The 144179-nt window shown below is 40.4% G+C and overlaps 1 protein-coding gene across 5 annotated transcripts; it reads right to left on the minus strand.

The window, feature by feature from the left end:
* Positions 1 to 39962: 39962 nt before the first annotated feature.
* Positions 39963 to 101788, minus strand: ctif (CBP80/20-dependent translation initiation factor). Of its 5 annotated transcripts, XM_078271845.1 has the most exons (16): positions 101612 to 101788; positions 87511 to 87751; positions 87178 to 87249; positions 85077 to 85199; positions 84173 to 84243; positions 81158 to 81262; positions 80916 to 80994; positions 65910 to 65986; positions 63761 to 63802; positions 61406 to 61486; positions 55782 to 56194; positions 55591 to 55685; positions 54051 to 54350; positions 50306 to 50461; positions 43404 to 43457; positions 39963 to 42800 (listed from the first exon to the last, which is right to left on the minus strand). In XM_078271845.1, the coding sequence occupies exons 2-16, from the start codon at positions 87691 to 87693 to the stop codon at positions 42579 to 42581; spliced, it is 2073 nt and encodes a 690-aa protein (XP_078127971.1). In that variant the 5' UTR covers positions 87694 to 87751; positions 101612 to 101788; the 3' UTR covers positions 39963 to 42578. The 5 variants fall into 5 exon arrangements, with proteins under 5 accessions (XP_078127971.1, XP_078127967.1, XP_078127968.1 ...); XM_078271841.1 differs by having other exon boundaries at positions 55591 to 56194; positions 101612 to 101787; XM_078271842.1 differs by lacking the exon at positions 63761 to 63802 and having other exon boundaries at positions 55591 to 56194; positions 101612 to 101786.
* Between the last annotated feature and the right edge of the window lie 42391 nt (positions 101789 to 144179).

Below are 144179 nucleotides of genomic sequence, written 5' to 3' on the forward strand. Positions count from 1 at the left end.
AGAGATCCAATTTTCCTGGGGACTGATTTCAACGTTGCGCCCATCTCAGAGGTGCCCTGGACGTAAGAGCGGAAGCTTGCCTGAACGGTGATGTGTGTGTCAATGTGTAGATGTTTGTAAGTGAGAGTGTGTTCCATGTAGGTTGTATATAGGGGGAAAGTAAATCTCACTGCAACCCTAAAACGTGAGGGAAAGGAGGCTCAATGCATCAAGGCCATGTGTTTGAGTCGGTGTGTGCATGTGTGTGTTTTACTGTGTGAACTGTACAAAGAGTAGTGGCCTTGTTACCACTATAAGACTCTCCAACTGGCACGGAGGTGAATTAAAAACAGAAGACTTGTAGCTGTTGCACCTTTTATTTAAGCCAGCTCCTCGCACAGACACTAAATGACTGCGCTTAGCTGAGTCTCTAGCTGGTTTAGCTTTTAAACTGCTTGTGTGTTGATCTGTTTATTAATGGGCAAACAGGGCCAGAATTTCCTTTTTGTTCATCTGGGTCTTGTATTGCCTCCTGTCCTACCAGCTGAGCCACACACAAATCCCCCACCATTTACTGTGGCATGCTGAACTCTTACTGAACCAGTGTACTGTTAGTGGAGCTGAAAAGCACATCCAGTTCACAACATTGATTTCACTCACCCAGTCAATTAGCCGGCCAGTCAGTCATCCAGCCCACCATTCCAGTCATCCAGGCAGCTGGTCTGCCTTTTTGGGAACATTTCAGATGGGTGTTTGGGTGTGAGTGAGCATTAAGGGATGAGATTTGAAGAAGATTACCGAGGACCAGAAAGCTGCCTTGGGGCTTCATGTGCTTTTCAACAGAACTGCTGCTGTCCCTGCTGCATTAGTGTTGGAAATATATGGTCTCTCTCTCTCTCTCTCTCTCTCTCTCTCTCTCTCTCTCTCTCTCTCTCTTTTGCTGTGGTTCAGACATTGAAAAACACGACTGCAAGGGCTTGCAATGATATCTAGGTCTTCCCTTCCCTTATCTTTGATGATATTTAACCATGGGGCAGTGGTGCCCTAAAGGTTAGAGACCGGGAGGTCGTCGGTTCAGTCCCCCAGACTTACAGGTTAGAATCTGGGTGGGGAAAGTGAAAGAACAGCGCTTGTCCCTCCCTCATTACCACCACTGAGGTGCCCTTGAGCAAGGCCCTTAACCCCAACGGCTCCAGTGGAGTTGCTCAGTGGCCAGCACATCAGACTGTGGTTGTACTGGGCAGCTTCCAGGTATGAATGTGTAACTGTGTGAATGTGATCAGGGTGTTCCTGCAAAAGAGAGGCTTCCTCTCAGTGAACCTTTCCTAAATAAAGGTAAAAAACATTTGTGGTTTGTGTGGCAGTGACAACATCACATCTGCACCTTTCTTTGCTTTGCCTGTGCTTATCTCTTATAAGAGGACTCTCTCTGTGCTCTGCATTCAACTCTGGGGAAGTAGCTGGGTATTGCTGGCCCAGAACAGGACATCTGGCCTAATTATTCATGCTGCTAATACCCTCATCTGGCCAGGGAGAGTACAGAAGATTACAGTGGCAAAATGATGTGCCTTGGGGGAGAGGTTGAGTCTGGGGTGACGAGTGTGCTGCAGTTCAAAGGCCTCTGTTTCTTGTCTCTGGCTTATGTTGTGGTGTGAGTTAATAAAGGTGTGGCATTATTAAGCATGTCTTTACTGGCTCTGTTATTGTAATCATAGGTTTGTGTATATTGGTGTATGTGTCCATGATGGAAATGGAGCACTAGCATAGTCTGCTCTTTTGTTTTTTTTGGGATGTTGATTTGGGCTTCCAATGTTGACAAGTACTCATGGTGGCAAAATAGAATCAAAATATCTGGGAAAACTTGTCACGTTAGCCATCTGGCCCGCAACTTGACTGTTTTGGTTCACTCTCACAGCTCTAATATACCCTTTTTCACCCAAATTAGTGTGTATATGCAGGTTTTTTTTAAAGTCGATAGACTCCTTTCCCATTGCCAGTAGATGAGTATGCCTGTCTGTTGTTCTTTTTCTGGTATGTCATGTCAATCGTCACAACGAGCCAGAAAACAGGTGTCAACTTTTCCTGCTACAGCTTTCCAATACAATGCGCAAAACTTCAAACTCTGCTGTACATTTAGTTGATATCTTCGCTACTAAACTTCTCTGCTGAGACCATGGATTTATTATAAGAAGGCTGACTGATCGCTCTGCATTCACCGTCACTTTCTCGCTCACTCCACCACATACTCCCCAGACACTGCACACACACACACACACACACACACACACACACACACACACACACACACACAAACACACTGGCTTGGCTATTCTCCAAAAGACATGCTACTCTTACAACATAGGGTTAGTAAACAGTAGAAAGCAGCCAGTGAAAGTGTTGTGGTGGTTACCTCTTATTTATATCTATTACTTATTCAGTCTTACTTATCAAACTTGATGCAGACTAATTTCAAGTTAGAGCACTGCTTGGGCGGAGACGGACAGACTTTGTGGTTGAGATGACCGATGACCGTTTTAGGTAAAATAGCTCTAAAAACATTACATGCTCAGCACCAAAAGGCAGACAACGATTAGTGACTAGATGGTGAACAGAGATATTTTCCTCATCAGTTGGTAGAGACCAAAAACTGCAATAAAAGAGAGTGATCATTGGACTCACATTCACCAGGTGGCCTGAAACATGATAATGTTGCTCCATAACTGCTAGTAAATAAGCAACTGTTGGTGAATAAGTTCTTAAAAATTGATATGTCAATGTCAACATAGCCCAGAAACATCCATTATTGCAGGTTTAAAGGAACACGCTGACTTACTGGGACGTTGTCTTATCCACCATAACCCCCAGAGTTAGCTAAGTCCATACATACCCTTCTCATCTCCGTGCGTGTTGTAACTCTTTCCGACGGCTCCACCGGTAGCTTAGCCTAGCAAGGATCCTGAAGGTAACCGGTTCCAACTAGCCTACTGCTCCGAATAAGTGACAAAATAATGCCAACATGTTCCTATTTACATGTTGTGATTTGTATAGTCACAGCGTGTACAAATAACAAGGTCACATGAGACACAGCCATCTTCTAACCGTATATAAACTTGGAACTAGGCTAGTTGGAACCGATTACCTTCAGGATCCGTGCTAGGCTAAGCTACCGGTGGAGCCGTCGGAAAGAGTTACAACACGCACAGAGATGAGAAGAGTATGTATGGACTTATCTAATGGCGTTTTTCCATTACATGGTACCTGCTCGACTCGCCTCGACTCTACTCGTCTTGACTCGACTCGACACACTGTGCGTCTGTTTTCCATTGCAGATTTTAGTACCGCCTCAGCGTGGCTGGTCGTTATATGCCGGCTCAACGCAAACACCAGCGCACAAGTATAAACATCAGGCCACTTGAGCTTGTTTTACAGTTCTGTGGAGGCTCCACGCAGAGCTTTCGCCGTATACTATGTAAGTGGCCTGATGTTTATACTTGTGCCATGTGTGTGTGTACTTAGGCTATGGCGAAAGCTCTGCCTGGAGCCTCCGCAGAACTGTAAAACAAGCGGCGCCGCAGGAAACTGCCGTGACCTAACGCGACACACAGAACGTGGAAGGTGTGTTGTTGTTGCTACAGCCAGAAGACACATTTAGTTTCAAATGAAGCTGGAGGCAGCAAAAAAAAAAAACAGCTGGCTAAACTATTTAAAAATAGCGGGTTTGATCAGGACACCCCCGTCTGTCGCTTTCACGTCACATTTTCGGCTCGCCTCAGCTCGCTTGGAACCTCGACTGAGGTGGTACTAAAAAAAGTACCTGTTAACAGGTACCAGGTACTTTTTTTCGTAATGGAAAACCAAAAAAGGCGAGTAGAGGCGAGTCGAGCACGTACCATGTAATGGAAAAGCAACTTAACTCTGGGGGTTATGGTGAATAAGCTAAAGTCCCAATAAGTTGGCGTGTTCCTTTAAGTGCTCATGATCGGTATAGGGTCACAGCCATACTACATTTGGCTTCCATGTGAATTTGTGTCCCCCTAGAACATCATATTTTGAGCTCTTGTACTCCTTATAATTTATAAGCTGTGCAGACCTAAGCCAACCAATTTAGTGTAGAAGTTGAATCTGGTTCTGATTGTGCAAGACTTAACCAAGGCACCCACATAGGAAGTGGTGAGTTTAATTGGGACGGCTCTTTGAAACTGTGCAGGATATCCCTCAAATAAAGGGTTGCCAGTGGAGTGCACTTACCTGTCCTGCTGCTTTCAGATAAGATGACTCTGGGGATTTAATCACCTGAAAGTGATGAGTCTCACATAGCATACAGACAGCTGTGGATGACAGATACCCCTCTACCATAGAACAGACTCAGGCTCACTGGCATTATGGCCTTAATTGCCTATTGATGTATATGTAGTCGTGTCTAGTGATTGAAGAATTTCTATCAAAACGGACAAAGGGAACCATTAATGTGAAATTGGAGAGCTGTACGTGGGAGCGTCTTTGCTAAGTAAAGCTGTTTTCACAGCTTTCGTTAGCATGTCTTACTGTCTGTGCTGAGACTTGGTTTTAAATAGTTGGAGAAGCAATGGCAGTGTTTGTGCCAAAATGACACTGATTGGTACCTTCACTCGTTTCTTGTGTCCTCTCTGCTCATTTTGGCACAAAAGATCTCGAGGAGCCATTCAATTACCAGAAAGGTGCAGATAGGGAATCATTACCACTTCATTGATGCAAGGTCTTTTCCCTCAATCTGTTTTTGTTTGTGAAAGAAACAAGAATTGGCAGTTATTACAGTCTAAGAGTATTGAAAAACGAAATGGTGTTTGCCTCTTACATCATGTAAAACCCTAACAAAATATGCCAGCACTGATGAAAACAAACGTAGAAATCAGACGAATAGTCAACATTAAACCCAATATGTGACGACTATGCCAGCTAACCCACAACTGAACCCTAAGTGTGACTGAGAATGTGAGAGACAAGAGAGGAGGAGGTGGTGCTGTGGGAGCGACAGAAAAAGCCTGGTGAGAAATGAAGTGGTGAGTGTGTGTGCGAGTGTGTCCATGGCACCTCCTCCTCTCTGCACCACAACTTGTGAGGGTAACAGACTGTGAGAGAACAGGAAGCAGAGGAGACTGTGGAGGTGTGAGTGTGCATGTGTGTGAGTGTGTGTTTGAAGGGTAAGAGGAGTGGGCAGGCTAGCAGCTAGCTGAGCAGACTACCACTATTCTATTATAAATATTTTTTTTATCTCCAGAAGTCACCTTTTGGGGAAATAAAAACTACAATAATGGATTTTAATGACAAATAAACTGTAATTATGTAGTAAAAGTATAATTTTAAGAGTATATTGTTTACATAAAGATGCCCTATCTATTTTCTCTTAAACGTACAATTTGTAATTTTCTGTTGCTAGGAGTCTCTCAATCGAAACTATAGATGTAAACAGACTTTCAATGACATCGTGAAGTTTCGTGGGATCATGGAAGATGTTGTCTTCATTGTTAACCACTATTGCCGATTTAAATGTATTTGTTTACAGAGGAGATAAAAGTTAGTTTTATTCACGTTACTTTTAGTAACGTTTATGTCATTCTAATGAAATAGTCGCAGTTTTTCCTACATAATTACTTGATTTGTGGTGGTAGCTGACCAGTTAGCGAGCAAGCAAGCTAACATTAGCCAGCAGCTAAAACCACAATATCACAATATATTCCACATGTCCACGTCCCCTCTCAGATGTTTTTCAGCACCAGGGGGAAAGGGGTTTGTTGTAACTTTACTTCCCGCCACTAAAAGACTTACTTCGCCGGTGGTGGGCGGCATCTCCAGGGCAAAATGGTCTGTTCCCCGACAGATCATTATACTTTCTGTTATTGCCGTTAGCATCGTTAGCACCCGGCTCTGGAATTTGTGCTGGCCGGGGTCGGGTTGCTGTAGTGGCTGGCTAACTTAGTATTATATTAGTCGACTACCCATACAGCTAACATTGTATGGTGAATTTATTGGTGGGTTAGCCCAGCGCTGGTAACTATGGTCAAAACAATCATACTAAAAATAACTTTATGAGCGTGTTGAACATTGCAACCTTATGAAGTTACAGTATGATTTAGCCACCAAGCATTAGCATGAGCCACTTGTCAATGTAGCACATTGTTGTAAGCTGAATCGGAATATCATGTCGATAAATTAGGTCTCTACTGTATTACTGTGTTGCAATTAATGAAAGAATGATGCAGAAAAAAGTGTTACTGAGTATAATTCTTTGAGATTGTATGATTTACAATTAGGCTACTTTCTAACGTATCATCTGGTGTTTCCCGTGTTTTGGCGTAAGTTACAGTAAATAGAGGGGGTCAAAGGTTATATGACACCATTGACAGGTGACCAAACATGTCCCATGTCATTGATTAAAATTACAGATTTTTTTTGGGTTTGAACATTGTTGGAAACATTTCGGATAATGTAAGGTACACAACTGAAAATATAGATAACACAGGCATAGTCATTTTTAGACAATTTAATGCAGAAATTTTACATATTGTATCTTTAAGAAAGACGTTTTTCTGACCGTCTTGACATAAGTGACTGACCAGATCGATTGTTGGGTGACAGGTACATGCTATATTTGAAAATCCAATAGTAATTCCCTGAAGCACCTGGTTGTTCCCTATGGGACCAAATTGCTTTTCACTGAGGGGCCTAACTAACCCTCCCTGTTAAATATTAAAACCAAACGTGCTTTTGAAGAAAATGAGCCCCTTAACCATTGTTGAGTCGCCGCACTATTGTGTCTACAGATTAAACAATCTGTATTTTTTTTAAGTAGTCCTGGAGATAATGTTGAATTAATTTAGCCTTAAAGGTTGTTTACAGCACTAAGAATGTTACTGCAAATTTTTTGTAAAAAAGGCAAAAAAAACATGAAACTTCCATTAAAAAAGCATACTTAATCAAAAAGAAATCCTTATTAAAAGGAAACTTCAATATTTGATACCTTTATCCTATAGCATACGCTCGCTATACGCAGCATATGTGAACAGCATATGTAAACACATCACAGGTTCAAGTGAAGTTTTTAGGTTTGGATTTTAAGTAAGGTAGCATGATTACAGTATTAATGCCGGGACATTAACTGAAGCTGTGAATCCTATAATTGGACTTCCTCTAGCCAGCTGGTTCCTTGTGCAATAAAGATGAATTGCAGCAATCAGGTCTAGGTTTAGCTGAACCTTTTAAGCCATGACTACCATGCACCACAGAAGGTGTCTTCTGTGTCTCTCAGGCCTCCCTCCCCAGTGAATCCTGTTCACATATCACAATGCCCCGATTGTTGAATATAACATAATGCTGATGTCTGCTGCTAAAATGTCTATGCTGGTGATACAGTGATGGGGGACTAAAAGAGCAGTGAACTGCCAGAAGAGAAAAGCAGTATAGCCCAAACCATACTTGTTTTTTCAGATTTCTGTTTACAACAACTGCATGCTGGTGGTTGCCATGACAACATGGCTGTAGAGCTGTGTTGGAATGGACGCGAATATTGTGTAAAAACACATTAATATATTTTCCTTATGTCCTCTCTGCACCTTATTTATTATGCAGTTCCACAGTAGTTGTGTTTGTATCCCTCCTTTTTAAGTGCATTTGTATTGTATCGTGACTGTACTGTATTGTATTTTAATGTATTGTACTGTATTAATAATAGTGTTTTATGTTGTAACTGTATTTAATTAAGTACCTGGCTGCGAAATAAATAAAGTTATCTATCTATCTATCTATCTATCTATCTATAAACACATAACATATGCCAGGGTTTCTTCAGAGTTCAATAAGTTAAATATAAGACTTTTTAAAACTTTTTTAATCTTACATAGAATGCAATTGATTACCTCTTTCACAATCATACCATCCAAAGTATGAAATAATGATGGAAAACAACAATATTTGTATTATAGTATTTAATATATTTCAATACATAACAATAATTCCACATGGTATAATTAATTAGATTAATGCAACCTGGAAATGGATAAGCGGCATACAATTGATGGATTAACCAGTTAAAAATGATTAATTATTTTAAGATCATTAAGGTTTATACTAAAATATAAACTTTCCCATTTTTTAGACAATGTAGCTTCCTGTAGTGACAGTGTTTGCTATAGGTGTGATGGTGCTGATCGAAACAAAAGGAAAAAACAATCCACTGTGATCACACTTTTAGTTAATAGTTGTGTAACATTGGTTTGAAATCAAAAACATTATATAACTAATATTACTGCCTAAGGCAGGCAAGAGAAAAAGACTTGTAAATTAAAGACTTTTTAATACCTTCTATGGGATTGTTTTTGAGGGAACTGAATGCAATGCTTTTAATGACTTAAAGACCCTGATAAACAAAATAATTAGCTAAATGTGTTTATCTAAAGATATCCACATTAACTCAATATTTTCTAATATATGTGTGGTTGATTTCAGCATAGCTCTAATAATCAGCACCAAATTGGCTTGATTTAGATTTTATTTTTTCATCTTTTGCTGGCATGCCTCACAATGACACAAATATTAGGGCTGTGCAATTAATCGGAATTTTAATCACAATTACGATTTGGCTCCTAATGATCACAAAAACAGAATAATTGAGAGAAATTATTCTTTTGCACATTACGTTTTGCAAGTAAACTCTTATTTTGTCTTGTGTTCTGAATAAAAAAAAAAAAAGGTTCAAATAGGAAAAGTATTAAGGGAAATTTCACAGTTCAAGGTGGTTCAACTGTTTTTTTAAGTTCATTACTTGCAAAATCTTTTCAAAAGTCAATTAGTAATCGTGTTAAATATCAATATTGACCAAAATAATCGTGGTTATGATGATCAAGCAGCCATAACAAATATTGGTAAAATATACGTGAATTTTTATACTTTTTTTTTTTTTTTTTTTTTTTTTTTCATAATGTAGTGGTTAAATATCAGTGGAGAGGGGAAGGTAAAATCCACCATAAAACAATGTGTGGTGCACAGAGAACTGCGATTCTGTATTCATGACCTGCCCCAACCAGCAGACAGGATACCGAGCGCAGCTGGCAGCCAAGTGTTGGGGTGTGTGTGTGTGTGTGTGTGTGTGTGTGTGTGTGTGTGTGTGTGTGTGTGTGTACATGGTGGCTGCATCTAAAGTAGCCCCTGTTGTACACTCATGGCACCATGATTCAATTATATAGAGCCAGTGCTTTGCCTGAATATTAATCTGGAGGCCCAAACTTAATTTGTCTGGCGATGGGGGACACAAGCCCATCTGTGTGTGTGTGTGTGTGTGTGTGTGTGTGTGTGTGTGTGTGGGGTCTGTGTTGTCTATTGTGAGACACAGAGGGACCTGTCACACTGCTCTGAGGAAGACAGATCAGTTTGTATGAGAGACAATCAATGGACACACACACACGTACACCCCAGAGACACGAGGAAAGAAAAAAGAATGAGAATAATTCATAAAATTAAGTTAAGATGATTTTTCTATCTCTCTACTTTTTCTATGTGAAATACAGTCATGACAAGCTGTATTATAATATGTAGATATAGTAGGAAATGTCCACTCCCTGTGGGCAGAAAAGACTGCTATTTATATTTGGATATAGATGCTGTGAATCACAATAAACACTGAACACATCCGCTACAAATGTGAATCTGACTCTTTATTTTCTGCCATTCATGCCTTTAAACTGACCCAAAAAAATAAAATGTTTTCCAAATATATGAATTATTTTGTTATGGTAGATCCATATTTAGCACGATATAGAACTCTTGGAAGCATACAGCTGTAGATGTGTTTTATAAGCTGAACATCCAAAACCCCCACAGTCCTTTGGGAAAGAAGCAGCGCCCCAGGGCACGAACGCAACCTCTCCTTGACCTCCCTGCGTGCAAGTGACCTTCCACTGACGTATAAGGTTAGCTTTTATACTGGTGCCGAGGTCAAAGGCACTGAGAGGAAAGAGGCTGAATAGAAGGGAGTCAGAGAGGTGGGGGGAGGAGTAGAGAAAAAGATAGGAGAGAGCGTGGACAAAGAGCAGAATGCAGTGACTGTGGGTGAGACGAATGGGGGTGGGTTAAGGAAGTTAAGTTCATCCAACGTGTCTCTCACATTCTGCCTCGCAGGTTTTTCATTTTGCTTTTCTTGCTTTGCTCGTCAACAGGAAGCCGCAGGTCAGAATAGGGGTGAAGGAGACACGCACACACACACACACACACAGACACACACACACACACACACACACACACACACACACACACACACACACATGCTTGAAAGCTCATATTGCAAGGAAGTCCATGACTTTATGCAAATGTAGTTAGTGTTTTGGTTTTGTCGGTCTGTGTGTTTTTGTGAGGGTGATAGACTGAAGAAAAGGAGTGAAGAAGGTTGTGTATACCAACTTGACTGACTGAGGATATTTATGGTTGTCTCCTTTTTCTCCATGTCTGTCTCTGTCATTAAGGGAAATAGTTCTCCCTCATCTCAATCTAACGTTGCACACTTCACTTCTTTTAAATTCAATCTTCTGTCCTCTCACCACACTTCTGCCTCACCTGTTCTCCTCATAACATCATAACTACGTGAAACCTAACCTCCAAAAGGCAGCATCTCCTAAGCTCATCACCAACGTCGTAAACAGATCCCCTATTAGTCTTCCAAATTCTCACCTTAAGGGTGAGGCTTGGGCTCCATCTCTGCTCTCGATGATTACATTTGGGTGTATTTGATAAGCTCCTACCAAAAGTTTAAAAGTCTAATACATCTAAAAGGAAAGTTGATGCTTGGCAAAAAACTTTAAAATCTTTGATTATATGCATCATGTTGAAGAATTCCATTTGAAGAAACTTGTGTGTCAGATTAAAAATCTAAAACTCAATTTTCAGTTGAAATTCATATTGATTTTTTTTAATGGACCAGACCTGTGGTATTGCAAGTTTTAGCCTGTTAACTACAAGTCAAGCATGAGTTGCATTTTTGCCTTTTTACAAAGCATGCTATAGGTTTTCTGCTTTTCAGACAGCCACTGGTTTCTATTGTGCTCAATACACATTGAAGATCCATCACTCTATTAGCAAGGGCTGTCACTAGTGACTATTTTCAGTATCAATTAATTTGCATATTATTTTCTCAATTCATCAATTATTTGGTTCATAAAACATTTCTCATGTTTAGAGAAATGACCATTTTATAAACACAAGGACTGTGTTTTTAAAATGGTAAGTAAAAAATTCGAGAGATGCTTTTCGAAAATGTTCGGCAGCAATTTAAAGTAAACACATTTATAGTTAATGGCCAAAAACATCAGTATGGTCCTATTTACAAAGAGAGAAAAAATAGTGGCACTTGATTTCCCTGCTTCTGCATCTGGCATATGAGTGTATGTCTTTTGATTTAAGGTCACCTCTCAGTCAGCTTACTTTCAAAGGTTTCTAATGCACACTCAAATACACCTCGGCCTCTGTTAGGAAGCCTGCAGTTATATGTGTGTTGACATGGATATATCAGCCAAGCCTGTGGCTGAAAGGGCAGAACAGGTTTTTACACCTGTATGTTAATTCTGACACTTTGGTGTTTCCCTTGGCTCTGAGGTGAGTGTTAAGACAAACTAGAGTGTAATTACTGACCAGGCAGTCACTCCCCATGCACGTGAGACCAATGTAAATACACACAGAAGCAAAAGGTGGATTAAAGTACCACATTCATGAAAGTAAGTAGTCCTTATCGCTCTTTCTCTGACTTATGGAGATCACGAGTGAACCTGTCTGTCTGCTATTCTTTTTTTTTTTTTCACCCTCCATTCATCAACATCCCCTCATTCCTTGTCTTTCAACCTCCTTTACCATCCCCCCTCTCACCACATGCCTAGACCTTGTTGTTAAAATGCACATGTAAGTGTGTGTGCGCGTTTTATTTATAATTCAGATCAATAGCATCGACCATTATAAGAAAACAAAACACAGGCCAGAGGAGATGTTATAGAACAATGGTTGTGTTCTTATAGTGACCAATCAATAACTTAATCAATCCATCTGGGGAGGTACAATGATAATGAGCATTCAAGTCCAATAATGTCTCACCTTAACTAGCGCAGCACAACGTATCAATAATAAACAAATCAGTTTAAAGAATCCATCAAGTCTATCTGATTGTCTAAAGGGTTTGTCAATATATGAGATAGTCCTCATATGAGGTTTTACAGTTCAAATTGATCGATAAAAGGGCAAGTCATTGACAATTTTCCAAATCAATTACAAACCAATTAGTTTGTGCTGTCACTTGGTGCATTGGTTGTCTTATGTTTGGATGTACAGCTCGTCAGCAAACCACCAACATGTTTTTTTTTTTTTTTTCCCCTTGTAATCCTTTCTCATTAGCTGTCTGGTATTTTGTGCACCTTATTGTAAAGCGTTACCTTTTCTACAACAGCTATTTCAAAATCATGGCTTAATTTTGTGACAGATAACAAATGTGAGAGTTGCAGAGTTTTGTAAGCATGTTGACATCGGAAACACACGGAGGCTGTGAATGGCTGAGCAGTCATAGCATGCTCTTCACCGGCGCACTGTAAAAATAATAATGAGTGTTTGTGAGAATGTGCGAAGAGGTGAGAACCGAGCTGATCACCTTAAGTGAGATGGGAAATATGCCGTTGCCAAGACAACATGCCTCTAAACACCTACTGCTCCTGGGAAGAGAAACACGCATCACCATCACGACTGTACACACTTTCCGAATGGCAATTTTTTACTTTGTTTTAACGAGTTTGTACCATACACACACATACTACTGATTCACAAACACAGCCACACCACCTATTCACAAACGCATCCTACACTCATGCACGTCGGTTTGTGTGTGTGTTTTCAGCATTCAGAGCTGGGGGCCTTGAGTCATTCTTCCAAGAAGCGTGGTGTATAGCTGTGCTGACGCCAAATAATGTCACTATTGTAGCACTCGGTGCCACCAATCTCGGCGTCAGCCCCAGTGTCTCCAGAGATGCCTCGCGATCAGCTGAAAGGGTTGATGAATGGTCCTTTGTCTGCGGGCCTCGTGTCTGAAGTACAGCCATGGAGGCTCTTACACACACACACACAAACACACAGACACACACACTATTGTAACACCCACTCATCTACTGGATACTTTTGGTAGGGTAGAGGCCAGACTGAAATATTATGTCTGTGTTTCGTACAGATTACATTAAGTGAAGCATTTACCAGCATACACACATCTCCTCATACACACATGCATACTGTAGATGCAGAGATAGGAGACCTAGGGAGATGGATAATGAATTACTTTAAAGAGGTGAGACATGCTCCAGCCCATAAATATAATTATCATATATATTGTATTGGCATTTCACTCACGGCTCAATGTCAAAAAGGTACGTATTTAATGATAAGTGTGGCTCTAGGAAGAGGAGTACCAGGCCATATAGAGTGTGTATCATATCTGATCTCATTAGGCATGTTATTATTGTCATAAAGGAGCAGTAATATACATCGTTACCTCTGGGACTCATAAAGATGCTGTAATGGAAATTCACTGCTTCACTACAAATCTCATTTTTAACATTGGTTTAGTGGAGGGGATTGTTGCTTGTTGAAAATGTGCTGTTATTTTCTTCAGCTCAACACCATGAAAATGAAATCAGAAAAGTAAAAGATAAAAGTTTCTTCACCATTGTGTGAAGTGCCCTTGTGCTGAAAACGTGATATAAAGAGAGACACATTACGATGAACCTTTGTACGGGGAGAGACAGAGAAAAAGCTACGTTTTGTTTCTCTCAGAGACAGAGAAAGAAAGGAATTCCTAAACAGAGATACAGAGAAAAAGGGAGAAAAGAAATTGTGTGTGTTGTGGATCTCGGCTCTGTAGGAGCACTTTTTTTTAATCGACACAATGGAGCATTCACTGCCAGGAAGCAACATAGCCAAATAGCTGTCACCAAGCCTGCTACCCCCCTGGACTGGCTACGGTTTGGGCACCACATGACTGACAGGGTGACCCACTGACCACCCACTGACATCAGCCAAAGACAGTCGAGATGTGTGTTTGAGTGGCTGTCGTGACCCTTCGCTGTAGAGAGTGTGTTACAGGTGAGCTTCAGTTGCCGGGCTCCAGGGACAGTGTGTAGTGTTTGTGTGGGAGGATATGAGACATAGTCAGTCAGATGAAGTCAGATTTTGGACAGCCAGAGTTGTCTGGGTTTCCCAAAAGGCATCAGGGCGGTTTTTGTCATGTGAGCTTAGAGTGGGATACAGGGAAAGGATCAAAATGTCAGCAGGAAGCCTCTGGATAACAGACGTTTGGTTTGGTGGAATGGTGTTATGTTCATATTGATAGATCTTTTATAGTTTATAGTTTTCTGTCCACACTGTCAAAACAATTATGTATCACAGTTTACATTAACAGACCGCTGGGTTACTGTTGTCAAACAAACTGTATCAGGGCAAAAAATGTGATATGATCGGCATTGTAACTTGGTTTCTTTCGATATCCATGATGTCCACCGACAATCTCATCTCTAAGATCTGCACACTGTACTGATATCTTCCAACAAATTTAATTTAACAGAGCAACGTTTCAATCCAGCTAGTCTTGCTTTGCCAGACCCTCCTCCAAAGCACGCTGAAGGAGGGTCTGGCTACTCCACATAGCATTCGGGGATGGGAGGAAACGTGCTCTGGTTTAATGGCAGAATCAGAATCGCCATGGGTGGTGCTAAACTCCGCACAGAGCCGCTGCAAAATAGTCGTGCGAGAGAAAACTCCGATTGGACAGATAGTCTAGCTAGCTGTCTCAATTTACCATGCAGAGATCTGAGGAGCAGTCAACAATAGTCCTCATAAATCCATCGAATTTAAAATTCCAACACAAAGAAAGTGGAAGGAAATGGAAAATACATGCATCCGGTGGAATTTCCTGCAGCACCGGAGCAATCCCGGAAGTGGAATGTGAAGGATATAGACTACAATCCAGCAATGGTCTTCATCAGGCATTGTCAATAATAGTATCACAATAAAAGACGCCCTGTGTTTCGGCAGTTTAACGCTTTTGTGTAAAGCAATTTTTATTAACCTAATAGAGGTCTGCTACAGTGTGAATAGAGCAAATGGTAAACAGTGAGGCTGTTATCAATGAGATAAAATTGCGCAGTTTTTCTGTGAATCCAGGCAATCTGATTCCAGCCGGGGAATGGCAGACTCCACCACTACAAACAGAAACTACTATATCTCCTGAATAAACATTGAATGTATTGAGTATTTTGATGATGGTGTTCCAGAGCGCTGTCATGTCATCCAAAATTTCCCGTAGGCAATAACTTTTGATTCACGTCTTTTTTATACTCATCAAACCATTCTGTGACCCTTTTGCACATGGAAGCATCAGCCTTGAGTGTCTAGCTGCAGACCTCCACTGTGGAGTCTATTCCGGTGCAGGCTCCACTGTCAGGATGGGAAATGCACGCAGAAAATATGAAACAAAATCGTGCGAACTCTTCCGGCAAAAGTAGTTAGGTCATTAATTTATATTTAAATAGCCTAACTATCACTCCCTCCGGGAAATAAACGACACCATGGTTCTGGTTACTGATGGATTTATTGCACTTGTCATCCTTTTTTCCGCCATCACATCCACCGTCACTGGCAATTCACCGTCAATGAAATCCACTGTCAAACTACAGTTTGACAATACAATGACAATATAAAAGATAAACACGTTCACATACACTATAAAGAGGTAAATACAAATACACTTGGGAAATACAAACGATACACATACCTCGCTGGATGCATATAACCAAGAGGGAATGAGTTCACTTGCAAATACCCGGTTCAAAAAACAAAAATGAAAAACATCTTTACTTCTCTGCTCAAAACATGAGTAACTCTTGTCATCACACATAACTTCTCACTCCATGTGTGTTTCTCGTATTGCACCTTAAAAAGTGTCCGTGTGCAACGCAAAATGTACTTTAGTTCCCAATTAACATCGACACTCAGTATTCATGAATGATTAAATAAATTTAACAAAAAACATGTTACATAATAACAGAAATAATATGTATGGCAGTTATACTCCCACCAAATGACTATTTTGTCATTGTACTTCACAATTTAAACCTTTTCACACCTTAATTTCAACCATACAGTATGCCTTAAGCCTTACATTAACACAAATTACTGTATTCATGAAATGACAACCATAACCTTTATTCTGCTTCAAGCAGTAAAACTGTCTTTTGTACAGGCCTATCAAGGTAAACTGACTTGGAAATGCGTCTTCCCTGGCTGTCTAAGGTCGAGTCACTAATTAACAGTTTCACCTTTCGAACCTTTCCATCAGTGCTCGGATACACCTCTGTCACCCTTGCCAATCTCCATTGGTTACATGGAGAACTGTCCTCCTGCAGGATGACAATGTCGTTAACCTTCGTATTTCTCTTCTCTTTCTGCCATATTTGTCTTTGCTGAAGATTAAGGAGATACTCCTTCTTCCACCTTGTCCAAAATTCGTTTGCCAAAAACTGCACCTGGCGCCATCTCTTGCGCAAGTATAGATCCTGACTCTCAAACTCACCTGGAGGTGGACTTCATCATAAGAATGTGATTGGGCGTGAGAGGTTCAAGGCTTGTTGGGTCATTTAAATGCTCTGTTGTCAGAGGTCTGCTATCTATAATAGCCATCACTTCATACAGAGAGGTTCTGAGTGAGGCACTCTCGAGTCGTTTAGCAGACTGGTCAAGGATTGCGGTTAAAACACTTCTGATCGTCCTTATTTGTCTCTCCCATACGCCTCCCATGTGGCTCGATGATGGGAAGTTCATTATGAACTCACATCCATGTTCCTTTAACTGTTCATGATCCAAGTCCATTGCATTCATAAACTCTCCTCTTGTACCTACGAAGTTAGTGCCTTGATCACATCTGAACTGTCTTACATGTCTGCATATTGCGATGAATGCACGCAAGGCGTTGATAAAGGCATCTATAGTGAGGTCATCAAGCATTTCAATATGTATGGCTCTAGAGCACATACAGGTGAAAAGAAGACCATATTTCTTCAGTTCCTTTCTTGCTTCCTTCACATAGAACGGTTCAAAGCAATCTATGCCACAATATGTGAAAGGAGGTGTCATTTCTATTCTTTCTTCTGGCAAATCTGCCATTTTTGGATCTTGTGAGTTCCGTCTGTACTTTCTGCATGTTGTGCACTTGTAAATATGTGAAGCAACTGCACTGCTGCATCCTATGACCCATACTCCATTGGATCGCAATTCATTGGCAGTTATTCCTCTTCCTTGATGATGCACCTTTTCATGGTAGTGCTTAATAAGCAACAATGATACATGACTCTTATTTGGCACAATGGCAGGATGCTTGACATGCGGATGAAGAACAGATCCTGTCAAACGTCCTCCAACTCTAAGCACACCATGCTCATCTACAAACGGACTTAGTTTGTGTAGTTTGTTTACTTTGTCTTTGGGTTTTACTTCCTTGCCTTGCTTTATACCTCTGATTTCATTGCTGAATGCTTCCCTCTGAACCAACTTGATTATAAACAGCTCTGCTTCCTGTCTTTCCTCCATACTTGTAGCTCCACTTACTTTATCTTTGATGCCCTTGATCTGCTTAGCATGGCGCTTTAGAAGAGCAATAGCCTTGACAGCTCTTTTCCAGTCAGAGAACTTTGTTAGGCGGTCTAACAATGACCTCTCCTTCCTCACTTTGGTGTTGAGCACCAGGGCCTTTCGAAGTTCCGGATCATCATCATAGACTTCTCCCACCATAACATCTCCTCTGGGTAGCTCTTTCCCATAAAAAATCTGGGCCAGTGAACCAATTTGAAGCAACAAGCTGATCTGCGGAGAGACCTCTCGACGCACGATCCGCAGGATTATCTTCAGACTTTACAAAGTGCCAATGTTTGAGATCTGTAGTGGACTTGATTCTTTGGACTCTGTTCGCTAAAAAAACATGAAACCACCTGGCATCATTGTTTATATAGCCAAGGACAACCTTTGAGTCAGTCCAAAAATGTTCTTGAAGACCCACTATTTCAAGCTAATTTCTGAGCATAACACTTGTTCTTGCTGCTACAACTGCAGCCGACAACTCAAGCCGTGGCACTGTGGTTATCTTGGTAGGAGCAACCCGTGCTTTTCCCATAACTTATGTGCAGTTAACATCTCTCTTGATGTTGACTGCTCTGAGGTAAGTACATTCCCCATAACCGATGACACTTGATCTGAGAAGTGGTGAAGTTTGTCCTGCTTGACATCCTTGAAGTTATCTGGGATATAGCACCTTCTGATCCTTAGATAAGTTTCGAAGATCTTGTAGCCAGGATTCCCACTGTGCTCTTACCTCTTGTGGGAGTGGCCAAGTTACCTTGTCTCGACACAGTTGTTGTAGGATCTGCTTTCCACGGAGAATAAAAGGCGCTACGAACCCCAATGGATCGTAGATGGAAGCTACTGTAGAAAGTACTCCTCTTCTGGTATTTGGGTGTTCCTTTGCGGTCACTCTGAACTGGAAGTCATCAGAGGATACACACCATTGAACGCCAAAAGCTCTTTCCATGAGTGGCTCTCCCAAAGCCATATCCATGTCTTTGACACTTTCAGCACACTCATCCTTCAATATTGATTTCAATACCTCCTTGCTGTTGGAGATAAATTTGTGTAGTCTGAGCTTGCCTGTGCTGCAAAGGTCTCTCGCTTCCTTAATCAGTTGGATTGCTTCAGCGTCAGACGTTGCGCACACCAGTCCATTGTCAACATAAAAATTCCTTTGGATGAACTTAACAGTGCTTGGATTAAATGTATCCTGACCTTGAGCGGCTAGATGCTTAAGTCCAAAATTGGCACATCCAGGTGAGGAGGCTGCCCCAAATAGGTGGACCTTCATCCAAAAAACTGAGGGCGGAGACTCTAGATCACCGTTCTCCCACCATAAGAACCTGAGGTAGTCTTGGTGCTCAGGCCTTACATGGAACTGGTGGAAAAATTTTTCCACTTCACACATGATGGCAATCGGACCTTTAGTTCCTAATTAACATCGACACTCAGTATTCATGAATGATTAAATACATTTAACAAAAAACATGTTACATAATAACAGAAATAATATGTATGGCAGTTATACTAACTAATCAACTGTTATGTGGGCGGCTGTTCTCTCCCCATTCTGTGTCCCTTTCCTCCCTTGTTTTGTCCCCACTTTGTCGGTGGTGTCTGTATGTGTGTGTGTGTGTGTCCACTGTGTTTGTGGTGTCTGCCGGTGTATGGCAGACTCGCCTGAAAGTAGGTCAAGGGGCGTGGCTGGAAGATCTACCTCTCCGTACAGCTGTGGGCGCTTCCACTGATTCTTACCTGCGCAGCTGCATCTAATTCCACTATCAACCTGGCAGTATTTATTCCTGGGCATGGCTCTCCATCGGCGCACCTACCAGTGCGGTAACTAGGCTCCCAAGTTGCAGTTAGCTAACGCGTTTGTTTTGTCTCCTTGTTATTATCTCTTGCTCCTGCTAACGTGCTTTATTTTTGCTCCGCTCAGACCCACACCACTCAACCTGCTGCCGTGGCGTTCCGTGTCGCCAGCTCTTTCACTTCCAGTTTTCCACCACCTCGTTTGGATTCCTGCAAAAGAAACGTCTGGATATTCCACTGCCTGCCCGCCTCAGTCCCTCTCCAGTCCGGAGCCGACCTACTTAGTATTTTCATTTTTTTGTTACTTGATGAACTTAACTTTCATTAAAATCACTTTTGTTTATCTACACTCTGAGTCCGTGGTTGTTTTCTCTGTGTGCTGGGTTTAAACCATAGCCTAACATCAACATTGTAAAATGCAAAGACTTATTCGTTAATGCATTTATTTTGCCGATCCTGTCCACGCAACATGCATTCTATTAACAGATGTCTTATTCAGATGCAATATATTTCCGTCAAAATGAGTGCTGTCAGTTAAACGCGTTATTAACGGCGTTAACGCAAACCCATTTTAACTGCGTCAATTTTTTTATCGCGAGATTAATGTTCTTTTTGGCCTGGCAAACTTTGTAGTTTTTTTTTTTTTTTTTAACAACTAGTAACGTTAGAACACCACACCGGATCTAGCTAGACCGGAAACAAAACAGGCATGCCGCACACCATGCGCACACACCAAAAAGTAGTAAGCTAACATTATGTTTTGAGTGGATGGCGAGCGCGAGACGCCGAAATGGATGCCAATAAGATTCTGAATAGAAAGTTTACTTTTAAAAAGTTGTCGAGGGGGACAGTAGTTTCACGCATACACAGCCTGTATGACACGGGGAAAGCAGCCCAACTGGAACTGCTGCAAAGTGCAAACGCTGTCTCATTAACCGCTGATCACTGGACGTCAGTGAGTAATCAAAATTATTTAGAAGTTACTGCACACTATATTGACTATGTATATCAGCATACGGTTTTAGGACTGTGTTTGTATCATTTTTTTGACTGTTTTTGTCATTTGGGACATTGTCCACCCCCTTTTCTGTCCAGGAGAATTGTTACATTCGTTATTAGAAAAACGTAAAGGTTACAAATGTCCTGCTGTGGCATCTGTTTTTTGGACCATTTTGTTTGTACTGTATAAGCAAAGAGTTAGTTTTACATCTCAGTTAGGTTAGGTACTTGGAGGAATTGTGCAATAATGACAGATTCACACATTTTTCTTTTGTTTACAGTAAATAAATAATAAACAATTACAAATCTTAAAGTCAAGTTCATAAAGTAATTTCTTTTGCATTCATTTGATTCCCAATTAAGATACACTGGTAAGAGTGGCTTTCCATTGTTAAAGGTCCAATATGTAATACTGACAGCTAGTGTTTCAAATAGTTACTACATTACAAATTCAAAATACTGGAGAGAGTCGTCTCCCCCGCCCCCTCCTGCCCAGACTCGAAGTTCACGTTGGTTGCCAGGCTGAAACCACAGCATCCAACAATGTTAGACAGCGGAGTAGCTAATGTTAGATGCTGGCTATATTGACAGTCATAAAAGCCCATGCTCACGCGGAGTTCTATACCCAACTGACAGGCACACTTTTTCGGCTTAGAATTACAGTAGGAACTGCTAAAAACCCGACAACCTCGTCGTCCTCTCCACACGCCAGGATAGGAACTACTAGAAATAAAACCTTGCTGTCCTATTTCACCCGACTGAACACACTTCATTGGCTTAGAATTGCGGCAACAATTGCTAAAAACACTGCAAACTCACGGTCCTCTCTTTCCGATTCACAGCCTCCCTATTTTGGCTTAAAATAACTCGCATTGTACACGTTGTAAACAGCTGTGGATTGCTTGCGTGGTAACATTAGCAGTTAACAGGGTTAGCATAGCGTCGTTAGCCAGGATCAGTCGGGATCACTTTACTGGCTGTGTCTCAATTGTTTTTGCGATTAACCAACTCGGAAACTCTAGCTATATAATTCAATGTGAGTACACAAATGTTTAAATTACATAAAATGCCCGTCCCTTGTAGCTGTGATAAATTAGCCCGAAGCTAATGCTTACCTGTTCAGGAGTAAATTAGCTAACTCAGCGTCCTTAAGCTGTCTCCATCTTTCAAATACATCTCCAATATTTACCCGGGGTTTGTTACGTCTCTGCTCACGCAACTGTTAGAAACATGCAGTTTTTTTTTAGGTCGTGTAGAATCTATCTCCGTTGATCCCGTTCGTTTGTGTGCTGCTTCCATGGCTGTACTACAGCTGTAGTGTGCTGGGTTGACGTTTCTACAGGTATATCTGGCAACCCGGCCTGGCTGTCAAACTTGGCAGTTTATAACAACACACAGGCCAAAACATAAACATAAATTCCGTCACGGAACGTAAATTTCAAAAATAAAAAATACTGACATTAGCATTGTTGCCAAAAAAGATAGTATTTCAGCTTAACATGTTTCCTTAATATCTGATGAGGCATTGGTGTTATTTTGGGAGTTATTACAGTACATATATTACATATTGGACCTTTAATATGTACTTAAAAACAGTTCTGAAATGCAAAATAGAATTTTATTCATGTGATAAAACATGCGATTAATCGTGATTAACTATAGAAATTTGGTGATTAATCGCGATTAAAAAAATTAATCGCTTGACAGCCCTAATATATACACACACACACACACGTGTATATATATGTATGTGTATATATATATATATATATATATACAGAAGTCTGTATGTCATCCATGTTTGTTAAAGGTTTGTCTCATGACAGTCTGCTTTATTGTGAAAGAGATGCATTTCCAAATTTATTCACACTAATGTGGACATGGTCTCAGTCAGACAGACGACGGCTAATAAAACAACAGACAGCTGCTCTACTGCTGCACCAATTTTGGTTACTAGGAGACCAGAAGACTAAACGTGTAGAGACGCCTACTGTGCCTAATGTCTGTGTGTGCCTTTTGTGTTTGTATGTGTGTGTGTGTGTGTGTGTGTGTGTGTGTGTGCTTGTAGGCGCCAAGTAGGCATGCCGTTATGTACAAGTAAAGAGAAAGTGGAAGAGAAAGAGGGGGTGAGGACAAGAAGAAAACAACTCTTTTAGTTTTGTATCTACTGTAAGATGAAGGTAAAGATGAAGGGGTAAAAACAGGAAATAAACAACTCTTTCAGTGTTGGATCTACTGTAAGATAAAAGGCTTCAGAGCAGTTAACCCGCTGTTGTGGAAACAGACAAAAATAATGAAGACATTCTGAATAATTCACACACTGGTAAATTATTTTGTGTTCATTAATCCACTTTTTACTGTTCTTTAGTTAGCAGACTTCAAAACTCAGCTAGTAAAATACTGTAAACCCAGCATGTTTTTGTGAACTAATAGACTTGTAACAATACTCTTAATTAGATGAATTAACTGAGCTCTCAGCTCAGTGTAATAATGCTACCTACACTATTTTCTAATGGCCTTCAGCCACACAACGACCCACAGTCTCTACGTTGTTGGATATTACTTTCATGTTTTACAAAGACTCAGGCTGATGGTATAAATCAATCGAATCTTCTTCCCACAGAGACCCAAATCAAGTAGATTGGGGACTCTGGATTACTGATAGAGGTAGCAGTGGCAGCCAGTGGTTTTATGTTTATCTGTATTAACCCTGTGATGGACCGGCTACCTATCCAGGTTGTTGCCTTGAGATGTTGCTGTGATAATCTACCACCTCCTGCAAGCTGGAACTGGAGCAGGCAGATAAATGAGTTCAACACATTTTCCACCAAATTTTATGGCTAGTCGGTGCTGCAGTACTCCAGTTCTACTCGAGACGTTTTTTATTGTCTCGGAGTTATACTCGTTGGTATTTGCAATCGGACTTGTGTCAGACTTTGCCATTGGACTCGCCGAATATTCTAGTTGGTCTCGACTGAGTCCAGCTCTAAATGCTTTTTTTTCTAAAGTGACTTCCTCCCTCAAAACAAAACCATTGATGAAGCGAGCTTGATCAGAAAACAGGTATTGGTTTAATTCTAAATCGAACTAACGGCCACTGGCATTGGTCGCCTGGTATATGCCTGGCTGGCTGCGTCATATTGACCCTTTGCATGTGACGTCACGCTCCACTCGCGCGAATTATGAACGCCATGACGGACGGCGGAAGAGCTATGCTGTAGATGGACGGCAAGCTAAACTCGTACGTTTTCGTTCGTGTTTGTGTTCTCACATTCACAATCTGCAGAGTAATCCTCACCAACACAAGCATGTGTATGTATTGCCTTTCTGTTTTAAATGAGTGATAAATAAAAGTATCCTCAACCAGCTAGCTGCCGTGCTAACCAGCTGTCCTGCTAACAGGTCCAACCCGATGATGACCCACATAACTAGCTAACATCGGTTATTCACTGACCTAGCTACATATCCTAAAAAAGAAAGCCGTTCCCTTGATCATTTAACTTAACACACATACAAAAAATATTGGTTAAATTAAAGATGACATGGCACGGAAACTAGCTTAAAAAACGAGTTAAATGCGGGTCTGCGGAGCTCCTACCCCGGCTAGCTGACGAGCTAGCTGCAGCTAGCTTTGGACTGCTCGCTAGCTGCTGCCCATCGCGTCGTAATATCCACCGGTCAAATCTGAACATAGGCTACACAGCGAATATAATCACAAATAAGAAGATGGCTAGATGTTACAATTATGTGTGGTTACTACTGATCATAAACACTCCGTGATTTACTGCATGGATTAACCTGTGACAGATAATTAATGACTGCACTTCCCAGAGTTGTGATGTGTTCAGGCATCCATTAGCTATGAAGTTGCACTGGCACACCCAGTGAACAAACCCCGTTTACCACACAGTGGTACAGATCGTGTGGACTGAAGTCGGACTGAAGTCGGGCAGAATGAGGGTGAATACCTCAATCATCAGGTATCAATCATTTTCATTTAGGCCACAGACACAATGTCAGCGACCACTTTGTACTATGGATTCTTCAAGACAAGTAAAAAGTCCAAGAATAGGAACATATCACTTTTTAGTGACACCTGTGTTGCTTATTTGTTACATTTTCCATTGGCAGTCCAATGTGACTGTCTCTCATTTGGACTCGGTCTTGACTTGGACTCAAACCTCTTTGGACTCAGTCTTGACTTGGAGTTGAACCTATTTGGACTCGGTCTTAACTCGACAAAGGTGGACTTGACTACAGCCCTGTGGCTAGAGCTTAATATTTATTTATTTGTATGCAGTACAGTAAGAAAAATGTAATCTTCACATCTCTCGTTGCAATGTAAAGAAAGCCTATGTGAAGTTTTAATGAAGAAATGGCGTATTCTTTCTTAAGGTTGAATCAAAGCAGCATTTAAAACCCCTTTTTTACTTCCACTTTTAGTTAACCTCATTTGTTGGGACTGTAAACAGCTTCACAAAAGAAACGTGGTTTATAGACAGTTATGAGATAGGAGTTGATTTTGCAGATACATCTTTTGAACAAACTGTAAATGTATTGTCCTGTTTTCCACCAAGCTAGCTAGCCTGCTAAATGACGCAAGTTTGGAGAATTATTGTGACTAGCAATAGCATGTTTCATGCTGGCTAGAATGTTAGTGGTTAGCTCACCAGCTACAGTAGTTCACCAAGTAGCCCATGGGTATTCATGAGTCAGCAAGCTTTTAGTACCACTTATTTTTTTTAAAGGATGCGTGGATAAAGTTCACTGTGCTACATTCTGATGTTACCAGGCTTTTTATACAACTAAATGAATTCATAGGCAATAAAATATGCCCTTCAGTTCAATACACAAATAAGGATTTGCCGCTAAAGCTGTCGATATTGCTTTATTACTGTAATGTCTTTGCTAGGCTACATTTTAGCCTGTCACCAATAAATATTTCAAATATATTGTAACAAGGGTAAAATAAGTACACCTCACTAGAATTTGCTTCCTGCGTTTGGTCCAAGCAAAGGTTGGCAGACTCACTGCAACCCTTTTTTTAGAATTGATCATATAAGATTACATACGATGACAAATACACAAATTCAAATAATTACATCCTTACTTTTAGTGGATTGTGTAGTACAACACCCTGTAATGCAACATCAGTTAGACAGAGAAACTGCAGTGATGCCTGAAACTTGTGGGCGTATGACACTCACCAGTCAAAACCACTCTGACTCACACATCACAAGTATTCACACAATGCCAATACTAAGAGTTTGAACACTAACATGTTATAATATATATTAATAAAATATATTAGGGCTGTCAAAATAACGCGTTCATTTCGATTAATTAATCTGAGAAAAAATAACGCGTTAAAAAAAATTAACGCAGATTAATCCATTCCATATTGACGTTTGCATACAGACGAACATCTGGTGCCACTGATATGTCTGCGCTTCTCTCTGATGCTCTGAAACAGACGTTACAGGAAACACAAACCCCGCTGCATGTGACGCTAGTTAACACAATACTCAACAGCAACTAACGTTAGCCTACCGCTAGCTAGTTAACACTATACTCAACAGCAGCTAACGTTAGCCTACCGCTAGCTAGTAGCTGGATTAAACACGGTTAAAATGCTGACAGCTAACGCTAAACGGTGTAAAGTTTGACTGTGTTTTACTGTAGAGGATGTATGTAGTATGTAACAATCTGCAGCTGCTGTCAGAGAAACAACACAGACGGTGCGTTCACTTAAACTGGTAAACTACAGCCTCGTGGTGCATTTGAAGTTATTGTAAATGTCCTTTTCCTATCTGGTTGTTGTTTTTGTCGTTCAACAGCAATTTACTAGTGAAATAAGTTATTGTTATACATTATTATTAAATCATTTAATTTTGACCATATGGCCTTAGCAATAAACAAGCCGTTCTTTAATGTCACCAACTGTTGTTTAGTACCCTTTTTTTCTTTTCTTTTTTTACTTTCTTAAAAAGTATCGGTTCAGGCACCGTTAATTATGTATGCGATTAATTTCGATTAATTAATCACAGAGTATGTAATTAATTAGATTACATTTTTTAATCGATTGACAGCCCTAAAATATATATAATAATATTTTGTATATATTTACATATATTTACATATGTAAATATTTACATATATTTACATATTTACATACATACATTTAATTATGTATGCGATTAATTTCGATTAATTAATCACAGAGTATGTAATTAATTAGATTACATTTTTTAATCGATTGACAGCCCTAAAATATATATATAATAATATTTCGTGGTGGCAGCACTGCCACTGCCTAACCCTCTGAATCATCCTTGGCCATTACTAGTCACGTCAGCTTATACTGACTTATTTTTACACCTTGTTGTAGCTCCTGAAATGTCAGTGACTTCACACTTGATCTTGATCTTCACACTTGGCACTATAAACATGGCTCTGCCTTTGTCAATTGATATGTCTTAATGCAGCTTCAGGCCTACAGGGTGGCTATGGCTCAGGAGGTAGAGCTGGTCGTCCTTTAATCACTCACAAGGTTGGCAGTTTGATTCCTCCTGTCTTGAGCAAGACAGTGAACCCGAAGTTGCTCCTCATGTGTAGGCCAGCGACTTGCATAGCAGCTCTACCACCATCGGTGTATGAATGTGTATCTGTTTGTAAGTTGCTTTGTCCGGTACGGTAGAAAGGTGCTAGATAAATCAAGTCCATTTCCAAACTCTGGACTTCATTATCAACATTGTTTATTCTATAAAATATGAATGATATTATAATACAGTTCTGCTGAAATTATTAGTTAATAAATTGATCAGTAAAACCCAGATTTTGTTATTAAGACTTGTTTATGTACATGTACATGGAGGGGGTTGTGAGAAGCAGGTTGTGCAGATGAGGTGTATTCAGTTAAAGTGTTTGTTTGTTTGTTGCGAATGTGTTTAGTGTATGTATGGAGAGTCTGCATGGACACAGACAAAGCAGTACCTTGTACAGTTCATGTGATCCACTGGCTGTGCGCTGAGCTCTTTTATGTTTGTATACACCCAGTACACTGGGAATATGCCTTGCACAGCATGCCACCTCACAAATCAAAGGACTGCTGGCACGCAGGTTAGTGGGTCTGTAAAAGCAGGAGAGGGAAGACAGATGCAGTAGTTTTGGTGAAGACACACTTAAATTCTTGCTGTTTTTGTGCTTTACTGCTTTATTTGATAAGCTGTCCAAAGACCTTAAAATACCTCTAAGTGTTTTTATTCCTTTTTTTAAGTTCTCTGTACTTCACTCCTTTTCTGTCTTTGTTTCTCTCTCACCACAGAACTTTCCGACTATTTGTCACAGAAGTTCAGGTTGCCTAGCAACAGGGTCGTGCATGTCGCAGCGGGTTGCCACAATGACAGTCACTAGGCGGGATCCTGGCAACAAAGACGTCAGGTGTTACTTCCCATTGCTTGTCTGCGGACACTTCCATCAACCTCCAACGGCTGCCCTGTGTGTGCTACTCAAGTCTTTTTCTCTTCTCTAATTATGGGGAGCACACACACACTTTATATTATGTAATATATAAAGTATATTTATATATATAATATATTTCCTTCATTTGTCAAGTACATTTATACATACGTACGAAGAATGTATCTTCTGTAACCCATCCTAACTAATTAGGAGCTGTTGGCAGCCATAGTCCGGGGACCAACTCCAGTTGTAATGCCAGTGCCTACGTCAAGGGCAACGGCCGGCAACGGCAACGGCCGGAGTTACCTAGCATGCATGTCTTTATGCAATATTAATTTCTGCATGAGTAATCAGCCACTGAGTGCAGCTCACAACGGAAGCTTTGCTCACGCTGGCTTGTCAGCCACAAAGGGACACACTTCTGGGTGGCTGGTCAGGTTTGAAAATGACACACACACACACACACACACACAAGTTTATTTTATCTGTACATAAACTACTTATGTCCCCTCTTATCTCAAGTTTCTTAACTTTCTTCTTTGACTGACACACACACACACACACACACACACACACACACACACACACACACACACACACACACACACACACACACACACCTTGGTTCTCCTCTCCCTGTATGAATATCCGTCTGTTGAAGTTGGCAGCGTGTGTGTGTTGCTGCTGGCAGCAACAAAGTGAGAAAAGCCTACTGCAGCACACTTCTCAGCCAGGCCACTGCAGTGGGGCACACATGCTCCTGAACAACAAAGACGTCATGTGTCCACACCTAAAAGCAAGCTGTTTTAAGACCTGTCACTGGCATACATGAAAGTGTGCAATTCACATTTCTGCAGAAAGAAAAAGAAAATGTTTTGTGTTATGCATACATTTGGATGAAACGGCTGGTGCATTACTCAGATACACTATTGTTGATAAAATGTATGTATATTATATTGCAGAATTTTTAATTAGAACATATCCCTGAGTCACTTGGTTCCTGTTTGTATTTTAGTACACTAATAAATGGCCATTTTTCTCTCTGTCCATACTGTATAAATACACATTTTTATGACATACTATACTATGACTTTTTTATGACATACTATACTATGACTTTTTATGACATTTTTTATGACATACTATATTGTGACTTTTTAATTGAAGTTTAATGACATACTATAGGCTATTCATTTTGAATGACTTTTTTTTTACATTATTTATGACATACTATACTCTGACATTTTTATGACATACTATACTATGACTTTTTCTGATATACCTATTGCTTTTTTATGACTTTTTCTGACATACTATATATACTTTTTTTTATTAAACATACTATATTGACCTTTTTTCGACATACTGTGCTATACTTTGGCTTTTTTATGACTTTTTATGACATTTTTCATCATACTATACTTTCACTTTTTTGGACATACTTAGGGTTGGGTATCGGTTGGGTTTTATCCGATACCGGTGCCTACTCGGTATTTTTTAAACGGTTCCGGTGCTTAAACGGTTCTCGAACCAGTACTTTAAAAAAACGAAATGAATGGCAATGGTGTTTGCTAGCCTACTTGATATGCAAGATTTGCGGTTAGCATTAAATTACTAGACTTACCCGAAGAGGAACGGCTGCTGTCATCATCATCATCATTATCATCATCATCATCATCATCATTATCATCATCATCATCTGTGATGTCCACCACACTGGCAGGGCTGGGACTCTCTTCAATTTGTCCGGCGAGGCCGACGCTGGCTGCTGCTGTTGAAATGCTTGGCCTTGCATAACGTAGGTTATCAAACACGGTGCATTGTTCAGCTTTTAAATAAACTCCATGTGTCCCCAGATGTTTCATCAAATTCAACGTGTTACCTCCCTTGTATGACATTGGTTTAAGGCATCTGTTGCATGTCGCAGAGTCTGCATCCTTAGACGTGAAATGCAGCCAAACCTTGGAGCGTTTTGCCTTCGGCATCTTCATTGATCCTCTCACTATCAGTTCTGATCAACAAGTGTGCTGAGTAGCGGCATTGACATCATGCAAGTTGAAGCCGGAACACCAGGGGGCGGTAAAAAAAAGTCAGGCACCGAAATGAGGCACAGAAATTTTCATTCTTATTTTGTCTCGTTACTACCGTTTACGTCGGAACAGGTGCCCTATTGGCACCGCGTTTCGGTACCCAACCCTAGACATACTATACTGTGACTTTTTTTTCAACATACTATACTATGACCTTTTTATGACATACTTTACTATGACTTTTTATGACTTATTTTGACTTAGGGCGTTTTCACACATACCTCATTTGGTCTGGACTTTTGGACTTTTCAGTTTGATCCGATCCAAAATTACAGGTGTGAAACCTTCCCTGGACCATGGTCCGGATCAAAAGACCAAATTTTGGTCCGATAAAAAGAGGTGGTCTCGGTATACTGGTATACAGATATAATGAATTTTTGACATACTATACTATGACCTTTTTATGACTTTTTTTTGACGTTTTTCGACATACTATACTATGACTTTTTAATGAATTTTTGACATACTGTACTATGACCTTTTTCTGACTTTTTTACGACATATTATACCTTTTCTTTTTAATGAATTCATGACATGCTATACTATGACCTTTTTATTACTTTTTTAAACATACTATACTATGACTTTTTTTTCAATATAACCATTTTGACTTTTTTCGACATACTATACTATGACCTTTTAATGAATTCGTGACATGCTATACTATCACTTTTTTATTACTTTTTTTAAACATACTATACTATGACTTTTTTTCGACATACTATGCTATGACTTTTTAATGAATTTTTGACATACTATAATATGACCTTTTTATGACTTTTTGTCGACATGACCATTTTATGACTTTTTTCGACGTGCTATACTATGACTTTTTTTTTTATAAATTTGTGACATACTATACTATGACCTTTTTATGACTTTTTTTGACATGACCATTTTATGACTTTTTTTTCAATATACTCTACTATGACATTTTAATGAATTTTTGACATACTATACTATGACCTTTTTATTAAATTTTTTTGACATACTGTACTGTGACTGTTTTCGACATACTATACTATGATTTTTTAATGAATTTTTGACATACTATACTATGACTTTTTTGGACATACTATACTATGACTTTTTAATGAATTTTTGACATACTATGACTTTTTTATGATGTTTTTCGACATACTATACTATGACTTTTTAATGAATTTTTGACATACTGTACTATGACCTTTTTATTACTTTTTTCGACATACTATACCTTTTTTTTTAATGAATTCGTGACATGCTATACTATGACCTTTTTATTACTTTTTTAAACATACTATACTATTACTTTTTTTTCAATATACTTTACTGTGACATTTTAATGACCTTTTTATGACTTTTGTTTTCGGCATGACCATTTTATGATTTTTTTTCAACGTACTATACTATGACTTTTTTTCGACATACTATGTTATGAGAAGGACTTTCGGTCGGCACCAAGGTGCTTCTGGAAAACCGTTCGCCACCTCAGGAGGGGGAAGCGGGGAACCATCCAAGCTGTGTACAGTAAGGATGGGACGCTGTTGACCTCAACTGAGGAGGTAATAGGGCGGTGGAAGGAGCACTTTGAGGAACTCCTAAATCCGACTAATATGCCCTCTATGGTAGAGGCAGAGCTGGAGGATGAGGGGGGATTGGCATCAATTTCCCTGGTGGAGGTTGCTGAGGTAGTTAAACAACTCCACAGTGGCAAAGCCCCAGGAATTGATGAGATCCGTCCAGAAATGCTTAAAGCTCTGGGTGTGGAGGGGTTGTCTTGGTTGACACGCCTCTTCAACATTGCGTGGAAGTCTGGGACGGTGCCTAAAGAGTGGCAGACCGGGGTGGTGGTTCCCCTTTTTAAAAAGGGGGACCAGAGGGTGTGTGCCAATTACAGGGTATCACACTTCTCAGCCTCCCCGGTAAAGTCTACTCCAAGGTGCTGGAAAGGAGGGTTCGGTCGATAGTCGAATCTCAGGTTGAAGAGGAACAATGCGGATTCCGTCCTGGTCGTGGAACAACAGACCAGATCTTTACTCTCGCAAGGATCCTGGAGGGAGCCTGGGAGTATGCCCAACCAGTCTACATGTGTTTTGTGGATCTGGAGAAGGCGTATGACCGGGTGCCCCGGGAGATACTGTGGGAGGTGCTGCGGGAGTACGGGGTGAGGGTCCCTTCTCAGGGCCATCCAATCTCTGTATGACCAAAGCGAGAGCTGTGTCTGGGTTCTCGGCAGTAAGTCGGACTCGTTTCAGGTGAGAGTTGGCCTCCGCCAGGGCTGCGCTTTGTCACCAATCCTGTTTGTTGTATTTATGGACAGGATATCGAAGCGTAGTCGGGGTGGAGAGGGGTTGCAGTTCGGTGGGCTGGGGATCTCATCGCTGCTTTTTGCAGATGATGTGGTCCTGATGGCATCATCGGCCTGTGACCTTCAGCACTCACTGGATCGGTTCGCAGCCGAGTGTGAAGCGGCTGGGATGAGGATCAGCACCTCTAAATCGGAGGCCATGGTTCTCAGCAGGAAACCGATGGAGTGCCTTCTCCAGGTAGGGAATGAGTCCTTACCCCAAGTGAAGGAGTTCAAGTACCTTGGGGTCTTGTTCGCGAGTGAGGGACAATGGAGCGGGAGATTGGTCGGAGAATCGGCACAGCAGGTGCGGTATTACATTCAATTTATCGCACCGTTGTGACTGAAAAAGAGAGCTGAGCCAGAAGGCAAAGCTCTCAATCTACCGGTCAGTTTTTGTTCCTACCCTCACCTATGGTCATGAAGGCTGGGTCATGACCGAAAGAACAAGATCCAGGGTACAAGCGGCCGAAATGGGTTTCCTCAGGAGGGTAGCTGGCGTCTCCCTTAGAGATAGGGTGAGAAGCTCAGTTATCCGTGAGGAGCTCGGAGTAGAGCCGCTGCTCCTTTGCGTCGAAAGGAGCCAGTTGAGGTGGTTCGGGCATCTGGTAAGGATGCCCCCTGGGCGCCTCCCTAGGGAGGTGTTCCAGGCACGTCCAGCTGGGAGGAGGCCTCGGGGGAGACCCAGGACTAGGTGGAGGGATTATATCTCTAACCTGGCCTGGGAACGCCTCGGGATCCTCCAGTCGGAGCTGGTTAATGTGGCCCGGGAAAGGGAAGTTTGGGGTCCCCTGCTGGAGCTGCTACCCCCGTGACCCGACCCCGGATAAGCGGATGAAGATGGATGGATGGATGGATATACCTTTTCTTTTTAATGAAGTTGTGACATGCTATACTATGACCTTTTTATTACTTTTTTAAACATACTATACTATTACTTTTTTTTCAATATACTTTACTTTGACATTTTAATGACCTTTTTATGACTTTATTTTCGACATGACCTTTTTATGACTTTTTTTCGACATACTATACTATGACCTTTTTTTTCAATATACTCTACTATGACATTTTAATGAATTTTTGACATACTATGACCTTTATGACATTTCTTTTACATACTGTACTATGACTTTTTTTCGACATGCTATACTATACTATGACTTTTTAATACATTTTTGACATACTATACTATGACTTTTTTTTCGACATACTATGCTATGACTTTTTTTTTGACATACTATGCTATGACTTTTTAATGTTTTTTGACATACTATACTATGACTTTTTAATAAATTTGTGACATACTATACTATTACCTTTTTATTACTTTTTTTCGACATGACCATTTTATGACTTTTTTTCTACATACTATACTTTGACTTTTTCATAAATTTGTGACATACTATACTATAACCTTTTTATTACTTTTTTGACATACTATACTATGACTTTTTAATGAATTTTTTACATACTGTACTATGACCTTTTTCTGACATTTTCGACATATTATACCTTTTCTTTTTAATGAATTCGTGACATGCTATACTATGACCTTTTTATTACTTTTTTAAACATACTATACTATTACTTTTTTTTCAATATACTTTACTGTGACATTTTAATGACCATTTTATGACTTTTTTTCGACATACTATACTATGACCTTTTTATGACTTTTTTTTTTCGACATGACCATTTTATGACTTTTTTTCGACATACTATACTATGACCTTTTTTCGACATACTATACTATGACCTTTTTTCAATATACTCTACTATGACATTTTAATGAATTTTTGACTATGACCTTTATGACATTTCTTTTACATACTGTACTATGACTTTTTTTCGACATACTATACTATGGCCTTTTTATGACTTTTAATTTTATACTATACTATGAGTTCTTTTAATGACATTTTAATGAATTTTTGACATACTATACTATGACTTTTTTTCGACATACTATACTATGACCTTTTTATGACTTTTTTTCGACATGACCATTTTATGACTTTTTTTCGACATACTATGCTATGACTTTTTTTTGACATACTATACTATGACTTTTTAATATTTTTTTGACATACTATACTATGACCTTTTTATGACTTTTTTTTCGACATACTATGCTATGACTTTTTAATGATTTTTTGACATACTATACTATGACCTTTTTATGACTTTTAATTTCATACATACTATGAGTTCTTTTCGACATACTATACTATGACTTTTTAATGATTTTTTAAAAATACTTTACTATGACCTTTTTTGACTTTTTATTTCATACTGTACTATGACCTTTTTATGACTTTTTTTCAACATTCTATACTATGACCTTTTTTCTACATACTATACTTTGACTTTTTAATACATTTTTGACATACTATACTATGACCTTTTTATGACTTTTTTTGACATACTATACTATGACCTTTTTATGACTTTTTTTCAACATACTATACCTTTTATTTTTAATGAATTCGTGACATGCTATATTATGACCTTTTTATTACTTTTTTAAACATACTATATTATGACTTTTTTTCGACATCCTATACTATGACTTTTTAATGAATTTATTACATACTATGACATTTTTTTGACATACTCTACTGTCTTTATTACTTTTTTATTCATACTATACTATGATTTTTTGTTATTTTTTTCAGCATACTATATTATGACTTTTTTTCGATATACTATACTATGACTTTTTAATGAATTTTCAACATACTATTGAAGTACTTTTTTGACATACTCTACTATGACTTTTTTTTAACATACTATATTATGAGTTTTTATGACATACCATACTAAGACTTTTTTTCGACATATACTATGACTTTTTTGTCGACAGACTATACTATGACTTTGTAATGAATTTTTTACACACTATGCTATGACCTTTTTTCGACATATTATGACTTTTTTCGACACACTATACTATGACTTTTTAGGATTTTTATCGACATACTATACTATGAGTTTTTTCATTACTTATTTCGTCTTACTATACTATAACTTTTTATGACTTTTTTCAACATACTATACTATGACTTCTTTATGACATTTTGATAGATTTGCCATATCAAGCAATCGGTGAATAGTTGGTCTTGATGTTGGTTATATTTTGGTTATATTGTTGGATGAGGTGTAGAATGATGGGAGTCTGAATTTGCTCATGGAAGTTTTCCAAGTTAAATAGATCTTCCCAGTATGTGATCGTGCAAGTGAATTAATGATGATGTGATCTGTTCACAGCACCAGAAACTAATAATTTGGTTGATTTACTGACTCAGCAGGTGCTCCACCAAAAGGGGCACTGAAACAGTTCATTCAGGAAGTCAGCAGGTCATGACATAATTTCCTCCACTGCCAGTCCAGGAAGCAGAAATTCAGCTTTCCAGTTTCCGATCTGGTTGAGATCACGTTTTACTTTTCATTGAAAAAACTCAATTTTGAAAGAGTGTGCGTTTGTGTTTATGTTCGTTTGTGCTGGTCATTAACTTACCTGTAACCTGTACCATTTCTTTATATTCTGATGTTTTATTGGGCAACATCAATATCTACGTTATGTTACATCCTGCTTCCTGTCAGTCTCTAATTTGGAGAAAAGTAGCTCTTTTTTTTTACTTTTCACTTCATGTCCGAGGTTGGGGGCAATAAACAACACATAAAGTTAGCAACACCAACAACACTACTGCATAGACACAACCTACAGAGAAGCCAAATACAAAAAACATTCTGAAAGATAATAAATCCTTGAAACATTGTGGCCATTTAGCCAGGACAACAGATAATGTCAGGCTCAGTTTGACACTAAATATATTTTATTAACAATGAAAACAATGAAACGTGGTATTCCATACAGAGTACATGGCAACATGTGAAGGTATATAAGTGGAAATGACACACAGATTTATAAGTGGAAATGACACACAGTTTTAATTTAGAAGCATCCATAAAGAAATTGTGCTTAATACATCTAAAATGTCTGAATCCAAATATAGTTGTGATAGATTCAGTTTTTTGGGCAGTAGAATAAACTATCGCGCAGTAGCTGCTGCTGAGATGGAAAGGTCAAGAGAGTGAGCTAAAACCACTTCGTAGCCCACAGTTATTGATTTCTCCCACAGCAAACGTACTGTACAAAAACATCTGGGGATGCTTCTGTGTGTTTTAACTTCACTTTGTTTTACACAATATCTGGTCTCTGTAACCCTCGGACCAAACAGAATAGATTCTGCAGTACTCTCTTCTAGTTTGTTTGTGTGCTAATCAAACACAGAGAGACTCACACTGTGCAGACGGGAGGGCAAAAACAAAAAAATAAAGGTCTAAAAAACAATGTGTGAGCCATCGGACAAATGAAGATATGAGACACATCCACAAGGAGATACTTCAACACAGGCTCTGCTGGCACTTGTGTTGTTCAAGCTTGTGGTAGAGTGTGTGGTGAGTGTATAAGCAATTATCTTATTGCGAACGTCCTCTCTCCTCGTCTTTAGTTCGTCATGAAGACCAGCTGAGATGCAGCCTGCTTTTGTCTGGCTCAAACAATGGATGGTAGTGGTGTGACTCACCCTGCACACACATATGCACACAAATCCATTCATCCATCCATGACAACAGAGAAAGAAGGCCAACCTCCTGTCATGATACGGCACCATGAGCCACACATGATCAAATTGACCCCCTGTATTCTGTATTATTACGAACAATTGTTCAATTAATCCTGCTTATAATTTTCTCGATGAAGCGATTCATTGTTTAGTCTATGAAATGTCAAAATAATATTAAAACATCAATGATGAACAACTGTGTTATATAATATCTGATTCTTTGATAAAAAGTTGAAGGTTCAAGCCTGAATTCTTAAGAAATCAGTTTAGAAGTTAACGACTCCCAAGATTCATTTTGGCAAGAAGTATCCAATCACAGAATGTAAAATACTGTTATGTGCCCCGCTAATGTCAAGCTGAAGCTAAAGATCAAAGTGTTGGGAAAACACAGAATTCAATCTTCAGCTTTATATCAATTCCCTTTTTGGATTTTGGATAATTTTGGACTGAGTTTTATTCACAAATTCAAGGGTGAAATGCTTTGATTCACGCCTCTGATTGGCGTCTTCTCCATAGCAACAGCAGCCAAGACTCATGGGTATTGTAGTATTTAGACCAGTTACTGTCATATGTAACAAAGACGAGCAAAAATTCTTACATTTGAGATGCTGAAACCAGTAAATATTGATCATTTTATCATTGTTCCATTTTATTAGAAATGATTGATTGTCCATATAGTTAATTTTCTTTTGATTTGATGAATTATTTCAGTCCACCCTAAATCCGAAACTTAGTTTTTTCCAACTGCTTACACACGTTTTCAAAACTATGTCTCCTTTTTTCAAAACTCTACACACAATTCCCAAAACTGCACACACAAAATGCCTCACATCTCCTTCAAAATGAAACACTGCATTCAAAATACCATAAACACATCTCAAAATGAAGCATTTGCATCAAATGGCAAACACTTTTTTCATAATAGGACATTTTTGGATATACCATGTACACACTGTTGTTCTAAATCTAAAGCTATTTTGTCTTTCATAGGCTTATAGCTACATTTACAATCTTCTAGAGTGAAAGTAATCTGCTGAGAGGGGTTGAAAAGTGTAAACAATGTAATGTTACAGTAAAACAGAAAATATTGATTGGACAAAACATCACGTTTGTAAGAGTAGCACAGTGTTGTATACAGTAGCATGAAACAAGAAAACAAAAGTACAAACATATATGTAAACCAAAGGTATCATTTTTAGAATAAAGAATATGTGTGTGTGTGTGTGTGTGTGTGTGTGTTGTCTGTGTTTGTGCGTGCTTGTGTGTCGTGGCAGGGGGGGGATTGTATGCACAAAGTCTGATTGATTTGTAATGCTGAAATATACATTAGATAGTTGATTGCAGTATGGACGCCATTGTAAAGCTAGTCAAGATGGGCTTCTCTCATTGGTCAATCTGTGGATGATCACATGATGAATAAGTGTGGCCCTGATCTCATCAGAGATGGCTATCCTTTCCCTTCTTCCCTCCTCCTCCTCCTCTTGCTCTCTGTCTATTGTTGGCATCCATTGTTCCATTGCACAGGTAATCTGACCTTTGAACTCTGTATAGGCCTATACTAAAGCAGTGATTGGTTAGTGTTCAGTTATGACATAATGTGCCTGCACATGTGAGGAGTGTGTGTGTGCCCTGGTAAATAAGTGTAGCATTTTGATTGGTTGTGTTTAGAAAAGGAACGCAAGTCACTTCCTGTTTTGTGTCTTAGGTAGAGAATTGTGTGTAATGTTTTGAAAAAAGTGTTTTATGCGATTGAAAACTGAGTGAAAGGCTGAGAAATAGCTTATGGTTTTGGAGATTTGCTGTGTAGTTTTGCACTTTGAGTGAGAGGTTCAAAAACGGTGTGGCATGAAAAGATTTTGTGTGTAAGCAGTTGAAAAAACCTAATAATTAACAGCCCACATATAGCCTCAATTTTTTTTCACTCATTGTGTCACTTTGCTCACAGACAAATAACACCATCTTGATGTAAGGTGATCTGATTCTAAATTGGAGACACAGCTACTGTATCTTACCAGTTTAGTCTCCAGCACCACAGCCAGCCAGCAAAACAGTATCCCTCAGGGCTAGCATGCCTGTTCAACTGTTTTAACTGCACAGCGCCAAATTAACCGTGATGCTAATTGTCAGCCAGTCTTTCTTCCACTATTTGCATGTATTCCTCAATAGGCTCCCCCATACTGTCCCAAGATCAATTTCTATATATATCTATACGTTTTTTTTCCTCACTTCATCTCCTCCTACATTTATTTCACTTCGTCTGTCACCATTTCTTCCCACTTACTAATTTTCTCCTATTCTTCCACTACAGCAGCTAAAGCTTTCTTTTTTCTTTACGCTGCTTTTGCTGAATGAGTTGGTCTATTACTGTAGTGGTCTATCTTCCCTATTGTCCCAGTTTGTATTGTGTTTAAAAGACGGTTACTCCTGTTGTTTGTTTGTGAAACAAAACCATCGTCATAAATCCATCTCTGTCAAGGACAAAACGGAGAATAAGAAAACAAAGCTTCTCATGGTGTTGATGGCAAATTTAAAGTGTGCATGGGATTATGTTGAGTGATGTGGACGAGTGCTGAAGGACGTCCTATAGGTTCTAGAGACAGGGCCCTCAGTGGGGAGGAAACCTTGCCCCGAGAGCTCCCGTTGGGACGCCCAGAGTCGGGGAGCCCCAGGCAAGTGTCAGGGCTAACCAAATGCAAATCACTGGCCAAGGACGTGCTGCAACACACACAGTTGTTACAATTCTGAAGTGTGGTCTCTTTAATGTGTGACCATGTAAAGGCGAAGACATGTAAATGAGGAGTTCCAGTTTGCGCGTGTATGAATTGTTAGTATATAATGACCTACTGTGGTGCAAAGATTAGTTACGCAGTCTCTCTGGTAATGGCAGAGGAAACAGTGTGTGCACCATTGTTTCCTTTGTAATGTCTGATTATCTTCATGGTACCACACTGACTTTGATGTGAAGTGAGCAGACATAAAAACACACCAGTTTGTTCCATCACATCATTTTTTCCATGTTAGTTTATTTTTCAGTTGCTTAGAAAAACAAAACAAACAAGAGCTCACAAGATGATCCACTATTGCCACATCTACAGCTTGTCTGTTTTGCTGACCAGAGCCTTGTTTGTCAATATTCATGAGAATATGCAAATTAATGGGGTGTCTCATTCAATTGTCGAGTGAATCATGTGACCTGAGCAGAGGGGTCTAAGGGCACGCAAGGTGGGGAAGCCCCCACCTACCCCCATCTGCTGTGAGAGCGAGTCGCTCTTTGCATAATGGAAACGCACCGATGGGTATTTTTCTTTTCATTAACTAAAACATGGTAACACTACACTTACACAGCAAGCTAAGTATCACAAATGTTTCAGATGTCTTGAAAACCCACCAGATGGGAAAGTATATATAAATGAGCTTAATATAATTTAAACAGGAACCTAGAAACAAAATTGCAACAAAAGAGAGAAAAAACAATAAAACATCACTTCTTAAGCAGACACACACTTAATAGACGATTAGGCTGCACCTCCAAAAACATTTGTGAGCTTTAAATCACCCTTCTCCTCTAACTAATCTTCTGGATGTGTGTTTCTACCACACAGGGTTTTTAATTCTTGATGCAAGACAGAGAAAATAATATAAAAAAACAAAACTGCCCACAGAGATTCAATGGGAAACTCAGTATGTGTATGCATATGCATATGTGCATGTATTTTTGTGTGTGACTACTCCCAAACAAAGAGCTACTTCCTGATAGCAATGCATGGGAAGGCCAAACTCTAGCCACACAACCACAGTCTTTCTGTGTGTAACATCTCTGTTGCACGATCAACCTATATTCCAATGATTTTAAATACTTGTAAATATATTGTATGCAGATTATATATATAGAGCCCATTTACAAATGGTACATGATTGGCTTGGTACGTCAAAATCATAGTACACACGTTAGCTGGAATAAGGGTCACATGAAGCTAATGAGGTCATACAATATGATTTCTTCTTTTCGTCATTGTCCTCTTCAAATACACAGGTTATATTAAACACTTGCAAAATGTCCACTGCAAAGTTAGGCTTGAGTAGGAGAAATCTTTAAGAAGCATTTCACTTCTGTTTCTCTGTGTGCCATGCTCTTTTTTTTGTTATCACATCACTATTTTCCTCTTCAAATGGGTTTTTTCTCCAGCAACAGAATGATGTGAATAAGTCCAACTGTTTAGTCCTCAGCATGCCCTCTGCTGCCACAGGCCCTGAAGGCCTCGAAACAAGAGAGCTCTTATAAAGATGGATAAATGACAAGGCCACTAGTCCATTAAAACGTCCTAAAATCCCTTACTATGCTCAACCATTTGTCTCACTACTGAGATTTTTAATATTAATCCACAAGCACTGATTCAAATTCAAACGTTTGCTTTTTTTGAATTTTAAAGCAAAACAGTGCAAAACAAATCAAACCTGTGCAATAAGGCCTACCACTAATACCTCATACATACATTTTATCATAAAAACAAGACTTCAAAATGAACCAACAATAAAAACACTAAATGATTAAAAAAATAATATAATAACATATCAAAGATGACAAAGCATGTACATGCACGGCTTAACAGAGGAGAAGAGACCTTCCCCTGTAGGACAAAAACAAAAGAATTATCAGACAGCAGTGTTTGTTTTAATGCTTTTCTAATGCTCCAACCCCCCTAACTGCAATATTCCTACTGCTTCTAATGATGACAGCGGCCCGAGCTCAGGGAGCAGGGAGCTAGGGTGCCAGAGGGGTGTGTCGTCTCATATGGGCTCAAGCAGCCATCTGCCACCCTACTCTAGCCATCCTGATCCTTATCATCAGCCCAGTCTGGCCCAGCAGGCCCGCTGTCTCATCCCCACAAAAAGGCTTCCAGCTGGGGGGTGTGGAGTGGGGGAGACAAAGGCGAGGAGGAGCCATGGGAGCTGGGGAGCGAGGCCCTTTGACCTGGTCCCTGGCCCGACGGGGCAGACGGCCCAGACAGACAGCACCGTGTCTACTCCCTGCCTCCTCCTCTCTCTTTTATCAGCCACACAGACCCCAGGGGCTGACTGAGAGACCGAGGAGGGGGTGGAGAAAGAGACAGAGTAGGGGAGGGTGGTGGGCAAATGAACACAATGAAGAGACTGACATGGACTAACCTGACCTCCCCCTCCCTCTTCCATTCATCTTTGGGTACAGATCTCTCTATTCCCTACGGGCGGGCTGCTCCTCTCCCCTGTGTGACCCCTCTCTCGTCTGTTCCCTCCTTTATCGCTCAGCAGCCACAGCCTGATGAGCTCCTGGACTCTGTGTAGCCGAGCACGCCTCTACTGGCCATACATACGTTGCGGTTTTCTCAAATGTCTGTCAAATCTGCTTATTATTGTTTGAACGCCATATGTAGTGTTGCCTTGATGGCTCAGGGCTATCGGTTTGGTGGGTGGTTGTGGTAGAAATTAGCAAATTGCACAATTAAGTTCAATATCCACGTCAAGCATGTATTTATTTAGATTAGCGAGTGAGGTTATTAAATTCCTGTGTTTTGGTAAAATTACCACTTTCCTCGGGGCGTCAGGGGGGCTTGTCTCCTTTCCTCATGAGGGAGCTGGCCCCTAGGCATTGGTGGTGAGCTTCTGGATGGTACGGTTGTAGTATTGGGTGGTGAGGGCCTCCAAGGGGCTCCAGCGGTGTGCATGCAGCTCGATGACCTCCATGAGGAGAGAGCGGGTCAGCTGAGATTCGACCGGACTAAGCATCTTGTCCCTGACGGCTGCTAGAAGCTCTGTCATCATCTCTGGGAGCTGCTCCTCCAGGAGACGCCCCATGCTCTGCAACTGATAAGAGGGAGGAAGTGAGGAGGCAGGAGGTCAGAGAAGGTGTGTGTGTGTCCCTGCAAGACACACCATCTGGCACCTTGTTACTGTGGATACAGTCAGACAGCAGTGTGCGTGCGTGCGTGTGCGTGTGTGTGTGTGCGAGAGAGAGTAAGCGAGAGAGAGTAAGCGAGCCTGCTGGCAAAGTAATCAAGGCTGCAAAGGATGCGTTTGTGAGCATGGAACTGTTTGCCAAACAGAGATCACCTGTCTTTGCTCTCTGTTGTTCTGCTCTTCTACAAAGACCCAAATCTGATTAAATCCATAGTTCTACCTAAATTCACGTGCACTACTTTATTATTCATAACCCTGAGGAGACTGTCATAGAATATCAAAGATACGTGTTTGAGATTGTACATACTTGAGACTGTACTGTGCATTCAAATAAAACATGGGCTTTATGGGCTTCAATAGGTGTTGTTGTTAGAATTTGTTTCTGACATACATTTGTTCAGATGTTCTACTGCATGTAATTTTGTTGCCTGGCTTTAAAATTTCAAATCAGCCTTTTGCTTCAAACAGAGGCAAGTATTAACTGTGTGTGAGTGCGTGGGAGTACCATACCTCCATGGAACAGCAAAGGACTGCATCTTCCTTAACATCTGTGGACTCCAAGAGCTAAAAGGCACAAGAACAGACACTATGTGAATATACTGGGACACTGCAAAGCGAAGAGCTGCACAAAAAAGTGAGTGAGCAAACCCTTACAAGGCCTGGCAGCGATATAAATATATGTATTTGGATGTAGACCACATGGGGAGATTAAGCAAATGCAAGTGTTTGTGTGTGTTAATCAGTTCACAAGAGAAGGAAAAAAGAACTAATCCAGAGTGTAAATATTTTCTACATTAACATTTTAAATCTTGGAAGACAACACACCAGGCTTTCATCCTGGCAAGCTAGCTAACCATCAGACATCAAGGCTGGCTTTGTGCACACTGTATGTGGCCAAAAACAAATCTTATAGCTGGTAAACATGCTAGCTGGCTTTCCACCCCCGGCCCCATGCACAGATGGGCATATAACTGGCGTTTTCAAACAATGCAGAGAGCAATGGCGACAGAGGAAGGTCTAACGACAGTGAGCCTCACATACTAGACTGTGAAGATCTAGTGTCAGATTACAGCAGAAAGGAATTTGGTGGATTTTTTTTTTTTCTTTTTTTTTTTTATACTTCTCTCACAAGTCTTTTTCCAAAGTGCTACTTTGATTAACCTGAAGGAGGGAAAGGAAGTAGGGCTGAAACGATTCCTCGAATAACTAATAATTCGATTACAAAAAAATCCTCGAAGCAAAATTCTTTGCCTCGAAGCTTCGTTAAATCAATGTAATTAAGGTTGTACGGCTCACTGTGTTTCCGCACGGAGGATAATTACTAGCGCACACAACAGGTTGACGCTTCTGTTGACACAAGACCGTTTATGTACTGTCTATGCACGAGACTGACGGCCCAGATTACAAATGAACGAAGACGAAAATAGGGTAAGAGAAGAGACAGGCGAGAGAAAACGACAGAAAGTTTGGGATAATTTTAAGCTGCAAACAGGCTACTACATCATCTTTGTAGAAAACATCCAGTCTACTCATCCATTCCACGGAGCGAACCCGACACAAGGTAGCTAACGGTAACTACCGTCTGCTGCTCTCGTCCACCGCGCTGTTTTACACAACTAGCCTACAGCATGCTACTCTGCAAATAGCGATGTTTTACCAACAAGCTAAAACGAAAGCTGTCGGTTTGTAGTCTAACTGTTTATTAGTTTGCTACTAACCTTTGGAAACTTAGCTGCTGCCGGAGACAAACCGGCTCCTCCCCCCAGCATGGCCACTTAATATGCACGTGAATGACGTCAACATGCCGGTGATGTCTGCATTCTTTATTCTTTCTCCTCACTCAGTATTAAGGCCGTTTCACATTGTACGCGGCATGCGCTGCGCTCGCCGCTAGGTTGTCCTATTCACAACTATATTTGTTGTGCTTGCCGCCGGGCTCAGCGCAAATTTACGTCATACATGCGCCAATATTTGAATGCACGTCACGACTGCGTCCGGTGTTTACATCAGACGTGCAGTACATGCGACATTTTGGATACACAGTAGTGATTTGGTGGAGACGACGTTTCTGTCTTTGAAACAAAAGAAAGCCTCGGCACTTGCCCTGGTTGTGAGGAGAAGACGGAGGAAGGCAGCAGGAAGAAGGGTGTGGGTGCACGAGACCCTCAGGTCCAGAGAGCAGTTGGGGGAATTCCGGCTGGTGAAGGAGCTCCGCATTCACTGTGACCGGTTCCAGGGGTATTTTCGGCTCAACAGGGAGCAATTTGACAGTCTGCTGACGAGAGTCGGGCCTACGATTTCCCTGATGCGAACAACATTCCGAAAGCCCATTTCTACAACGGAGCGTCTGGCTATTTGTCTCTCCCTGACGTGTGGCTCCAGAAAAGACAGTATGGAAAAGTACTTCCAAGTACTGTTTTGGTCTGCCCCTGCACCACTTTTGTCTCCTCTCCTTTATGTACCTGTCCCTTAGGTTCTTCCACCTTTTCTTACACTCCTCCTCTAAATAGATGAAGACGTGTAGATTATTTTCATTTCTAAATAAAATGTTGCATTTCAACACTATGTGTCATTGCATGTTTATATACTTAAGTAAGAGGTCTGCAGTCATTGCAGTTGGGTATAATAAAGCTAAGATATGAGCCTACATTCATACATGCATCATTCATTCTCTGGAAAACACTTTATTTAATGCATATATGCAATTAATTCCTCCAAAACCTTTACATCATATAAATATACAAATACAATATTATTATTGTGTAATAACAACTGAGTGTAAATTGTAATTTCCCCATTGGGGATCAATAAAGAGTATAAATTATTTTTTTTAATAAAAAATACAAATATCCTACAAATACCTGTATGGAGCTGTATAATCAACTTGGTATTTGGTTTTCGCAGCTCACAACAGTAGGCTACAGTTCTTCTCAGTTACTTTGGCGCATTTCTCAGATCAGAGATGACAATAATGTGTAACTTTGTCACATAGGGAATAGTGCTCCCTTTCATGTGCATTGCTCATTAGACCATTCATTCAGCTTTCATTAGACCACTTCCAGAGTGAACTGTTAAATATGGACAACATCACAAAGCAGTTTCACTATCTTTGTATAAACAATGGCGTAAGGACTTGTCAGTTTGATTCATAAATACTTGCTTTGGACACATTCATTGGTACTTGCTTTGGACACAAACAAAAGATTTCCAGCAAGATACACGATTTTTCAGGTCAGTCACTATGCGGTGCAGTTTACACCAATTGTAAGAAATGCACTCACTGTTGTGAAAATGCAATTATGATTTGACAAATGCACCAAAGTAACTGAGAAAAAAATGTAACATAGGATTGTATTTCAGTGGAGGCATATATGTTGATTTCACATAGCTAAAACAAACCTGAATTATTTAAATTAAGAGGCTACAATAATCTGCACAGCTGGCATGCCTATTATGGTGAAATATGCTTCCACAGCATAGTTTTGCGTCCGAGGTCTCTGTACGACCTCAAACTTGTGTCGTAGTCTATACAGCTCTGGGAGATCGCTGACGGCCAAAATCAACCTCTCGTCCATGTTCCGTTTGTGGATCCACGTGTATTCTGTGTTTTTGTTGTTGTTTTTTTTCCAGACATGTGAATGCACGTCACAGCGCACCGCGGCCGCTCTTGCGCGTGCCGCGGTCAAAGTTGAACCATGTTGAACTTTGACTGCGGCACGCGCAAGAGTGGCCAGCCGCAAAATGGCGCTTGCGCTGCGCTTTGCTCAGCGGCAGACCAGTTCTTGCGCGCGCAAGCCATTGACAATAATGGGTTACATAGCGCAGCGCTGCCGTTTGCGCGTACAATGTGAATGGCCCTTTAGCCTTCTTAAAATGTGTCCCCCAGAACAGTGTAGTTGAATAGCCCTGCTTTAAGCTTTGTACAGTCACATTTACCCTCTGGTTAGTGAACAGCTCTTTTGCATATCCAGTGCAAAGAGCCAGAGGCAAGAAGGGGAAGGGTGTGAAAAATATTAACATTTGGGCCACCAAAAATGTACTTGGAATTTGGCAATAAAAAATGTTGCTTTTTCAAAAAAAAAAACAACCCATATTTCCTTTTTTTTAGTACACAGCAATAATAAATATTTACTATTGCTGTTTACTAAGTATTTCTTACTAAGTATTTCTTATCCAATTAATCGATGGAATAATCAGTAGAATACTCGATTACTAAAATAATCGATAGCTGCAGCCCTAAAAGGAAGTAACAGGGAAGAAGGGGCGAGAGTGTTTTTGCTGGAGTGATGTCTAATTAAACTTTGGGAGTGTAGACCTGCTGCACAATGAGCAAAATAAAACCTGCAGGGTACAAGCACACAGTTATGAAAAAAATAAGTGAGATCATGGAGGGAAGGATCACCTCCATCTGATGCTGCGATCCACACTCAATGCGAGCTGGCCTGTTATTTCCACGCCGTAAGCTTAATGGTATTCCACCTATCATTCAGGCCCAGCAGTTGCGCAGACGTCAGCTCCTCAGTATGCTTAGACGGGTGTGGTGACAGTGTGGCTGTTTGATGTGAGAACTAAAGTCTCGTCGTTCCCAGAGTAGGAGAGCTATGTGACAAGCAGGATTAGCTCATAATGAGTTCTCTGGGGAGGGCAGGGTGAAGTTTTTGCTCAATACGTTTAAAATGGTCTGATCTATACTCATTTATAATCAGCTCTCCTATACACTGCGATAGCTTTCTTTTCCCTGTCTGTCCTTTGTCACTCTTACACCATAACATACATTAAATCGCTTCATATTACCAGAACTGCTTACTACTTAACACACACACAAAGTCTCTCTGCTGAAGCTGAAAACAGCCAGATCTCTGGTTAGTTACTTCATCAAGAAACAAAGCTCTCTGCACAGGGAAACCTTGGGATTCTGTGTGATTTCCATTTACAGTATACACATTCAAAAGACATTTGATCAGGAATATAAAAAGCAAGAAAAACTAGGACAGCTGTAATCGTCTTGTAGCACTGAATGGAAGAAATGCATTCAACATGACAACTCCTTGAATGACTCAGTGAAGTCTATTCTGACGAGGCTTCATCTGTCCGTCAATTTGACTTCATTACTCAAACGCATGTATATTTGTATATTTTGAAACCTGTCATCATACTGCTGGCTAAAAAAAAAAGTAAACGATGTATGAGTGCTGAGAGAAGAACATGTTTCATCTGGGTACTAATGACACGCAGAGTGCTCACTTTTTTTTTTTTTTTTATAACTACTTCAACTTTAACTGGGTTTCCAATAGTTGCATAGCAACAGCAGGTCTAGCGTCAGGAACAGAACTTCCCTTAGTTACATAACATAACATTACCCTATTTCTGTACTTTACTAACTGCTTAACAAAAAGGCCTACAAACAAAACAAAAAGTAAAATATAAAACACAATTGCTTGATGCTAACAAATATTCAAGTTTTTTTTTAATGAATGTACATGATCACTGTACTAATATATTGTAATTTCTGAGTTGATTGTCTAAGGTTAAGAGGGCCCATGCTGACTTTCAAAGGATACCAAGGCACAATATAAATAGCTCCTGAGGTCACCACCAGACATAGTGTATGTGCATGGCTTCTGCAGTGTACAATTGCAAACCAATACCCTGTTGAAGGCATCTGTGGGCCACATGCAGGTCTTGGCTTCAGTAAAAGATGGTTTTATATGTTAATGTGAGTGCCCTGCTACCTGCCTTCTGATTTTCCATGACTGTTTGGCTGTGCAGGACTGATCCTCCTTAATAAAAAAAAGTTTGATAGTTGTCTTTTGTTAAGTGAGCATGGTAAATTATTAAATTATCATTTATTTTAAGGTGTGCTCCAGTGCACACATAGTCAAGGCTTATCTAACTTAGTGTATCTATGTGGATTGTGGCATTTAAAACAACACTATTGGCTTGTGAGTCATGAATGGATGAGATCACCGCTCACTGACTTGCTCTGTCTATATGTACAGCTGTCATGTATACTCAAACACACTTCCTAACACACCTCAGTTGTTACCTAATCCTGTTCTGCAGGCTACAACTACAGAAGACAGCCGCTGCAAAATGCACTGCCACACAAACGTGCAGGCCCATATACTTTCTTATGCAAACATACAGGCGAGCGCACATTATGGCACAAGGCTTGCAGCTGGAATCGACAACTACATGTTACGACTGGGTAGACAAAACAGCAGATGGATAGAAACCAGAAACAATGGCTCTTGGAAATGGAGATACAAGTATCGCACGCACACACAAACACGTATACAAGTATTACACAAACACACAATTATACAAGTATTTTGACATTGTTCAGGTGTGTTATGATCTCAAGCACCATCAGGCTAAATGTGACACTGCTGATGCTGGAATATGGAGATGTGTTACACACCCTCGGTCACGTTGCGGAGCCCTCTTAACAAGCTGAGATAATGCCCTGGGCATAACTCAGAAAGGGTGTGGATGGCATTAATTGTGTGTTAATTGTTGTGTTTGTGTGCGAGACTTGTGTTGAGTGCCAGAGCGGCAGAGGTGTGGACGTGGGCGGTGAAACTACCCGACACGTGCATCAAACCTGCCATTATTACCGCCTTCTTCTTTACCTCTCAAACTATTCATTTAAACTGTTTTTCACTCCCAGATTCTGTCATCTCTCCTCTCCTTTCTCTTCTACCATCAGTAAACTGCAGTAACTGTCAACCTGACCACAGTCTCCTCCGCTTCCTCTCACCTCTTCTCTCTTTCTCGCTTCCACCCTGACTCGCTTCCCCTTTCAATATTCCATCTGTCGTTAACCACTTCTGTATCGCGGCGAGTCGGCTGTGGCTACCCTATATGGTTTCCATAGTGACCAAGGGAGTGTGTGTGTAAGAGAGCATGACCAGCTGATGAGAAATGAACCTTGGGTCACGCATTTTCCTGGAACTGAGGGGGTCCTGACTGTTTACACCACTAACCAAACCCTGCTGTGGTGTTTGGAGTCTAGACTAGGTCTGGCCAAAAACAGGAAACTTGGTGCACGTATCAATCTGAATGGACAAGATGTACAGACGCAGCTGGATGCTTCCCGTTAACTGGAACACGTGGATAGGGCTGATCAATTGGCAGTTTTGCATTGCTAGATCTATCCCGCTGCAAAATGGTCTGGCTACACCACCTACTTATTCTGGGATAGGGGGAAAAAATGCTCTGGCTTGTTTGTGTTTCTTTAAACCAATCACAACCGTTCTGGATGGCACTAAGCCCAGATAGCGGAGACAGCAAGAGGAGAGGAACATCCAGCGCGTCAGGCTTTATCCCAGCAGTTTACATTGTTGAGCCAGACTAATCAATTGGTAACTGACATACTTATTGATAAAGAAGCTGTAGATCTGGATACAGACCTCTCGTAGGCAGGTGTAGATTGGACACACCAGCACCCTGAATGGCTCCGCGGAGCTGCTCCTCATGGTGCCAAACACCTCACACAAGAAGGTGATGAAACCTAACCACCTCTCCACATCAGACTGCTGGAGCTCCTCTCGACAGGCAAAGTCCCTCTGTGGGGAGGTGAAGATAGGGAAGAAAAACAAATACAGATGTATATTAAGTTTCGAAAATACACTGAAACACGCTATCCAGCTTTTGTAAATGTGTAATACAAGTTCTAAGTAGGCAGTAGGTAGGTAGATAGTTAAGTGTTTCATAAATTCATCAGCAGTGGTGGTAATCACCATCAACATCTTTGCGATCTCCCAGATGGGAGTTTTTGTAGGTGGCACAAGTATTAACCTCGCAGCTTAAAGTACTTAAAGCCAAAAAGCAGTTGAAAAATTTTATTTTAGAATTTCTTTTATCTGCCAGAAGTAGAGGAGAATATGTTAATTTGGTTTAAAAGTGAAGGGTAGTGAACTGTGTCAGTGCTGTAAAAGTGTTGGGGTTAATATGGCTTAATGCGTAATGCGCACTTGTGAAGATGTTATACAGCAGGTTAAACTGAAACTTTATTAAGAGCAACTCACTCTGCTTTTCCAGAGTGTACTGCCTGTTACTGAAGTGCACTAGAAACATGAGCGGCTTAAAGTATATTCTCACCGACTCGTACAACTGCACTGAAGGCCTGCTTGTACACAGACATACACAGAATACGCAGCCTTGAATGGATCCAAAAAATAAAAAACTCACTCACACAGTCAAACACACCACACACAAACTCAAAAACAACTACACAAACCTCTCATACACCTCCAAGTACTTTGCCACTGTATTTGACACTCACAAACAAGCCAGCAAAATGGCAGGATAGACACATTACAAAGCAGACAGAAACAGATGACTGAAGCGTTAGCAACAGAAGCTTATTTAAGAAGAGGATGGTGCCAACAACATTAGCTAGTTAAACAAAAGGCCACATGCTCCTCTCAGCTGTAAATAGGTAGAATCTTTCATAAGTAACAGTCTGACTACGTTTAATGAAAGCAACAACAGACCCTGATGCCTCTCTACACAAAGCGGTTACAGACTAATTGCCCCCATATTGAGATCCAGGGGTCTGGAAGCAACATCATTAATGACGACCTTCATAAGCCCACTTGTGACATTTAAAATGTTTTAAAGCAAAAAGCCAAAATGTCAAAGACGAGGAGGGGGTCCATGCAGGCTGGGAAGTGGGAATTAAAGTGAGAAATAAAAGAGGAGCAGGTGACCACACAGCTGTGAAAAAGGGGGGAATTAATAAAAAAGGGAGTAAAAGGATTAAGGTGGGATTCTTACTGCTGGGTCAGCGATACCAAATCCCAACATCTAAAGAAAGAGGTGTTTTAAGGGAAAAACACAAAAACAGAGAAAAAAAAAAAAAAGTGTAGGAGTGCAGTCGAAAAGAGCTTCTGCAGGAGAAGGAAACAGGAGTAGGAGTGAAGGGAAGGGAAAAAAGGCAGCAGGTGGGCTAACATTTAGACAGTGAATCTCTTTTGAAGACTGCATGTATGTCTCGTTTGCCTTCTAGACTGCCGCTCTGGCGAGGTTTGTCTGACTCAGGATGGAGGAAGGGGTGAAAGGGAGGAGCATGGTTAGAAAGAGAGAGAGGGGAAGTGTGCAGGGAGAAGTAGCGAGGCACTGGCCCGTGTCGTTCTGGGTGAGGGGAGGTGATAAGACGGGGTAGCAATGTAATAGAGAGCTCATGAGAGACGAGGAGGGGAAGAGAGGCTGAGAGCATGTTTTCATCATGGGTGCAAGACTGGAACTGTGCAGTTAGTGAAGGGATGGAGGGTGAAGGAGGGGACAGGCCTCTCTCCCCTGGGTGTTTAGATTAGCTACTTTGCCCACTGACATTTACAACATCACACACACAGTTGGTTTCCACCTGAAAGGGCTTCCTCATAAAACTAAGGGTGAATGAAGCTAATTAAATTACAAGGAGGATTTTGTTAAAACATACAGTATAAAAAATTACTGGTTTGCCAAAATAACATCTACTCTATTAGCAAGCGCTGGTAGCTTAGAAGAATCTTTAAAAGGGCAATTTGAGATCTTGTTTACAGTAACACATACATACAAACAGAGAAAAGCAGCAAATCCTCAAGAAGCTGGAACAAGAGCATGTTTAATCTTTTTGCTTGATAAAAGACTTAAACGATTCAATATCAAAACTGAATACTTTTCTGTTGATCAACTTTGCATTTCAGAACTTAATGTGACTTTATTGTAAATCAACTGTTTCAGACTGGCATTAGTCCCTTGGAAGATCCCACATCAAGCTGTAATGGAGCTATGAAATCCAAATTTATTTATTTATTTATTAAAAATGAAGTTAACATGATCCACTGAGATTCATAACAGTGGTGCTGCACAGATGGGAGTAGAGACAGTCATATAACAGTGTTCAAACCATAGTGTAGCTGCGCTGTCAGCTCATTAACAAGATAACAGCTTAGAGATAGGTAGCCAGTCTCCTACAGCAACAAAGCAGTGGTGGAAAAACTTAAGTCCTTTGCTTTAGTATAAGTCATGGGTCTCAAACACGCAGCCCGTGGGCCAAATTAGGCCCGCGGGATGATATTTTGTGGCCCCCCTACTTGACATCAAAGTTTAGTTTCAGTGCAGCCCGCGCGTTGTTCTGAAACGCACCTTTTTGCTGAGTCGTTGCGTGTGCCGCGCTTCCACGCTTTTATTTTTTTTATCACTTACGGGCTACCATAGCTAGTCTCGTGACAGCTTCCTGCGGCATTTGTTGTCAAGCTAGCCAACCGTGAAGTACCTGGGGAAGTATCAACGTTAGTCACTTGGTTGAAACGTGTTCCGGAGTGACGGAAAATATATGCCATGACCCAGTTCCAGTCATGTCTCTCTCAAAACGTGCCGTGAAGAGAGAGGTTGGCGACGAGCACAGGCAATTTCAGTGAAAGTGGGAGACGGAATATTTTTTCTATCGAGCACAGGGGCACCCCTACATGTCTCATATGCACAGAGAAAGTTGCGGTGTACAAGGAATATAACATCAGACGTCATTACTCAACTAGACATGCTGAGGAGTATACAAAATACCAGGGAGATGAGAGAAAGAACCGGGTCGCCAATCTTAAAAAACGTCTATTGAGGCAACAAGATTTATTTAAGAAAGCAAACAAAGAATACTTTTGTTGAATACAGCCTGACCCACACTCTACCTCAAGCAGCCCCCAGGTAAATTGAGTTTGAGACCCCTGGTATAAGTAGAAAGGTAGGATTTATTGAAGGCCTGCATTATTAGACTGCATTAGTTTTATACCTAGGTGTACTTTATTTAAATGGAAAATTAGTGTATTTTGGGCATTTTTGTGCCACAATTCGTTGGTACTTATTGGCCCACAAATCCCATGCTACTTTGATAAACTAATATTGTCCGGGCTCTAATATTTATCCTACAGCTTTATCTTTTGTCAAACTGTATCTTTGTGAGAGGTAACTATATTAGTTCAGCACCTACAGTCAAGAAATCCATCAATTAAAATCAACTAATTGGGAAGTTAGGGGTGTTCATTTAAAAAAGCAAGGCAGGTCCGTGTTTGTTATACTGAAGTCTGAGTTATGTCAGTAGTGGGAAAAGAATACTGGAGAGAAAAGCTTAAAGCAGCACCTGCAACTAACCGAATCCCTTTCCAGTGCTCTCACCTGCAACATGTTGAGGAGCAGCGATCTGAACTTGGTCCCCTCAACCATGAACAGCGCCATCTTGTCGCAGAGCTTGGCGGCCGTGGCGGCGAAGCTCCGGTCCGACACGGCCTTGAAGTAGATGGTGCTGACCACCTGAGCCAGGGTTTCCTCGGACCGCGCCGAGCACTGCGCCTCCTCCATGAAGGAGGCCAGCCGCTGCTCCACACCGCTGCTGTTGCTCCTCATGCTGTTGAGAAGGTCCACCAGCCGATCCATGCTCTGTGATCCGGAGCCTGCCGCCTCCACACGTGCCTCTTCCTGAGGTGGGAGATGGAAAAAGAACATGAGTGGTGGGTGACGATATTCAATTTCAACATACTGTAGGTTTGACTACAACATAGGAGGTTTTTCAGTGATTGTACAAGTTAAAAAAGCATGAGTATAGACAGTAACATTAATTGAACTGTCAACGTTTAGGTCGGTTTGGTCAAGTTTGCATTTGTGCTACTATCCTTTAGAGTAGCAGAAGAGAGGGGGTGGGGATCTTAACCATTTATCCAAAACCTTTATCTATTTATTCAGTTACTTTTAGCTTACTATTTCAATCATTGCTTTTAATTAATTAATTCATTCATTAATTAATCTTTTTGCTTCTACCTCCACTTCTCTGCTAAAATGTGTTCTGGTGTTATAGCTGACTCCACTATATGCAGATATCTTTCAAAATAAAAATCATAATTTCTGTTTTTTTTTTTCTTCAAATGAATTGAGTACCCCTGGTTCACTGTACTAATGTATTGTCAATGACAAACAGCACATAACATTATCAACATGAGTTCCCAAACCCAATAGATGGTTTATGATGTGTTATATGCTAGGTCTATTTTGGTTTAGTGATCTGTATGAATATTACCATGTTACTAAGAAAGCACGTCATATAACATATTGACCAAATTTACATGAACTCGGGTTAAATATATCTGGAAAGTTATGTGCCAACGGTAAACTATGAAAAAAAAAATTGATGCAAAATAGTAAGTTGCAAAATAAATATATTATTTGCTGGAGTTCAGTACACCCTAATCAAGCAAAAGCTGGCTTCAAGACTGGATTTATTGATTCACTGACGTCGCCGTTTATTAATTCCTGCCTTGCTGCTGGGGAGTCCCGTGCTGTCAAATCAAACCACCACTGGTGGTAATGAGTTAGAGGAGGAAGCTGAGAGCAGCAGCTGACTCGCCAGTTTAGTTCACACAGTGGAAAACATCAAAAAACGGTTACGTTAATGCCACTTTAGTTTCTTTACCTGCTTAGTGAGAACATGTTCTCCCCTCCCTGCCAGTCTGAATGTGTCAATCCGAATGCTTAATAACTAAGTAGGCGAATGACTAAAGCAAGGCAGTGTAAGAAAAGTGTCTATATATTAACGACAGTGCATGTGTGCGCGTGAACATAATGAAAGTAATTATACGACTAAATGGTAGCGTGTGTGTACACATAAACATTAGTCCTGATTGCCTTAATACTGATGGACAGGCACTAAGCAGCTTTTCGGTACCTTGTCCTTTAGTCTCCTCCTCAGCCTCTCCTTTGACGACTGCAGCAAGCTGATTTTGGGCTGCTCCGACTGGCCCTCGCTTGCCTTTCCACTTCCTGGTGGGTGGGGAGATTCCTTTTTAACTGTCAGATGTGGGAAAGCATTTGTATTGGGTGTTGACTCAGGTCTGGGTGATTCATTGGGACTCTTACTGTTGCAGTCTTGAGGTGGTCTGATCTGCTCATCACCCGGTTTTACATTCTCAGTCTCTTTGTCTTTGGTTGTTCTTGGGGGAACTCTATCACCTGCAGCGTTTGTCTGTCCATGCCCCGGACCTTTCTGATTGTGGTGCCAACGCCGGTTCTGGCTGTATCCGTGGTGCGGGGGTCCTCCTTGGCGCTGCCCATGTCCTCCTTGATACTGGCGAGGTGGCCGACCAGCACTACTGTTTCTGTTATCTCCCAGTTCTGTTAAATTCTGCTGCTGTTGGTTTGGAGACAGTTGTTGCGTTTGATCCCTCTGGTGCTGTGGTGACTGTTGTTGTATCAACTGAGGTTGGTTCTTCCCTCCTCCGCCTCCTCCTCCTCCTCCTCCTCCTCCTCCTCCCTCAGGCCGCTGCGGTCTCCTGGAATGAAAGCAGGTTCCAGTTAGCTTCATTGTGATGTAGCAGCAGCTGGCTTGTACCTGAAACTGCTCTGCTACACTCCGACCACCCCTCCGTTTCACACTGGAACCGCGGTCTACGCCTCCTCCCTGCCCCTCTGTCCCCCCTTAAAACTTGTCGTTAGTTTTGTGAAAAGGTTCCATTTTCTGTTTTATCTTCTACTTCTATCTTCAACTCCTTATCTAGTCACAGTGACTAACCAGTGCTCTTCTATAAGTACCATGACAATTCACAACCAGACACAAACCGTGACCTGTTATCTACTGATACGATCTTTAAAGAACAGAAAATGCAAAAGCCCAATGACTGCTTACATGTGGATGCACAGTATGTCTGTTTTCCTGTCCTGCATAGCTCTGTCCTTTTGCTGTACTGGCTCTGGGCTGACAAGTCACTGACATATGGTCCAGGGGATTAGTCACCCTGGCATCGTGGAGGAAACCTATTATCTGCCTCAGCCTGTGAACCAGCACAAACTCAACCAGCACACCTTTGCTCAGATACACTCAACTCTATAAGTGCTTTTTACACTGTGAAATTGTGCAGGCAGATGAAGGGAATTTGCATCTTTTGGCCATAAGAATGTATATAATTAACAGGTTGTCAATCAAGGTTAATGAAACAATCAATTTTATGTTAAGACACTCAAACAGTCAAAAGATGAAAGGTAAGTGACTGAAAGACCGGGTTAGCCAAACTTGTCTGTCAATGAGCCTGTTTCAGGAGTTTTATTCACTTCATTTTACGACCTAGAGACAGCAGATGGAATGTAGTAGTTGCCAAAATCTCATAGAAAGCATATCCTGTCTTTGCTTGACTTAATGTTTTTTATTTGTTTTTTTGAAACAGGACATTAGTGAATGTGTACATAAACACACACAAACCAGCCACAACTACAGTCTAAAAGCATAGCCTTAAGCAGTGATATCATATTAGATTGGCATATGGCATTAAAAATGATTTGAGTGTCTACATACACAATGCCTTTGAGTCCTGAAAAATAAAAAAATTGTTCTGCTTTCATATGGACTCAGTGACAAGGTCACTGGTAAGTTTAAACAAATGCACAAGAGTTCCTTGCAGTCAAGCTTTTCTCCTTCTTGACATACTAGGGACAAGGTTTCTTTAATAAAGCGAGAGTACAAAAAAGGTACACAAAGCAAAGATCTGTGCCATCCACCAGGCTGTCTAAGCCGTGTGGAGGCTGGTTTGAAGAGCAAAGAAAGGCAACATTATTAAACATACTAGTTCATCAATGCCAATACTGCAATGTGGGTTTTCATCAATTCTCAGAAAAAGCCTTTCCTCCCACTTTTCAAATTCAGCAAACTTTCAATAGCTTGATTTTTAGACCAAAACATGGGAAATGAATCAACAGCCCAGACATTTTTGAGACTGCATTACAAAAACACATTATTCTACTATTCTACCTTGTAAAGAAAGAACTGTGTTTACTATCACACTTAATAGTTAAACCTCCTTTGTAAAAATGTTCTTTCCACCCCAAATAAATTAATGTAACAACAACCTTGGGAATTTTCTTTGAGCTTAAAAGATTCCTATGTGCAAGTCAAACAAATTTTAGCAGAAAGACTACAGTACTGATACATGGCAGAGATAATGGATTTTATTGTGCCCGCAAAATTTAAGTGAACCGACCTTTGCAGAAAATGAAAGGATTTTTAAAAAGTGGTAGAAAATGGACTCTGCTCAAACATTTCAGTCGTTGAGGCCTGATCAACAATAATGGAATCCGCAACCACTTCTTAATAATAGAATTAAATAAGTATTAGTAATAATTTTTTAAAGCAAAACGATTGATAGTTTCAGGCTCTCAAATGTGACAATTTGCAGCTTTACTTATAATAATATAATACATTTAATCTCTTTGGGGTTTGGACTGTTGGTCTGACAAAACAGGATATTTGATGATCAAGTCAATTTGGACTCTAAGAATTTGGGCATTTTTGAAAATAATTGGCAGCTCAATCGATAATGAAAATAATTGTGAAATCCTACATGTTTCTTTGATATCGTTGTGAAAAAAGGTTAACTAATCCTAGCAACCGCTACTGCAGCTTCTGTGTCAACTAAAAATGATGGTTTGATGGGTTAAGGGTTTTGGACTGTTGGCTCGGCTGTGCAAAATAATATATTTAAGAAAATGATGAATCGACTGAGAAAAGAATCAGAAGATAGTAAGTTGGTTAGTTGAAGCCCTGGTTCTTTTTTCTTTAAATTGTCATCTGTCTGTATATATGAATGTGTGTGCGCGCTGGTAGAAGCACAGAGAAAGTAAATGTTTCCAAGGGTATTTATAGTCTTTTTTTGTGTGTGGTTCATTTGGTCTATGTCTCGCCTGGCCCCTCTGCTCCACTCTCTCAGGGAGTTGAGAGACAGTTCATCTTCTGACTCTCCTCTACCCAACAGCCTGCCTCCAAATCTATGCAAATATCCTCAGCGCCTTTCTTAGTCGCATGTTCATCAGCCCAACACAAAAACTGAGCTCTTCTACAGCACACAATGATCAGGGAACACCCTCTTGTCAGGCACGCACATCAGCATCCTCGTCTGTATTTTTCTTTTCTACAGAAAACTTTTCAATTTCTACAAAGCTGCTTATTAAGGTTTTCATTTTTTAAATAACACTCTACCTAATCATAAACTAAAGTATAATAGTTTAACATTGACTGACAGAAATCGTGAGATCTCATTTAATGACTGCAGAGGGTGAGATTTTATAATCTTTTGCAAAGCCGTAGACTTCTCAAGAGACATGAGTCTCTCTCTAACACACACATTCACTCATCTGACGATCAATTTGATCATTACGCTAGCTGTTAGTTTAGGCACAGCTCTAATAAGCCCTTCTCCTGATCTACTGGTGATGCGGAGAGGTGAAAGTGAGACAGTAATAAAATGTTAATCATTTTTAATGTCTCTGAGCTCTGCAGCAGCTTGAGTGTTGGAACGGCCATCCAGGGAGATGTTTGCATTAATGATAAATGATGGGGCCACTGATGAAATTTCATCTCGCAATTTCTTGTTACTTAGAAACATGTCTTCTCTGGCCCAATCAATCATCTAATCAAATGAGAAAGTACTTTTTTTTTTGGGTTGAGGTGATGAGTCTGTCACATTATGGTATTAATCAGATTTAAATTAGTGGTTGAGGTTGCCTGGCTGGGTCCCCATTTTGAAATCCCTCTATTTTTATCCTATCTTCTCAGCTATTCAAATACAGAGGCTTGCAAAAGTATTCATACCCCTTGAACTTTTCCACATTTTTTCACGTTACAACCACAAATGTAAATGTATTTTATTGGGATTTGATGTGATAAATCAGCATGAAGCGGCGCACAATTGTGAAGTGGAAGGAAAATTATAACATGGTTTTCAATTATTTTTTTTTACAAAAAGTGTGCCGTGCAAAAGTATTCAGCCCTCTTTACTGTGATAGCCCTAAATAAAATCCAGTGCAACCAATTGCCTTCAGAAGTCACCTAATTAGTAAATAGAGTCCACCTGTGTGTAATCTAATCTCAGTATAAATACAGCTGTTCTGTGAAGGACTCAGAGGTTTGTTAGAGTGAACATTAGTGAACAACCAGCATCATGAAGCCCAAGGAACATACCAGACAGGTCAGGGATAAAGTTGTGTAGAAGTTTAAAGCAGGGTTAGGTTATTAAAAAAAAAAGCACTGTTCAATCCATCATTCGAAAATGGAAAGAGTATGGCACAACTCAAAAAAACATGGCCGTCCACCTAAACTGACAGGTGCATTTGAGCATTGATCAGAGAAGCAGCCAAGAGGCCCATGGTAACTCTGGAGGAGCTGCAGAGATCCAGAGCTCAGGTGGGAGAATCTGTCCACAGGACAACTATTAGTTGTGCACTCCACAAATTGGGCCTTTATGGAAGGGTGGCAAGAAGAAAGGCATTGTTAAAACAAAGCCATAAGAAGTCTCCTTATGAAGTGGCGTATGTATGACACGCCAATTTGTATGCCATTTTTGGCGTGTTATCAAGACGCATACTTGCTTTTTAGCGTGTTTATTACCTTGCGCGTGAATTTACGCTGTAGCGAGTAGTATGAAAGGGCGAAGATCCGCGTAGGGAGGTTGGTCGGGGTGAAGGATGGGTAAAACACAGGACTTTCACCCAGGAGACTGTGGATTGTGTACCGCGTGTCACGTTTCCTAAACTCAACCGTCGCTTTCTTCTTTTACTAAACCCAACCCCGTTCTTCTTTTCCTAAACCCAACTTGTCCGCTGTATCCGGCGCTCAAAATGCCTACAGATAACACGCCACTTGGCTTTAGAAAGTGGCGTGTATGTTTATGCGATAACACGCCCAGTGGCGTGTATGTTTACGTCCACTGTATACAGCGTAGACATACACGCGGATAGGTCAAAATGCGTACAGATAACACGCCACTTGGCTTAAGAAAGGGGGTGTGTATGTTTACACAAAGTCATGATGTCATGTTGGGAGGAAGGTGCCCTGGTCAGATGAGACGAAGTTTTTGGCCTAAATGCAAAACGCTATGTGTGGCAGAAAACTAACACTGCACATCACTCTGAACACGCCATCCCACCGTGAAACATGGTGGTGGCAGCATCATGCTGTGGGGATGCTTGTCTTCAGCTGGGACAGGGAAGCTGGTCAGAGTTGATGGGAAGATGGATGGAGCCAAATTTGAAAACCATGTATCATTTTCCTTCCACTTCACAATTATACGCCACTTTGTGTTGGTCTATCACATAACATCCCAATAAAATACATTTACGTTTGTGGTTGTAACGTGACAAAATGTGGAAAAGTTCAAGGGGTATGAATACTTTTGCAAGCCTCTGTATTTAATGAAAGAAAAGCACCTTATACTTCTCTCATCCATTATCAGCTGCCTCTTGAATATTTGTTTTACGTACCTGCCCAGGGACTATGGGAGGAAAATAGCACTTTGCTACAATGTGGTGCAATGCATCTCTCCTTGTTCTTATACAAGGTTAATGTTTAATTGTGCATTGTCCCCGTTTAAATAAAATTCCATTACAAATTACATTACCTTTGGATGCTGAGGCTTTGTCGAGTAGAATACATGTGTCAAATGTGGAAATGTATCCAGGTCCCATTTTGTGCGCAGGATCTGGCTTATGTTGTCACTAACCTGGCTGAGACTTGGCGCTTTCCCCCGGGGCCCGAAGGCAGAAGAATGGTTAACTGGTCTCGGGTGAACTGATCAACCGCTCTAAAAGCAGGAGAGGAGGGTGTGCCACAATGCAGGCAGGTGAAAGGAGTGGAGTAAAGTGGCAGAAAAAGTTGGAGATAACGGCGGGGAATTTTTGAAGATAGTGTAAAAAGACAGGAGATTATAGAAAACAGAGGGGAGGGAAAAAAAGGCAGGGAATCAAAGAGGGAAACAAAAAAAACTACAAGTTGATAATTATGTAATAACATGCATAGAACTACAGGAAGTGGTAACTAAAAAGGTGAAAATGAATTGGCAGATATAATCATGGGAGGAGGTAGGATACTGATGATCGATCATGGCTGTTGCTGTGGATGTATGTGAATGGGGAACTCGTGAACCCATTGGTCGACCCAGACGAGCAAATCGATTGGCCCGGGGGAAAGAGAAGCCTGCAGGCCAGACAGTCAATAACACAGCCAAAGCTTCATACGGGCCACAAAACACACTGGTTTAATGGACTGTGAGAAGACAGGTTTTGGCTGCCTGACTGAACATTTACTCTGTTTTGAACAAGTTTTAAGATTCAAAATCTCAGGAACATACGGAATGTGTGCCCCTACATGTATGCATAAATTGGAGATTGCAGTCAATAACTTTTGAGTCATCGTGGCCAGAAGCAGAATAGCAGGAGGTTCATAGCAGGCTCAGAAAAAACAAGCAGACCTGCTGTGTACTTTTACTAAATGCATGTTTGATCATAAAACAGATCAGAATTGGTATTTCATCAGTGCGTTTACATGCACAGCAGTAAACCGGGGTATGGGCTTAAGTAGGACAGAGACGGAGCGTGGCTATAATTTCTGGCCAAAAATGAAACAACGGCAAGCTGTATAATTTGTATAAAGGCTGTAAGATACAGTGTTAACACAATAAATGTATACAAGCATATGAAAATTCTGTCCTGGGTTTTAACTTAATAATCCAAAGGAAAAAAAAAAAATCACAAAAAACACAAAAGGTCATGAAAGTTCAATTCAGATTTAGCAATTTGATGATGCATCCACCTTAAATTATTAAAAAGTATTGGCATCTTATCGGTATCGGCGACACTGGCCCTGTATTTACTTGGTATTGGATTGATACCAAATTTTGCAGTATCGCACACCACTATGAAACAGCAACGACTACGACTCACAGCGCGCTTACCGAGTATGTCCGGTTCAAAAACCACTGCAGGGGAGTTGAGGAGGTGCAGTTGAAGCATGCGTAGACGCTTAAACCGATCATAGCCCGGTTAAGGTGTATACATGCAGGAATCCCCCAGTTACTGAAGGAGTTCTCTACCTCTGTTAACCGGGTTATGAGAACTATGATTATAACCGGGGTAAGGTGTTTACATGGCGTTTGAGAAATCGGGGTATTGCCTTAACCTGAAAATCGTTTTTTAAAACTGCATGTAAACGCCCTGAATGACGTTTAGTGCCACACAGACTCTTTAAAGAACAGCTCCCACTTAAGTTCTTGTTTGTTCAGCTTATCACTTTATAAAATTGTCTTTAATTGTAAGTCTGTTCAAGCATAAATTCTCAATGTGTAAAATAAACAGAGCATCTAAACAGAGTTAAAAGAAAAGAAGGAGCATATTAGTTTCTTCTTTGCCCCTTTTCTGTTTTGGATGAGAGAGCGGTAAGCAGCACATTCCAGTAAATCACAACTAATTTCAGCCCTGCTTGACGTGCATACTAAAGTAGAAACACATGCACTACCTCCCCGTTCTTTTCTTTGCTACCACAGCCAGCCTACACTTTTCCTTTACTCAATCTCACAGTCTCACTCCGTTTCTCTTTATTCAAATACAACTCTCACGCTTTGCACATTTAGTCAAATCTCCATATTTCACCATTTACTTTTCTTCTCCCAGCTGTGTTGACACATCACATACAATACAAACAAAATATAATGCAAATATAACATTATCCGTGTGGCTTCTCATTACAATGAATATTCATTGCCACAGGTCATTTGTTGTATTCTGTCGGGGAACGTAAACACAAGACAATGTCGACTTAAAGAGGATTTGATAGACAAACATGCAGTTAATGTATTTGATGTGCAAACATGCTAAGCTTCATAAAGGACAGTCAACCGTAAACTGGCAATTCTCTACTACAATAACCAGTTTCCACACTTACTACCTTTTTTACTCTGCTCTGAAGCAGGGTGCCTTCGTGATTAGCCTTTCACATTATATTTTTTCCTGGGTCATTGTAAATGTGTGTAAATGCATTCCTAACTACCATGTATGATGACATCTGACCTTATCTTACTAACCTTTCCACATTGACTCTGGTAGGCGCTAGAGGATGCCTCTGGCTGCAAATAACACAATAAGAAGTAATTCATTCCACAGGCAATTTGCTCGATGCTTAGAGATTAAATGTTAATTTTTTTTCCCTAAAAGGTGTTTTTCTTATATTGTGTATATTGTATTTTAGTACTTCGTGGACAATAAAGTTGTATTCTATTCAACTCTCCTCACTTGTCATTCCCCTGTCTCTCTTTCTAATTGTTGCGTATTGTAGAAAAATAAATCCAAGATTCCCGCAGAGATCCTGTTAAGCAGAACTCTTTGATGAATCATTTAGCTAGCATTGTGAGAACAGGCAAAGCTTAATTTCTCTTCTATTCAGTCTGCTAATAAAGTTGTACTGATCGCCTTTTCTTGTCTGTCCAGTCTTCTTATCCTCAACCTTATCTCTCCTTTGATTTGTTTTTCCATCCCCAACCATCATCCTGCTTTCTCCATCTCTGCAGTGCAAATATATTTGGTCAACCTGTACAACGCCTCCCTTTAGTTTAAGGAGGCATGAGGTCAATAGGCTCTCCCCAGTCGGTTTATGTTACCCCAAAATATAACCACATAGGAGTAGGGCTGCACAATTAATCGCAATTTTATCGAAATCGCAATATGGACTAGTGCAATACCCAAATCGCAGGGGGGCGCAATATTTGTTAAAGGCAATATATGTGTCAAACCATTCTGAATCAAGTATTGTGGTGCTGCAGAGACGTCCCAGCCTACAGATCGTATCCTACAGACTTAAGAAAAAATCTCTTTGGTACAGATCCTCGCAAAAATCTCACTATAATCATTTAAAAATTTTTTTTTAGTAATTTTCAATGAAAATGAGAATAATAATACAAAAATGATCATTCCCTCCAATATCGCGAATCATATCAATATCAGTCAAAATAATCTCATATCGTGCAGCCCTACATAAGAGATGAATGCTAATGAAATGCTAATACTGGGTTCACATTATAGTCTGATGGGGGACATCCATATCAAAATTCACCACTGAAGCAAGTTTAAGTTAATCACAGGTTCATTAGTTAGACATTAGTTCTAAAACTTTTGAAGTGTTTTCCAGCACTGTTTGAGCATCCTAGGCAGTGTCTTGGGTTATGCCGGGAAAGCAGTATGCTTTAATGCAAGCCATGCCTCTGTGTAACAGAGTGGTCCAAGTCATCAGCTGTGACATAAGTGAAGCATCCACATGAACATTTCCACCAGCCTGTTTGTCTGTTTGGTGAAACGTCAAAGTTTCAGTTCATATAACATAATCAAAACAAACCGCAGCCTCAGACTTTCGGGCCACACTCTTAAGTTCAGGTTCTGTCTAGTTGCTAAAGGGTGCACACACATATGCATACAACAGACAAAAACACATACTTGTGTGAAACTTCCCCTCAAATACAAACTGTAAAGCACTGACAAAGTGTGCTTAGAAGCGTACAAGAAAACAGGATGGCCACTTGTTAATAGTTGCAGTTCACAAAACAAATAGACTGAAACCTAAATACTTCAAAACAAGGATGAAAGTGCTTTTATCTATTTGGTATAGCTAAAATTTCCTCTTTTTTTAACCACAAATACAACCCAAATATTTTCTCTTTGCCGGTCTCTTAGCAACTGAAGAACAGTTTTCCAGTGACATCAGGGCAAGGAGCGAAAAAACTAGATTTTTTTTTTTCTTCTCTTAAGGACGTGGTTTCATTGAAGTCAGACTCGGGTGAAATTTTATTTCAGAGTGTATACAATTAGAGCAGATGTGCCAATACAAAATTAAGAATTTGGGGACAGGACCATAGGTTAAATGTTACAAAGCATGATGAGTAAATCCATGGCTCGAGTATTGTAGGCAAACACAGGAGACTGAATAATTGGCTTAATTTTTGGTGAGTGACCTAGTAAACATGAAAAAAACCTTGAATGTCTACTCAGTGTTTTTTCTTTTTCTTTTCCTGTCTGCAGTGAAGTGTGGAGCCTGCATTCCTGTCTTGACATTGCTTTGGCTGGGGAGAGATGTTAAGGCTATACACTGGCTGTGCACCGACATCTGACATCAACAGAAAAAACATTCCCTCTCACTGAAATACGCGTGTGTGTGTGTGTGTTTGAGCTTGCATGCGTCATTACCGTCGGTCATTCCTCCTGCGTCGGAAGAGCTTTTTGGTGTGTGCAATCTCAGCCTCATTAGGAAGGGGTGGGAAGACCTGTTAGGGACAAATCATAGAATAAGAGAAGGCTCCTGTCAAAACCAGCAATACAGATCACTTTGTGGAAAGTATCTACCGAATTCCTCACCACTGTACATGCAAAAGTACATAAAGTGCTAACTTTTTAAAAGGAAGCCGTTTGTCAATGTCTTTGTACAAAATTGTCTTATTTACTGCACAGAAAGTTAAGAGAAGTTGCATGTAAGAATGTGAGAGGGACAGAGACAGAGATAGTAATTAGGGCTGCAACTAATGATACTTTTAATTTTCTTTTGTTGATTGGTTTAATTCATCATTTTTAAATTTCAGAAACAAGTTTTAAAAAATCATAATTTCCAAGAGGTGAAGTTATGTATTATCTTCAAATGTCTTGCTTTGTTTGACCAACCGACCAAAATTTGAAGATATTCAGTTCACAGTTATATAAAACATGGAAAAGCATCAAATTCTCAACTTTTAGGCGCTGCAACCAGCACATTTAATTGTGGTCCTTTTTTCTTTATAAATTACTTTAATCCATTATTTAATAAAGAGCAAACGTGTCTGTGTGTGTCTATGACAGATAGAGGAAGGAAGAAAGCGAGGCAGCGTTGTGTGTAAGAGAAAGCTGAGTAACATTATCTCATCTCTGCTGGAAAAACTGTGGCAGGATGCAGCGCTGTTCTTTATTCAAGACTTAAAGTAATCAATGAAATTCCTTTCTCTCCTGATTTAAACATTTCTCAGCATTTAAAAACTCATAGCATGGGGATGGGCATGGGAAACGTACTGCTTTCTGTTTAAAACTAGATGTTGTCAAGCAACGCAAGCGACAGGAATTCTTAGGTATAGGAACTATATTTAATGATATTAAAACTAGAAAAGTCAGATCAAAATTTGTTATTCAGGTAAATAAACAGAACGGCACACTTACTCCCTTTGCTCAGCATCACTATGTGCAGCTGTTACCATGGTTACAGGTGGCCTAGGACCAGCGCTGTTGTGATGGTACATACATGTGTGTGACTATGTATGTGTGTGTTGTCTAACTGCTATGCATAGGCAGTCCCTCCAGGATTTCGCGATGTCGCGATCGCGTCAATTCAACCAATCACCGCAAATTTGGTGTGACTCGCAATTTTGACCAATCACCGCAACTTTTCCGCACATTTGACCAATAACCTGAAGTTTCCCGTGACTTCAACCAATCACAGCAGTCCCACGTGCACTCTGAGAGCCAATGACCAAGCGGGGGTGAGAACGGGGTTGATCATTTCCTTGTTTTTGATATGAAGACGAGACGTGTGTGTGACTCATTTACCAACAAAACGTACAGCGAAAGACCGTGCAAAACATTTCAGACCGGCCGATACATTTTACATCAATGTAGACTTTAACGATTTAAAAGTCGCTGAAGTTGCTGCCGTTTCAATCCTGGCTGTCGGCTGTCTGCAGCGGATGGAGCTACTGCTCCGTACCACCCGTGACTGACGCTTGCACACACACACACACACACACACACACACACACACACACACAAACACACACACAAACACACACACACACACACACACAGAGACACACACACAAACAACACACACACGGTGGATGCAGGAGAAAAAGGAGATGAGACGACACAATGACCTAAATTGAGGACAGCTGCGCTCATTATTGTAAGTGCAATGATAAGTTAAAGTCAGTACTTTATCAAACCGTATGAATGTGTGTCCCAGCCCAGGCCAGCATAGGAAATTAACCAACAATGTAAAGATCAACAAGCCACTGACATGATGATTCATTCAATAAATTATTTTTTTTGTCTTAAATCCACCAGCCATTTTCATATTATACCAACATTTACAGTATCCTGAGCCTTTTTGGTAAGGTTACTAGGAAAACTCAGCCCAGGATAGTTTTATAAAAATCGCAACTTTTTTGCAACTTTCACTGTCTCCCGCAACAAACGGACAAAGACATCGCAACTTTTATCGCAATTTTTTTACAAAAGCTCCCGCGAAATCAGGCATTTTGGGCCGCAACAATCTCAAAAAAAGGCCACGAAATCCTGGAGGGACTGCATAGGGACTCCGAGACATCAGCAGATACTGTACACTGCATAAGTAGTGGATGCTAGAGTTTGTGCCATTTAGCACCAGTGTCAGTCAGAGATGCGTGTAGCAAATAGTTGCAGGCTGATGCAAAACAAAAAGCCCCAAATTTCCCCAAACTCTCAACCCAATGTATTGTGCAAGAAGGTGACTAAAATCGGTAAGGAGGCGGGGCTCTGTGAACAGTTTTTGCTCTCGTTACAGTTCACTTCTTCTTTTTGGTATTCTTGCTAAAAGTGTAACAAAAAATGAACCAAAGAATTTTATCTGATTTGAATTTGTCTCATGACCAGTACATTGTTGAGCCCATTTCAATGACATAATTATCTAATCATTTTTTCATTGGATCTAAAAGCAGTCATAATGCATATTTAGATTATTAAAATCTTTTTTTTTTACCCCCACAGCACTTTATTTGTATCTAGTAACAACAGGTTGTGGCAGATTTTGTACAGTCGAAGCAAGAAAAAGTCAGATGTGTTTTCACTGAGGCTTACAGTTACATATAGGAAGGAAAGAAAGAAAGAGAAAAAAAATAAGAGGAGCGTTATAGAAAATGGTAAACTGTTCTGTGGTGCTGTAATGGCTTAAGGCAGTCTTTTATTTATCCACAAGGACAGCATTCATGTGTACATATAGATCATACCTGTACAGCATCGTCACAGTTCTGCATGAACACAAACACGCAGAGTAAAAATTAACATTAAATTTAACTAACAGTTCCAGAAACACATAGATGTTAAATATATTCTAATGAGTTTGCTTGATATTTGACACTGCTGCTCTAACCTACTTCTCTCTCAGAGAGGCTGCTGGGGGATTGTTGGATTCTGATTGAATCCAGATGTGAGGCAGAGAGTGTGTGCGGGGGGGGGGCACAATAATATCCCCCAAAAAAAAAAAAAGGCAGACAAACACACACTAAAACTGTCTAGTAGTACAAAGCTTTACTTTGACCAGAGACTTTACGTATAAACCCCAAAGTATTTATATCTATGAAATTCTGATTTTTTTTCCAGACTTCAACGACTTTCCGCTAGAACGATCTGACAGGGAGGAAAAGTAGGTGGAGAAAGAAAAAGAAAGAAACAGCAGAACTGTTGCATGTTTAGCTACTGTAGTTTTCCTCTAGGATATCATTAGCTGTAATTCTGCCTTCAAATGGTAACCAGATGACAGTGAACACACACACACACACACACAGTATTTTCCCATCACAATTTCTTAGATCTTTGCTTTAAATAAGAAAAATTTCTTCTTTTCAATTGTTCAAATCTACATCCAAAAAATCCACAGACCCACAGCTGTGTGCACAGTTTGTAATGCATCCAACAGGAACAGAGAAGCAAGAGATGTAGAGTTGCCTCAGTGGCTGAAAGGGAGAGCGCTGTGTGTGTGTGTGTGTGTGTGTGTGTGTGTGTGTGTGTGTGTGTGTGTGTGTGTGTGTGTGTGTGTGTGTGTGTGTGTGTGTGTGTATATGCTATCTGCAGGTAGCAGCTAGTGCGGAGAAGATCAAAAAGAGGCGTGTGCTGTCCTGGTCCCCAGCCAGACGACCCCCCCTCACCTCGCGGCAGGCAGACCCTGTGGACGTGACAAGGACTGCGAGGGGGGGCTGGTTGTGTAAGTGTGAAAGACAGAGCAGATAGAAACCAACTGAGGAAGAGATTTTGTCAATGGTTGTTTATGTTTGTAAGAATAAAGACTATAAAGATTAAGAAACCAGTAAAGGTGTATTTTGAGTACATTCTTAAACAAGGTCAGAACATTTGAGTTGCTAATGTAGATGAGGAGAGTGAAACAGAAGGTGGCTTTGATCGGTCTTTAGTCCCATGTAGTATTCAGACTGAAAATAGGGCTGCATTGGTGTGGTGTTGCTACAGCTACAGAGAATATAAAATGTAATCCAGGGGGTTCAGCCCATAGATCATAGATCTACAAGCATTAATCAGGATTGTTTTTATTTTTAAATGTCTGTTTATTGGTATTTTAGAGAGCAAACATATTGCATACAAATTCTATAAAATATTACAAAAATAGTTTAGCAAAAACATGTAAATACACAGACACAAACACAATAGGTCCTGTATGATAGATAATCAGATTAAATAATAATCAAAGTACAAAGCTGCTCCACATACTTATTGATATCACACCTCAGGTAGTTATTATAGCTAAGAGTTAAAGTAAGAGCCAAGGGGATATTTATTGCCTAGCTTCTACAATATCAATGAAGGGTTGCCAATGCTTACAAAATGTTTCAACTCAATGTAAATCTGAGTTTTTTTCCAGTTTTAGGTGCTGCATAATGTCTTTGATCAATAAGTGAAAGTGAGAGGTTGTGCCTGTTTTCAGTTCAATAGAATTAATTTGCGCGCTAGAAGGGTTATGAATCTTGCTACCGAAAGAGTGTGTTGTGTAAAGCTGCTTACACACCAGATGGCCAACCGTCGGCAGAAAAGGCAGTTGGACTGATCAGTCTCCCCAAGTTGGTCAAAAAAATGCCTCAGAACACACCGAAGAGACGAGACGTAATACGTCTCCATAACAGCAGGCGGCGCTAATATGTATTTTCGCCCAAAAATGAAAACCGGCAGCTGATTGGACGAACGCGTCACGTGGGTTTTATTTCTCCGGAAATTCAAAGACAGACTGTCATGGCGGCTTGTTCAGAAAACGATCTCACATTGTACTAAAATAGTTCACCGAAACGTGTTTCTGAAAACATTTTAAGCGAGAAATAGACCATGCAGTTGCTGAATCTGTCTTCATTTCAGATCAACAAAGGTCAGTTTAAAAGATCTCCGTCAGATTTTGAGAGACTCTAGTCACGCTCATTCCGCTCCCTGTTTCTGGGTTAGCACTCTACCAATCAGATGGGTCATTTGAGTCCGACTGCCGGCAGTGTCCGCCCCGCCGATTATACATGTCAAATTGGCCAAAATGAAGGACGGCGGCCCCTCCGACGGACGACGGCAGGGAACACCCAACAGACTCGAGTCACTGACCTTGCCAGACTGTCCAACGGCCGATTATCGGCTCTGTGTATTCGGGCCTTAATAGGACTGCCCTCTACAGGTATTCCGAATACAGCCAGCACTTGGTCGGGTTTAACTGCATGTCCCAGAATATTAGACAAAGTTTTACATTTTGAGTCCCAGAAACTGGATAACTTTGGGCACAACCAGAAGATGTGCCCAGACGAGACAGGAAATATCCCAAACTGGTCACATAGAGGATTTATATTAGGGTACATTTTAGATAGCTTGACCTTCGAAAGATGGAGACGATGCAACACCCTGAACTGTATCAGACAATGCCTGGCACATATAGACGCCGAGTGCACACCCCTCTGTGCCCCCATCCACTGTTCCTCTGTTAAGCCAATGCTCAAGTTGTCCTCCCAAGCAGATTTCAGAAAATTTAGAGATGTATCAAATTGATTGGAAATATAGTTATAGATATACAATATCAACCCCCTAGACAAAGGATCCACAGAAAACAAAGAATCCATCTGGGTGCTATTAGGTGCACTAGGGAAGGTAGTTGGGTTTGAGGCAATCCATCCGTATTTTATAAAGCTAGAAAGTTGTCACACCACTATCATTTTATCCTCAATCTCAACAATTACAAGGTAAACAATGGAATTACGACGTTAGCGCTACAAAGTAATCTACCATCAATGTGTGTTTGCACGTATTTGAATGGCCGTTGCCAAGCAGGATCCTCAAAGAGTCTGAAAGGAAAGGCCATAGACGAGATTAAAGAGTAGATGAAAGGGGATGGATGTGGATGTTTTTTGTTGGAAAAAATACAGTTTTGACAGTGTGATTCATGAAAAGCTTTAAGAACATAATAAAAATGCAAGAAGAAAATAACTGGAGCTGTCCACACCGAGGGAGAAGCTTTGCATGTGCTTGTTGAGGGATTTATACCTAGTGATGATTGACTTCAGATTCCTGACAGTTGAATACATTTAATTTTTTCATCCAGGTCTATTATATCCTTGAGATAGTTGGGGATGAAGGAGCTGGTGGTATTAGTTATCAGAAGAGTTAGTTAGAAGATTCTTTCTAATTTTGAAGGCAGGGCTAAAAAGTGATTTCTTCTAACCAAGCCCATCCTAAAAGGTGGCAATTTTAGTTATAGTACAACTATTTAGTATTAAATAGAGGTTTTAGACATGGACCACAACAGCAAAAGCGTTTGAATAACTAAACAAGGTGTACTGCAATAGTGTCTGTCTGGAAATGTATTTGTGTGTCTATTTTGCAAACAGGTGGAGCCTTGAGTTTCTGTAAAGAAAGGAGCATCAAGAGCAAGTCTCAACAGCAAGCCTTCAGTCACACAGTGTGCCAACAGCCCACAGCTCAACAAAACTAAAACACAAATTGTACACACATTTTACAACCTTGATTGGGGTGTGTGTTTTGTGTGTGCACTGTTATGTGCTTGGGTGTGCGTGTCTGGCTTGAGAGGAAGTTGACACACTGCATAGCATTCCAGGGATCAAATCACTGGGAGAGGCTACCTGGGCTGCTAACAGAGAAGATGTGTCCTTTTTACAATCAGTCCACGTCGCCCCTAAGCAACAACATATCTTCTTTGAAAGTAATGCATGATTTAGCTTTTAAAGTTTTATGACTTACCCCGGCAGTATTTAAAAAGTTTTAATGTTTTTCCGAGGGTTTTGCCAGAAGGGTCATTGACCTGGGTCAGATACCATTGTCGATCCATTCATAACAATGACGTTGCTTTAGCGTGAAAGGGGGATAAGTAACAAGGAAGGAAAGTAAGGAAATGAGAAAAGCGAACAGAGATGGAAATGTGAAGAATAGAAATGTTGAATAACGATTATAGAACTTTCTCTGCAATAGCATAGAAAATGAAGTGCACGTCTTCCTGCCCCTTCTAGTGTGCGGCAATTCTGGTATGATGCTCATTCAGCCCGTCCATTGTTTCTCTCAGCTTATTTATGTTGCGAGGGCCCTCGGCCAAAAGCAATAAATTTGAAACTGCCCCAGGGGTGGCATTACAGGACAGCTTGTTGAGAGCAGAGGAGAGAGACTGCAAGTATGAAAACAAGAAAGACTGTAAATACAAGATAGCAAGCACATAAAATACTGAGAGGGAAGCAGAAATACTCAGGGCTCAACTAATTTGGACATTTTGCCCAATTTCCAAGGCTGAAGGAATAAAGTGGCATTTATGCGACCTCAGATTTGTTTTTCTATTTTCTATTTCTATTTTCCATATGAAAATTTGCTTTAGCTATTCTGTTTTCTTTATATGTTTGTAACTGTGATAACATGTTTTTCATGTCTTATTAGACAGAGCTGCATATATCAATAACTATAAGTGTTTTTAAAGTGCCCATATTATGAAAAAAAAACACTTTCTGGGATTTGGGGTGTTATTTTGTGTCTCTGGTGCTTCCACACACATACAAACGTTGGAAAAAAAAAAACATCCATGCTGTTTTGAGTGAGATACGGGTTTCTGAATGTGTCCTGCCTTCAGTCTCTGGGTGAGCTGTTCAAAATCTGAACGGCTTTCTACGTCACTAGCCGAAACGAGGGGCCTAGGGGGCTAACCGTTAGCTCGTTCTCAATGGCAAAACACTGCTACAACACACACAAATTCCCCCTAATCTACAAAATAAACTACTTACATGGCCCTGTTCTGCAGGTATTTCACGCAAAGTTGGAAGTGCGCCCTCATTTAGAAGAAATCTCCCAGCTAATCCTGCCATGTACAGGCCGAAGTTGGAGAAACAGCTAGCAAGCTCATGTAATCCTTACCTCGCTACTGCGCATTTGCGACTGACAACAAAGATGTTACAGGAGTTGAGAGGTCTCACTCTGTAGCTAAAACAGAGACCTGACACAGGGTGAAAAGAGGAGCTGCAGCAATGGGCAGTACAACAAAAATATGGTGTTTTTTGAAACCATGTGAACCTATTCTGATACAATCTCAAATTACAATTATGAACCTGAAAATGAGCATAATATGGCCACTTTAAAAGGCAATTTAAAGCTGCACCAAGTGAAAATGTTTTCAATTCTATAAACTGTGTAGATGATCTTGTCAGTCCAAATTTTTTGAAAGGTATATCCAAAAAAACTGGCAAATGGGTGTGCTACAAAATATTTAATTGCTGCAATTTTGAGTGCAGGTCAAAACAGATTCTTTAGTAAGTATCGCCACCATGCTTTACTTGCATTTTAGTGTGCTAAAGCAGAATTTACCTTAAAGTGACACTCTCTGATTTTGTGCCCAGTAACGACTCAAATCTGATTTGTGTTGAATTTAAAATCATTAAGTGTGACATTTTAGGATTCGTCAGCAGTACGGGGGGCTGTAATACATCTTGTTAATATTTTTTGGTGATCACTTTCTTTTTATTCATAATAATAATAGTCAAATTTCCCAGCAGGGATGAATAAAGTAAGTATGTATGTATGTATGTATCTATCTATCTATCTATCTATCTATCTATCTATCTAATAATTAACATTAACTAATGAAAGAAATGTGGATTCCTACAATAAGAATTAAGGGACAGGACGTGCTACACCATAGATATTGGCACTGACACACGTCTGCTGTGATCCTGTGAGAGTCTAGCTCTCTAATGTCAGAAATCTAGTTAACATTTAGGATTTACAATTGTTTTTCCTGTAGTTAAAGATTTGCTCCATGTTTCATGATCCCTACTTTAGGCCTTTCATGTAACTTACTCTGCAGCTGATGCCTGCCAAATGTGCCAAAAGAATAGGTTTGAAGCTGCCACAGTCAGGTATGGTGGGTGATCAGTGATAAGATGCATATGACATCCGTGTCTCATTTAATAAGTGATCATAGGCCAGAGCAACAGCAGACCACAGACAGATAGACAGGCACATCAAAGAACTTGGGGGTTGAGCTACAAGAGGAAATGGAGCCACTGTGGGATCAAGTGACCCTATAGAAATATAATCATGTGTATAATCATGTGCAGCAGCAGTTTTCACATGCTTATAGCTCTGTTATAGACACAGACAAAAAAAATCAATCATATGTGCTCTCTGTTTAACATTACATTGACAGTCACCTCATCTTCTCTGCAGGATCAAACCTGATGCTTTTGTGTGTGCGGTTGGGTTTGCATTACATTTGTGAAGATCAACTATTTATGACCCCTATTCTTGTGAGGACATTTTGGCTGCTCCATACAGGGATTTTACAACTATATTATCACCATAAATTGACACTGTGGTCAGCACTGAACCTATCAGGAACACATACTAGGGATAGAAAATTAATGTAATTATGGCACAGGCTGGAGGTTACCTTGTTTCTTGGGATTTAGCACAGCAGTAATATGCAAAGTATATCAGTTCAAAAATGTGTACATATGCATGTCATTCAGATGTGCTACACAGAGGAAGTCACTCGTGCACTATTATTGAAAACCTCTGTGGAATGAATTACAAATTCCCAAGGTACCCTCACATAAAAGCTTATGTATATTCTCAAGTGTTTCTCCCATGATTGAGGACCAGAGCAGAACATTACAGTGTATAGTGGTGATTAAGCCAGTATGTGTGCGGTTAATAGAGTGTAAGAGTCAAGCAGCAGTAGGACCAGGAACAATAGCAGGAAGAGACCACAGGGAGGGGGCTGCCGGCCATCATGACCCCATGGATATTGTTCGGCTGCCCACCAACATTTTGAAAGATGGAGGGGAGGAGGGGAGGAGTGATGGACGAAAATGAAAAGAAGAGGGAGGGGGGATGGAGCATAATGATGGTGGTCAGAAGAGAACAGGAAAAAGGAAACAGCAAATAGGAAGAACCAAAGGGAGACGAGGTAAAAGATGATAGAAGAGACGTGCAGAAGACAAATGAGTGTGTTTGAGATGAACAGCATGCAGGAACAGTAAATGTGTGTGAGTAAATACTATGAGTGGAATACAGGCCTCAGACAAACTGACAGCTGAGAGACAGACCGCCCAAAACACCCACCCGCCCCCAATGTCCCTTCTCAACTGGAGTCCTGCTCTGCGGCACGTACACTTCCAGGCGGAGGGGCCAACCAGTCTGTGATATCTCAGCTCCAGACTCCTGCTTTGTTCCCCTGCTGAACGGCTTTGTTCCCGGACCAGAGACCGGATGTCTCCTAAATGACTAGCCGCTTTCTCCCTCTCTGCTTGGTCTACCCTTAACCTTCTGTTCTTCCTCGGGTGTCCTCCATTTTTAAAGATATTTGGAATTTTGTCACTGACAATGTGGAAGCAACACACAATTTAAACTGTATAGTATATACACTTGTATCCCGCTACAACTCAAATTACATCACTGAAAACTGGTTTAGCATTGCAGTGTAAAAGGGATAGTTTAACATTTTGTGAAATACGCTTTTTCGCTTTCTTGCTGAGAGTTAAGATGAGAGTCTGTACAGTAAATATGATGCTACAGCCAAACTATGGCTAGCTTAGTTTAGCATAAAGCTGGATGCAGGGGGAAACAACTAGCCTAACTCTTAAGCTTAAAAAATTCACTTACCAGCTCACTAATAAACACGTTATTTCTTGTTAGTTTCTCTGTACGAATATATATACATATATCTACCCTTGGACAGAGCCAGGCTAGCTGTTTCCCCCTACTTCTAGTCTTTATGTTAAGCTCAGCTAACAAGCTGCTGGCTGAAGCGTTATATTTAGTAGACAGATATGAGAGAGGTATCCATTTTCAATCTAACACTTGACAAGAAAGTGAATAAGCGTATTTTACCAAAATGTCGAACTATTCCTTTAACACACCATATGCTGTAAACAACATTGCTTTCAGCTATAACCAAGCTGAGGCTGTCCCTCATGGATACTGCCTGGACTCCTGGTAACACCGAGCTGACATGATCTTGGCAGCCAATAAATTACCTCACGGGAAAGAACATCAGGTCAAAACAGTCATACCAGTTGTACAGAAACAGAAGCACCCACTCTATTTCAGATGAGAAAACTCCCACAGGTGAGAGTGTTATGATCAAATACAAAATGTTATCAAAATGGGTCAAGAGAGATATGTGTGCATCACCTTTAACACATACTCCAACAAAAAGCTGTGGATGTGTGGATAAGCAGACGTTTGCTGATATTATTCAGGTACAGTAAGAACACCCACATGTACCCACACACGAGTTATGGCTGTCACAACACCGAGGATCGTGCTGACATGATCGTGTTGATGATGCCAAACACAATGGGAGTGAGATCGAGTGCAGTACAGTATGTGTCATGAAGGAGCGAACGGTGAAGGGGACTAATAGACTAAATTAATCTTTACATTTTTAATTAATCAGAAATCTGTGTATTATTGTGTATACTACATGTTTCATCATTTAATATCTGTAACACCATGTGTTCTTTCACATAATAAAAATGTTAAGACTACAACTGGCCTTTATGCAAATTGTGAGGATGATGTCTGGGATAATGTATGCCGTTTAACAAGCTAAAGTTGACTGTGATGTTTAAATGAAATAAAAATTATTCATGCTTCTGCTCTGGAATGCCCTGGCCTGTCAACATTTCTTAATAATTAGGTTTTTTTGATCCTTGATCCCATAATGTTTTATATGATCATCTTAGATTTTGTACTGTATGTTTATTTCTGTGGTACTGGTTTTCTGACTTGTTTACTTTACTGCTACTTTATGTTATCCTATTACTGTGTCTTTGTTTTAATTGTTCATTTTGAGTACATTATTTTTGGAACATTGTTTTTACAAAGTATTATATAAATAAACTAAATTTGTATTATTCAATACAATTTAAAAATTGTGCACTATTGCTGTTTGATGTCATCCAGAATCCATGGGATACCTGGCATGAATCCACAGATCAAATACTGGCTCTCTGACCCCTGAATGCTTGAGTAATTACAACCTGACGCTAGACGTGAAGGCATAGTTACTGTATGTGCAGGTTGACATTCCAGAGAGGCCAGTAAAGGTGCAGCAGAAACCCAGGGCAAAAGGAGGAAGCCCTTTCTCACAGTTGCTCACACGCCCACACACACACACACAAACAAGATGTTTTCCACATCCCAGGGCTATTTGTAAGTCTATTCCGACTCCTGGAAAGGGGAGGTGAATGTTGGCAGGAAGTGTGAAACGTAGATGGTGACTTTGGATGATGCAGCCCTGCCAAACAGTAACTGAAGGTGTTGACAAAAGAAAAGAGACGTGCCGTATTTGCTCGGATGATAATGTTTATGATTAACAAATATCTTCTTTATAAAAAAAAACCTGTAAAAATCTACAGTGCACATGTACAAAGCTTTGACCACGAGCCAGTGTTGGAAGAAGTACAAATACAACAATGTAAAAATACTCCATTGCTAAATATAAAGGCACTGTAGTATAGACAGCTAAATGTACTTAAAGTATCACAATTATTAGTAGTTGTATTGCAGTTAAATGTGCCATGTGACTGATTTATGATATATTACATTATTAGACTAATCAATGTGTAAGTAGGATTTTACAGTAATAGTCTGTCGAGGTGGAGCTGGTTTTACCTACTTTATATAGAGTAAGGTAGTTTAGTCCAGTGGTCACAGGATACAGTTAAGGATCTAGGGTCTAAGGGTCTAGAGATGATTAATGTGGTTGAAAAGAAAAAGAACAAAGTTGTGATACACAAATGTAATTTTCCAATGTTCTTTCCTAAAATATTGGATCAGTTAACCTCTTTAGGCCTCCAACATCCTACTTTAGTTAATTATATGTATTTAATTGAGAGGTGGTATATTATTTAGAATGTTATGTAAATCTTACTCTGTAAAGTAACCAGTAACTAATGCTGTGAGATAAAGGTTGTATGAAAGCATACAATGGTAATAAAAATGTATAAATGAAATAAAGTACCTCAAATTTGTTCATAAGTACAGTGCTTGAGTAAAGTGACTTTGTTGTATTTCACCACTGCTACGAGCTAACAAGTGAGACATGACAGTCAGTCATGTTTTAAAAGCAACCAATATAAATCCCCAAGATGCGTAACAAAACTGAAAGTGGCAGCAGAAAGGAGAGATCCTCTTAGCCACACACACTAAATTCCAGAGTCATTTACCACAGAATACCCAATTCAATAATATTTTTTTCCTATATGTTACACTGCTGCACAGTGCACATATAATAAAAATGTTTTATCAATTTGATATCAATACTGGTTAACAACTGAAGACATTTGACACAACACAAAAAAGAATAACTTCTCCATAATCTTGACTGCAAACCACTCGACTTCAGTTCAACTGAAGTTGCAGTGATTGTGGTTTCAGTGTTTTACGTCACAGTGCAGTCTCACTAAAACTACTGGCCCTGGAAGTGGAAAATGAAAACTTAAATTCCCCTTACAGTTGTCTTGGGGGCAATCCCAGACCAAGGAGGGTATTGTCAGTGAATGGTCCCATTAGAACGAGAAAAAACTAGACATCAGTGGCCTGGCATCACCGCTGCATGACTCCGCCTGGTAGAGCTTTGGGATAAACTTTAAAGATCCCAGGGCACGATTCCCAGCACAGACAGAGGGTTTAAGAGAGACTGTGTGAGGATGGTTGAAGTCAGAAACAGCTAAGGAATGTGAGGGAGAGAAAATGTGGCAATCACCCCCCAGCTCTGTGTCTATGACCTTGCTTTGTCCCAGTGCCCACACATATCCGATCCCGAGCTCACCAGACAAATGCAGTTGACCCCATCTTTCTTTTGGCCCTAACTGAATGAACGGAAACAGCAATTCTGGCTCGGGAGCTATATAATGAGGAAACCATTTTGGTAACACAACTAGGCCCATCTTGGCTGAAACACTATGAGAGGCAAACCACAGCTCGGCTACAGAAGCCAAGAGTGGAAGGAAAGAGGAAGACACTGTAGCTCAAACTCTATGAAAGATAGAAGACATTTTGGCTCAGAGAGCAGGGAAGGAAGAGAGGAGAGTGAACTCTGCCACCCCACTGAATCACAAATCACATTGGAAAACACAACCTTGAAATTAGTATACACAGCTGCTAAATTAATTCTACATATTTTCTTGACTTATGCTAATGCCAGACACATCATATTAAAAAACCTTACCTTATAAGGTTACCTTATAAAGAAATTAGGCAATTGTTTTTGTAATAAGGCTTTAATTAAGTTGAGCTTAAACGCTGTTGAAGAGGTTTTAAACCCACAGATAAACAGCCACTGCCTCAGAAACAAACAACCTACTTCACTTTTCTGTGGACATTATTGGCTCAATGTTTAAATGTTGTACATACATTTAACCACAAGATGTCAGTGTAAGATATTGATGCACTTTTCATGTCAGTTACACCTTACTTCAGCATCTAACCAGCAGGTGTCACTAAATGTTTATTTATAATAAACCAGTCTCATTTATAACATAAATGTTAATATATACAGACTGATTAACATGTACTAATTGATCTTCAACAGAAAAACTGACCCTACATGCATTTTCTTCTTTCTTGCAATGATCTTTCATATTCTGGTGATTTTACTATAGACCTGACTACAGCACCATTGCTCTGGTTGGTACACCTGTTATTTTTCCATTCTGCCAACAGGGGTCGCTCTCTAACAACTAATAGATTGTTAGGTTGTAATCTTGGTGAGAGACTTTCTGTCTGCTGTTCACTGTGTCACTTAAGTGTAGAAGAACTGTTTGACAAAGTACAAAATGTTGCTTGTGTAGTACAACAATGTGTATATTAAGATAATCTTACATATCAGAGTGAGAAAATCTAGGTAAGAGTATTTAGTTTTACAAAAAAAGAAAAAAAACAGTGACTTACAGAGCGTAGATGGGGTAGAAACTTCTCTATGTCGTTCATGTCTATGCCGTCATCTTCCTCAAACGTGTTTTTGTTCATCCTGAAAGAAAGGATGTAACCATCATCAGGGATGATAGGGGGACATAAATGTGCTTAATTAGTAACAGACGACAATCCAAATAACATTACTGAGACAATATTGAATAATCAAAACAATACTGAGGTAGATCAGGGCAGCACCAGGAGGACCCCCCCCAACTTACCCCTCTCTGTCAATGTGTGGCAGGTGCTTTGGCGTTCCTCTTAAATGTTTCCTGTGGAAATGGCTGAAGTCCAGCTTCTCTGGCTGCACGTCCCAACCCGCACCTCTACAGCCAGGAAAGAGAAAGATCGAAGGTTAGAGACAGCCAGCATCCATGCACAAGGAAAGAGCGGAGAGATGTACAAGAGTGCAAGCTGCTTCTACATTTTACACAGGAAAGAAGTAAGTCTTAAAGCTCCTGAAAACCTGGTTTCAAATCTGAATCACTTTTTCTATAACATAAACTAATCAAATGTAAAGGGAGGGAAAAAGACAATGTTAGAAGTTTAACAGTCAGCTAATCTGCATCATCCGGACTGTGCGGGCACACACAAAACACAAATACAGAAATGTTTCGTGCTCAGTAACCCAAACTGATGTGTTGATGTAGGATCCCATCATTCATAGTAAGAAACTGAATGCGGAAATAGGTTTTAAGGGCTTTACATTTTCATAATCATCAATTCAACACTGACACTTTTTTTTTTTGCATTAACCTGGCTTTATCTGAACAGGTACTGAAGTGTCTGAGCAGCACAAGATAGCTATCTAACATGGAATTTGTTCTTGCTACCGATTTGCTTTCAGTTAGACACACTGAGTACCCCTTTTTCTTTGTTCCCAGAATCTCCAAAGAAATTGGGCGACATGCCTTTAAATTTAAAGTGCCATCTGATTGGAACACCTTGCCCGGCTCACTTAGATCTATTACTTAACGAGGAACTATGCAGTTTTTTTAGCTTAATTTACCTTAACTGAACAGCTTCGGTGTCATTGGAATGGTTATATGACTTTTTTGTGGTCGTCTCGCTTCCCCCTAGCGCCTGTGAGCGGAAAAACCACCCTTGCAACTTTCGGCCGGCAAGCCGCCGGCCTCAGCATCAGGAAGTATCGCGTGATATTAGGTCTTGCGATGTAACGAATTGCTTCACGGCACTGCACATATATAGGAAGATGGGAAGGGGGGAGAGTCGGCAACGGGTTTTTACAACAGTGTTGCCAAATATCTATTCCAAAGCTGTAGGGGGAGCTCTATAGAGAAACTTGCGAGCAAAAAGCGAGAAAACAGCAAAGAAATTGCCAAAACTGCATAGCGCCCTTTTAATTTGTTTTTTTAAAGGCATCTGTCTGTAATTATCTACAATCAACCTGCACTTGCTTCTAATTTGACATGACACATGATTCTTGTTGATTCTTTTCTTCTTAGTTTCCCTTTTTTTCTCCTCAATGTGTTGGAAGTTGTTTGTGCATATACTGTAAATAGCAGCACAATTGGGATGTATGCAAACGTATTGTGTACTTCTATATATTTTATTTTTTAATTTTTAGTATTGTTTATGGGGGGGGTCAGTTGGTGTTGAGAGTACTTGGGCTTGGAAGTGCTCTGTGTATGTGTGAATGTATTTTGTGTTTTATATTTTTTGTATATTTGTATTAAGGACCCCCTCGAAAATGAGATGATTCATCTCAAGGGGTTTATCCTTCTAATAAATACTCTGAATTACATTAAACACATGCCAGGTCAGGCTTTTTGTGTTAATAGCTGGTCAGAACTAGGTTATTCTCCAGTTTCATATATTTGTACAAAATGCAGTGTTGGATCTAATCTGCTTTAGTTTAGATACTAATTTCAGATTATGTGTTTAAAGATGGTTTTATATGCCCAGAAACAGACTTGCAGGAACAGAAGTTGAGTGTAATGCTTAACAGCCACAGTACAAGATAGACTATGGGATGGTGAGTTATTGGGGTGCAGATATATTTAATAGAAGGCTCCATCAATCACTGACCACATGGTGCTACAATAGACTTTTGTCACCACTAGGTGAGGCTGTCTGACAAGACACTCACTTTATTCACTAGATTAAAAAAAGAAATGCATAAAAGGCATTTAAACCTTTCTCCAAATTCAAAGCTTTGAAATATGTATCTGTGCTACTGTTTATTATGATATTTTATCAGATAACATAAGTTCCATTTGGCTGACACCTACGTCCAAAGAGACTTATTATTTTACCCATTCCGTGCATGTACATCTGGAGCAGTTTGGGATCCAGTGTCTTGCTCAAGGACTCAAGGCTAAGCCAAGCAACAGAGTTAAAACAGAAGCTTCAAACAACATTCTCTGTTTTAGGACTCTAAGTAAAAGCAAAACTTTTCACTGTAAGGTTGTTGCTTTCACACAGCTTTAAGAAAAGCAGAAATGACTCCTAACCAAGGTGGTCAGTTTTTAGCCAATATTCAATCTATACTACACTACATCTCTGTCTGCATGGACGGAGAATTGCTTACATCATCCACTGCTCCTTCACTGTGTGCTCAGATGTGCCAACATGGCCAGAACTCAGGTAGCTGAGGCTGTCGTGCAGCTGTTACCATGGCAACCAGTTCTCCCTCCAGTTAAACTGATTTATGCCTCACTCATTTCCTTTTTTCTCCTCCTTTCTAAGTTAATATTAATATAATATTAATAATGTTTTCAGAGGAATCAGTCGAGCCTGCAGCCTCCAAACACTGAAACAAAATACGTATCAGCACAAACTCAGTTCAGCAGTGTAGCTTAGGTAGTTTGGGATGAAGTGACAGAGCTGACTGAGCTTTTTGAATATGATGTCCCTTATTATTCTTGCGTATATCTATTATTTTATACCCACAACAAATGTCAGCAGTGATCCGGGTCTTTAAGACAAAAGCTGGAAAAATACCGTCTTGGGCTTAGCGGGAGAAAACTAATCAATATTTAGGAAACAGCAGACCTCAAATTAAGAACTAGAGCTGTAAGATAAGCAAAGTCTGGTTGAGAGGAAGTCAAAGACAATGAAACGACTGTTACAAAGCATGAGAGCAAAAAAGGCAAAAGCTAATAGTCTCAGTGTGTGTCTAAATCAGTTATATGAGCCTCCAGAAACGAAGGCTGGAATTCAGACCCAATAGGCAGTACAACATATTAGATTTTTTTAAACAGCGAGGGACCTACCCGCGTGAGTCCATTGTGTTGGCAGCCCATATGTCTGTCCCCAGGATGTCAAAGGAGCCCATGTTCCCATTCTGTCCCGACAACACACAAGGAAAATATTTTCAGGATGACTACAAAACACGTTTTTGCCAAACCATCACATACCAAGCTCACTTAGCTTGTATTTAACATTTACAAACAGGTACTAATTTAAATTTTTTTTTAGAAAAAAATTAATACATGTATGGTATCTATGCACCTACAGTTGTCCTGCAGTGCATTTACTGTGTATCCCACAAACTTAGTACCGCACTTCCAGAAAGTTAGGAAACTTAAAAAGAGAATGATCAAATTAGAGGCCGAGATATCTTGACTTTAAGTCCCCAGTATGGGTCAGCCCTAAAAATGTTGGATCTTACACTTCCCATAGCATCTGTTAGGGCTGGGCAATATATCGATATTATATCAATATCGTGATATGAGACTAGATATCGTCTTAGATTTTGGATATCGTGATATGACATAAGTGTTGTCTTTTCCTGGTTTTAAAGGCTGCATTACAGTAAGTGATGTACTTTTCTGAACTTACCAGACATTTGTAACTGTTCTATTATTTGCCTTTTCCCTACTTAGACATTATGTCCACATTACTGATGATTATTTATCTAAAATCTAAGTGTGAAGATATTTTGTTAAAGCACTAATTGTCAACCCTATAAAATCACAGCAATATCGATATCAAGGTATTTGGTCAAAAATATCGTGATATCTGATTTTCTCCCTATCGCCCAGCCCTAGCGTCTGTCATTAGACCCTCCTTGCCTGCCCATGACGTTCAAACTCCACATACCCAGTTTGTAACACTGGTTAGGAACACTGGAATGTGGTGGCACTAAGACAGCAGACAAACACACAAACACTGTACCTTGGCAGGGCCTGTGAACTGGTTGTTTCTGCCTCTGCTGCCGGAGCGTGAGCCAGATCCTGGTCTAGACCCTGAACTGGGCCGGGAACCTGTACTTCCGTTACTGCTATGTTCCCACTCGTCCTGCAGAGGTGAGAAAGGGAATGAAATTTGAAAAGGTATTCTGTTTTATTCAAAATGTGTTTGATTTTCTGTCAAAGTTAATCACAGTTGGGAACACAGAAGAAACCACAGCTACAACAAAATAAGTCAGCAACAGTTTTATCTTTGAGCAAAACTGAATTAAAGTCCATAGCAGCTGGGCAGAGGTATGTGTCCATATACAGAAATACCTTTAATGTGCATTGTCCTTACACATAAATGAAATGAACTGGTTGTTTTTTGTCACGTGAGGCCAGTCTGCCATTTCACCTGCTTTTACACTTGTTTTGTGTAACAGCAACCTGTATTGTATTATATTGCTTAACAAAACATTCAACACAGAGCACTGCGCTTGTTGAGCTGAGATAGTAGCTTCTATTTCTGTCACCACATGTTTATTTCTGTTATTGCTGAATTGTTTCTGAATGTTGGTAGTTGGTTTTGAGTTTCGTTATATTCTGCGAGGGAGAATATACCACGTGGGGGTCAAAACTCTAGTTTCATTGCCAAGTCTTGGACATTTTACTTCCAGAAGCTAAATGGGAATCAACTCCGTATTTATGCTGCACTAAAAATGCAGTGACAGGAATTTGATGTATCGATATACTGACAATTAAATTCTAGTCCCTCTTTTTTACCTCTATCACTCTGTTCTCTTTGGAACTCTCACCCATGCTGCTTCACCACTCACTTCCTGGTGAATCATACCAATGAATCTCTGGGGAGCAATAATACTGTAAATCACTGCAGACTGTACAGTCAGAACAGAATACAGCAGAGCAACACACACACACATAATGTAGAATTATTAAATTACTGGTTCTAGCCTCACAGTATCTCATGTTAGTCATTAAGAGCATACTTTGTCTCCGGCAACCACAAGCAAGCAAAAGAGTTGTGGACCACTTACGGCTCGTGTTAGTCTCCTGTAATCATACACTTGAGCAGCTTACAGAGAGGGAAAGACTAACCTGAACATACAGAACTCAGAGCAGAGCAAACCTACGCTTTAATCAAAGTGATGCTCCAGTGACCATGAGGGTCTATATGAGCACAGAAGGAGACAACATCAACATGGAAGTGGCCGTAGAATTAGAGCTGTAGTGGAGGGTCAACACACGTAAACGCTGTTTAGTCACCTCTAATATTCTAAAATAGTGTTTATGCATATTTTGCACAGTTTTATGGGAGAAAACAAGGCCTAGTAGGCCCGGGAGTCAGGTTATGGAGGGAACTAATTCTGAGAAGGCAGAGAACCTGTTAAGCTCTAATTTTAAGTTTTTTTTAAGCCAATATCAGACTGGGGTCCATCTTTCCATTCATTACGGCCCTTGTGATCGATAGTAGGATACAGCTGACCCAAACATTTTATTCCACTACAGCCCTTGAGTAGAATCATGAATATGCTATACAAAACTAGACTGTGAATGATTATTCAATGCATTAATTAAAGGCAGGGTTGGTAACTATTTCCAATATACACTTTATTTTTATATATATTGTTGGAAATGGTCTTTACACCCTGACAGCAATAAATAATGGGCTCTGAAAAAGGAGTGAAAAAGATCGGTCATCTGTAGCTGCTGTTCTGTAAAAAAATGCCCACCTATCACCAATCGCTGCCTTGCGGTCTGCTTGGAAAGAACCAATGAAATGCCTCCTTGCCCCGCTGCGTGTACTCTACCCCTCCCGTGTACGAGCCTGAGCTCAATGTGCTTCGTCGCCGCATTGCTAACAGCAGTCATGTTTGTTTTAAACATTCGGTATGATAATATTAGGTGTTTGCTTACCGGTGAATGACACATGAAGTAAAATTGCGGGTTAGAGAGAGCCCCGAAAAAATGCTACTTCCAATTGCGAGCTTTTCAACATTATCAACCCTGCCTTTAAGGTCACCTCCAAAGCTGTGAAATAAGCAGAACCCTTACTCTCACACACACACACATACACACAAACTTACTGGCTTGGTTGAGCCTCTCCCCCGTGAAGACGTCCAGCTGCCATCTTTCTTGTTGTTACAGTCATCTGTCCACTGGTGGAGAGAAATGGGGGTTTGTTTACATGTAAACAAAAAACATAAAAAAACACAAATGTAAAAGTAACAAACACAGTAAGTTTCTGGTGTTTTTCTTCCAGCTGCATTGTAGTAGAGGCAGCTGTTTTGATGCAGGCTGTACCCCACCAGCACGTTTTGGAAGAGCCAAGCCAGAGACACTACTACAAATAACCACTACTGCTAACAGATACGGGACTATTGAGAGAATGTCATCCATTCATGTAATAAGGCTCTGACCTGTGGCACCTTGACACCGTTGTCCAAGTCCAAGTCCAAGTCTCCATCTGCCTTTTCTCCCAGAAGCCCTTGCACCTGGTACTCCAGCACATAGCTGTCGATGAAACGCTCCAGCTCTTCTATCTCTTGTGAGCGTGTGCTTCCAGCCTCAGACGATGCAGACGCCACTGAAGAATTCTCCATGACAACCAGCGCTGTGACGGTTGGAAGGGGAGGAGGGGAAGGGAAGGAGGAAAGTGACCTGTGGACAGAGGAAGAGAAAGATACAGAGAGAGGAGTAAGCTAAAAACTCAACAAGGAGCTTCCATGTTGAATGGCTAATAAGCAAGCAAGCAAGCTAATAAGCTAGCTAGCTATCTATCTATTACATCCTGTGATTAGAAGGCTGGCTTGTGTGTACAATAAAATCAACATCTAAACAACGACATGAATATCAACAACATGCTGACTATAGTGCCAGTACAGCTGAAGCGAATCATACATTTCTTGTTTGACAACAATTTATTGGCAACTATATTAATACTCGGTTAATCGTTTTAATCATTTTTAAAGCAAAAACACGAAATATTCTCCAGTTTCAGCTTCTGAAATGTGATGATTTTATACTTTTGTTTACCATATATGACAGTAAACTGAATGTCTTTGGGTTTTCAGACTGTTGGCTGAATAAAAAAACAATTTGAAAAGATATCCTTCGGCTGTAGGAAAATATGACAGGAATATTTCAAAATGAGAGTAACAGTTAGTTGCAGCACTAAGTAGTACCAGCAATAACGATATGCATTTCTCTCACCTCAACTTCCCAACACTCAAAGAAGGCACATGACCTCAAAGGCTGTCAACAAACATCTACATGTATGCACTCCTTGTTCCCACAGTGTCCAACAGCAAGACTACCCTAGTGTGGACTCTACACTAGGCCCAGGTTGTTGTTTCACTCCGATTACATCAAATCCACCTTTTTAAAAACCTCTGATTCATCACTGCTAATTTCTTTGTCCAAATTCTCTCTGGCATCAGCATTCATTCACCTCTCCATGTCCATTTACCTCTTTCTTGCTGTCGGTCTTCTGTGTCTGTGTGTCTGTGTGTGTGTGTGTGTGTGTGTCGTGGCCAACAGGGAAGCAGCTTTCTGCCTGGCTGTCTATTGCTACTAAGCTCCTTTACATCATGGCTTGATCACCAGCCATGCAAATAGGATTTATTGCCCTGGGGCACACAGAATGGTATCTGCTGAGCCCTGGGGACTCACTGGGGAACCCTGGGCATTTGCAGTGACCAGTCAGTCACACAAAGTTCAGACCTATTGTTTTGGTTCTGGGCTATCGGGCTATCTATTTCCATGAGGAGTGCTTTATCCTAAAGACTCTCTTTAGTCTATTTTACATCACATCTCAACTCACCTGCTGCTGCACTGTGTAGTAACTTATCAAACAACCACCACAACAACATAACACAGTAAAGACTGAGATCACACCAACTATTTCAACATACAAAATAATTCATCTTTTTCCACCTTTTCTACTGAGTTAGTATTGACAAGTATTACCAAGAGGGAAATGCCCAATTAGAGGATCAGACCTCAGGTCCAACTATAGGACAGCACCCCTGTTGAGCAAGAGACTGGAACTGGAACCTGAACCTCTTGCTCAAGGATGGTGAGCCTCTGTACTCATCACTACCTGCTGCTTTTGTTTATGTCCAATTAGGACTAATGCTTTAATCTCTGCATACTATGTAGCAGTGTCAACATGTCCTAATCTGACCTACTGTAGTATCAGTAGTATAATCCTCACGTCAGTAGTGTGATCCATCCGTACATTGACACCGAGGCTTTTATTAGCCTGGTGATTTTACAAACATTAGTTGTGCTTTATGTGGTTGACGTTGAACAGTGATGGCATTTGGTAATGATGAGTCAGGATCAGGATCGGGAGATCAAATTGCATCTTCTGCCGACTCTGCTAACCTGGGCTAGCTATCCAGCTGGCCGGTCAAGTTTTCAAATGTAAACACGAAGAAAAGGTGGAGAAGATGAGTTTAAGCTAGCGAGACCATCTCTGCGGCCATCTCATGACTACGAGTCCCTCATCAGGGAAGGGCACTCACCAGTCGCCTGTTAACTCTGCTGGCCTGGTCTGTCAAGGTTTTCAAATGTAAACATCAGAGTTAACAGAGGAAAAAGTGAAGCTGGCTATCAGCTACGACCTATGGTTACGATCCTGACTACGTGGACTAGAAAGACCATCTCTACGTCCATTTTCATCTCTACATCAGAGAGGGCAACGAGACAAGCATGGAGGAATTGAACACCGAATGCGACTTCTCTGCTGGGCATCCTGCTAGCCAGTGTGCAGGCGTCGGACGTCGAGCTGGATGACCTCTGTGCCTTCGTCAGTTTCCAGCAGTATGTTGAGAATGAGTTGAGTCTTCATGGATGTCTGAGTTGAAATTGATTTGCAGCCAGAAGGCTAAAGAGGCATCAGTGCTCAGACCACCGTCGTGGTTTTGTCGTTCTTTCCCTAAACCCAACCTTTTTTTTAACACCTGTGTGGCGTTCTCACGATAGCACGGCACGTTCTCACGATAACACGTTTACATCCGCTGTATGCAGCGTAGACATACACGCAGATAGCTCAAAATGCGTACAGATAACAGTGGCGTGTAGGTTTACGCAGTCATGATGCCATGTTGATATAACACCAAATTATATGTGAGGTAAGGCTGTAGAGGCATTGGCCTTGGATTTTCATCTCAGTTCATAATTTCAACTGTTCTGATGTGAATATAGCAGAGCTCCATTAATTACTACACAGTTTAAATGAATGGCATTCAGTAATTGTAGTCTGGGTGTTTGCAACACTAGGTTCGATGCATTTTGGTAGTGGTTGCAGCTCAGTCAGATGTCCTACTCTTGTCCTTGACGTGTAGTATAGAATTACTGCCTGAGGGGAAGCGGCTGCCAATAGCTATTGACCCATCCGTTAATACAACTCATCGACTTCTCCTTCTTTTTGTAGTTATGATTTATTTGTATTTCTGCATCTGTGTGATTACTTTCATAGGAGTTCATGTGTTTACTGTGTAGCAAGACCAACACATTACAAGGCCTGTAACATTATAGTCACCCCTGAATAACATCAGTGTTAATATCCAAAGTAAACACTGGTTCTGTGTCTTTATCTTGGACATGCCTCAAATCTCTTTCTATCCTGCTGTGTTTTATTACACACCACTCCAAATCTGCTTTTAAAGAAGTGGTGGTTACATTTGCTTTGCTTCCACAGTGGGGTTATCTTTTAGCTTAACAACAATAATATCAATGTTCTTCAGGTGGAAGAGAAACAAGTTTTGCCTTTACATTATAACATTCTAAGGTGGCACAAATATGCTCATTTGAGAGTCAACAACACAAACTACCCTCATCCCTGTAGGGTGCAAGAGAGAGGCAAAGGTTGTGGTTGTGACTAAAGCAAAGATTTCATCTCACCCAGGCATAGAAAAACAGACAAAGATATCAGGCTGGTGGACTGAACAGAGAAACTGGCTCTGCAAGGTCAGGAGCACAAATAGCATCGCAAGGCATCTCACATACACAAGACTTTAAGACAAAGCAATGATATGGGCCCTCACATTACAAAAGGTACTGATGCAAATGATGATGGGAAGCATAAGCATATATAAAAACGGTTTGCATTTTAACTTAGCAGTAGGCCCAAATGAATTCTGAGCCTAGCCCTCCACACTCACACAGAATGAGTTAGGGCTGCAAATAAACAATTATTTTCATTATTGATTGATCTCTTGATTATTGTGCGCCAATTTTACACACCAAAGCCTTTTTACAGGTCTTGGGGGTACTACAGCATGTCTAGAAAAAAGAAGTATAAAGCCCTTTAAAAAAGGTCCCATGGCATGACAATTTCACTTTATGAGGTTTTTTAACATTAATATGCATTCCCCCAGCCTGCCTATGGTCCCCCAGTGGCTAGAAATGGGGATAGGTGTAAAAAAAAAAAAAAAAAAAAAAAAAAAACGAAAGCTCAGATGGGCCGATCTGATATGAGGTCATAAGGAGCAAGGTTACCTCCCCTTTCTCTGCTTTGCCCGCCCATGAGAGAGAGACATCATGGCTTTCAAACGAGCGAAGGGCAGTTGGTCAAGGCCACACCCCCACTCTCAACCTTGCTCCCCCTCTCTCCTCCTCAATAGCTACAGACAGAGAAATGGCACATCCTAAGGAAAGCTCATTGTAGGACTGGCTCTAGTGGCTGTAATTCTGCACCAAGGCTGAATTTCGGGAAAGAGACTTCAGATACAGTTTTAGGGGACCACTAAGGTCTATATAAAAGCATCCAAAGAGCACCATGTCATGGGACCTTTAAGTTGCATAACTTAAGTCAGCGTCATTGGCCCAGAAGTTTGAAAATGAAAACAATCTGGGAGTGAGGAGCTAGAAAGAAGTGAGGTTACCAGACCTCTGTAGCCCGCTCCTCATCTCTGCTGGAGTCTAGCAGTTTAACGCATAATGTAGCTACTAGCAAAACACCCGTAGTCAAGTTGCATTGTGGGTATTTTGGATGCCAGGTTTTTTAACGAGGAGGATGAGTGTGACATTCCTGGTTCTGCTGCATCGATTTTTTTTTTTTTTAAGTGCAATGCTAAATCGGTGACGTTCATCAATTAATTGTTTGGCCAATGCAATGTCAGAGAATAGATAAAAGCCCATCACAATTTCCCATTGCCCAATTCGTTGTTTAGTCCAATCATCAGTCCAAAACCCAAAAATATTTAGTGCTGACCAAGAAAGAGAGTCAGTCAGACTGACAATGGTCGTGTCTGATGAAGCAGTTTGTTGCAGTGGGCATTGATTGATTGCACAGAAAAAAATGTTAATGTGGGTTGTAGCATTGGCCTGTTTGTAGTAACATGGAAGAGTAGACCCCTCCCCCTCGTTCTATTGCTGTCTGTGTCCCACGCTCCTTCCCCTTCTCAAACTACATCTTTCAGTCCCACATATCCTGACTTCCCCCTGCTCCTTCCTGTCTCCACCCTTTCGCTCTCCCTCCCTCAATTCTACCAGCTGTTCCAACAAACTGCCTGCCACACTTTTAGCTTCATTGTTGTGCTGCTGTGGCTAAAAGAACTGGCATCTCAGTACCCAACACACTTCATCAAGGTTTACTTCTATTCTTCTAAAATTTCTTGTTCAGGCAACACCATGTCATCTTCTCCATGCTTATTAAATGGAGTAGTTTGTTTGTGTAAAAACCTTATGTATGTTCTAGTAAGTTGAACATAGTATAATTAAACAGTGCTATAATTGTAGAAGCCACAATGACCATACATTTGAGTCATCAGCTCTCTGTAACTGTTTCAACAAAGACTACTAAACATAAACTTCATGATAGGGCTGGGCAATATATCATATTATATCGATATCGTGATATGAGACTAGATATCGTCTTAGATTTTGGATATTGTAATATGACACAAGTGTTGTCTCTTCCTGGTTTTACAAGCTGCATTACAGTAAAATGTCATTTTGTGAACTTACCAGACTGTTCTAGCTGTTCTATTATTTGCCTTTACCCACATAGTCATTAAATCCACATTACTGTTTATATATCAAAAATCTAAATTGTAAAAATATTTTGTGAAAGCACCAATTGTCAACCCTACAATGTCGACATTGAGGTATTGGGTCAAAAATATTGTGATATTTGATTTTCTCCGTATCGCCCAGCCCTACTTCATGACAGGATTTATTGCAAGGCTGTTGCATTAGTTTCAGATCTGTGTACTTAAGAAACTGGCAGCTGTGTGTATTTGAGCTGCTGAACTATTCAGAGATGTGAACAGGGACTCAGAGGTCAGAAAACCGGGCAAAGGAAATACAGAGAAGGTAATTGAGTCAAATGAATGGTGGACTAAACTAGGATACCTGTCACAGCCAGTGACACTACAGAACACCAGCAGAGAAAGATCCAGAGAGTAAAATGCAAAGCAGCATGTACTATAGTAAAACCAAGCTGAAGACTGCTCGGAGCCCAGCGCCATCCAAACTGATACTGAACTGGCCAGACCGACACAGCATGGCACTGGACAGCACACTGTTTCTTTGTTTGAGAGGAAGAGACAAATGCCAATTTACACCATCCACACTTGGTGATAGGATAAATCACCAAACAGCCAATAGTAGATTGATTACATGCAAAGAGAAACAATTATCATCATGATATATTGTGCAATTTCCCTCCCTGCTCAACTGATCTTGTCTTGTCTGATACGCGTATGTAAAAGGGAAAAACATACTTTCAAATTATGAAGTAATCTTTACTTTTAAAACTAAACAGTGTAGTTCAGAAGGCATGGTAAGGTGGTGAATTTACATATCCCCATGACCACTGAATGAGAGGTGTTGAATACATATCACCAAGTGGTACAGCAATGTCCAGTACTTTTCTTGGACTTAACTGATTATTGGCTTTTTGCTCCATAAAGGATATGCTTCCCTCTTTCTCTTCTAGTGTTTCTTCATGGATTTTGAGTCACTGAAACAAGCACAACCCTAATTGGGGTCACACTTATTTCTCAAAATGTACTGATTTCAGTACGATATTAGAAGAATATTCCCGAATTTTATACCTAATCCGCATGAAACTGCAACATAAAGCATAACAATTATGTAAACCATTATCCCCTGGGGTCCACAGTAGTCTCCTGACAAATCATACTGGTTGTATCACGGCATAGTAAAACAAGCACTGAGCTACCAGTGAATTGAAGCCTTTGATGTGGTTACACAACTACCAAAAAGCAAGAACCATAATCCACACAACCCAAACAGAGCGGAACATGAGACGTCTCCCCAGTGGGAGTCCAAGTCAATGTTCTCACCACATGCAGCGAGAGCTGCTAATTCGCCTAATCTGGTCTACTACCGACTGGCTGGCTTAACAAACTCACACTTGGGTTTAAATATAATTTCGCAGTCTATTTTTGAGAGGTTAGATGGAGAAACAAAGAGATTTTGCTGCACTATTGTGATCATTTGCAAAAAGAGAGAGAAAAAAGAGCTGCTGTGACTTTAATGTACACTATGTGTGCATATGGATGCATGAAAGTTGAAAGTATGAAAAATGAAGTGCCACTGTGGAAAAAAGAACCTTTCCAAAGTTTTGTTTAAATTTCAGCAGGTGTGTGACTGCAGATGCTAGGGCTGAATGATATAATTGCATTTGCAATAATATTGCGATATGTTAAAACGCGATTTCCTAATCACAAAGGCTGCGATTTGGTCACGTGACTCACAAGAGCAAATCAGTCTGCACTCCGCAGAGAAAGCATCAACTTTGCACGCTAACGCTACGCTGTACCTTGAGCAGATTTCTGTCATCAAACAACTCTGAGTTGTAGTTTAAAACTTTTACAGCCATTTTAATAAAATGAAGGGTTTTATTCTGGCTCGAGTCCATACATGCAGTTAATGGATACAGGCATGCAGAACTGAAGGCTCGGTTAGCGACGATTAGCTCTGATTAGCGGTTAGCTCCAGTTAGCTAGCTCCGTTATAAAGATATGGAGTGGAGGAGACTGCCACGGGGAGGGGTAACAACCAGACTCCGATAAATGATGTTCGGGGAGCTTTCACAGCAGCGTGGCTGCGTTGTTTCAACAGTTTTATTAGTACAGTTAATCCCACAACAAGACCAGCAGCAGCATGCTACTACTAACGTAACGATAGCCTCTCTGAGCAAGTGCAACGTTGATGCTGTCATGCACACGGCACGCAACTTCAAGAGGGGGAGGGACTGAAGGCGGGTCCTCTGTGTGCGCTGTAAAAAAAAAAATATATATATACCATTGTATATACTGTATATACTATATTTTTACTTATTTAACTGTCTAGTAAAGTTCAAAGACAGTGTTGAAAAAGTGCACTCCACATGTTTATATATGTTTATTACAGTAAATAATAATGAAATAACGTAAATACTAGTAAGTGTGGTAAAGCCACATATTTGTTTTTATATTTCTGCAATCTGCACTTTAGTTTATGTGATTTTTTTCTGACTTTCATATGAATGTTTACACCAGGCTTGGTCAGTGCTCAATATACTACTGTGACTGAAGTAGTTAAACAAAAGATGTCATTCATATAAATTCATGCATCACCTAATTTCATCATCACATACAGGCCTGACCTTCAGGAAAGAATTTGTTTAATCTATCTAATCTTGTGTTGTTCATACTATACAATGATGTATTGCTTGTCTTTGTTGAATAACACAAAAGACAAAGAGCTTAAGAAATAATCGTATATTAAATAGCAATCGCAATATTTTTGAAAATAATCGCAATTAGATTATTTTCAAAAATTGTTCAGCCCTAGCAGATGCCCAATTTTCCATGGTGGTTTACTCCTCTTTCATAATACCAGCTTTTTTAGCACAGCTCCAAGAGTAGGCGGTACACATACAGTATAATACATGCAAAACTCAGCTAGGAGAGCAATAGTAGCCTTCAAAATGAGACAGTTGCCTCCCATTCACTGTAACAAGTTGCTGTGAGTAAATGTGTTTACTCATACAGTTTGAGCTCAATGACCTGAATCTAGAAGAACAAACCAGTAGAAGATAGCCTGCACATGCCACAGAGGGGGGTCCAAGGGTATGTGTGTGTACACCTAAAACAATAGCCCCATTGTCCCCCTATGCCCCTGTAGTGACCTAATGGGAGAGCATTAGGGATGTGCAGTACTGTGGGACTGTAGGCCAACAATGCTATTCTGTCCAGATCCACACACAAATACAGAGTCCTGGCAAACAAGTGTGGGTGTGTAATTCAGCTCACTGGCTTGACAACATGTATGGAGCGTAGGTAGAAGTTCTGAGGCCTCAAAGCTGAACGACAACAAAAGCGAAAAGAGAGGCAACAAAAGGTTAGTCGGCAACTGAGCTGCAGCCATTATTGGTCAGGGTTAAACACGAGATAATGACAAAACCAGCAACTCTGAGAAAAAAAGAAAGACTTTGACAATAGTCCTGTTTCCAAAAAATAGAGGCTATGTAATTTGCTAGAGAACTACTCTTCATTCCTGCATTAAGCTCTTATCTTTAAGCCACCAACTGATATCTCTCTCTTACTGTATGTTTCCCCTTAATCATGACCCACGTGATCTCCCTCTCTTCATTGTCTTTTCCCACTCACTCATCCATACATTTCAGGGAATGTAATAAGCAGCAGCTCCCACTGAAATGAGGCTACATTTGAGCTACGCAGGCTGAGTCAGGGTGTTCCAGTTTACTGCAGGCTACTCTTACTCTCTCCGTAACATGCAGCTGTGTGCGTGCTACTCCTCCACATATTTTAAAACACTACCCCATTTCTTAGCATTAGCTTTAACATGAGGCATACAGGTGCATGCTGCTACTCACATAAAGCCCTGGCATCATTATGTGTTACTGTTAGTTTTTTTCCTTTTCTAACACAGTTTGACCTCTGAGGGTGGAAGTTCACCACCTCAATCACTCACCACAACACAGTTGTATGTGCTGGGACTGCAGATCATTGGGGTGATGACACTGCACTGACTCTGCTTAGATGGTCTAAATGAAGCTGTATTTCAGGCCAAGATTAAAGGAGATATAGATGTTCCGATACCAGTATCGGTATTGTCTCCGATACTGCCTAAAACGCTGTAACGTAAGAAAGCCCTAAAGAAAATCTACATTAAAGTAGTTTAGTTATGTTCTTTTTCCGTTATAACTGACTGTCAAACTGGATAATAAAAGAAAGTTCTGTGGCATTCATTGTTTGTGTTTGTTCATGTTTCACAAAGTATCGGACCGGTATAGGGAAGCAAAAAATCGGACCATCTCTAAAAAGAGACCTTATATAACATTTTCATGTTTATATTTGTATTTTGGGTTTTTAACAGAACATGTTTACATGCTTTAATGTTCAAAAAACACTTAATTTTTTTTTCATACTGCCCATAGCTGCTGCACCTGTATTCACTCTACGTCTGAGACGCTCTGTTGGAGTTTCTCTCTCTTTGAGCCCCCCTCCCGAAAAGGCCCAGTCTGCTCTGATTGGTCAGCGTTTCCGCATCGCTGAGTCTCCATATCAATGCTTCGCTGTTGCTGTCTCTGTACAGTGCAACGGAGTATATAGCACAATTTTTTACTGTGTAAAAACACCAATAAAGGCATCTAAACAAAATACTACACAACCGGACAGTAATGTGACCTGAAATTGGGGAGAAATTAACATTTCCAGCTAAGATTACAGCTTTCCCTGGCGTTAGCAAGCAGCTACTTGTAGTTAGCAATGGATTGTAATAGAAGATAGCAGTACTTTCTACCATCAAAAATTGCAGATAAAGGCTTTTAAACCAAATACTACCCAACCGGACATGTTTCAGTAGTAATGTGACCCGAAATTGGGGAGAAATTAACAACATTGGCAGCCAAGATTACAGCGTTTTTATGCTTCTGCGTCGAATCGACAGCATACCCCCGCCCACCCCTCTGCGTCGACGCGAACCCCTCTCCGAGCCTTCCGCCGTAGCTCAACGTGCACCTCCAAAAATTTGTAACTTTGCATCGAGGCGACGCAGACCGCAAGGACTGTGATTGGTCAACTCGTCCTGTGTGTTGCTAGTCGGTGTTTCAAGCAGCCTAATGTGGGGAGTAGCAACATGCTAGTTCACTGACATAAGCTTTGCAAATAAACTCAGACATATTTTGGTTACAATGACGGGGTTATCCATTTGTAAAGTGTCTATATGTCAGTAACGTTTTGAAATTAGCACTTCGCCAGCAAGCAGTACTTTGTGGGCAGTTGTGCTAAAGACTGCTTGCTAACATAACATAAACTGGCTGGCAGACAGTGAAATGCACCGCGATGCAAAGCAACCCCGACGCAGAACTCCGAAAGAGTCACGACTAGAACGTGGATCAGCCCGCATTTTTCTGTCCGACAGAGCAGTAACCGAACACGGCCCGAACCCGACAGGCATTAAGATATTTATGTCCGAGCCCGACCCGAGCCCGACACAGTTAAAAATCTCTTTTTTTTCCTTATACTAACAACACATACGTTTGTTTGCGTGGAAAGCCCGCTTTTATTAAGCAACTGTAGGAAGGCATTCGGAAATGTCAACAGATGAGCACATCAGCGCACACGGGGCAACAAGCGCACATTAATACAAGCGCGCACCTACATAATAAGCTTTTTTTAAATTTAAAATGTTCAATGCCTTATCGCGTTGATGTGACCGAGCCCAACCCGAACATCATTTCTAAATATCTGTCCGAACCCGGCCATCCATCCTCTAGTCACGACGCGGTAGGAGCAATGGCGTAGCTACGGCATGGAGTTGACGCAGAAGCATAATACAGCCTGTAGCTTCATCTGACAATGTAAACACTGCAGTAACGTTAGCCGTAAAACAAAAGAAAAAGTAACCTGCCTGGAGCAGATGACCAATCATAGAAACCCAGCTGAGTAGAAAAAAAACTGTTGAAACCAGAGCATTCAGAACAGCTGGAATCTGAAGTTTTGCTCACAGGGATTTCTTTCAACTACGTTTACCTCATTATTTGAAGCTTTGGTCAAGTTTAACATGAACATCAGACATTGTAACATTATATATATGACAAAAAAATAAAGAAAAGCATAATAGTTCACCTTTAAACATCAACAATACTAATAATAAATACATTTATTTTTTCTATCACTAGAACAGCACGATCATAGTTTTGTATTTCAATGCTCAATAGTAAACTATCAAGAGTAGGCTAAATTGGACCGTTGCTGCGATGTAAGGTCCTAAAAAATGAAAAGGCTATATGATAAGGGAAGGACATCAGGCTATCATTCAACCACCAGCTATTTCAAAGCCTAAGAGAACAGATTATCATTATATTAATGGGGAAGGAGTACCCTAATTAAAATGCTACTTCCATTTCACATGCCATTTCTGCCACCAACATGAAATTACAAAGTTAGAATAAAGCCTATGATTAATTCACACGTGGATAAGTTCTATATATTGTGCAGACGTGAGGCGCTTAAATCCAGACACACCCTAAAATGTCCTGCAAGCATAGGCTTATATTCAAGCACTGGCAGTTTTTTTTAAGTCACAAATGTCAGTACCCATATTGGAACTTTGGTGAAGTATGTCTGGGCCTATGTAAGATCTAAATAGGGCTATGATTACATTCCATCTATTGATAATCAATTCATAAAATATATTTTAAACCATCTACACGTGACTGTACAATGTTCACAAAAGGTAAAAGAAAAAACTTGACAAATGACATCTGGGATGGGACTCTGGGTAGACTTTAGATGACAGCACTAATCCAAGTTAAATATCTCTTGACAATGACTACAGACACTGGGTGAACCGGATTTACAACTTGGCAGACTTATTTATTAGCACATGCCTCTCTAGCTGAGGCACCACAGTAATGTGGGCAACTTGGGCAGGATTGGATAAATTTGATTAGCAATTCCCTAGCCCATTCTCTACTGAAAAAGCTTTCTGTTTAAAGATACATTTTAGCATCAAAGTGTATCAAACCCTGTCACATTAAAGTCAGTAAGGTCTCCGTTGCGCGACTTGTAGAAACACGCAAACATTTCTTTATCTCACTAAAGTCACTCTGATTCAATCAGTCTCTGAACAGCAGGAATGTTAAGAGCAAACTGAAGTATCATATATGTAACAGTCAGGATTCCAATAGGATTTTTTTCCAAATTTCCATGACTATGTATTCCTGAAAATGTCAGTCGACATTATACAATAAGAATAAAAATCTGTGTTAAAGGTTACCCTCAGAGGTTTAATAAAATGAAGGACAATTTATGTGGTTCATAGTGGGATTTGTAATATTGCGCCCCGGATAGAACGTCGAGGTTAAGACAACGTGAAAATACATTTATTAATCACATATTATTATGCTGTGTTAAAAAAAGATTCCATGACTTTTCCAAAACTTTCTACGTCTTTTTATGTTTCCAAAACCTTTCCAGGCCTGGAATTTGCATTTTTCAAATTCCATAACTTTTCCAGGTTTTTTCAAAACGTATGAACCCTGTAGACCACTTAGTTTCAGTTACAACGTATGAGTATGACAAATAAGTATTGTTTGGTAGGTGGCAAGGACAAGATAATGCCAGCACACATTCAACATGGTTCAGGTTTGTCCCATCCGGTTCTTATTAATTAAACAGTATTAATTAAACAGTATGCAAACCAACTACCTAAACATTGGTTTGTATCTCCCTAACCCCTTGACCCAATGACAGATCCTACGTTACATTTAAGTTCAAGGTATATCAGTGATTTCCCTCTGTCCTGCCACAGTCCAGCAGTAGCTGCGATCCACTCTTTGTTGTTAAGAGTCAACAGCTGAGACAGGCTGCTGATCTGCAGCACGCTCAGCTCCTTTGCAGGGCACACTGACATCTAACATTTTGAATGGACAATCATGTCCTCCTCTAAGTATAACGTTACTGAAACCAAACTGATTATGAAGGTGATCTTAACAACTGACCATAACGTTTCCATCATTACATTACATACAGTTTTTTATTCTATTTTGTACTCCTATAACCACGCCCATGCTTGGTGGGATGCTAACACTGTTTGTACCCGTTAGCTGGCTAAGTGCTGTACTTTGACAGGACGTTATTGACAACGTTATCCAACTCACTGCACTGTAATGTCCCTGTCAAAGTAACAGACACATCTGGAAGCGCCTCCACGCCCTGGCGTGTCTGCCCGCGTATCACCGGTAACAATGGTGACGCAAGCTTTGCGGCTAACCAGCCGGGGCTAACATTAGCTAGCTATTAAGTACAACAGTAAACAACAGGCAACACGTTGTGAATTTAAACCACCCTCCGCCAACTGAGCTAGCTATAGCAACAGGTCTGCCAGTGGAGGTCAAACCACAACCACGTCACTCACAGCGACAACTCGCATCAAATCCAGCGCATCTTATAAAACTGTTAACGGTTAACATAATAGCACTCCGACCCACAGACACCTTCAACGGCTTAAGATGAGATAAATCCTCACCCGAAGAGAGATTTTGACTCCTGGTGAACCCGGGATCACCTCCTGAGATCAAATCCGCCGTGTCATGGGTGTGTTTTATCACAAAGAAAAGTGGGGAAGAGGATTAGCTATCTAGTGGTAGCTAGATCTCCGACGTCTGAGGAAAAAGGGAATGCAGGAATGTGACGCTCAGTCCGGTTTGCTGGCAGCGTTGACACGTGCACTCAAGAGTGAAGCATTGTGGGAAAAGGAGTTCAGTATTAAGTATCGCTTGAGAAGCTACCTGATTAATAACTGGTTTAACCGTGTCACACTACCCCCTCCCTACCTGCCTGGCATACAGTGTGACAGTTTTGATACAGCACCAGTTGAAAAACTAAACTAAAATTAAATAAAAAATGACCACAACATTCTTAATTAGGGTGACCAGACAGTCCCCGGTTTCCGGAGACCTGTCCCCGGCTGGAGCTGTCCCCGGAAATGTCCCCGGTTTTCACTGTGACTGACAGACCTGAAATTGGAATTAAATATTTGTGCACCCTACACGCACAGGCTCAAGACAGCCAGAGCAAGCACTGCTCAGAGCTCAGAGATGTTCTAGAATGCCCATTTTACGATGCTAAAATTACTGTTTATTTACATGGAGTCTGGTGGGTTTAGCGAACGCAATTTCGCGGACTTTTTTATTTAAAAAAAAAAGATCTTACTCTTTAACAGAAAGGTCGACCTCCTTAGAAATCCTTTCCATAATGTTGTCAGACACTTAGAATATTTATCTGAGCCTGTCAGTGGCAAAACGAGCACTTTATGAACGTAAAAACAAGCTGTACAATTGACGTCCTATTAACTTACATTGTAGCTTGTTTCGCCGTTGTCGACTGCAGTGATCTCGTTTAATACTGGACCAATGTCAAAGGAAAATATTTCCTCAATAGTTTTAATTGTATCTGATACTCAATAAGCTGTTGCAGAAACAAGCCCAGCATGAAGCAATAAAGCAAAAGCTGTGTAGTGTAGTGCAGTAAACATTACAACATTTCCCTCTGAGGTGTAGTGGAGTACAAGTATGAAGTAGCAGCAGGGGCGATTCTAGGATCAGACCTTCAGGGGGGCTCAGCCCCTAATGAGAATGTGACACGGATATAGTGTATGTAAAAGTGTTAATCTGCAACATGAAATTACCAACTTCTTCACAACTGCACTCCTGCTCTCCCTCTGACAGATAGAGATTCAGCCAAAGGGCCAAAATTATAATGTATTCTCATGTAAACTATTTATGTCAGCACAGACATTTTTGTTAATTGCTTAGCCAGTGTATCACACCATAATGGTTATTATATTGCAAGATTCCAGACAATCCCACTTACTTATATATATCCCACTTACAAATATGAATATATATTTCTACTGGTATGCTTCCTAGTGACATTAATGCAAAAATATGAAGAAAAAAATAGTCCACCTGTGTGTGCATGGTTATAATTCTGAAGTGCAAAATAGTTAAGGCTACAGCACAAATACAGTATTTCCATCCATAGATAAGAATAATCAAGTCTAACCTCTGCATTTCTATTCAAAGTGCACCAGATTGATGCATTTAAACATTAAAATAGACAACATTTTCTTACAGGGGAGTATGCCCATGGATCCCCCTAGGGTGCAGCTCTAGTTCTAGTGACGCCCCTGGGGCAGTGTCCCCGTTTTAAGTTTTACAAAGATAAAAACATTACCTTTTTTGGAGGTATTTACGCTTCTGAGCTGAAAATGTCCCCAGATTTTGTCTCAGAAATCTGGTCACCTTTTTCTTAATCCACCTTTTTATTTAGAAAAAAGACTATAGCCTACGTAAACCTCACATACGATTGTGATGAAAATCCATGATGGTAGTCCCAGCAGTGGATTATGGGGTATTACAGTTTAGTTCCATTTTATGCTACTTTACTTGTAGCCTACAGTACAATTATATTTGGATGTGAAATGTAGTGGCGTAGTTGTACTCCACTACATTACCAGAGATGGGAAGTAACGAAGTACAAATACTTCGTTACTGTACTCAAGTAGATTTTTCAGATATTTTTACTTTACTATTTATTTTTGTGCCGACTTTTTACTTTTACTCCTTACATTTTTAACACGAAAATCGGTACTTTCTACTCCTTACATTTTACAAAATTGGCTCGTTACTTTAGTTTCAAATAATTTCAGTGGAATTACCGTTATTATTTTTCGCGTCATCAATACCGAATTCAATCTAATTGGAATGTAGCTATACGTTGTTATAATGTGCTGCAACAACCGAAACACCACAAACTGCTGGCTTTCAAGAATTCACCATCGAATTTGAAAAACACATAAAGGTAAATGCATCTTTTTGTTGTTATGAAAAGCTATTTGTTGTTTAAGGAGCCTCTCATTGCGAAAAGGGGAGAGAAATGACAGTCACCTTTACCATCAGTGGGGAAGACATCGTCCCGCATCGTGGACCAGCCCATCCGAAGCCTGGGAAGACTTTATACATCTGGTCTCTCAGACAACGACATGGGGAAAATCATCCTTCGGCAGCTGTCAGAAGGCCTGTCCAAGATCGACGCAAGCCAGCTACCTGGAAAGTATAAGGTGTGGTGTTATCACTTCACCCTGTACCCATGGGTGATGTGGCCTCTGAAGCTGTGCAAAGTCACCTCATCAACCGTAAGCCGGCTGGAGGCAAAAGCCAACTCCTTCATCCGCAAACGGCTCGGCCTACCACGGTGCTTCTCAGCTGCTGGCCTGCATGGATGGAACTCACTCCAGCTACCCCTGAAATCCATCACCTTGAGCTACAGACAGGAGAAGGCAAGGAGTTGATGGAGTTAAGGGACTCCTCTGACAGGGCAGTTGCTGATGCAAACACCAGAGTTGAGACTGGAAGGAAATGGAGGGCCAAGGAGGAGGTGCAGAAGGTGATAGGAAGACTGCAACATCAACAAGTCGTGGGCATGGTCCAGACAGGGCGGGCAGGCCTCGGATGGAACGACCCACCAATCCTATGGTCCAAGGCAAGCAGGAAGGAGAGGAAGGACCTTGTTGTTGCAGAGGTCACCAGGATTGAGCAGGAGGAGCTCAGAGTGAGGTCTGTGGCACAGGGGCAGCAGGGGCGGTGGACAACGAGCCGAGCAATCAGCTGGGCAGAATTTTCGAAACTGGTCAGCTCAGTTTCCTCATTAGGGCAACATACGACACCCTCCCGAGCCCTAAAAACCTCCATCAATGGCTTGGAACAGAGCAATCCTGTGACCTCTGTGGAACCATCAATGCCTCACTCCAGCATGTTCTGTCAGGCTGCAAAACAGCACTGACACAGGGTCGGCTCAGATGGCGGCACGACCAGGAAGCACCTCTGCCAAGAAGCTGGCAGAGGTGCTGGAGAAAAGTCGGCAGAAAGCAAATAACCAGAGTCCATCAGAGAGCCGATGCAGGATCCACTTGCTCAGGCAGGGGGAACCCACAAGGCATACCAGCAAGAGACCACCCGCCAAGCTATTAACACCAGGGGCGGTGTGGAAGATGGAAGTGGACCTGGTTAAGCAGCTCCAGTTCCCACAGGAGATATGCAGCACCACCTTAAGACCAGACGTGGTGCTGTGGTCCGCAGCTGTGAAGTCAGCAATAGTGATTGAGCTGACAGTGCCATGGGAGGAGGGACTGGAAGCCGCCTACGAGAGAAACAAGGCGAAGTATGCAGGTCGCGGATTGCAGAGAAAGTGGATGGAGTGTGAGGCTGTACCCGGTGGAGGTGGGAGCCAGAGGCTTTGTGGGCAGATCAACATCGCATCTGCTCAAGGACCTGGGACTACCCGGAGCCACACTGAGCAGATCCACCAAAGAGCTCTCTGAGGAAGCTGAGAAAGCAAGCCACTGGCTCTGGCTGAAACGACGAGGCTTGGGGAGTAACATCAAATTAGGTTTTGCTGCAGGGGGTGTCAGGGAGACGTCCCTGTTCACTGCCCCGCCACCAGGAGATGTTCTGGGTTAAGGGGCGAAACGTCAATGAGCGGTGGTCCCCAGCTGAAGACCCTGCAGCAAAACCTTGTGGTATGCGGTCAGGTTTAGGCCTGCCTCAGGGAAGAGGATGCCCCTGCCATGCATAGTCCACCACAGGCACCGTTGGAGGTGCGACAGGCCTAAAGCCCAGCAGAAAGACCACCTTGCTGTAACTGATAAAAATAGTCTCAGTAACTTTATTAAGTTTACGTTAATGGTCAGTTACATTTGTTCCTCTGAACTTCAACTGGTGGTCCCAGTCTCTTTCACAATAATCATATGTGATGTTTTAGGCCTACTGGCAGACATCCATTTAAAATGTAGGCAATGGCATATAAAGAGCCTTTTTTCCATGTCCACTGAAGTTTCTCAGCTTGCACTCTAGTAACATTTGTGTGGTCCAGGTAGCTTTGCATAAAAAATGGTTGTCATTCACAAGGCTACTTTTACTTTTATACTTTAAGTAAATTTCCAAGCCTGTACTTTGTTACTTTTACTTGAGTAGAAAAGTTAAATCAGTACTTTTACTTTTACCAGAGTATTTTTTAACACAAGTATCTGTACTTCAACTTCATGTTCAACCCCACATCAATAACATTACCCGGTCTGCCTACTTCCACCTACGAAATATCAATCGCCTCTGCCCCTCCCTTACCCCCCACACTGCCGCCATCCTTGTCCACAGTCTCGTCACTTCCCGTCTGGATTACTGCAACTCTCTCCTCTTCGGCCTCCCTCACAAATCCCTCCATAAACTTCAACTGGTCCAGAATTCAGCTGCCCGCATCATAACCCAAACCCCCCACATCACTCCTGTCCTCCAACAGCTCCACTGGCTCCCAGTCCAGTTCCGTATCCAGTTCAAAGTCCTCCTGTTTACATTCAAGGCCATCCACAACCTCACCCCCCCCCCCCCATATTTGTCTGATCTCCTCCAGGTTCCCACTCCCTCCCGCTCCCACAGATCCTCTTCCTCCATACACCTGTCTGTCCCCTGCGCCCGTCTCACCACCATGGGGAGCAGAGCATTCTGCTGCTCTGCTCCTCGTCTCTGGAATTCATTACCACCCCAACTCAGAAACATCGATTCATTCTCCCATTTCAAATTGCAACTCAAAACACATCTGTTTAAAACTGCCTATTCCACTTGATGTCAATTGCTCTGCCTCTTTCTGTTGTTTCTATTGTTGGTTTATTTTTTGCTGCTTTTAAATGTCTTATGTATCCCTGTACGGTGTCCTTCAGTGCCGAGAAAGGCACCTTTAAATAAAATGTATTATTATTATTATTACTTCTACTTGAATATGGGAAGTGAGTACTTTTGCCATCTCTGTACATTACCCAGGCAAATAGTGTACTTTTTATTTCACTACATATATTTGGTAACTTAAGTTTCCAGTTACTTTGTAGATTCAGATTATTAATACAAAATATAATCAACAAATAAATAATGATGTAATATTATTGATGAAATATATATACACTTTGTATTTGCTACTTTTACTCAAGTACAAGCTCTGAGTTCTTCTTCCACCACTGGATAGCCCAAAAAAATCTATTTATTACAGTGATGTAAGTTACAAAAAGATATGACCCTCTTATTTATGGTGAGGTTATAAAAAATGACAGTAATGAACACACACTTCTAAAGTGTTGACCCAAACATCTAACCACTTTTAATAGAAATAAATTACAACAGTATCAACACCAACAAAATAACAAAATAGATATTTTGGCAAACATTTGTCTATGTTCTAAAATTAGAAATTATGAGAAAAAAATAAGATATGCCTTTATTAATCCACGGAGGGGAAATTCAGGTGTTGCAGCAGCACAAGGACAGAAATAAGTACAGATAAATAGAGAAAGGTAAAAATAAAAATGGTAGTAGGCCTATATAAAATAAAAATAAGAAAATAATGAAATATAAACCAAAAAGAGCAATTCAAGTCAAAAAACAATGCAAGCTGTATTCATACGTATTACCCGCGACCAACCCAAATATTGAAGCAAATAAAACAGCAGAATATGCAAGATGGCAGTCCCGGATGTGACAGTAAACTGCTTGCTGGTTCAGGTTCTTTCAAAGGTTAGCTGTTTTAATGTTCCTAATATTCACCTTTTGTTATTTTCACTTGTTTTGTCCTCATGGCTGATGTCACCAATAGCATTTCTTAGTATATTTTGATCACTAACTTGTGATTATACTTTTCTTTATTTGCCACTTTTTGCAGTGCTTGTAATGGGTTTGAATCCAGACCCACAGATAAAATGTTTGTGAATAATTTCCCCTCTTCTCTCCCTAAAATGTAGGTCAATTTTGGCAGAGGGCTATTTGTTGTTAGTTAAGTAATTAATTGGTCATGGAGTAGCTGGCTAATACAACACAGTAGGTATATAATAGATGTGAGGTGTTACATACAGAGTGAATGTAAATTTGAGCACTTTTCATGTGCATCTGACTTTTCTTAAAATAAGCACTTCAAAAATCATGTTGGGAATAGTTCACATTGAAACATGTTAATAGAATTGTTTCATTCATGTTTCTCAAACCTAAAATCATGGCTTAATTCCTCTCACAGAATTGTAAAAACAAATGAATCAACAAACGAAGTGAAATGAATGACAAATGACTGCAGCTCACAGTTGAAACCTGCTGAAAAATCTTTTCAATGTAATCATGACCTCTTGTGGATGGTAAGAAAAGTGCAGTTATAGAATAGACTGCTCCACTGTCTTGGTTTTCGAGTGTTTGTGTGTGAGTCTGTGGATGTGAACATACGTAATACCACAGGGCAGGGTCCTTAGTCAATATGGTAGAAAGCTGGAAGATGAAGCTCAGACAGATTGAGTGACAGATAGACCTGCATGTAAACATGACACACACAGAAAACAGATAAATAGAATGACACACAATATAGACAGATGAAGTAAAGACAGGCAGATACGTCTGAAAGTGCAAAGGTAGACAACCCCTCCTTCTCCAGATGGCTACAAAATATGTTCGCCAGCACAGTCAGAGGCTAATTAACTATCATGGCGTGATGGAGAGCAGGTTACTACACCCCCCACCCCCTTCTTCTTCTTCTTCTTCTTCTTCTTCTTCTTCTTCTTCTTCTTCTTCTTCTTCTTCTTTTTTTCAGTCTGCCTTTCCTCCTCCCTCCCTCGCCCAGTTCTATATCCATCCATAGTTGTCCCATAATTACTTTGTTGTCCTCTCCACATCACCCTCAGCACCGCAAGCCATTCATCCCTCTGTTTCCCTCCCATACTGCTGTGCGTTTTCTCTGTGCAGATGCTTCATTCCCTGTCATCTCTTCTCATATGAACTCACCTATAGCTTTTTTTCTTTTGTGTCAAAAGAAAAAAAGCCATTCTGAAATTTGCACTCACCTTTTGTGAGCTGAGGAAAAATGTCCGAAAACTAGAACTTATACAGTAATACAGTAAAACAATTTGCTCTCTGTCTTCTAAATGTTATATGTGTTTTAAATTAAAGAGTACTGAACTGCAGATTTGAGGCTTGTGTGAAGCTAAGGTGTACAAGTTGGTAAGAGTCAAAGTACTTTGCACTGTTACCAAGGAAACCATTCAATGTTCTAAAAATGTTGCAGTGCACACAATACTTTGAAAAGTTATTCACAAAACTTGAACATAAACATTATTTTTACTTCATGTGTATTTAATGATATTAATGACACCCACAGAGAAGATGATTGAAATCTCTTTTTTGGATGTGTTTAGTCAGAAACGTGTTGTGTGAGCGAGCAAGGTCACACAAATCATAAAGTATAATGATCTCACTCACGTTTTTTGTAGGCAGTGCCAACCGTAATATATTTGAAATTACATATGAACATAAGTAACTTTGTTTTGTCAAAGTGAACTTTGCTCTTATTAATATCCATTTCAATGTTGGTTTGACGGCAGTAAAGTAAATTCTGTGGCGCAAAAGAAAGAGGAAGAGAAGCGAAGGCTGAAATTGCTCCTCAGGTCGCCCTGCACAAAGCTGAATCCTCAGCAGAGGGATGGTACCAAGGCACCAATTAGCAGTGGAGAGGGAGCATGATGATATTTCCATGTGCTTGCGGCCAGGGCAGCTCCGTCTGTGTGTGTTATAAAAGGCAAAACCATAAACATGGAATTAGACAGTGCAGGACCCACAGCTCTTAAGGTCACAGACTCTCCCCTCCTGTGGCTTGTGAGAGCAACGGTGTGATATAAACACTGGCCAGCAAACTGTCATTACTGTACTTGCAGGTTTTATAACAGGGCGGCTGATTATTTGTGCTTTTCAGTATGTGAAGTTCGTTAGGCCAGTGGCCCCAGTAGTTCTGCTCCTTTATTGTTAGGTCAAATGGGTGCAAGAGATAGATGTGGGAGAAAGATCACTGTGAACTAGATAGAGAGAAACTAAGTGGGTGAAAGTGACTGAACATCTCTTTGTGTAAAACACACACACACACACACACACACACACACACACACACACACACACACACACACACACACACACACACACACACACACACATTAAACGCCCAGACAAATAAATACACTGAGATTGGCAAAGGTTCAATTTGTTAAGTAACAAAAACATTATTTCTAACCAGCAGGTGGGGGCAGTTGACAGATCATAGGATTGTTGTACACTAAGCAGTGCCATTATACTGTGTTGTAAGATCTAATATAACATATACAGTACAGGGGGTGGAAAGAAAATCACAAAATACTCAACTAATGCAATCTACTGTAACACAATATCCCTGCAAGTACTGTGATAAAACAATATGATCACTTTGTTGAGACTGTCAGACATTTATTAAATTGTGTGGTAAAAAACAATAAAACATTAAAATAGATGTCTGTTAATTTCACATTTCCCCCACAAACTTTATCAATAAGCAGGAGCCTGAATACTGGGAGGGGGAGTTTGTTACCTTTGTGATGAATCCTCACTCAACCGTGTCAAACTATACATCATATGAAAGCACAAAGCCTCACAAGTCTATCTGTGATTTTGGGATATATCAATGATTGATCGGCCTCTAAAATGTCAGGAAAAAAATAAAAAGGCAATAATATTCTAGAGCACAGTCTTGTTTTGTCCGACCAACAGTCCAAAAGCCAATTATATGAATTTGCTGTAAGTGTTTATCAAGAAAAGCAGTAGATTCTCACAATTGTGAACATGCAACCATCAAATGTTTGGCATTTTTGCTTGAATAATGATTTAAATGTTTAATCGATTATCAAAGTTATCAGATTCCTTTTCTTCTGATCAAATAGTCAACTAATTGTTGCAGCTCTACCTAAATGTAATCAAAAACGATTCGAGAACTGTAACCGTTTTATTTGGGGTATTTGGGGTCATTTACAGGCTTGTTTGTGCAGAAAAGAAGGGGTGCATTTCTAATAACTCAGACAAAACAAACAGATCAAACTGTACTTACTTCGTCCTTCAGCTTTCCTCGCCAGGCACCAAGGGCCGCTCTGCTCTCAACCCCCCTCTGTCCTCTCCCCTGCAGCCTGACACTCCCCCTGCTGTTGAACTGCAGTAGAGCGTGGACCGTCTGAGGAGTGCGTTGACAGCTCCGGGCCGTGTGTGTGCCCGCCTGCCTGTATGGTGAGCACCCGTTGAGTAGGTGGGTCTGCTGGAAGGGAGTGGGAGAGGTGGGAAAAGGGCAGATGGAACACAGAAGGAAGTTCAACAGCGACACATAGAGTGTCAGAAAGTAGAGAGGGACGGAGAGGGAGGGGTTCACAGAGAGCCACAGGGACAGTGATAGGTAGAGGAGGCAAAACTGAGAGAATGAGGGGACAGATATGCAGAGAGAGAGGATGGCGGGTAGTAAGAGGATGAGGGTGAGTAAAGGATGGAGAGGTGAGAGATGTGTCAGGTACCAGAGGGAGAAGTGATGAGCAGCAGGGGTAGGAGGGAGGGTAACAGGTAGGGGGGTGAGTATGGGGGGGTGATAATGATATCAGGTGCAGGAGGGTACTGGGATGAGTGGATGGTGGAAGGACGGGAGGAAGGGAGGGACTTTTGTGACCTTCAACAATAGTTTGATAGTTGGATGTGAGACAAAAGAAAGATGTTATTTGTAGTCCTCATCTTATGTCAACATATAATATTAATCTGACTTATGTTGGAGGGCTTCTGGCTTGGTAGGGACTTTACTGATTTGAGGCTGCCCAAAACTCCTACTGTACAGTATTGTCAAACTGTTCAAAAAGAGATTAATTTGACTTTGAACCTAACAGTTTTTATTCTTGATATCCTACCTAACATTCTAAATGATCATTTAAGTTATTCTGTTCATTTTGTTTTTAATAACCAAAAAATATCAAAGTCTATATTATAACAAACCAGAGCCTCCAAATATTGTACAGTGGAGAGAAAGGATTAAGTTAGTTTATGTCACAACAAAAGCTGCAACTGAAAACCGACACAGAGAAACAGACCATTTCAGTCATATAAATGTTCTATCAAGGTCACTACAAGCCTAAAGTCATTTTGCACTATAACTATATCTAGCAAATAAGATACTTATTGATAATTAAAAATATATAAACATAAGCACACAAAAACATGCTAACTTGCGTTTTACAGTATGTGACCCTGCTACATGTCAAGAAGATTAAAAGTGTGTACTTAACCATAAAAACCTTCCAGATCTGTATTCTCATGTAACCACTTTTCAAAAACAGACACGACCCAAAACGATGTAATGTGTTTGTTTAAATTTATTGCACTAACCTTTTGGTATGAACATTCGTGACAGATGTCGATGACATGTTTCCTGTTATTTTAAGTCAGCCTTCAGGGATTTTACATTATACCATCTCCCCAGTGTCAATGGGCTTGGCAGTTAATCTAGTCTAGTCTTTCTCATTTATGAGCTATGTAGTAGTGGCATTATTGCTGTCTGGACATGAGTAAGTGCTAGAGTAATTTCAGCCATTTGGAGACAAAAGGAAATTTTTCATAGCTCCATGTAACAATGCTCCAATTTAAATGTGTATTTGACCTCCTTTGTGAAGCACGCTATGATATTTGTTCATTTTGCTAAAACCTAAATTTAAATTGAAACCTAACACAATTTCACATTGTATAAATTGATCAGCAATAGCTTGTAAACTATGTCTATCTTACAAATGTCAAGTCGATATAAATACGTCTTATACACTGTTTGCTCGTTTTCTGGGTTGCCTGCTCCCTGTTTGCTGATATGAATGAGGTCTTGTATGCTGTCTTCTGTTTTGATAAAAAGTAGCTTTTCACAACAGTGAGAAATTTGCTTTCCCATGCATATTACCTTGCATGATGTGGCTACATGGTTTCACATTGACTCCTTTCCCTGTGTGTGTGTGTGTGTGTGTGTGTGTGTGTGTGTGTGTGTGTGTGTGTGTGTGTGTGTGTGTGTGTTGAGCAGGAGGACTCCAACTAGGGGTGTTAAAACAGAAATCTCATCCCACTAACTAACCTTGTCTGAACTGTACTGTGATAGCATGAGGTGCCTTCAGGTCAGAGCAGATTGTTAAAATTATCCAACGTAACATCTGTTTGTGTGTGTGTGTGTGTGTGTGTGTGTGTGTGTGTGTGTGTGTGTGTGTGTGTGTGTGTGTGTGTGTGTCCGGGAGGGGAAAATGAAAGGAGTGTGTCTGGTTATACTGTGTTCATGCCCAGCCAAACTACATCCCACACAAGGCTTAGAGACTGTGGGCTCCTTTGGACCTTTTTTTAATTAAAAATCCTCACTTTTTCTGTATGTGTGTGTGTGTGTGTGTGTGTGTGTGTGTGTGTGTGTGTGTGTGTGTGTGTGTGTGTGTGTGTGTGTGTGTGTGTGTGTGTTATGGCTGCAATCATTTTAATGCAGTTCTCACAGATGCTGAAACATTTATTTTCTAGACTTCTCAAAAATATGCATGTGAATGTTATTTGTATTGTAACTAATGAAGTTAAATCTTTTAATTTTTAATAATAAAAAAATAGGTAAAAGGCCAAAAAGTACAGTAACGTTGCTTAGCTTGTTGCTTTTTGTGTTTATTTGACCAGCAGTTATTGTGGTCATAATAGCCAAGTTAATTCATGCAATTAGCAGAACTGAACATAAAGCTGAAAAGCTCAAATGAAATGTACAATAAAAGATCAAAATATATATTCTTTTATTTATTTTGTATTTTCAAAATTCAGTGGATCCTGTCAGCCGACACTGAAACAGCACATCACTTTATCTTTAAACAATGCTGCAATCTATCTTATACACTCTTATCATTTTTAAGAGTAGATCAACTGTTTAATGTGGGCTTAATTTTTTAACTAAAGCAAATAAAAGTTGTAGATAAAGCATCATCATCAGATGGCTCACTCAGGTGAGCTCTTAAAACTGAGAGTTGCTATGGTATTCACTTGCATATCTCTTATTAAAGAGGTTTTTTTTAAAACTGCCCCTGCGTCAATGTAAGAAATACAAGCTTTGATGTCTCTTCAACAAATGAGGATTGAGATTGAGTTTGAGTTTTTATATGCACTGATTTCTGTAGTGTCGCAGTGGTGCAATAACACAATCTGGAATCCTTCACACTTAGCACTGTATGCTGGGTTTATCAAAAACAAATAAATACACCTAAGGAGTTGGAGTGTTCAATGTTAAATCCACCATGAGCCAGTGTTAGCAGTGTTAGCTAGCTCCTGTTGGCTAGAGTGACCACAGGTCTTTTTGAGCTTCACATAATTATGTCTTTCCTTGAGGGTCATCTTCAAATTCAAAATGTAACAGAAGTAGGCTACCTCACAGAATAACCAGCTAATGTTAGCTGCTGACGTTAACACTGCAGAGTAATAACCAAGCACACAACCTTGCCAGCCTTGATAAGCTAAGTAAATACAAGGGCATGTTAGTTTCTGTCAACCGTGAGATTATTTACAGCAGCAGCTAGATAATTGATTCAGAATCACTTTAACATTTTTTGTTGCTCTAGCTATCACAAACTGATGAAATCTGTTAGCAGCTGTCAAGCTTGCTTAGATTATGAAATAAAAAGTGACATGAAATAAAAGTGTTATGCCATTATGACTTTAAAAAAAGGGTATTTCGAAATAAAAATGAACTCCTCCTAAAAAACATTTTATTTCATATTGACACTTTGGGGTTCCATACAAGAGACATGGCTGCTATTATCGAAGTCTGGACAAAGCTTGAAGTATTGAAGCACCTGTGAGGCGTCATTAGATCCCTAATGACAGCCCTGGAGAGAAAAAAGAAGTGTGTGCATATAGGTGTGCGTCTGCGGTTGGCCTGTGGTCGTCATGGCGAGGGGGCTGCACTGTAGCTGTGGCTAAAGATGTGAGCAAGTGCACATCACAATGTTTTTGTGTGCTAATATACGTGTGTGTGTGTGTGTGTGTGTGTGTGTGTGTGTGTGTGTGTGTGTGTGTGTATGTGTGTGGTGGCTTCAGTCAACCACCCCCATATAGAAAGGCATGGTGCTTTATGGGCTGTGTGTGCAGCAGGGACAGGGTGTGGGTTTCTTTTCATTGTAAACAAGTGGTACAAAGAGACCCACAATGTTGCAATATGCATTAGGCATCCCAGTTTCACATTTATTCTTTGTAAAGGAAGAGGTAAACAACACACACTGACACAATGTGCAAGCTGATTAGTGTTTAATGCCAATAATTGCTGGTTCCAATTATTTCGACAGTCTGTGTGTTTGTGTGTGTGTGTGTGTGTGTGTGTGTGTGTGTGTGTGTGTGTGTGTGTGTGTGTGTGTGTGTGTGTGTGACTCATGCTGGAACATGCCTGTGTTTCAGATTTTTTAGTTTTGTAGTCAGTCACGTTTTGTGTGTTGGCAGAAGTGGCAGTTTCATCATCTTCACGAATACACACACAAACACATTCATCGGCTATAAATAAGGCCATATACTGTATACTTCTCAATGTACAGAGCGTTAAACAAATATATTATTCTTCTACTTCACTACATTTCAGAGAGAAATATGAAACTTTTTTCTCCACTACATATAGTATGTTTCAAAGCTTTTATTACTACTTTGTATATTATGTATATACAAATCAATGTTACCATAAAATATGTCACTTTATAGAATAAACCTCCAAATTGTATAAAATACAGTAGTTCAAATGACTTGATTGATACTTATGTTATATTTCTGATATTACACATGTATGATGTTTTTTATTAACATTATGGTATTGCTTCCTTAAAAAAATAAATAAATGCTGTAACAAATTACACTTCTGTAGGTAGGGCCGTCTTATAAAATTTAAGAAATGCTTTTAGATTGTGAGTGATGCACTGAAATATTTCTTATACTCTGGGTTTGTCGAGTGTTTTTAATTGCAGCTAGCTGTGCGGCTGCAGGCTAAGTGGCCGCTGCGGTGGAGAGGCAGCAGTCAGAGTCCCTTTTTCATGACCTGTTTGGGTGAGGAACTCTGCTGACACACAACCAACATACGAATACATTCATGCACAGACACGCCCATACTAAATGTGCACACACACACACACACACACACACACACACACACACACACACACACACACACACACACACACACACACACACACACAATGTATTTATTCTAAGAGTGTATCCCTCCTTGATGACCGGTTAGGGCAAGGAGTGCTGCCGGCAAAGCAGACCAATCCAAGTCATCCTACAGTTGATTTACTGTCCCACCACCAGTCCACTACTGTATAATTACCCTAACACACACACACACACACACACACACACACACACACACACACACACACACACACACACACACACACACACACACACACACATAGAATTACACACACAGTCACACAGCACAAGCACACACTTCATATGTACACACATGGATACAACGTTTAACACAAGGCTAGATAAATAAGGAAAAAACAATGCATGGACAAACATGGCTGCAGGACAGAAATCCTTGGTGTGTGTGTGTGTGTGTTGTTTTTTCTGTTCTAATTTTGTATACAGGGTTTAATCATTATTGCTTTTTATAGCCCTTTTCTGTCTATGCTGCAAAAACAAATTAATAACATGGAATTTAGTTTCATATTCAGAATGCACAACTATTTTTTTCCTTTAAATAAAAGAAAAATGGAAATAGGACGAGATAACTTATCGAAGATGGAAGCAAAGAAAGGCTGTAAGGATCTGAATCTTATAAGCAGCTGGATACTAACTGTGACATGTAGCCACCTCAAATTAAAGTATGGCATTGAAATATCTCATTTTGAAAACCATCTATCTGAATTCATTAAGCTTAGCGTTAGTTCATGCAGGACACGGAAGTCATAAGCTTGCAGATTGAATTATCATTCCTAGCAGACACACACCATTTTTAAATATGACTCCCTCCTCACTGGTCCCTGCTAAACTGACACTGCTTTCACTGCTGCTGCTGACAACGCTTTGCCTCCACCACCCCAGCCTCCACCTTTCTAGTTCAGAGTCCTAACATGACTTAAAGTTTTAAATGGTTTTCAATGTATTTCTTTTAGCTCACTCTTTTATACCCAATGTGGTTTCTGCATAGCACTCCCTGTTTCAGCTTAGCATGCTGCTTGGCTGGTCCAGGAAACATTATCAAGAGCGGAGCCATCAGCACCAAGCATAACTCTACTTCCATTTGTTGCAATAAATGGTTAAATCTATGACGAGTGTTCCTGACTGAAATATAGTTATTATTTATTAATATAGTTATTCTATTTTAAAAATGTTTGTTTCAAGCTGTGCATTTTCAAAAACTTGATTGTATTTGATTTTTATCAAATTAATGGTTTCATAAATTAATTTAAAAAAAAAACGTTTCTCTGATTCAATTGTTTTCAGATCTGTAGGAACCACGCACTGAGTTTATCTTATGTTTCCTTTACATTTGTGTTTACCATGTGTTTGTTTTATTAGTATGAGATGGCCTACCTACATTATGTATTGTATAGTCATTTACATATACATTAGTTGTTTACTCCCCTGGTTATTTTTGTTGACACCCCCAAGATTTTTACTATTGGCTATTAGTCTGCTAGTAGGGACGGAGTTTGCTTTAGAAATGGATTTTTTTTCTGAACTTAATGCTTGTGCATTGAAATCATACCCCCTATAAGTGGCTCTGGAGAGTTCATAAGCCACTACAAAATCTAAAAATGCAAATCAAGTCTAATAATCAAGTAGCTCATAGTGGATTTGTCAAATTTAGACACCAAAATTAAATTTAAACATGAACATCTGTGGTACCAAGGACCCAGAAATGAACAAATAAATATAAAACAAACTGATTTGTATTGGAGCCACAGAGATAAATGACATTAACCTAAATGTGTTTATTCATATTTCTTAATGTCTCAGGCATCTGTAGCCTATCCCAACATGCACTGGTTGGATAGCAGCTTAACAGAATGGACAGAAAAACAACCCATCACTGGATGAACACACTATTGATTACAGTGACCAGTTCCCTCAAACTACACACAGTGCTTATAATTGTAAAACTTAATTAATTACCTAAAAATAGTTTTCACTGTGTGCTGAACAATAACTTTCTTATCTATAATATTGTTGCAAAACAGCCACCTCACTACAGTGATTTCCCTTCCACTCATGTAATTTTGCCCTTGTCCGCGTCTGAGTCTGCCTGCCTGCAATCCGATTTGTCACTCTCAAACCTGCAATTGTACTCAAGGCCAAATATAGGGGTGGGAAAGCTAGGGTGGGCTGTCTATGTGTCACACAACAAAGCTTCGCCCAAGGGTGTAGCCCTCTCCCTTACATCCTCCCACCTAACCACCCGGCATGGCCAAGTTGTTTGCATGGAAACGCGTCTGTGTGCATGTGTGTGTGCGTGCGTGTGTGTTTGTGCTGTAAGGACCAAGCTCTCCCCACCCTCCTCTCCTCTGGTGAGGCAGAGAGATTACTCCCTCCTCCCTCTCCTCCTGCTGCTTTATTTGGAGTGTTTCTCAGAGATTCGTGTCCTGTCACTCCTGTCTACAACACTGACCTTCATCGACCTTTCTCCCTCTCGATTTCAATTTTACTTCCTTTTGAGATCCATGCCAAATCACTGACTTAACAAACCAAATAAACCAAATGTATAGACAATCTTTTAGAATTCTGTTTTTTTATTTTTATTTTTTTGCAGCCTCCAAAGCAAGTGAAATAAACACCAGCGGAGAAATGCCAGCTTTTTGATGGGCATGTGATTTGTACAAAGTTACAAGCTGTTGTAAGGCATGAATTGGAAGTTCCCTATTATTACATGGTAGAAAAAATGAGTGGCCTTTAATGTTGAGACATGGAAAGGGAGATGATTATGGTTTATGTGCTAGGGCATCCCGATTAAATGACCACAAAAACCCATGCTGAGTCACATAGGTCAAGATAGGATGTGAAACAAACACACACACACACACACACACACACACACACACACACACACACACACACACACACACACACACACACACACACACACACACACACTTTAGCCTTATTGCTAAATATTTATTTATTATATTTACATTTTTCTTTTTGTCTGTAAAATGCTTGTCACAAATTGAAACTTGCTCACTAAAATACGCATGATTATGGGCCTCTTACCCCTTATAATTCAACATTATACTACATATAATATACTACTGTATATGTTTTTTTTTTGTATGACATGTACTATGTATGTAGAATTGGATGGATTACCATGACATGTACTGACATTCATGTTTCCCACAGGATGATTTGTAATAAATTGTGTGATCCACTGAGTTTTCATCTAGCGCTATCATCAGGTCAGAATGTTCAACTTGTCCAATATCAATATTTGGTTTAAGACCAAGTACCTGCAAAACTAATGACAATCCCATCAGCCTCAGCTGTGCTTTGTGTTAAGTGCTAATTAGCAAATGTTGGCATGCTAACACGCTAAACTTAAATATTGAACGTGGCGAACAGCATCTTAGCGTGATGATGTTAGCATTTAGCGCAGTAGTACAGCCTCAGAGAGGCTAGCACGGCTATAGACTCTCAATTTTGTTAATGCATATCCATCTACAAAACCTGCATGCATCACATACACTATCTTCAACATCCTGAAACACACTGTATGTCATTTTAAATGTGTTTCCTCCTAGCTCCAAAGGTGGCATAATTTTCTCGTGTATATGAACGTGGCTGCTCAAAAATAGGCCGGCCCTCTTTTGTCTTTTAAAGCATTTTTACAAGCATGATTACAACTAATTTATTTCGCACACTTGTCTCTGAACACAACCAACAGGTCTCACTTCTATGCTATAATTGCAGTCCACACTCCCTGCTCTACACAAAGAGACATCAGAATAATGTGTCTGACGAACAGGGTTCTTGGCGCGCCCCATGCTCAAGTGCCCCACCGCCCCATGATGATACTCCTGAAATATGCAGCATGTTTGACAGCAGCTACACCAGTGACTCACCTGTGCATGTCCACGCCCCCGAGATTACTCCCACCCCCAAACCCCTCCACCACACACACACACACACACACACACACACACACACACACACACACACACACACACACACACACACACACACAAAACCAAGGGCAAGGGTGGGGGTTCAGTCTGGACCGAGGTGCAAGACGCCGCCCGTGTGCTTTAATTTTCACCTCCCCCACCATGACCCTCTGCAACTGGTGACACAAGTGGCCTCCTGCTGCATGTCTGTCCTGTTCTTCTACTTTCCCGTCTGCCCTCCTATTCATGTCTCCTCAATTTTGTTGCATCTCCAACATTATTTGCTTTTCTCAGCTACAGATTTCATCATTTCCCTGGTGAATAAAATGAAAAAAACTTTACTCTAGCGAGTGCGTACATGAAACAAGACACAACAAGTCCTTATTCAGGATATGACAAGCGGGCAGCAACAATGTAAAGTATTAGAAAACACAAAGGAGGGATACACAGCTTATGTCTTTCTCCGCCTCTTCTTTCCTCTCCTCCCAACTCATCCACTGGCAAAGTTACTGTTGTGAATATGCAGATAGTTGGATCATTTGTATACACAGTGTTTCACTGCTAATCTATGCATGTTTTTAATACCTCTTATGTGCATTTATGTTTACATACACATGTAGGCTATACATGTGCATTTCTGCATGCCTATTACACACATGTACACTGTTAATTGGAGCTTGTGTTTTTGTGTGTTTCACAATCGTCATACTATGAAAATCCTCAGCACTGTGTGTGTGCGTGTGTGTGTGTGTGTGTGTGTGTGTGTGTGTGTGTGTGTGTCTCATCAGCTGATGAGGTGTTTACTAGGCTGTGTCTCTAGCCTGGAGGGAGCCCAAGCACACTCTAGTCCAAGCCACCACACACTAGAGTAATTGGCCTTTTCACACTGCATAAGCTTTATTAGTTGCACCCCCATTTGCAATGCAGAATATAATGTGCCACAGACTATATGAAGTGAATGCATAAACAGATTTGGTTCAATTCATTTTTGGGGTGGCACGCAAAGATTATGTTTAACAAAAGTTAAGTTAAGAATTAGAGGAGAGTGATTAGGCAAGGTGTGATTTCTGTTTGTTTGTTTTGTTTTCCTCGAGACCGCAGAGGGTGGGAGAGGGTTTTTTGTTCTTGTTCAATTTGTGTTTCTCTGTTCTGTGCACCATCTGATATTACCTGTCACACATTGTGGAATTTGTTTTGTATGTCTGAAGGTGCTAATAAAAAGTTCCTCAGCTATTCAAGTAAAAGTACAGTAGGTAAATATAGCTGTATTATGAGTAAAAACTGGTAGGGATGCAAACATGAGAGGACACTTTTGATACAATAATTTCCTTTAATGAAGTTTCTGTAGTTTTTTCTTTGTCTTGTGTGCTCTCTCTCTCTGCTCAGTCTACTAGGTTCGTATTTTGTTTGCTCTAAAATAAACTGCTGTCTTGCTACTGAAAGAATAAAAAACGCAAAACAGCGAGAGGTTAGAAAAACTAATTTACTAATTAATTTTCAGTCCTAAAATGTAATGATTTCAAATACCACTTACCGTGGTAGTTGCTGTTACTCTAGAAATGTTTTTATAATACTGTCATTTCCTGCATATATTCCATGTGTAGGGCAAACATAACTCAGTATGTGATAGAGCAAATGGATTGCCAGAATTCAACTTTTTGCACAATAAACTCTCACAGCAGTTTCTGGTGCATCTATAAAGTGAACCTATATGCTGATAACTCCTGCCCTGTAAGGTGACTTGATAATGAAACTTTGGACACCCCTCCTTCCTGCCAGCCTCATATTGTTGTATCTTTACCACCTGTGGCTTCCATACAACAACCAGCTCTTCGCAGACACTATAGTCTCATGGAGCCAGACAGGATTCTGTCACTTTGTGCTTAGAATATAAAGAAAATTATTGTTGCAGATCACGAACGTACCCTCTGTCCCCACAAGACTACTCAGACACTTAACCAACGTTTCAGTGCATCTGTCCAAGATCTCCATCTCCTTCATAACATTTACTATCCTTTTTGTTTCTTTCCGACAGTGATAACAGGGTTTCCTGTTGCCTGAATCCCACGAGATGTCCCAACACCTGAAGAACAACACAATGGCAAATTTAGGAATATTTAAATATGTATTTCTATCTAAAATACTTAGCTATAGACACCAGTGTTGTAGTACTCGAGATCAGTCTTGACCTAAGACCGGTCTTAAGAACCATTTTTGAAGGTCTCTCGTCTCGGAATCAACCACATTTTTACTCTGTCTTGTCTCGATCTCGGATAACGAGGACACGACTGCAGGGATTTTGCTCAATTTCCTGTGCATTGTCTGATTTATGCCTATGTGTTAAAACTTGCAAATGCAACCAATAACTTGACTTATATCTAATTTGAAATGTGTTACCGTAAACCCCCCTCTCCCTGACCCCGTTACATGCACTCACAAGATAGTGAATGCGGGAGACAGGAGAAGAAGCTCTGGCTGTCGGTCTCGATACACTCTGGTCTTGGTGATGACTTGGTCTTGGTTTAGGTGGTCCCGACTACAACACTGATAGACACATTATAAAATAATTTTGTCCAGACTTGCTTCTTGTGCCTCTCTGTTTGTTTCCCATGTTACTTCATAACATCATCCTCCTCTCTATTTGTCAGAGTCCAACGGTGACAGATCAGCTGAACACAGAGGTGTTCACTGCGTCAGTGCTAAAAATGATTTCAGTGTGCATCATTTAAACACTGTGTTGGAAAGTAACTAAGTACATTTACATGAGTACTGTACTGAACTGAAGTCAATTTTTTTAGGTCATACTATATACTATACTATATACACTATATATGTTTCCGTTTTTTGCTAATTTATACTTCTACTCAACCACATTTATCTCACGGCTAAAGCTACTTTTCAGATTTTACACAAAAAAACGTATTACCTTATAAAATACAACACACTGTTAAATATTAACATTTAAAGATTAAAAGTTAGATACAATTAAATTATTCAAAATTTTACAAAAAAGCTTAGAGAATAAATAAAATAAAATACAGCTTTATGTTTGAGAATATTGTTTTTTGTTGTTGCTGTGTGATGGCAAAATTCAGTGCCATCACACATCTGTCTTTTCTGTTCCTGTTTGATTTTACTGAATACTTCTTGTATAGCCTGTGCTGCGCCATTAACACTCTACAACCAGTCTTCCTATAAAACAATGACAGAGACAGTGGTAAGGGCATATGTGACTGCTAATAGGCAGAGGATGTGGGGGTCAGATGTTATTTTAGTCTGAGCAGGGATAACTGGCTGGACTGTGAGACAGCCGGAAGCGCAGTAATGGTCAGTGTCTCCTGGGGTTCTGAGGGTGAGGTCAACGCCACCAGGCCATGTCTCTGCTTCTCAGGCGGGCAGGAAAGGCATCGCAAGGGGAGGGGTGGAGGGATGAGGACATGGAAAGAGTAAAGGGAAACTGGTGAGACTGTGTGAGACTGCTGGTTGCTGCTACACCTGTGTGCACACACACACACACACACACACACACACACACACACACACACACACACACACACACACACACACACACACACACACACACACACGTATCAGTTGCCTACTGTGAGGCTTTAGCCTACAGTACACCAAGGGGAAGCGATATGTGTCACCATGGCGATAACCCCGATCAGATCTTAGTTCCATGTGCACCATGGCAACCAGTGAAATGTCCTACTGACAAATCAGACAAATCTTAATCAAGTAGTGGGCCTTTGTAATGCTATTCAGAGTGGTTGAGAGTTGGTAGGACATGCTGTCTGTGTAGCAGATATTGCAACACTTGTTGGAACCAAAAATTGTGCATACCAATGCAACAACAAAAAAAGTATAAAATAAGAAATTTTCCAGTTTTATGGAAATTACAATTTTCAAACAGTCAAAAACAAGGATAAACGGCATACCATGATTTCTCAGCAAAAATGAACTTCAGTTCAACTGTAAAACACAAAAAAAGCATAAGGAAAGTACACTTACATACACACGCCATCTTTTCTTATCTAAAGAGGTCATCATATACACATTCTTCTCATCCCTGCCATCCGTGTGTGACTCAGACACAAAGTGCAAAGGCCCACCTCATGATGGCCTGATACAGCCAATCGGCAATATTGACCCAGAAACTTTAGCCCTTTCACATCCATCTGCAAAAACGCAACAGATAGCAAAACTCACATAGGGTATTCTACTGATCTTCTCGGAAAAAGAAGACACGCTATCTCAGTTTTATGAAAACATCAAAATCTGCAGGTGGTTTTTGGACTTCCTGATGAAAGCTTTATCAGCTTGTGCAGGATATAACAAACAAATTGTCCCCATATAATTTTAAAAATTACAAAAACATAAAATACCCAAATAATATAAATTAGATCCCTTTAAAAAAAATAGACACTTTTTAAAAATAAATAATAATCTGAAACATTAGTAAACCTCACCAATTAGCAAACTCAAGAAAAGAGAAAACCAAGGATCTGAAAAAAATGAATTGAGGCAGTGGAAGATGGATAGAAGGAAGTAGATAGAAAAGTTTTTTTATCAAATGATTATGAGGTAAAGAAACAATTATAAAAATTGGTGGTTAAAATAAAAGTATAAAGCTTTGTTTCTTTATACCCTCCATTTTAAGTATTTAACAAATAGTATGACCGACCCATCAAAATCTAGATCCAGTAGTATGCAATCCCAAAATGTGTGTGTGTGTCTGTGTGTGTGTGTGTGTGTGTGTGTGTGTGTGTGTGTGTGTGTGTGTGTGTGTGTGTGTATGAAGGTGTTTGTATGTGTGTGCGAGCATGTGTTTGTGTGTGTATTGTGGTATTTAATGGCCCAGGAAGGATTTTGGTGGTCCCAGTGTGGCCTTTTGTGCCGTCGGCCAGAGGCTGATGCCCAAGGAAGTAAAAGCTGATTAGAGCTTCTTCGCACCACACAATACAGCAGCTATGACCAGTGCAGGCACAGGGGAAATGTGTGTACCAGAAAAATGTATGGACTAACTGGTATACAGCATGCAAAATACACATTAATGCTGGTAGATCGTTTTTACCTTAAACTAATGGTTATTTTTAGGCAACGCTCTTTTAAATTCTGTTTCTCAGCAGGATCTGGCACTCACAGGAGAACAGACCTACAGTATGCCACCATTGTTCTGTTTGAGTTCAAGTTAATTTCAGACCAGCTGAAGAAAAACTCTCTCACCCGTCACTCATATATCTGGCTGAATGAGAATCTTTTCTTAAAGCAACTGTACTGATTGTGTGACATCTGTCAGAGAAAGCAGTGACATGTATCAGTAACATATGCATGGTATGTACCATTTGTAATGTATATGCAGTTCCACATACGACTTCTAAATGCAACGTCAATAAATAAATATCCAAGAAATGAAAGTTCTGCATTCACAATTGGGTAGCACTTTACATTACGGCACAGTAATAAGATGGTAATAGTGGGGTAACAGTGTGATAATAAAGAGGTAATATATAGGTAATAACATGTAATTACCAAAGTAATAACTGGGTAATACATCACAGTAATAAGATATAATACTGGCATAATAAGGTGATAAGAAGGTAACAGATGTAATAACATGCAATTACCAACATAATAAGTAGGAAAGGGTTTGATGATAACCATATGTATATATGGGTAATGGTAGTTATATAGTTATATTAATATTGTAATAACATGGTAATAATGGGGTAATATATGTTGTTTTCACAGTATTATTGGCTACTATCAGCATAATACCTTCTAAATTAGATCAAACTTCTTGGAATTTAAATTTGGTAATTACCATATTATAATGGTGAAATTCATCCACCCTTTATGTTCCAAAGATTTCCCTTTTGTTTCAAGGTAATACTTTACAAATTTTATGTTTAATCTTGTGACTTCTTACCTGGAAACAGGTGTGGTAGTTTATGTGTAATAACCATGAATCAGTGCTGCAAAATGCAAAACTATTCTATTGTATTGTGCTGTAATGTAAAGTGCTATCCACAATTGTACTTATATAAAAGTAGAGAAGTATCATCGGAAAAATGTACTTCAAGTATCAAAAGTAAATGTACCCGTCGTGCGGGATGGACCCTTTCAGAGTCACTATAGTAGGTTAGTTTTTACTTTTACCTCTGTCATCCCCACATAGGATTACAAGATGCCACAACATATCAAACATCTGCTGGTAACACATGTACAAAATAAAAATAAAAACATTATTTAACATTAAATGCACTTCTGTATACTATAATAGAACATGTTTACGTGTCAAACTTTACATAAATTGGGAAAGAAAAGTTCTAGTATATAACCTACATACTAAAGTTGAATCTGTATTAATGCATCATATTTTATAAACTAATCATACGTTTTAAACTAGGCTTATATCTGAAATCAAAGTACAAAGTACAAACTTCCCTCTAAGATGTAGTGGATTACAAGTATAAAGTAGCATAAAATGGAGATACTCAAGTAAAGTACCAGTACCTCAAAGTTATCCTTAACGACAGCGCTTAAGTAAATGTACTTAGTTACTTTCCACCACTGCCCTCACTGCCACTCCATCTCGAGGCTCCATTTCTCGTTGTCTCCCATGCTCAACTATCTGTCAAACATGGCAACTGTCCTTTGGGTGCCTCCACTTATTTCAACTCATTCAAACCACAACACTTCCTAGTAGCAACAGTAAATAACCAGCCTCTGTTGTCCTCTTAAATATTGCACTTTTTTCATCTTTACTATGGCAGAGGTGTACATGCCAGTTTTCCCTTGTATTTTTTTTCTTTGTCTCTAGTTAGTTTTTCACCTCTGGCATTACACCCCACGATACAAAGTGCAGCCCATCAGCTGTGTACACTGGCCACTGCTCTTTCCCATGATGCCAATTCCTATCTTCCTTTGTCTTCCTGTTCTTCATTCTTCACACACACACACACACACACACACACACACACACACACACATAGATCCAGTCCCAACTCCTCCATATACACCACTGCTTTTCAAAGGTTATGCTTCAATCATCATCTCTGTCCATTACAGGCAATCTCAAGACATTATGCACCCTGCTCATTTTTTTGTTTGTTGCATTTCCGCCATTTTTGTCGCTTATCTTCCACTCGCCGAAATGGTTATATGATTTCATGTGATTTTTAAATAACTTCCTGAGAATAATGGTTATATTTATAATATTTATTTGTTTTAACAAACTTCCCAGGATTTCTCACCATAAATTAAGTTAGATTTTTAAAATAGAAATTCCGATAATTAAACATAAAATGACTAAATTTCAGATGTTATTCTTTTATATTTGTTTGATTACAGTATGTGGTAATCATTTATAGTACAGAGGCAGGGAAGGGTTATCCATCGCAGCCATTTTGATGTGTTATTTGAGCAGTTTAAGGAGTTGGAGAATTGTTTTTGCATCTGCGTAGATTAGGTTTTCAGGTTTTGCATTTTTCACTTTATCTAAAAAGTAACTTTGACACACAGCTAAACTGTAAATGGCCATTTTAGCATGGAAAGTAATTGGAAGATGAAAGGTTAAATTGCTGTAGTAATGTCAGTTTTAGGTTGGACAATAGTTATGGCAGTTGTGTACAAGGCAGTGGTGGCTGGTGAAAAATATTCTCAGTGATGCTGTGCCATACTTTTTTGTTTCTGTAACCATCGCAATACAATTTAACACAAACTGCAGGACAGCAGTGCTCAGTGAAATAGTCAGTAATTATTTAATGCCAATATTAAAAAGTTGAGGCATTCTTACACAAAAACATAAACATCATATTGCACAAACACAATATATATATGAAGTTTATAGGAAATCTTACACTGTATAAAGGATGTATAATATAGAAATGGATATCAAGTGGCTGAACTAGGGGTAATGAGGTTCAGAGAAGGCGTCTTTGTTTCATTACATATGATATTCTTCAGTATGTGAACACACAAGCACACATAGCTAACAATCCTGCAGGAGTTTGTCCCCGGAAACAAGACGGATTTTTGCAAGAATTGCTGGGAAATACCAGGATCTCTATTCTCGGTATTGTACCCGAGCCCCTATAGCCAGATCTAACAAGTCCTCAAATTTAAACGACAGAATACGTCATGTATTACTGCCCTACAGAATGACACATTTAAGCGCTTTCTGAAGAAAAGGAACACAGAGAAATTATGCTGTTGTTCTGCTGATAGGACAACAACATCATTTGTCTGTGTTCCTTCCAAAACTGCTTCGAATCACTGTTGGAAAACAGAAAATGGATTTTATGATCTGACAACACTGGTTAAGGTTTGGTTATTTTTAGGAAGAAACACGACTTGGTTAGGGAAAGAGGATGGTTTGAGTTCAAACAAATACCTAGTGAAGGCTAGGGGACCTTCGTCGACATGATTACAATAATACACACATGGTTTAGGTCATGAACGATCATGGAGAAAAGAGACCAACGCTGAATGTTGTTAGGAATGGTAGGAAAATCCACTACCACTGCAGATACTGGACGATACGAGGAAATTGCACACATTTCACTGGTGCTTAACTTATGTGTGCAAATGTGAATTAATATTAATATTCCTATGGAAATGATACACCGACTTGCCAATTTATTAGCTACATCTTGCAAAACACTAACATTGCAGTCTAATACACCAAATGTACAATGAAAAAGATTTTGATACCAGAGAGCACAAGACAAAAACTATGTCACAGTATTTTATTCTATCTTGCACCCTAATCAGAGTAAATAGTGCATCAGGAAAACAGATCAGTGATTCACCCTTCGCCAATCTCATGAATTGTAAGTGCGTTATGTTCTGCCCACTGTGATAATGACATTATCAGAGTCGTCCGAGGTCACAGTCACGAAAAGAGCATCGACTTTCTCTTTCAGTTTGTTATTCAAGATGCTGACACCTGATATGAGTGAGGCCCAACCTCAGTTTCTATAGGAGAAATATGTATTCTACCTTTTCTACGAAGTGTGAAGATGTTCACAGATCATGGTTCACTTTTTTATAAATTTTCTAACAATACAGTTAATTGTATGCAATTGAATAACACTTTTTAGAACAAGACTGCTTTCCTGTTTGATAAAATGGACACTAAAGTGGAAAATAATTAGTAATTTCTTGAGCCCAAGCTTGAGAGAAGGTGCACCTGTGTGTGTATCTGATCAGTCCCTTATGACTAATGGGTGACATTTCTGAGCATTTCTTATCTACGTGCGTCAAGCCCGAGAACCCAGCCACCAGGTTTGAGACCTGCGATGGACTGTTGACCTGTCCAGTGCAGGCTGGGTATGGATCTGGCTCCTCATGACCTTAAACAGGGAAAGATGACCATTTTGCAAACATCTTAGGGGTTTCAGCATAACCGTGAATAAATATATATATATATATATATATATATATATATATATATATATATATATATATATATATATATATATATATATATATATATATATATATTTATTCACGGTTAATAATAATATATATATATATATATATTATTATTATTATGTTCTGCTATAAATAAAAATAAAAAACAGTGAATTAATAAATGTAAAACTGGGTTGACACTTGCACACCCCGGACAAAAAAACAACATAGTAATATCTCTCATATATGATCACAGTGCAAACTGTAACATTGTGGTTTGTAAGTACAAGTTTCACATGAAGATACAGCGTATTTCAGCAAATGATTCATGTAATTACTTTGTTCTCTTAAGTGTTGATGGAGCTCCCTGATAACCTAGACCTGATGACGTCAGATAGTTATAAAACTAGACTATCATTACTATCCTTTTTAGATCAAATCCAATTTAGATGTGTGGGCAACACTTCTAGTGTGAAGACCACTAGTTAAAAAAACAAAGCACTGCATGATTTAAATGCAGAAATGTGCTTTTCAGACACCCTCAACCATGTAAACCATAAGGTTTAATATGATGTACTGTAACGAGTCATAACCACATGTCCTCTCTCATAAAATCATTGTGTAAAACTGATAACAAGCCCAGAAGGTGAGTAAAGTGTTGAGCGTTCAAGAAACACAACAACCATCTGCGATGCAGTTTCCTTTCCACCTCCCCCAGTTCACACACGTCTTGCAACTTCCTTCTGTATATGTGAAAATGAGGGCGATCGATTGAGCTGGAGCTGAGCGCAGGGAGCTGTTGATGGTGTGCGGCTGGGCCCTAAGCGAGTTGTTGATAGGTCGCCGGGTCATACACACCCACCCACTCCTCATTTCCCATACTGCACTGCTGACATGGTAGAACTCAAACCAGTGGTGGGCGTTGCTTTTCAAGGTGAGATTTGGAGTTAAGACTTATCTTCATTATCTGCAACTTATTGGTTTCAGTTTTATATCTAAACATATATTTTTGCTGTTGCTATGCTTCATATATGCACCACCTGGGATCTAAGAAAGTAGACAAAGCAGACAAATCTATTATGGCTGTGTGTTTGTGGACTAATACATTTAAAAATAAAACCCCTCATTTAAATGTTGCATACGACTCCTTGCAGTTCCTCTTTCACTGAATTAATGTGAGATCAACACATGCAATGTACAGTAACAGTCAGGTCTACAAGTTACTTCAAAGCATACATGACAAACAGTGAATGAGCCACTGAGTATCATCACATGAATGTATTTCCCGTTAATGAATATAAAAATATACAGTGATGAGAAAAAAAGTTTTAAATCGTTCATTTGCCTAAAATTACAATTTTTGCTATGCTATCCTCCTATCATCCTGTATGGCTCCTGGTTCCTCCTCTGACCAGACTGCGTCGGCTCCTCGGTTCGATATTCGGGTTCCTCACACCGCCATCAGTGTCTAGACTCCATCGGGGGATCAGCTTATGACCTACTAACCCCCTAATTATATATAATTTAATAATGATGGAGTCTAATCTCCAAAGACTGTACATGTCATATCATGCATTCGTACAATAAATCTTTGCATATCTGCAACGAAGTCTCTGCTGATTGAACTATACTTACGTTAAATGTTGACGCACTTGAGCATTTCCACTTCATGCTACTTTATATTTTTACTCCACTACATTTCAGGGAAATACTGCAGTTTTTACTCCACTACATTCATCTGACAGCATTAGTTAGTAGTTACTTTTCAGAATAAGATTAAGATTTGTGTGACAGAAATTATTTTTTTCTTCATTCTAACCACATTAATCATCGTCACATCATATTTGTCTTGTGACCCTTTAAAGGGGGCCGAGCCCTAGGTTGGGAACACTGGACTATACTAACTACTAGCTAAATTACCTATATATTAAAATAGTTAAAACATACTCCTACTTATCCAGCTAAAAGTAAAATGCTGCTTACACATTGAAACAAGGTTCTCCGCGCATCTTCCTGCAGCATGCAGCAGAATCAGGCGCCTCTCAGCTCAAAGACATTTCCAAGGGAAAAGAAGAGACTGCAGCACACAGATTGATTTGCAGCCTTTACGTAATTGTACAAACAGACGAACATTTCAACACCACAGTGTCTTCATCAGGTGTACACTCTCACTGGATAATTGGTTGAACAGCATTTCAAATCTATTGGATAGTGGATCCAAAGGTGGGCGTGGCCATAGTCAGTGTCCAAGTGCCACACCCCATGCACCACAATCACATCAGGAACGAAAGTACACAGATACCTCTTAAAGTTACAATGATAAAAGTACAAAAAGTACAAGTACCGCATCCATCACTTTTATCTTGAAGGTCACATGACAAATTCAGCTCTTCGTTTAACTGTGTTTCGAGTATGAATCCAATATGCATCTCTGCAGAGTTTACACACTGTTGCATTCATAATAACAATCTATTGAATGCAGTACTTTAACTTGTAATGGAGTATTTTTTTTTTATATTGCTTTACTGGACTTTTACTTGAAAGATCTGAGTACTTCTTCCACCACTGTAAAGTAAACAACCTGTAGGCTACTTACAGTATCTGTGTGATGTAGTACAACAGAGTATGCAACACAAAGCATACTTTGACATTGAAGTTGTTACAGTATATAAGATGCACACCTGCATCCTGTTTATTGATAAACAACTATCAGTCTAATGCAGTTCTGTCCTTGTGCCAAAATCTTCTGCACTTTGGTAAGACAACATTTTCCAGTTTGCTAGCTGCAATGCACAAAACCATTAGACACCATGTAAACCTTAGCCTTAGGAGCTAAGCCTATTTTTAAATGACGAAAATTGCTTTAAGGGCACACAACAAAATTGGCACCCACCACTATCACCACTATTGTCCTTGCCATATCTAAAAAAGAGCCAATTTTGCCAATTTTGTTGAGCAGCTTCAGGAGGACAAGCTGTTACTTAATTTAATATAATGCTGATGGGAAGTGTTGAAGCTGCGTCAGCAGGTCGAGTTCAGGGGAGTCTCAGAGAAAATGTTTGCAACTCTAAGAGCAAGTTTCTCTTTTCGTCAATGAAAGACTGAATGTGTAACACTGTGTGACTTCTGGTTAACTTATCCCTGATAAACAGAGCACAAACACCAAGCTGGTTTTGAGTAATGTATGAGCTGTTTGTGAGTCAACTTCTCTGTTCTTGTAGATTACTTTATCATTGCTGAATCATCTTTTCGTACAAATGGCTGATGGACTATTGATACGGTAATTGAAGTGGATGCTAAATATGATTTTTATGGAGTTCTTGTCTTCAAAATACAGTAACTTTGTACACTAATTAAGACTGAATGTAACTGCGACTGTGCCTCTGCAGACACGTGCACCTGCCAAACCTTTACCCCTTTAGCCACCCCCCTCAGTCTTCACATCATCTCAGTAAAAGCTGGCATGTTTAAGTAGACATACTGCATGTAGACCCTCAAATGGATGATCCATGTATATGAAAAAATAATTCTTCCTACACTGAGACCGTGCACAGGGATAGGCTGTGTCAAAAGTCCAAAAGTTTGAAATAGTAAGCAAAGTACTTGCCAATGGTAAGAGATTGCATAAAAAGGAACATGCTGAAAGAGGTGGGTAGAGGGTAGCAACGGAGAAAAATAGAGACAGATGGAGGGAAGGAGAAGGAAAGTTTAGATGTAGGGAAGGGAGTAAAATGAAAAAAAAGAGATGGATGAATTGATGGATGGATAGATGGATGAGGGGAGGTAGAGAGCGATAGAGAGAAGCACAAAGAGAAAAAGAGAGAGGGATGAGGATGAAGTGTGAGTTTGGCTCAGTGAGAGCAGCTGTATAGAGGACACTGTGGGTGGAAGTGGTAGAGTCGTGGGTGAGCTCAGAGTTTAACTGCCAACCCTCCCTGGTTTCACAAACTGTCCGTCACACAAACACACATAAAACACACACACACACACACACACACACACACACACACACACACACACACACACAGTCAGTCACATACATACATACATGCTTACTTTCACATACATACACACACTTGCATGGAGAGTTTTAGCTTGACAACCTGGAAAACTTTCCATCTCGCTTAGTATATGCTAGACACGAGAGGAATCCATCCCTGTAATGAGTAGTCTATTATGCTTTCTGTGTCACCCTGCCCAAACTAGCTGTTACATCGGTGGAGACAAGTGCATTACAGTTATGGCAATGTTGGAGCATGAAAATGATGGAAATGCTGCATGTTTTGTCTGATGTTTTGAACAGTTTGTAGATAGCAACATACATGACTCGAGGACGAGGGTGTGGGAGGGTTGGGGGTTAGCTCAGCTTCTGCCATTTGCGCTGATGTGTGCAGTCAATTGTAGGTTGCTTCCTTTTTGCCGAGACTTGTACTATGATAAATAACGAGAGCTGCAGATCCTGAAATAGAGTACCCCCCCTCCCTTGTCCCTGTGGTCCGCTCTTGTGAAGCTCCCGTCCAGCCGTGACTTTTCCAAGCGATCCCCTCCCTGCTGCCTCCTCCGTTATGGTTAGCATGCCGGCTAAATCTGTAGCCATGCGTCTGTAATTAGGCTTCGCCTTTGCTGGATTGAGTGCTACACACTGGCAGCTGGCAGGCCGGGGCAACTACACACACACACACACACACACACACACACACACACACACACACACACACACACACACACACACACACACATTTTATCTCATGTAAAATAAGTGGATAGAGGGTATGCCAGGACAGCGCTGTCTGACAGTTACAGTGCAGAGTGAAGTGCTAGGGTTACAGAACAGAGCAAAATGAGCTAATCGTCACCCATCTCCCCTCAACCTTTATCATCCTCTGTCTCTTCTTCATCAACATAATTCTCCTTTATGCATCAATTGTCTCCTCTTTTGATTCTCTTCCTCTGTTTGAGTGTCTTTCCCCCTTTTATTTCTCCTCTTCATCAGGGGTCGTCACACCCATCACATCTTCCCTCTTCCCCCCAATCTTTCCTCCCTCTTACTATCCCACTCCCTCCCTCCCTCTCCCTTAGACCACCTGCCTGCCATCATTTTCCCCCATATTGTTTTTATCATTACCACTTCTCCTCTCTCACCTCTTCCCCTGCTCAACCCATCCCATCCCAGTGCTGTTGAGTGTAGAGTGGGCACGTTGACCTGGCAACACTAAAAACCACAGTAGTTATGAGAGCTTTTTACTTCCAGCTATATATATTTTATCAGAAAAAAAGGGAAAAAAAGAAAGAAAGAAGCGTGTGATGTTACCTCAGCCCTGTTGCCACCCAGTGAGGGGGCTCCAGCACAAGGCAGTGTGCACATGCAAAAGCACATGCTCATACCAGAAGCACAAACACCTGCAGGTGTGCACACAAGTCAAACACCGTTCCCATGTTGCACACACACACACACACACACACACACACACACACACACACACACACACACACACACACACACACACACAATCGCCTCTTTATCAGTTGTTAGTCCTGTTTAACTCTGCGCTTAAACCAGTCATACAATAAACACTGGCTTCCATAGTTGGTGACAGTAACCACACTCTGTCAGGGAAAATTTAAAGGGGATCACTTTAAAACTTAAAAAAATTATACTGTGGCAATGTTTCAGCATCAAGTACTTTTGTTTTCAACCTTAATTCTAGAGACAAATCAATCTTCTCATCAACACTAAGCAAGAAAACAAATACGTGTGTAAATGTTGAACTATGTCTTGTATAACATCCTTCATTCTCAGCATATCTTATTCAGATAATCAAAATTTGAAATGCACAATGAAATCATTTTCATTTGTGGACTCCCATTTGATGAACTGAGGACAACTGAGGCAAAGTATTGCCCAATAAAAGTCAAGTATCTTCCCCAATAAAACTACCATGAAGATGTTTAAATAAAACATTTCCTGTCCTTTCAGCAGTGTGTGTTTTTCTTTCTCACTAGCATGGCTTGACACCCGTAACTTGTGCTTTTGTGGCCTCTAACGGCCTGTTTGTTTCTGACCAGGGCCTCTGATTCCCCGTTGAGATAAAAGGCATAGAGGCCAGTCATTTGTGTCAGCGTGTGGTTTCATCATCTCTGCCAGGACGCTTCTCGAGCTCCCCTGGTCCCTGTAGTCAGATTCTCCACCAGACGCAAGGCTATTTTAGCTGCTCTGAACTGCAAAACCCACAATCCTCTACTGACCAGCGCCCTCTACTCTCTGCTGGCTATAATGATTATGTATATTATGGATATTGATAGACCAGGGGGATTATTATCATTCACTGTATATACTTTTATATTGTCCCACATGTCTGGCTCAATCTTGAAAAAAGTAAACAGGTATCATGAAGCAGTGCTGTATCCTTCTCTCTCTCTCTCTCTCTCTCTCTCTCTCTCTCTCTCTCTCTCTCTCTCTCTCTCTCTTTTTGTTACATTCCCCTGGGGCCTGTGGTTGCCCTACCTACAGTATGTACAGTACATTCAGAGTATTTTAGGTAAAGAATGTGTGGCTATAGTGACTCACCCTATCACAAACACCATATACGTGTAAAACCAAATTGAAATAATGGGGGAATAGATAATTCCGGAAAAAAGGTGATTTATAATGACAAAACATTGAAACAAATAAAAATAATGACTTTTGTTTTTGTTGGGTATGCTCTCACTTTAGAATAATAAGTTGATAAAATCAGCCTCTCAAATGGGCTGCTGCGTGGATCCAAGGTCAACACCATGCACTTTTGTTTGGAGAGCCAAACATCAGATTTTTTGGAGTCTGAATAAAAATAATTTTAATACATCACTCCTGGCTGTAGTTTTTGGCCAGTGGTTAATTAGACAGCTGAGTTGGATGCTGACCTCTGATGAACCAGCACAATTTTTAAAGTGTGGGGCTATGGATGGAAGTCCATCTGTTTGTTGATTGGTTTGTTTACCTGGTGGTCCAGGTAGAGAATGGCAAGGAACGGGACAGAGAGGCAGAATGTGACAGCCATAACATTTGTAGAAGATATCCATTGTGACTATTACTTTAGCGCCACCAGCAGGCCAACATTTTTACTTCTCCTGTGAAATATCTCTATATCAACTAGATGGATTGGCACAAATGTTAAACAGACATTCAGAGTTCCCAGACGATGTATTGTAGCAGCACCATGAGGTTCACATGTTTAGGTGAAATGTTTAGCATGACACCAAAAATCCTAACTAATTAATTAACTAACTTAATTATATTATATGAGATAATGGGAAGAAAGCAGAGTTGTGGCAATCAGCTTTCCCTCTGATTCTCAAGAGTTGTTGTCACATCTACACCGGGGGGACCCTACTGAGAAAACCACAACAGACGGATGGCACATATTGAGACCTGCTGAAAACAGACACCTTAACCTTTAAAGCTGTCTGTCTCTCTGTGGAGAGGAATGAATACACCACATCCTGTCAACTCCACATCAGCATGGCCTCAACGAGACTGCTGCAAAAACAGCACGCAATAAGCAGAGCAAAAACAACCAGAGGGATCGAAACCTGGAAAAGACGCTTAGAGACACTTTTTTTTCATTCATTGAAAGCAAAGTGAACAAGCATGGAATCTTGTTCACATTTCCTGCCGATTAAAAATCTTCATCAGTAGTCTATTTAGTGAAAAAGCCACACTGCCTGTCCCTCAATGATGGCGTTATTGCCCACCTAAAGTTCTCCCACCTCCTCTCTCAGTGGGTCAGCTGGGCCTAGGGTGTGTGGGATGTTGCTGTATGTTGAGGGAGAGGGACGCTGTGTGAAAACTGTGTAGGAGAGGCTAAGAAAAACATTACGGCCTGGCAGCAGTGTTGTAGGGAGTGGAGGATGAGGAGGAAATCAGGGGGAGCAAGGCAAGGGAAGGGAAGGCTGGGTGGGTGAGGGAGGTGGGGGTGGGGGAGTGTGGAGTGTATGGGTATGACAGAGGGGAAGGTAGGAGTGTATGTTTGTGTGTAGGGGGTGGCTGCTGAGGTAATATCTCTGGGAGTGTGGTTAGATCATATTCCTCTCCCTGTCTTCTCATGCTGTGGGTGGGGCTTTGTGGTGGAGTTGGCTGAAAGAGAGGGAGGGGATGGAGGGACGGAGAGAGAAAGAGAGAGGGAAAGGAAGAGAGGTGGGGGAAGTAGGAATGGATATGGTGAAAGACGGGTGGAGGGGGTTGAGAGATGGGCAGTGCCGACAGTTCTCACAAAAGCAGCACCAGCGCTACGCCCCTGAAGTGGCAAGACTGGTTCACACGAGCTCTTCTCCGCCTTTTTCAACTTCCTTTGTGTCATTCTCTTGCGTTCTCCCACTTGTTCACTAATTAGATGTTGATGTTTTTCATAGTTCATAGTTAACATAAGTCGGATAATTTTCGACTGATAGAAAAATCTGACAAAACAATGAAATCTGGTGATCCCCTGACATTCATTTCATTCAGCACCATTAGGTTAACATTGGCAGTTTTAAGTGAATTGTTACGACAACTATTGTATGGATTACCATCCAGTCCAGTATTACTAATGGTATTCCTATCAGCCTCAGATATACTTTGTGTTTAGAGCAAAATTGCAAATGTTAGCATGCTAACAGGCTAAACTAAGATGATCAAACTGTTAAATATTACCTGCTAAATTCATGCAAACATGCTCACAATGACAATGTAATAGGGCTGTAATGGTTTGTGTATTAAACAGTCACGGTCAGGTGCACGCAGCTAAACCCAGAATACATAGTATGTAGATTTATGCGCATGTGGAACCAAAGTACACAAATAAAGCTTGAGTTCCACCTGGAAACTTTTGTCTTTTGGGAAAGTGTTTTTTGTGTTCGAATAGTGTACTACAGAAGTGTTTGAAATGTTCCCTGTTTTTTATAATGAAAATAGTTTACCAAAGTTCCCAGTGAGCAAAACGCTCCCTCAGTCCCCAGCAAGATGATTTTGTCCCTTTGACACTTGCACTACTGTCTGTTCAATAATAAATTAAAAGAAACGTATCCTTATCAATTTAGTTGTACTAAACGCATGTATTCGTATTGAACCGAAACGGTACGGGCGTCTCGGTTCGGTACATGAATTTACACAGAGAATACACGGTATAAAAATAAATAAAACTTGCGTGCAAATGAATTAATGTAATGTGGAACTACTGTTACATACGCGTTTCTTAGGGACACCTAATTTGTAGCCCCGCCTTAGCTCTGAAGCTCCCAAGCTCCGCCTACATGTCGAGTTGGTCCAGTGAGTCCACACGAAGCAAACTAGTCCCTTCCATATACAACCAAACACGGATGTACTGTAGCTGTATCCCTTCTTGCCTCAACCACAAATGGCTTCCAGGCCCATTTGCTTCGCTGTTTGCTCTGCTGTTAGCTGCTAGCTCCGCTGTTAGCATGTGAAGCTAACGCCACAATTCGCCAACTGCTCTGTGTAACCGAAGCTGCTCTTTTAACACCCCTGCTCTGTGCATTCACATATGAGAGCAGCGCTTGTCTCCCATATCACACTACTAGCTGATTGTCTTATTTTGTTTACAAGTTCCAGATGGAGTCTGGAGATGATGTGGGGTAGCCTACTTATTGTTTACTGTTTACATCTTACTTTATACGCTTTAGGCTGTTGCAGCTAGCTCAGGGGAGAGACTGGATGATACTAGGTGATACAGCCTGAGACATGCACAATAAAAAAAAATTGCCTTCTGCATTTTTGTTATGCTTTTCCCTCCATTGTACCGAACCGAACCGTGATGTCTGAACCGAGGTATGAACCGAACCATGACTTCAGTGTACCGTTCCACCCCTACTAAATGCACAGAGAACCATGACTCTAGCCTGACAAGCCAAACCCACATCAAGATGTTGGATCTGGGAACTCACTCAACCCGAGGGGCGGAATAAACGGTTGTCTTTCAAATTCCCTCTGCACGCAATAGGATAGCGCTACAACCAACCAGAGCAACACTAGTTGATAGTTTAAACTTTTGCCGTATCTGGTCGGCAAAACTCCGAACACATCTTCCTTTTTTAAGAATGACTTCAGTGCCGTTCTTTGTTCTTTTCTCAAAGAAAAGCTTAACTCCAAGTCTTCCAGAGTCGCGGCCAAAGCCGATTCGAAAGACCGCTGTTCGCCAGCAGCAGCCATCTTCTTTGCTTTCAAGTAGCAGGGAATTCATGCGGAACCGTCGCAACTCTGCCTTCATTATGGTAAGCCCGCCCACCGACTCTATACACGATGTGATTGGCCTGACTAGAGTTAGTTTTTTCCAGCTCGCAAGCCAACGGAGAATTGCTAGACGACCCTGGCTGCAAATTACATTTGCTGCCACTAGGGTGCGTCTCGATTTTTAGGCTACCATGTCTCCTAAACCGGGGTATGAACGCTGTATCATTACACCCCTACAATGTAAACATGCTGTTGTTAGCATTTAGTGTACAGTCTCACAGAGCTGCTAGCATGGCTGTAGACTCTTAGGGCCAGATGTACTAACGCTTTGCACCCACTTCAGGCGTATTTGTTTCACAACATGTGCGTAAAAGCATGGCGAGGTATGTACAAACAGGCCCCACTGAGGTAAAAGCGCAGACTGCCTGTTGCGGGAGCTGAAAATGGCAAATTGCGCTTTTCCGTGTCATGCATATGCATTCATGGGAGGGTGAAGGGGAAAGTGGGAGTTTCCCATAAGAGATGGGAGGGAAAGTGCGCCTAATTATGTATTCCGCGTATGTGTACAAAAAACGGCTGTGAAAGTGCGCCTCTATTTTGCAGTGAAAATTCTCTGCCTCTTAAAAGCAGGTGTAAACCAGGCGCAAGTGGGTTTCCTCGCATATGCCTCCTGGTGAAATGGCAGCAATAATCTGAGCAAGACGGAGACATAGGCCAAGGAGACGAGCTGAAAAGATTTGCCACAAGGATCACACTTTTTCATTTGAGTGAACACAAAATCATTAAGCGTTACAGATTAAGCAGCCATGCAATATTACAGTTACTGGAAGAAATCAAAGATGACATCGAATCTCCAACTCAGCATTCACATTCCATTCCAGCAGTTGTTAAACTCCTCTCTACATTACAAATATTGGCATCAGGATCATTTCAAACAGTCATAGCATCAGCAGTGGGAATATCGCAGTCTGCACTCAGCCGTATCATAGCACCAGTACTTAACGTTTTGCTACAGCGCACTAGTCAATACATACATTTCCCCACCACTAATGCCGAAATAACACGCATCAAGCAGGATTTCTTTGACACTGCTCATTCAATTGCGCTTTTAAATGCGCACAATTTACGGTATAGTGGGTGGAGAAACGAGCTGATTACCAGATGAACTGCAGGTTTGGTAAATACGACTTAAGCTGATGTATCACAGCATGTGCTTTCTGTGGGTTGGCCATGGCGCTAATAACGCTACTTTCGCAAATGTACGTACATCTGACCCTTATTCTTGTTTATATTCTACTAATATTTTGATTAAGTGGGAAAGACATCCCTAAAATGAGATAAATCCTGCCTGAGATGAGAATGGATACAAATTCTTCCATAACTAAATGTCTAAGCTTCTTTATTAAAGTAAGCCTGTAGTAAATACTGCTGTATTTTGTTGTGAAATATATCTGCATTTGCTACATTTGGTGTGCTTGGCAGGATATATGCAGTCATTGTGTGGAGAGTTGCCAGTGCAGTGTCAGATTTTATATGAAGGCTTTGGTACAGCAAATGGTAATCCGCAGCGAAGATAGAGGAAGCCTACCACTCTCAGTCCATGAGCTGAAGGATAAAGAAGCCACAAATCCAGCATTTTACCGCCATTATTTTGTTGTGTTAATTTATTGTAGTCTTGTCTCTGTTATAAGGGCTGTATATAGAATATAAATGTTAAGAGAGCAGATATAGTCCCTGTAAGATGAACATGAACAGTATATTTAGCCAGGGTTGATAGAATTATAGCCTGATGGATGGAAATGCCCTAATTTTCCACTTACAATGATGTAGAGACAAAAAAGCTACATTAGTACCTAGACATCATAAAGATACTTCTCTTCCTGTTGCACAAGTCAAACCAGGACAGAGAGAATCCCTGATATATCGTCATCATATCGAAACATTGACATGAAGAAGCACCTGTTCTGACCATTTATTCATGCTGGTTCCAATGTTATCCAACTGGTTTAAAAGGTAATTGCAACTCACAGTCTTGTTGGAACAAGATCAGGTTGCACATTACCTCCCTCCGTCACTTAGACTTAACGGCATTGATTAAAAGCAGGAAATGTGGAAGGCTATGTTCCAGTAGTTGATGTGTTCAATAAAGTTGTCTACCTTCAGCCAGTGCATACTGATGAAGACACCCCAGTTCATATTCAACCATGAGCTGAATTCCCAAGGACAGTAACATCCTCTCTGACTTTCGCTGAGGGTACTCTGAGTCTGATTTGGCAATACTTTGACAATGGGGACAATAACATGGAGTGTACACCTTTAAATGAACGACACATTCCAGTTGTGACTGATTATACAATTTCATATTAGCCAGTTTTTAAATACCCACGTCATCATATGGGAGATCGGTAGCAGCTCCTTTACAGCTGGCTATGAATGTGTATTATATGCATAGACTGTATAAAACAGGTTTAATGCAAACTGTTTAATGCCAACAAATGCAAATATACCTAACCCAGATAAAGGAATGCTTTGCCAGGAGCCAAGTGGTCATCCACACTGGATGTAGCCAGCAGGTATAATTAGTGGCAGAAGCACAACAACATATAACAGCCTGATGTACTTTGTTTTGACCTTTTTCAGAAATACACTTATTCGCGTTCTTGTTGAGTTAGATTAGAAAACTGATGCCACTCAATAGTGAGAGTGGTAACAATCTTCTCATCTGATTTAGTATCAGATACAAACATTGTTCCAATTGTAATACAGATACCTTGTCCAGGCAGTCTCCATGGTGACCATGGCCACCGAGAGGTTGAGTCAGCAGCCCACCTATTCAGCAAAAGGTTCCAATACTACCTTTAAAGCTGGATTTCTTGGATTTCTTTCCCCTTTCGAGGTCATGGAATTCGAAGGCTTGAAATTCAAAGTTTTGAAGTCTGCCAAACTATTAAAGCGTAACTCTCGCCAAAATGCAACCTAGGGTCTTTTCGTGAATGTACCCGAGTCAAACTTTCGTTTAAAAGCATATTTAGGACGGAATCGCCACACACGTCTATCGAGCCAGTCAAAAATAGTCGAGGGAGGAGAGTAAAGATGGAAAGCTCCAAAAGCTTAGTTCCATATAAATGCATGGGCAATTTGTTGTTTTGTCATTAGTGAAACACAATATTGACCTTGTAGTTGAAAAAAGAGCCTCGTATACGAATGACATTTCCTCCTATGGAGTCCGTTCATTCGCATTCGGAGATCGCGTATTTTTGACTGGGAAAATGGCGGATAGCGTAAACAACAACTGCTAACATGAGTTGCTCAAAACCTTTTTTAGTAAACTCTGTGTACACAAACAATGTTGTCAATGCTTTCGTTAAGGTGTAGAGCCCCTGGTCATACTTCAAGCAAAGTTTCATGTTGTGTCGAGCCTTCTTAAGTGTTTTAAAAATAGCTATTTTGAGGCTAGCATAAAAGTGCCCCTAGCACTCCCATTCAAAAGGCCATTTGACCGAAAATACGGTAAATCTTAAAAGTGGCGATTCCGCCCTAATATGCTTTTAAACGAAAGTTTGACTGGGGTACATTCACAAAAAGACCCTAGGTTGCATTTTGGCGAGAGTTACGCTTTAAGTGCAAAGTAGCAAGTATTAAATATTACCATTGAAAACAAAGCAGTATTCGATGAGTGCCTGGTTATGCTCTGGAAACATAATGTTCACTTTTTCTTTTCTTTGTGTTGCCACAATTATGTGCCATGATCTTTTCCTTTGGCAAAATGTAAGATGAAGAATCTGTGCAACCTTCTGCAACTTTCTGTTCGTCACAGTAAGTCAGTCCAGTGTAGACTGTGTTTATCAGTTGAGCTCTTTAAATCTCTCTTTTATCTTCGCCTTTCCTTCCTTTACCTTCATCCCTTTCTTTCGAGTAACGCTGGCTTCCTCCCCATTTCTGTTTCGGTAAGGCATGTTAAACTAGTTCTATGATTATAGTCATAGTGTCATATAGTATAGATCATAGTGGCCGATTTATGATTGCATCTATAGGAAGGTTTCTTGGTGAGATGTTTTGAATAGGTGATGAGTAATGGTGTGTTAGCCCCTAAACCAACGTATATACCTGTCCTAACTAATCCCACCTCGTCCAAACACTCACACCCCTGGGTGTTTACCATCTGCTGATACCACAAGTTGTTAGTTTGGATATTTAGCACACCTTCAAAAGGGGCAACCAAAGCCTACACCTATCTAATATCCAAATAAAGTAAATCCAGGTAATCTGATAACCGCATGAAGAGAAAGAGCAACTCCAAATAATTTTTTTTGCTTGAAGGTAACGGGCGACCCTGGAATAACCATGTAGGTCACTTAAATGTCTGGTGAAGTTTCTGCATGGAATACATTGCCATGGCGGGGCTTAGCCTAATGTAACGCCAGG

Source organism: Sander vitreus, chromosome 16, assembly GCF_031162955.1.
Source record: "Sander vitreus isolate 19-12246 chromosome 16, sanVit1, whole genome shotgun sequence".
Lineage (NCBI taxonomy): Eukaryota > Metazoa > Chordata > Actinopteri > Perciformes > Percidae > Sander > Sander vitreus.

Bases quoted from the DNA above. Each gene is read 5' to 3' on its own strand.
- ctif (XM_078271841.1), bottom strand. From the start codon at position 87,693: ATGGAGAATTCTTCAGTGGCGTCTGCATCGTCTGAGGCTGGAAGCACA. The intron at 65,987-80,915 runs GTAAGTCACTGT...TGTCCCTAACAG, and splicing joins TTCTACCCCATCTACGCTCT to GTCTTCCCACCCCTTCCTAA. The intron at 61,487-63,760 runs GTTAGTAAGATA...TCCTGCTTTTAG, and splicing joins ACCAGAGTCAATGTGGAAAG to AGCGGTTGATCAGTTCACCC.